The sequence below is a fragment of the Akebia trifoliata genome, chromosome 1, assembly GCF_017979445.1.
Source record: "Akebia trifoliata isolate Shusen 1 chromosome 1, ASM1797944v1, whole genome shotgun sequence".
NCBI lineage: Eukaryota > Viridiplantae > Streptophyta > Magnoliopsida > Ranunculales > Lardizabalaceae > Akebia > Akebia trifoliata.
In genome coordinates, this window is record NC_141375.1 from 4,268,351 (window position 1) to 4,412,529 (window position 144,179).

Sequence of the window (144,179 nt, forward strand, 5' to 3'; positions counted from 1 at the left end):
ATAGCAGTTGATCAACTAACTATGAGAGAGAGAGAGAGAGAACCTGTAAGAAGTCATGACTTCGGGATCCCTCAACAGCCTTTGTCGACGTAGGACATTAACAATGAGAAAATATAGAATCTGCCATAGAGTGTAACCAACTAAAGGAACGACAAATAGCCATGTCCACAAGTAGGATTTGTCTTCTACATAAGGCCAAGAAGCTCTGTGACCTGCATTCCCATTGGGGTGCATGGCTTCAAATGTTGCTGGATCCCACCATCGAATAGTGAAGAAAACAATTCCTGCAATGAAGCGACCCTTTGTAGGTTACAAAGCAAATCAACTAAGCAACACAAAAAAAAGGTAATAGATTTCTTAGAAAATTTCATAAGAAGATATTTTTTATTTAGTGCAAATTTTTTGAAAATATCATTTTCCGAGTCTCACAAAGTTGTCAGTGTCATCAGCTACGAATCAAGAATCATAGAGAGCTTTTAACATAACCAACATTATTCACAAATGTGTCAGCTTGCAGAAAGAAGAGAAACCCAAACTCTATAACAACATTTCTTGAATTAGTCATCAAAATCTTATGAGTGTAGTTAGTAGCAATAAAAGTTTCCACAAGACAAAGATTAAAAACTGTAGGAATCTAAGAGATTAACAATTGATGAATGAATGAATGAATGAATGAGATATAAACAAATATATATATATATATATATATATATATATATATATATATATAGATATATATATATATTTTTTGTCTCCTGTGTTTATAACTCACTTTACAATAGAACCATAGACAACATGTAACTTCCATTTTATGGTGAAGGAGCCTAGCTACATTTATTATTGGCAAAAGGTAGAATGGAATACTGGGGTACTGCCCCTATTCAAAATCCTACTCCATATGAAAGATAACGGAATATTGGGGTACAGCCCCTATTCAACAGTGAAAGCAATAATATTAATTAGGCCTCTCATGATATTAACACATCATTCACCTGGTTTGCTGGTTACCTTGGTTAGGCTTCAGCCTTCAGGTTTGCAGTTAATAGTTTCCAACCCTCAAATGACCCCCACTTTTTACAAACAGCCTTACACAATTCCTGTTTTGGTTCATTTCGTACAGACAAAGTTGAATGTTTAACCTTCCCCCAAAAAATTTTTTTTGAATGTTTTAGACAATAAATTTACACTCAATTGTTCAGATAACTATCCCTAATCTGGCAGTAGATCATTGTTCGGTTACCCTACCAGTTGGATTGGTGAACTGATGATCCAGTCCATTCCACTTCAAAAATATGTGGCTTCTAAATCATAATTTAAAGGAAATGATACATGAATGATGGAACCTATCTTTCACAGTTAGGCCAGGGTACATATTCCAGTGTAAGTTAAAAGTCATTAAGGAGTAGTTGAAAGTTTGGAATAGGGAATCATTCGGTAAAGCAAGAAGGAGATGCAAGGGGAGATTCGAAAGCTTGAGAAGAAAGAGAAAGATAGAGATATATCAGTTGAAGAGAATGTGGAAAGGGTTAATGACGCATGACATTAACCAACACTCCACAAAAGCCGATTGATGAGGAACATGAGATTAATTCCTTTACCTCATTATCCAAAGTACCCAGTTCCCCTCTTTAGTGGGTCCCACCTCATGGGCCTCACCTCGTGGGTCACCCCCATCAATGGTCCCACCTCGTGGATCACCCTAACCAACATGGAGATGCCCTTGCACCATTCAGCCACGCTGAAGGGGAGACTTGAACACAAGACCTGCTATGATATCATTTTACGTATGACATCAACCAATACTTCACAAAAGCCCCAAAGGAGAGTGAGATTAATTCTTTCCTCTCATAGCCCAGAGTACCCAATAAAGCTCTCCCCCCTCAGTGGATCACACTTCATGGGGCCACCCTACCCAGCATGGAGATGCCCCTGCATCATCCACGCTGCAAAGGAGACTTGAACATGAAACTTGACACTAATACCATTTGACATAAAAGATTGACTAATACTCCACAAAAATCACAACTGATAAGGAGCGTGAGATTAATTCCTTTATCTCATAGCCCAAAGTACCCAGTCAAGCCCTCCCTTTTAGTGGATCCCACCTCATAGACCACCTGATGCAAGACATTGACAAATACTTCACAACAATTACGATTGATGAAGAACAAGTGAGGAGCATGAGAGTAATTCTTTTATCTCATAGCCTAAAGTACCAGGTCAAAACACCGCCCCCCCCCCCCCCCCTTCCCTCTCTCTCTCGTGGATCTAGACCACCTGATGCAAAACATTGACCAATTCTCCACAACAATTGTTATTGATGAAGAACGGGAGATTAATTCCTTTATCTCATAGCCTAGATTACCTTATTCAGCCCTTCGCTTAGTGGATCCCACCTCATGGACAATCCCACCAATAGGTGCCACCTCATGAACCAGCCCTATCACAAGGTCCCACCTCGTGGGCCACTCCTCCTTGTGTGGAGATACCCTTGCATCATCCACCCATGTTGAGAAGGAGATTTGAACACGAAACCTGCTCTAATATCATTTAACGTATGATAGTAAAAAAATACTCCATAAAAGTTGAGATTGATGGGAGTGTGACATTAATACATTTATATCATAACTCAGGGTACCCATCAAAACCCATCCCCTTAGTGGGTGGTCCCCACTTAGCCGTGACTGATGAGGAGCGTGAAATTAACTCCTTTATCTCATAACCTAGAGTAGTTCTCATGCTCAAGTCTCCTCCTCGGCATAGGTGGATAATGCAGGGGCATCTCCACGTTGGGCAGGGTGGCTAAAGAAGTGGGACCTTGTGATGGGGGTGGCCAGAGAGGTGGAGCCCGATGGTGGGGTGGTCCATGAGGTGGGACCCACTAAGGAGAGAGCTTGACCGGGTACTCTAGGCTAATCTCATGCTCCTCATTGGAGTATTGGTTAATGTCTTGCATCAGTTAATCCTAAGGAAAAATATCAAAGGGTAATGACAATATGGAGAATAAGTTGGAAACAAAAAAATCAATGGTGAAGTGGTTAAAGGAGGGTGAAAATAACACAAAATTATTCCATAAAATAACATTAAGTCAAAGGAGATCAAATTTCACATCCAAGTTAAAGATTAATGGCTCATGGTTGGAAGAAGAGGAGATCATCAATGAACGGATAGTAGATTTTTTTATAAGAATTTGTACTCAGAGGAGAATGTTTTGTGACCATGACTTGATCAAATACAGTTGAATGGTATTCTTTCATAGCAACAAGTATGGATTGCAAGGCCTTTCAAGGTAGCAGTCAATCTCTAGCTTTTATGGTGATAAATCCCTGGGACCATATGGTTTTTCAATGGAATTTTTCAAACTTTGTAGGACACATTGAAAGATGGCCTCATGAGGGTGATCAAAGACTTCTTGATTATTGTTCAAACAATACTTTCGTAACTTTGATCCCCTAGAAATTAAAAAGGCTGTTTCGGGTCCTTAATATTTTGTTATATTTCTAGAAAAAAAAAATTCTTTTATTTGTCTTTTGCCACATGTCATTTTGCACTGAACTACGTTTCAGACGTCTAATTTGTAAATCAATTACAAATTAGATTCCAAATCACTGATCTTGCTAATAAATAAAAGATGAAAACTCCGCCTTTTGAAACAAGAACAAAATGATGTACAAATTAAACCAGTGGAGAGCAATTTAGGAAACCTAAGTCCTAAATTGACAACAAAAATGAAATTCTGCTAGTCCTGTATAACAATATAAAAAGATGATGTATAAAGCATGGTCTATGAAAGTTTCAACAAGAACAATACTATAACTAAATACTAGAGAAGGGGAAGGTGGGGATCACAATTGCCAACATCAATCCCGTCTGATAGGTGATTACATTCAATGAATATTATGAGTGAGACACCACAGTCGAGAGAGAATGGATAAAAGGAAAAGATGGAAAGATGACTCAGATCTCCATGTAAGAAGAAAGACGGTTTAACAGAAACAGGAACCTTTGTTGGGAAATCTTTGTGCTAGCCAAAGTGAGTAAGAAAAAGATAATTGAAGCAAAGTATGGTCAACCACAAATTCACAAAGAAGCTCTAGTGGCTGATTCAACACAATAAGTTAAGCAATAACTTAATTCAATGACATGTAATATTAAAAATGCAGCATCTCAGGAAAGAGTCAATTTTACTAGACTTTCAAAGATGGCTTAAAAATCTAGGTTGAAACTTAATTACTATGCAGGAAACAAAAATAGAAATAATTGGAAGAACCGTGCTCAATACTTCCATTCAAATAAACTTTACAGGAGTTACTAGTCATGAGTATGCAGAAGCTCTTGTTCTCATTCAAGATTCCTTTTCCAACCAATAGTTACTAGGTGGTGGTTCCTACTACAACGGTATATATTTCATGCCATATGAATTAGAATTTTACATGGAATTGACAAATAGAAAAAGTAGTAGCTAAAGAACCCAATAATCTATATGGGAAAGACTCAATATAACGTGATCACAGGCATGTATCAAAGACACATACATGAGTGTCAGTCTCTGAGGCTGAGACGATGTGTCAAACACCCTAAACCCCAAAAATTTTACACACTGAAACATATGTAATATGCATACACTACAGAAATAATGTTTTTAGACAAAGTAATATACACTAAACTCGTATAAATAACAATCAAAAATCAAATATGGGAATAAGTTAGATTTGTTGGAAAAAAAAGTGTGTTGGCATGCATCAGACACATGAGTAAGAAAGATGTTGAACACGGTGAATTTTTAGAAAATATAGTGTCCCTATTGCATAGGGAACAGAGGAGGAACAGCATGCTTTTTTAAGTTCAGGAATAGATTTATTCGTAAAGAACACTACTACTAGAGAAAAAGACCGAGCTCACCAGGTAAAAGATGTATCAAGACACTAACAATTTTGTCAAAGGAACTGAAAACCAGGCTACAGCGCCAAACAATCAATGCCCACGCTAATGGTCCCTGCAACAGCATTCCAAAAGTGAGAGTGCCCAAACACTCACTTGTACCTTTCATCTAAACGGTGCCAAAAATAAAGCAGGATAGTGCGCTTACCTCTGCAAAGGAGAAGCAAACCATGAAAAGCTTTTCGTTTCTTGGATACAGGAGGAGCATGACCAAGAAAATTGTATTGGCGTAGTAGCAGAAATCCTGATAGATCAAAGGTGTATGAGACTTGCATAAACTTAACGAAATCAAAATTATATCAAACCCTACAATATAGGGGAGTTTATTTTCATGATTATTTAATTCTTGAAAGAAACTCTTCCCTTTGCTTTGATATAGGCCTTATTATAAGTTTGATAGCAATCGTATGAGTATCCACAAGTGATCCGGCCTATTATTTTACCATACACACTTCTAATCTAAATTTTATAAAGACAATATTGTTTGAATCTAACATCCTCAATCATTAAAGAAGAGCCCTAGCTTTGGCTCTCATAGTCTCATTTGAAAAATGCCAGACTTGACATGCGGGGAGCAAGCTTTTACATTTAGATCTCCAATTAAACCTCTACCATATTCCATTGCTAGTATTATAGTTGATGTTTAATCTAGGACAAAACATATTTTACCATCCTGTGAAGCATATTTTGAATGCTCTTAGTTGTTCTTGATAGGTGGATAGGTTGAAATGGGTTACGTGAACTATCAACATTTCATATTGTTCCTCGTGGTCTACACAAGGAAACTTCCACAACATTTGCAATCTACTATGACCAATGCGGAAATATAATCATGGAGTAGTAAAAAATTGTAGAATAGCCAAACTTTACTGTGATTCCTTGATAGATTACCATTCCCTTTCTTTTCTACTTCGCTTCTAATCCAATCGCTTAACAAGATGTCAATGAGCAATAAACCTATCAACAACTAGAGACCAACCTTTGCTCATGAATGGCAACAATCTCCCCGCATAATGGAGATAGATTTTCGGAATTAAACTCATATTCTCAACACCAGAAAAGTTCTTTACATTTTTGAAATAAACAAATACACAAATTTAACTCAAAACCAAAATGCTTAAGATATGTCGAAGCTGACCAGAAGATAATAATGCCATTTCTTGAACCGATAGTATATCCATCGGAGAGGAACGAATGTGACATACAACAAACAGTACGCATACGGAAAATATTGTGGTCCTGAAAATCAGAAATTAACAAAGAAATAAATAAACATATTTCCTTTTGAATAAGCGTTCCAATTTATCAAATAAGATGCCTATTTTACTCACTTGATCCCAACAAGAAGCAAAGTGCACCGAACCCAAGAACCCCCAATAGATGAGTCACCTAAATAACAAACAAAAAAGTTAATTAAAACATTAAATATAAGATAAAATAAGTCCAAATGAAAAAAATCCATTAACCCAATACCCATAAAATTCGAAACCATGTGACAAAATAATCAAAATTTCATTAAAAACCCACCAAATCTATTAACTCAAATAACAAAATACCTGAAATATAAGATAAGGGCAATCCAGATGAAGAAAACCCATTAATCTAAACAAAGAACTGAAATTTTCAATAAAAACCCAACAAATTTACTAACCCAAATGACAAAATATCTGAAATATAATATGAAGGCAATCCAAATGAAGAAAACCCATTAATCCAAACACCCATAAAAGTTGAAAAACCCAAACAAAAAATTTTAAATTTCAATAAAATCCCAACAAATTTACCAACCCAAATGACAAAATACCTGAAATATAAGATGAAGGCAACCCAAATGAAGAAAACCCATTAATCCAAACACCCAGAAAGGTCGAAAGACAAAACAAAAACAAAAAAAATCAAACTTTCAATAAAAATCCAACAAATTTACTAACCCAAATGGTAAATAACTGAAATATAAGATGAAGGCAACCCAATTGAAGAAAATCTATTAATCCAAACATCCAGAAAGGTCGAAAGACCCAAACAAAAAATTCGAAATTTCAATAACAACCCAACAAATTTACTAAACCAAATGATAAAATACCTGAAGTATAAGATGAAGGCAACCCAAATGTAGAAAACCCAATAATCCAAACACCCAGACAATTCAAAAGAACCAAAATAAACAAAACAAAACAAAACAAAATTTCAATAAAAACCCAACAATCTACCAACCCAAATGATTAAAAAAAACTAAAATATAAGATGAAGCCTACCCAAACACCCATTAGGTTCCGGAAAAAAAAAATTCAAAACAAACACATACCTTGTTGATAATTTGCTCGTGTTCTTCTGCTCGTTTTGCGATTATAACCGCTTGTTTCGACAAAATCTCCTTCGTTTGAACAGCTTGTTTGGACAAAATCTCCTTTGTTTGAGCGACTTTCTACATAAATGCCCAAAATCTGAACTTTAAAAAGAAAAACAATAAAATAAAATATCACTCTGGAAATCAAAGTCATTGATTCTGCTTTACCTTGGATTGGTCTCTGAACCTTTGCTTCACGTTTCGAATTGAATTTTCATCATCGAGAGTCTCTTCGTTGTTGGATTTGGACATTTTTTTTCAACTTTTTCTTTCAAACTTGTCGCCGAAGTATTCGGTTCTCAACTTGTTTGTTTTTTCTATCTTTTTTCCCTCCCACAAGACTATAAAGCACCAACTGCAACTCTGCACGAAGGTCTCTCTCTCTCTCTCTCTCTCTCTCTCTCTCACAGACATGCATGGTTTTATAACCCGGAATCAGTCTCGCTGGGCCACCATGGATACAGAGTTGACTCGTCTAAGTCATCTCATTAAAACGACTCAGATAACTTAAATCGGTTTATAATTTATTAATAGTTTAATTACTTACTATACCTTTATATTTAAATAATTTTTATTTTTTTCTGTTTTAGGATGAAATTGTAGATGCTGAGTCACATAATCTAATTTTTATATAATTTATAAAATTTAAATCATTAAAATAATTCTTTAAAAAAAAATACTAAATCAAATTGAATAAGAACCACGTTTTCATAAATCCTAAAAATATTTTCATAATAATATCCAATGAGTTATCTTGAATCTTGGATGAGTGATTCACATTGAGTTACCCCAATTGAATCGTGATAATCTAACTACTCTACGTAACACACTAAATCAACTCTCCTAACGTGACAAGTTCAAGAATCGCAGATTTATAAATCTTGGGATACACAATTATACTTCCTATAAAAATGTGTATCCCAAGACTTATAGATCTGAGGCTCCCGAACTTATTATGTCAGGAGAGTCAATCGAGTGTGCCACATGGTGTAGTCAGATTATCATAATTCATCCCAAGAACTTCTAAGATAAAGATGAGTCATTTCGTACTAAGTTTTAAAATTATGGACAAATGTTGATTTTATATAGAGTCGTGATAATTTGATGCCCCCCTCTGACTTATGCCTCTAACACAGAACCATAGATCATTTGCCTCGAGATACCCAAGAGAAAAGTTTGTGATTTTGTATATCCCGAGGCAAATGATTTACGGTTCTGTGACGAGGGCGTAAGTCAGAAGAGGGGGGGGGGGGGGGCGTTAGAAAATCATTAATTTTTTATGAATCGATTTTTAAGCAATCTAACTAAAATAGATGAACATTATTGATTTACTTGAAGATGGCATATGCAAATGCACACGTATCAAAAGGGTTTATTTGTATTATAAAATATTAATCAAGGTATTTTTTAAGCTTACATAGTAAAAAATGATATTTTTTTGTAATTTTGAAAACTAACCGGTGTACGTATGGTTGCGAGTTGCAATTTTCTTGATTTTTTTTTACTAAAATGACCTTGATTTTAGTAAATTAAAATATAAATTGAGGGCATTTGTGACCACTCAAATGTTGGTGTTGAATCAGATCTACTCCACTTTGAGTAAAGATATAATATTGTTCTTTATGTAGAGATAAAAAGACAGAAAAATTATTCTACTTGAGAATATTTTTTTAAGAATTAATTACTTGAAAATGAATTTAACCAGAATCAATTCTAAAAGTATAATTGTCAAAGTAGACTATAACTTCTTCAAAATCATACTAAAACCAATCCAATTAGTTGAGTTAAGCCACACACACCCACACACACACACACAAAAAAAAATTCTTCCAAATATTGGATTATTAGAATCATATTTATTTATTTTTATGACAAGGGTTCTTGATCGTAAGTCCTAACTAGTAGGGGCGAGACAACTGGCATCTTAAAGCACCATAACTCTCCCAAAACCTGAGTCTGTACTAACTAAATCGAGTTCATTCAACCAGCCAAGTTTCAAAACCATGTAATATTTTAAGTGTTTTTCAAAAAAGTTATTTTGGGTATCAAGTCGTCGATATAGAAAAATATAATGGAGGGACCGACCTCATGAAAGAGAATACTAGCATACTAGAACCAACAAGAGTCATGGATTTAGACATTTTAAGGAAGAAATAATTAATATTCATTGATTCTATGTAATTGAGGGGTCTTTGTCTAAGTCACACCTTGGAATATTCTCGAATTAATTGAATGAAAACTTTGTGTTGATCCATCATTGTTTTTATGGTCTCGCTTGATAATTTATTTTAGGAAAAATTACTTTAAGGACCTGGACGAGAGGTTTCTTTCTAAATAGTCTCTTAAGTTTTGGATAGTGTCTTAACAGTCCATTTACTAAACTTTTCTTTTCTTAACAGTCCTTAATCCTCATCTAACATTGTAATGTTTTTTAAATATCCAAATTACCATTTTCTCATCTTCTTCACGTACTTGGGTTTTCCAATGAGAATTGAGATCAAATTTTATGATTTTTTGTACTTTGAATGATGAATGAAGAATAAATATTTCTAATTTGTAAACATTTGAATGTATTTTTTCAAAAAATTTCAACAATTTATAATAAAAAATGAAGAATGATGTTGAAATTCTAAATTTTTTAGAGATTTCATCGTAACTTTTGATCCAAGTGTTCATTTAACTATTATAATATATGCATTTTACGTATTTTGAGAGGATTTATTCAATATTGTAATAAAAAAATTGAGGAAAAAAAAAAAAAAGGATCACATTTACAGTGTCAAGTTAACTACTTTTATTGAGCTCAACAATAAAAAGTAGTGAACTAGATACTAAGTGATGAACTCGACCATAAATTAAAATGTTGCAATCAACAATAAAAAAAATGGTAAACTCGATAATAACTTAAAATGTTGAAGTCAACAATAATTTAAAATGTTGCCCTCAACTAGAGTTATCAATGAATCAGATCAAGTTGCTTTGGTACCGATCCAGTAAGTATTGGAACTCAATAATAAGATCCAGACCCAATCCATTAACAATTTGATTGGGTGTAGATCAGCCAAACCTAATTTTATATACAAAATATAAATAAACCTCACACATCTCAACAAATATATAATATAATTTATATACATTTGTAAAATATTATTAGATCAGGACATTGTTGATCCAAATCCAATCCAATAAGATTTTGGATCGGATTCTTATCGAAATCAAAAACATCGATCCAAATTGGAAGTTATCGGATCTGAACAGATCGAATTTTGGGTCTAATCCGATCTATTGACAGCCCTGCCCTCAACAATAATAAGTGGTGAACTTGGCATTAAGTGGTGAGTTTGACATTGTAAATGAGATCATTTTTATTTTTTATTATGATATTGGATAGATCTTATTGCAATACTTAAAATGCATATATTATAGTTGTGAAATGGACACTCAAATAAAAAATTATGATGAAATCTTTAAAAAATTTAGAATCTCAATTTCGTTCTTTATTTTTTTATTATAAATCATTGAAATAAATAGAAAAAATACATTTAAATGTTCAAAATTAAAAGTATTCATTCTGCATTCGTCACTCACAATAAAAAAAAATGTCAAAATTAATCGCAACCCCCATCGGAAATCCTAAGTATGTAAAGAAGAGGAGAAAAGGGTAATTTAGATATTTCGAATACATTATAACATGAGATGAGGCTTGGGGACTATTAAGAAAAGTAAAATTTACTAAATGTACTATTAAGGTACCACCCAAAACTTAGTGACTATTCAGAAAGAAACCCCTTGACCAGGGTCCTTTAAATAATTTTTCCTTTATTTTATTGACGACCTAAATAGGAAGATAAATATAAATTTCTCAACGATGAGTACAAATTTCTTCCATATTACTTTCTTAAGAGAATTATCAGAAGTATCTTTCACATAAATTATTGAACTTTAGTACCACTTTTTTCAAATTTATCAAAGTTGTGCGGAAGCCTTGCCCAAAATAAGAGATAATCCTAATCGTTGCATTTTGTGTCTTAACGGCTGGGATTTCATGTTCTTTTTTGAGCCATTTTCATGAATTTTTGAAATTCTATATAATTTATATTGCAGAGCTATAATAAAATCTTTACTTTTTGTTACTAAATCATAAAAGAAACCAATAGTAAACTATTGGATCAGATTTGGGCTTAAATGCATCTCTTATTGGATTGATTTTGCTTCAAACCCAAATTGGATCCTAATCCGATCCATTTACAACCCAACGAGTTGGATCTTTAAATTTGTGGTCCTTCAGATATTTAACACCACTTGCAGACCATTGGATTCTGTTGTTCCCTCTCTTCAAGGTACAATTAAATGGCTGAAAATAAGAGATGAGTTGCTTTCATTTCCAAGCCCAATGTACTTTGAAGGCTTCATGTGTATTTCATTAACAATTGAAAATGCCTTGTCATTGAAGCTCAAGTGGGCTTGGGAAACTATATATAAGTATTTTAAATATTTCATCTTCCAAAACATGACATGTGGCACATTTATCAAAAAAAGATTGACACTCAACAATTTTCTTTGGGTCCTCTCACCCAATAAATTTTGAGAACTGTTATTGGTACCCCAACTTTTACTTATTACACCTACCTCAATTAAAAATAAAGAAAATAAATGAATGGTTGGGAATAAGTAAAAGTTGAAGTGCCTATAGAAACTCTTTTCTTTTGGATAGATTTATATTTTTAAGGTCAACGATTGATTATATATATATATATATATATAGTGGTTTAGCGGCCCTAAAGTTTGCCAAACATTTTTCAAAACATGGGTTAGAAGATTTGGAATGGGCTGATTTTTTGTGAGGATGATCTCTATGATGAGGAGATCATCCTCAACAAAAATCAGCCTATTCCAAAACTTCTAACGCCATCAAAAGTTATTTACAAAAATTGGACGGTCCACGATTCTTCAATTTGTAAACTAGGGTTGGAAATTTCAAAATGAGCTGATTTTTGGAGAGGATGATCTCTTCACTGTAGAGATCATCCTCACAAAAAATCAGCTCATTCAAAAGCTTCTCACCCATATTTTGAAAAATGCTTGGCAAACTTTAGGGTCGTTGAACTGCTCCCATATATATGAGCCAATCATAATTGTAGACAACTACTGAAATTGTTTGAACAAGTTTTATTTTATTGGGGTTATAATTTGAGCCAAACCTGGGTAATGTTTAAAGAGTGTTTTGATCTTTAATTGGGGTGTGATGAATAATTTAAGAAATTGGGATGTAATAAATAAAAGTTGGAGTGCCAATAGTAATTCTCTAAATTTTTCTTTGACTGTTGGCGAAACGAATATTTCGGGTTTTTAATTTTAAAAATTTCTACATTGAGTTGTTTATCTTAGAAAATATAAAAAAATAGAGTGACTTTCATAAAATAAAATGATGTTTTACCTATCTTATATCTTAAAATCCATCAATAATTGTAGAAATGAGTTGTTCCTGGGACACTGCGTTCAACATTGCACTCATGATGTGGCAGTGTGCAAAGAATCATAGATTTTTTTACCTCAAGATACAAGGGAAAACATCTATGGTTTTGCACACTATCACGTCAACATGGTACGCAATGTCTAAGGAAGTCAATTCATCATTTTCCTTTAGAAAAAAAAAAATTGAATAAGTCAGATTCTATTATAAAAAAATCGGCAATTAATAACTAAGTAAAGAAAATCACTTTTTTTTTTTGAAAATTTGGTGATTTTTCAACCTACACTTCACCTGAAAATTTTCCAATTTTTTTTCTTCAAAGAATTTGAATTGACCCCCACCAAACAATTGTGAAATCTAAACTTAGTTATTGTGATGCCTCCAATCAAATTGTGTAACAAAATTGGATTAGTCTGTGAACTATCGATTTTTGTGAAGGTTTTTTATTTTTATGAAAACAAATGAAAGTAATTTAATAAAGGGGCACACTATTTGCACCCACTTTATTGCTTGTCGTACCCACTTACGATGTTAACCCAACTGAAAGTTGGGTGAAAGGAGCAATTCTAAATTTAAGCGGGTGTGATTAGTAATTCCAACTGAATGGCATTCGCTCTCCTTGTTGTCCCTCTCTCCCTCTGTCTCTCATTTTTCCTATTCTTCTTCTTCATATTTATGTAAGTTTCAACTGAGATTTCAATAAGGATTTTGTAGTAAAAGAAGCATTTAAGACCCTTAGAACTTGTAAATAGACTAATAATGACTGTGAAAACCCCAACTCCTAATCTAGGAGTCGTTAGAAAATCTTGACAACGAAGAAAAAAAAAATCAATAAGTCTTAGTAGGTTCTTGCCTATCTCCCTCCTCTTCTTCTTCTTGGTTTTGCTTTTTATTATTCTTCTTCTTCTTTTTTGTTTTTTATTAATTTTTTCTTTCTTAAAATTCAATCAATGGTGGATTTCACTTTTCCACTCTACTCATTGTTCCAAGATAATTTTCTCTTAGATTTTGAATTTATTAGACTTCCATTTTCTACGAATTCAAGTAGACCCTTAGTTTCTCATTCAAGACTTTTAGGTTATTTTAGGAAATAGTGTTAAGGTATTTTGCCCTTTTTTTTCCCTTATCATAGTTTCGCTCTCTATCCGTTTCAAAAAAAAAAATTCTTTTTCTTTTTTCTCTTTTTGACCTGTTGATGGTTTTTTTTTTTATTTTATTTTATTTAAGTTTTTAGAAATAGGTTTTTAGGTTATGGGTTTGTCCACAATAGATATCCACCTTTTATCCTCATGGGTGGGTGGTTGGGGTGGGTTGGCCCAACTTTTTATTTATTTATTTATATTTATAAGATTTTATCACATATGTTTGTATTATATACATGCACCAATAAGCATAATAGTAATTCTTATTTTATTTAACCAATTTGCAACTCGAAGATTTTTCATCGGTGTATTCACAAAACACCCAATATATCTAAATTGTATGATATGAATCAATTATCAAGATGATTGATGTGTGCCCCCAAACTAATATTTTAATTCCTGTTAGCAAAAAAAATCAAACGACAAGCTTTTCACAAACAAGTTATTTCTTGGTGGAAATTCAATTATTAGCCAATAAATTAACCTTTGCAAGTAGCCCTGGGCACCCCAATAAAAGATAGATATTTTTGTTTGGGTGCAAGGAGACTTTCCACTTCATTTTTTTCTCGTTATATAAAGGGTCGGATTCAATAGTCAAAGTGTTTGGTCCTATATGTCTTAGAAGTTTCGAATGGGTTTATTTTTTTTGAGAGAGTGATCTCTATGGTGAGGAGATCGTCCTCACCAAAAAAAGTAAAATCAATCTATTCAAAAACTTCTAATCTTATTTTTTAAGTTGAAGAATTATGAATTGTTAATTTAAAACCGTTTTTGATAGATTTAGAAGTTTCAGAAGGGGTGATTATTTGTGACGATTATCTCCTCACCATAGAGATCAACCTCACTAAAAATCAGCCTATTATGAAACTTTTAACCCATATAAGACTTAACTTTAACAAGAAATATATATTTTGACAAAACATTTTTCAAAACATGAGTTAGAAGTTTTGGAATGGGCTGATTTTTGGTGAGGATGATCTCTATGATGAGGAGATCATCCTCACCAAAAATCAGCCCATTCAAAAACTGCTAACCCATGTTTACAAGTTGAAAAATCGTGGACCGTCCATTTTTTGTAAACTATTTTTGATGGGGTTAGAAGTTTTGGAATGAGCTAATTTTTGGTGAGGATGATCTCCTCACTGTAAAGATCATCCTCACCAAAAATCATTTCATTCCAAAACTTCTAACTCATGTTTTGAAAAATGTTTTGCCAAAAAATTAGTCTTTGAACGCCACCCTATATATATATATATATATAGGGTGGCGTTCAAAGACTAATTTTTTGACAAAACATTTTTCAAAACATAAGTTAGAAGTTTTGGAATAGGCTGATTTTTGGTGAGGAGGATCTCTATGGTGAGGAGATCATCCTCACAAAAAATTAGCTCATTCCAAAACTTCTAACCCCATCAAAAATAGTTTACAAAAAATGGACGGTCCACGATTTTTCAACTTGTAAACATGGGTTAGAAGTTTTTGAATGGGCTGATTTTTGGTGAGGATGATCTCCTCATCGTAGAGATCATCCTCACCAAAAATCAGCCCATTCCAAAACTTCTAACTCATGTTTTGAAAAATGTTTTGCCAAAGAATTAGCCATTGAACGCTACCCTATATATATATATAGAACAGCGTTCCTAAGACTCATATTGGGACTCACATTGCAACACACCATTTTGTCTTATATGGGCAAAAATATTTGGAATGGGCTGATTTTTTGTGAGGATGATCTCTATGGTGAGGAGATCATCCTTGCCAAAAATCAGCTCATTATGAAACTTCTAGACCGTCCAATTTTTGTTGAAAAATTATAGACCGTCCAATTTTTGTAAATCAATTTTGATGGGGTTAGAAGTTTTGGAATGGGATGATTTTTTGCCAGGATGATCCCCTCATCACAGAGATCATCCTCACAAAAAATCAGCTCATTCCAAACATTTTTTCCCATATAAGACAAAACGGTGTGTCGCAATGTGAGTCTCAATATGAGTCTCAGGAACGTGACCCATATATATATATGGGTCAGGTTCAAACGACAACCATTTCAACACACATATAGACAACGCGTTTTGTCTTATATGGGTAAAAATGTTTGGAATGGGCTGATTTTTTGTGAGGATGATCTTTGTGGTGAGGAGATCATCCTTGCCAAAAATCAGCTCATTATGAAACTTCTAGACCGTCCAATTTTTGTTGAAAAATTTTAGACCATCCAATTTTTGTAAATCAATTTTGATGGGGTTAGAAGTTTTGGAATGGGATGATTTTTTGCCAGGATGATCCCCTCATCACAGAGATCATCCTCACAAAAAATCAGCCCATTTCAAACATTTTTGCCCATATAAGACAAAAAGGTGTGTCGCAAAGGGGGTCGTAATAACGCGACCCATATATATATATATATATATATAGGGTGGCATTTGGGAACTAACGTTAGGGAATCAACATGTTTGTCCTATGTGCCTTAAAAGTTTTGGATTAAGCTGATTTTTTGTAAGGATGATTTCTATGGTGAGGAGATCATCCTTAACAAAAATCAGTCAAATTTGAAACTTCTTAATCCATCAAAAGTGGTTTAGAATTGTGAGTCGTCGTTTTTTTATCAAAATTTTGTAAATCACTTTTGATGAACTTAGAAATTTCATATTTGATTGATTTTTGGTGAGGATAATCCTCACAAAAAATCAACTCAATCCGAAACTTTTAAGTCACATAAGACAAACGTGTTGACTCCCAAACTTGACCCATATATAATAAATAGCATTCAATAGACAAAGTTTTGTCGTAAATGGCAAACAAGTTTTAGAATGGGTTGATTTTTGTGAGAATGATCTCTACGGTGTGGAGATCATTCTCACGAAAAATAAAAAAAGGTTGCATTTTTGTTTCATTTTTTTTTCTCTTCTTTAACCATATCTACTAAAATTATTGCTTATTCAAAAGAGTCGTGATAATATGACTCACTAGGTAGCACACTCAAAGGACTCTATGATATGGACAAGTAGGGATACTTAGTTAGATATAACCGCCAATGTTTGACATATACTCTCTCTTTCTCTCTCTCTCCATACATATAGATTTCTTTCTTAAACAAAAAGATAATGGCCGGACTCGAGTTTTAATCATGAAAACAAAGGTCATTTGACTTCGGAACAAAAACTAATTTTCAAAAAAATCAAAATAGAAATCATCCTATCCTTAGAGGAACACGAGGGGATAATGAATTTACTCGGAAACTTCAAAAGACTTGATCATGTGAGGATATGTTAAGTGCAAGCTTGGATATTATCCGACACATAATAGATACTGAGTTGATAAAATGAGATCAAGGAATATATTACAAAATGTATCACTGCTGCATTTTTCAAAATGGTAGAAACTCCCAGAATAGATTACCATATATAGAGAGAGAGAGTATGCCAAACATTGACGGTTATATCTAACTAACTATTCCTACTTGTCCATATCATAGAGTCCTTTGAGTGTGCCACCTAGCGAGTCATATTATTATGACTCTTTTGAATAAGCAATAATTTTAGTAGATATGGTTAAAGAAGAGAAAAAAAAAACGAAACAGAAATGCAATCTTTTTTTATTTTTTAGGAGTGCAATCATACAAATAAAGGGCAATGGTTTTTTTTTAAGTGCAATTGGTAATGAGTGGTGTGCAACTAGTCCAACTGGTGCCATCTTTAGGTTGCTGGGGTGCAATCTGGAAGTACTCTCTCCATTGCCAAACCCTCAAACCCTAATCACCACTTCCCAATTCTTTCTTTCCCACAGAGAGAGAGAGACAGAGAAACAGAGAGACAGAGAGAGAATGACTGTATCTTCGCTGTTCCATGCTTCTCCCTCCTCTCTGATACCCAAATCCCAATCCATCCGTACAAACCCTAGAAATCAACCGAATTCTCTCTCCATCAAATCCTGCGTTACCCCATCAACTTCCCCTGAATCATCTCCAATCACCAACCCTTCATTACCAACAACCCTAAAACATCGTCGTCCCGCACAAGAAAACATTCGCGAAGAAGCCCATCGCCACAACTCCTCAAACTCTAATCATGGCTTCTCCGCCAAATACGTCCCCTTTAATGCCCACCCATCTTCAACAGAATCCTACCCACTAGACGAAATCGTCTATCGAAGCCGATCAGGTGGTCTCCTCGATGTCCAACACGACATAGATGCTCTCAAGAAATTCGATGGCCAGTATTGGAAAAATCTCTTTGATTCCAGGATTGGAAAGACCACATGGCCTTACGGATCTGGTGTTTGGAGCAAAAAAGAATGGGTTCTCCCCGAAATCGATAGTGATCACATCGTTAGCGCCTTTGAAGGTAATTCAAATCTCTTTTGGGCTGAAAGATTTGGTAAAGAAATTCTTGGTATGAATGATTTATGGGTCAAAAATTGTGGGATTAGTCATACTGGTAGTTTTAAGGATTTGGGTATGACCGTTTTAGTCAGTCAGGTTAACCGTTTGAGGAAACTGAACCGACCTGTTGTGGGTGTTGGGTGTGCTTCGACCGGAGACACCTCAGCCGCTCTCTCGGCTTATTGTGCTGCGGCGGGGATACCCGCAATTGTGTTCCTCCCTGCGAATCGGATCTCAATTGCACAATTGGTTCAACCCATTGCGAATGGCGCATTTGTTTTGAGTCTCGATACGGATTTTGATGGATGTATGCAGTTAATTCGAGAAGTTACGGCCGAATTACCAATTTATCTTGCGAATTCTTTGAATAGTTTGAGGCTTGAAGGGCAGAAAACGGCTGCAATCGAGATATTGCAGCAATTTGATTGGGAAGTACCCGAGTGGGTTATTGTTCCCGGGGGAAATCTTGGAAATATTTACGCTTTTTATAAAGGTTTTCAAATGTGCAAAGAATTAGGGCTTGTTGATCGGCTTCCGCGGCTTGTTTGCGCTCAAGCTGCAAATGCTAATCCGCTTTACCTTCATTACAAGTCTGGGTGGGAGGCGGATTTCAAGCCAGTGAAAGCCAATACTACGTTTGCGTCCGCAATTCAAATTGGAGATCCGGTTTCTATCGATAGAGCAGTGTTTGCTCTTCAGAACTCAAATGGGATTGTTGAGGAAGCGACGGAGGAAGAACTAATGGATGCAATGATGCAAGCGGATCTTACGGGGATGTTTATATGTCCTCATACGGGTGTTGCATTGTCGGCATTGATTAAACTTAGGAATAGTGGGGTTATTAGCCCTACGGATCGGACAGTAGTGGTCAGCACTGCCCATGGACTGAAGTTCACACAATCCAAGATTGACTACCACTCGAAGAATATCCCAGACATGGCTTGTCGGTTTGCTAACCCGCCCGTGAACGTGAAGGCGGATTTTGGGTCAGTGATGGATGTTTTAAAGAAATATTTGTTGAGTAAGGATTGGAATTAGGATTCTACTTACCGACTTTTGTAAGTGTATTTTTGTTCTGTCTCTTCTATTTATTTGGTTTAGTTGTTGCTGTTGCTGTTGTCAACAAAGCTTTATCCCAAAGATTGGTTTTGTTCTTGTTGTTTTAATTCTGTTATGCTGAAATCGGGGAAAAATTTTGGTAAGGTACAAGGATTTGCAGTCTGCTTGCCTCAACATTTTGTAGCATTTGATTGCAAGTTTTAAGAATATGATGTTGCTTGAATAATTTCTACTATGACAAAAGTTGTAGCTTATATAAGCTAAGTTCTCTTTTTTAGTATGGAAATTTGTTCTTTTTCATGTTGATTTGGATTCTCTTTTTACAAGGTATATAATTTCTTTAGAATTGTAGGAAAAACAGAAAGCTTCGACGAGATCAAGAAGACCATCACACAAGGACCAAGGGAAATTAATGGAGGGAAAAGAAAGAAACAATAAATAGAGCATGGTGTTTATGATGATGTCCTTGTCTACACACTTCTTACCATACAAAAATCGTCTATTTTACCTCATTTCAAATGCCCCAACATATTGCAAACAAAATAAGGTTCCATAGGATTAGGATCATCTTACATGGTCTAGAAGGGGATGGCACCAACTTTGGAAAAGGAGGAAAAATGGTTTAGGAAGAACCCACGGCATAAGGCAGAAGAAATTGGATCAAGTAGCTGTTTCAAAACAACAATGAATTAAAATTTGATCCACAGATTTGCCTTGAACTTTGCACAAGTAGCAAAAATTTACAATGATAATGCCTCGAGGTAAGATGATGCCCACAGATGCTTTGTTTACTCATGTTGACTATTACCATTTCGAACTTAAAAGCTTGTAACCTGTGAAGACAAATTAGCATGCATTCTAAAACTTGAGTGGCTATTCTGTTTAGGGTTTTGTTTTTCAGTAGAATGTTGCACATCATAGCTTATTACTTTTACAAAGGAACTTAGGTCATGGCGACGGTACAGAATTTGCAGTTTGTTGAGGGCTTTTGGAGAGAGAGAGAAACAGGAGGGTGTTTCAGGGAGAGAAAAAGTCCTTCAAAAAAGTGACCTTGGACTGGGTTTGCAATTTTTCTGGTGCAAGCGGAGTAAAGATTTTGATGGAATTCGTGTTGAGGATTTCACATTCGAGTGGGATGAGTTATGTGATGGGTTGCTCGGGTTGGGAGTTTTCTTTGATCTTTTTGGTTGTATTGCCTTGTTTTTATGCTTTTCTGCCTTTCTTTTGTTTGTGTAAGGGGGTCATCTCGGCCTCCTATTTCTCTTTTTAATAAAATTATACTTATAAAAAAAATTATGGTGTATAATCGATAGGTTGGAGTATTGTCATCTCATTCCAACCTATGGACCATTACTTCGATGATCTTTGATACTGGGTTATCACATTGGCATTTCCAATTATTTTGTTACCCTTGAAGGAACTTCAATGACGTTAGTGGCAGTACTGTTTCAAACAATATTAGAACGCCTTGACTAGCAAAAACAATATGAAAAAATTGTGTACCATTTATACATTTAATGGAGTAGGGCTTACATGTGTGCATTGTACTATTACTAGCACTAATAATTAATTGAGTAATGATTTTCTGCACCCCCATCACAGAATCGTAGATCATTTGCCTTGAGATATGTCAAATCATAAAATCTTTTTGTGTGTATCTTGAGGCAAATGATCTACGACTTTGTGATGGGGGCGTTTGTTAGCTGGGAGTGTTAGATTATCATGACTCATATTAATTTAATAGCACTAAAGGAGTATAATTAGAATAGTGATAATAAGATGACAAATAATTAAGTTAAATTTACTAATGGCTAAATTTAAATATTAATTTTTTTACTTAACTTGAAATTGTCCTTGTTTTATATTTTTTTTTTTACTATATCTTTTCCAAAGATTCCTTTGCTATTCTTGTAACAATCCAACTATGTTGATATTGCATCTTGTTATGCTTGATTAGAGACTATTCTTTCCAACACGTCAAGAAATCCAACCACATGCATCGAATCCGCCTTATCTTGATTGGCAAATTGAAAATATATAACTGGATTAAAGATGTAAGTGGCTGAATATAATGGAGATTTCATTTGATTGTCCCATCTCTTATAAATAATATCAATAACACTTCTATAATTTTTTTTACGATATTGGTGTACTTAATCGTTTCGATATCTTTTTCGACTACATCGTAAATGTACTCCATACTAACCAAAGAATAGAGACTAATGGCATGACATTATTTAGGGTCTTTGTGACACCTGTCCAAAAAATTTGGAACAGGATAATCTGGACAACTAATTTTCCATTGATATTTTTTTACCAAGACCCATTGTTTCATTCGGTTGACACTACAAAGGTTCTAAGTTCAACCTTTTCTCGTGTAGGTTTTGTAGTGTCAAGAAGGCCGTTGCAAATTGAGTGATTGGATTCCTAATTAGATTTTCACCTATAAGTGCTTTCATTTGTTGGATTAACAATGCATGCTTGTATATAAATACAATAACCTTTCTACCTTTAGCAATAGTGTTGATATGCAATTTACCTATGTCTTCCAAAATTAAGTATATGCAATGTGTTGCACATGGAGATCAATACAAATGGGAGCGTTTATCCATTAAAAGGCAATCTGGAACCGTATATATAGTTACGTTGTCCGTTACAACTTGAACAACGTTGCCCTCACCAATTTTCTTAATTATTTTATCTAACAATTGAAAAATATACTTAGCCGTGTGAGAATGGGTTGATGCACCTATGAATTTGAGGAATATTGTTCTGGTCAAACAATTAATTAAAAAGTTAATTATTGATTAATCAGTTATATCGGTCTATCCATCAGCCATCAGAGTGCACCCATAGGTTTTCTATGATTCTCGATATCCATTGATTAACCCATGGGTGAACTTCACTTCTTCCTTAAGACATGACTCTTATTTCATGATAAGAAGGTGGCTTGAGGCTAGATCCAAATTGACCTATTGCCTCCACCATTACTTTGAAGCTCTTTAATTTGACAGTGTTAAATGTAATTATAACTTGATATAATCATTTGACTATATATTGAATGGTAGTTTTCCTATCTTTGGTGTTATGTTCAATGGTGGTTTGATATGGATCTTTACCTTTCCCTCTTTGGTCGATCACATCTGGATGTGGTCTACATCACTTATACATTGGAACATGGTCATGAAATCTTTTAGAAACTCTTTGAGATAGTGGTGGTGGAACCGGTGGTCTACTACGTCTCGTTGACATAGGAAGGGTGTCGTAAGCAATGATATCATCATCATCACCATCCTCTTGACCACCACTTTTCATAGAACTTTCTAGATTTATGCCATCATCTTGCTTTTTTTTTTAATCTTGTCCATCTACTCCATTAGTTTCTTTCGGATTTCGATGAATAACTTTTTCACATGCCCTAGCATTTGATCTCAACATATATACTAAATGTTGTTTTTGACGTGCAATACCACCTTTACTAATGTACCCACACAACTCACATACTACTAAATTTTTTCATTTGGACTATGGTAAGGAACATATTTTCAACTGGGATCATTAGATTTAGGTCTTAGGAAAGAGTTGGCCGATAAGGACAAGATACTAATTTCTGTTCTTTACAGAAGCCAGCTTCAGCTCCAAAAGCTGGCTTCTGAAATAAGCAGAAGCCTAGAGCCTGAAAAGCTACATTCAACGTAAGCTTGTTTGTTACAGAAACACAAAGCCAGAAAAGCTTGTTCGTTTGACAGCTTTTTATTACTGGATTCTGATAAAATGACCAGAATACCCTTAATGTTGATAATGCACCTAGAATGTACAAAAAATGATCAGAATACCTTAATAAATATATAATTACACTATATATAATAAATTTATATTTAAAAATTAAAAAATAATTATTTTCAATTTAAATAAATTTATAAATTTTATAATTCTATCGAAATTTTGACAGCATCTCCTCTTAAAAATAGACATATAAAATTTTTCTGATAAAAAAAATACCTGCATAATACACAATCTAACATCCATACAACATCTCATACACATTAACATTCAAAAAAACACATGGCAATCATACAAGTTCTTTCCAATAGGTGTTAATATTCCTACTAAGTTCCATATCTAAAAACATTTCTAGAGATCTTTTCAAACAACGATTTCATCTTGGTTACTAGTGCAAAGTGTAGATTGAAACCATGGCAAGCATACAAGTTCTTTTCAATGGGTGTTAATGACCGATGTCTATTTTAAATGCATTCCTCAATGATTCTTGCATTGCAATTATTTTGGTTCCACTACTCTATGATTTAACTACAATGGAATTCTTCATTAAGTATTATATAATATAATACACACGTACATTGGTGATATCATATGACCATAGGAGTTGCTACGCCATGAATTCATCTCTACCTACAAGCCCTAGGATTGAATTGATGGTATCAAACCAAGATGTAGAAGGATTGTGAGAGGTTGACAACTAGTGTAAAAAAAATTATGTCATTAAAACTTAAAAGGTAGCCAAATAAAACCATATATATACTCTATCACAGTAAAACAACAAAACATGGCTTATGGGAGCTGAAAAATAATTTTGGCTAAAATGAAGAAGGATGCGACTTGATACACAACCAAATGTCGAATTTTCGTGTCTAAAAGACCAACATAAAACATGAGGCCACACTTGCAACTACCAGTCCCAACAACCCCATAGATTGATATTTTAATGGATTTTGTGATGGGATAGCCAAGACAATTGCCTTGAAGACGCTTGATGAGCAAGAGTAAAAGCACCTAGGCTAAATAATGATTAGAATTGAGAAAAAAACTACATCACATGTGACCTATTACTCTAATCTCTTCTACATACTAGCATTTCTTTTTTATGATGTAGATCATATTGATGATGAAATTATCACGGGTAATTTATATATTACTCTCTAATCCCAATTGTTGAACTTAAATGAGAGAAATCACAGAGTTCACAGCTTTAAATTTTCTTAAGAAATTGGGAACCAGAATTTTCCAAATACACAAATTAGTTCTTAGAGGCTGATGGAAAGATATTAGTTACTAGTGTATTCTCTCCAGTATAGATTTCACTCCTAAGACCCTACCAATACTTGGTAGTCAGCAAAGATTGGTACATTCACAAAAATTTTCACAAAGTTCAACAAACAATCCTAGGACAAAATTAACTTACATCTGAAACCAAAATAACACGAACAATATACAAGAAGAAGAAGAAAAAATTGTTAGAGAACTCAAGGAACACTTCCAGGCTGTGAAGTATAAAGTAGAAGCAAAATGTACATTTAAGAAAGCCCGAACTAGCAGTCGATGAGCAAGACACTGGAAGAATGTAGGCACACCGCTGAACCACGTTAAATCTATGTGTTTTTTTTCTTTCTCATTTTTTTCTTCTTTTCATACTGTTCATCATTATTGCCGCACATAGCACAACAATCATTAAAACCCATCATTTTCAAATGGAAATAAACACCATCCTTAATTTTTAAAAGCAAGCCAATGCGACAGTAATATAATACTACAATTTTTCGATGAATTGCCCAATAATCCTCCAAAATCCAGGGTTTCTCGAGTGTCTGAGATATTGAAATTTGAGGATTTTTTGTTTTTTTTTTCTTTCATTTTCATAATTTAAGCGATATATGGGTTCTTCTCTCCTTTGTCTAGAAAAAATAGCTCCCCATTTAATAAAAAATGATAAAATTTATAAGCTGAAACAGAAGAATGTCTTTCTCTAAATTAAACTAAAATTTGTACCTCATGAGAGCAGATCCAAAGAAACAACTACTTGATTTACAGTAAAATCAGTAATAAAAGAGACAAACAAAAAAATTGATACCTTAATTAGTCGTTAATGGCGGAGAGCAAGGGACGTAGCGAGCTACGACAGTGGATCACTTGATCGAGAGGGAAGGGATCTCTGCGACAGAGGAAAAGATGAGAGAGGAGAGCTGCGACAGTGGGTCGCTTGAGTGAGACACTTGGAGACAAAGATGAGAAACGTAAAACGTTTCTCGATTTTCTTAAAACGTAAGGGAAAGATGAGAGAGGGGAGAAGGAACTCGATTGTAGATCGTTTGGGCAAGGAACTTGCAGGGGATGAAGATGAGAGAGGCGAGAAGGGTCGCGATAGTCGATCGTTCCGATTTCTCTTTCGATTTTAGGTTATATTTGGGTTGGAAATTCAGTTAAAGATGGGGGGTATTTAAGTAATTATACTAGAACCGTTTTTCGGTAACTGGCTTCGCGCAAGAGCCTTACGAAGAAGCGGGCTTGGGCCACCTCTAAAAAAAAGCCATTTTTTTTGCTTTAATTAAAAGCTGTTGGAGCAAAAAAGCCCAAACGAACGTTGCTATTACGACTTTTTGGGCTTAAAAGTCAAAAAAGCTAAAAAAAACTGGCTTCAAAAGCCCAAACGAACATGGCCTAAGTTTCTAAGTTCTAACATCTAACAAGTTAAAAAATGTAAAATAAAAAAACAACTACAATTAATAACTATTAAAGTAAAAAAAGTATATAAATTATAAATACCCGAACCTCAAGTATTAGTAGAAGAGAAAGAAGATGATGAATGATGATAAAATAATAGTTGAAGGTTGATTTGATTTTTAAGTCTTGTCTTGAGTGAGTTGAAACCTTGAAGGTTGATAGAAATTAGAATTTAGAATGATAGTTGAATTTAAGTGATGCTTGAATGCTTGATGCCTTGACCCTTGATCAATATTGATTCTCGAGTTGAGTTCTTGACTTTAATCTGCTTGATTCTTGAAGTTGAAGCTTAAAGTTTGAAGTTGAACACTTGATTCTTGAACTTGAATGAATGATGAGAATATGAGATGACTTCACTTAAACTTGATTCTTGATTCTTGTCCTCGTCTTGAGAGTTGAGAGTGAGTGATGATATTAGTGAGTAAGTGAGTTGAGAACTTGAGACTTGAGAATGATGCTAATGATTAGTGAGTGATAGATTTAAGAAGAATTCAACACACACACACACACACACACACACACACACACACAAAAAGAGATTTGAGCTTAAAGAAGGTAGTAAAGAATATGTTTAGATGAAATATGGGGTGTATTTATAGGAAAAATGGTGGTTTAAAGCAGAAAAAAAAAAATAAAAAAAAAATTCTGGGTCCAAAATTATGCTATTGCATATAAAAGTATGTCATCACATAGACATCAAATTCATGTATATGTGAGGATGGCATATGCGATCTCATTTGACAACATTGAATATACTCACTTCTACTATCATCGACAATACTTTAGTTCCTTCTTTTATTCTTTTAAAACCTTCAACTTGAATATTTATGTTTGTTGTAACTTGTAATCAGACATTGTCTTTATAAGTAACTAACCACAATTTTTATTTGCAAGAGGGCAATTTCTATTCCCGAGTGCCAGCTGTCAACGGATTAGATCGGATCCAAAATGCACCAATCACTTGTGGATCGAGGTTTTGGGATCTCACAATAGAATGACTGGTGAGAAAACACATGATCGCAACCGTTTAGATATAAAATCCAATAGTTGAGATTTATACATATCTTGGTAACACATATCTCGGAGACATTATCCCGAGAATAAATTTCAATCATTGGATTTTGTATTTAAACGATTGGGATCATATGTTTTTTCCATAAGTCAATTATAAGTTATACTACATGTTTTCTTTCAAAATATGACATTCTCACATACACTTCTATTTGTCTTGTTTATCGAGTTGGATTGGACCCGATAAGAACCTAAGCGAATAAGATCTCCAAATCAAACATGTATCCATTCCTATCCAAATATGATCCATTGACAGCACTGCCAATTAATTGATGTAAGGGAGGTTAATACGAACAGTCTACAAAATGCCCTAACCGTTGGATTACAATAAATCTTGAAGATGATTGGTCCGATATTTTACATCATTTGAAACTGCATACTGTTACAATTGATAGATTGATATGAAGCGTTGAAAAAGTTTAGGGATTTTATTTCCATTGTTCACTCATTTGCATGAAATGCATTCTACCAGTAAAATATAATGTATATATTTTCATAAATGCTAACGGAATTATCAGATTGGAGCATTGTTGATCCAAAACCACTTCAATATCTTATCACATCCGAGCATTTTTAGTCTCAAAACCTCAAACAGATAAGATTTGATTTTAGGTCCGATCCAATCCATTGATAGCCCTTCCCCGATATAAATGTGTTATTTTCTATATGGGAAATGCTCGAAAGCATAATTTCATCGATCTTTTTATTAATCAGAATTTTGAGCTCCCCTTCTCTATTGTAGAGTATTATAAGTGTAAGATTTTATTAAAAACGAAGAAAACGAAAGAGGCCGAGATGGCCTCTAAATAAGCAAAGCAATAAAGAGAGGGGGCACAAAAAAAAAAAGGGCATCCCCAACAAGACCACTCCGGGAAAGATTACACACAACAAAGCTCATCCCCGATGGCCTAGAAACACCAAAACAACGATTAAGCCAACTATTCAATAGAGCTTGAGAGACGTGACGTGAATTAAATGTAGCAAGAGTAGGTCCCTCCTATGCATGTCAGGTTGTTAGCAAGCGTAAGCTCCCAATCTTCAGCCCTATATATTAAGCGTAGGCGACCCCGCCCCCAATGGTGGAGCCAAGACAAGTCAGTTTATTCCACAAAACCAATTCTTCTCTTCACCCCCTTTTGCATTCCCAATCCTCTAATTTCATTTTTCCCTAAAGCACCAAAACTGGACCACCACCACTCAAAGTCATTTCTTTCATATGGAGCTTTCGATAAAACAATAATTGCTCTCATTAGGGCCCCCCAACTGGAATTCCTTCTCTATAAAACCACACCACTAGCTTTCCACCTTCCCTTCTACAATTCTATTCTTTACCTACCACTCTATTCCTGGGTAAGAAACAGTGGGGAACAAAGCAACTTGCTTTTTCCTGCAGGCAACTCAAGTGCTAGGTGGGGGAAAGGGGTATAAGAGAGAGAAAGGCGGACTTTACTCCAAGACTTATTACTTCTCATGGATATGTAAGAGGAACCTAGGGTGTGCTTGATTGCATGAAAAATTAAAATCTATGAAAAAATGATAGTGAACTAGGATGGAAAACTTGAATTCATTATTTAATGTTACTTTGGAAAAATAACGAGAAGGAGAGGAAGAGGAAGGGAGGATGGGGTGGCGGTGACAGAGGTGAAAGAGGAAGAAGAGGGCATGACGCAATGGTAGAGGTAAGGGAGGAAGAAGAAGAAGAGAGAGAAGATGGCTGACGATGGTGAGGTTGAGTATGATGGTGGTGGGAAAGAAGAAGAGATGAGTTAGAGTTTTAATTTGTTGCTGAAAAATATAAGAAAGATTTCACTTTCCCACTTATATATTTTTTTGGACTTTTGGATGTGAGTGAAAAATGATTTTTTATGAAAAAATGAAATCAAACACATGAAAAATGTCATTTTCTATCGAAAATCATTTTCCAACCTATTTTCCATGTGCAATCAAATATACCCCTATTGAAATTATGAAGAAAACCTTCTCATCAGGACCAAAAGTTGGAAATTAAATTTTCCAATGTATACTACAATTGATTGGTGGTCAGCATATAGAGTTGACACTATTACGAAGGATCCATATTTGAAGAGGTTGGCTACATGAATTCTTGGCTTAACATATTTTGCATCAGGTTGCGAATGCAATTGGAGCACCTCTGAGATGGTAAAAACTAACTAACTAAGAACTAAATTAAATAAAACATTAATATTTTGTTTCATACTTTGACTTTCAATAATCTAAATAAGTATCTAATATTTATAAATTGTTTTGTATTAAACACATTCACACTAAAAAAGAGAAACAAGTTAGAAAAAAAAAGTTGAATGACTTGGTATTCGTGCAATACAACCAGAAATTGTACAAACAATTCAAGTTGAGGAAAGAGAGTCCCGACTTCTATGATCCCATATCTATCGATGATCTTAGCACAAATCATCTGTGGATCACATATGCACGAGACGAGCCTGTGTTTGAAGAAGATCTAACTTGAGCAAGCGACTTTTGCACCGACACTTAGAGAAAGCTCAAGCCAAAGAAAAAGATGTAATAGTCGACACTCGAGGTAGCTAAAAGACGAAATCAAAGATGAGATACAAGAAGAAAATGATGATAATGAAAATGAAACACTACAAAGTCAAAAAAAATTAATTGGTGAGATCCGAAGACAATGAGACTAAGGAGAAGGATGTGTATGTTAAAGAGTTTGATGACCCTAATGACGATGGGAATGGGAAGCAATGACGATCCTACTGGAGATGTTTTACGATGGATTATAAATGCATGTGTGTAGACTAAAGTATCAAACTAACGATGGATTATGGATGAATGGAAATTTATGACTATTTCATGTATTGTATGATTATTAGATTATTTAACTTATTATTTTTTTGATAATTGACCATTTTTAGTCTTTACTTGCATATTTTGGTGTGTGAACTATGATTTATAAATGAAAATATGAAATTTGTGCATTACTTAATTATTAAATATTTTTCTAAAATATTTTTTTTCACAATTTTCTTTTTTTTTGTTGCTGAATATGGCATGGCATATGCAAACAGCCCAGGCTGGTTGCAGACGGTATCACATGCCATTTGACAACATTGAGTATATTATAACATTTTTTCAACGATAGAAGATAATGGCGTGAAAGAATAAGATTTTTATTTAACAGCAAAATCTTTGGAACAAGACATCACGTATCATGCTTAGAAATTAGTGAAATATTCCCTCAAGAGCTGTGCGCATACTCACTCATTAGTTGCATTATTGATTTGGGAGATTGACGACTTTGTTAATAATACACTAATATTCCAAGTAAACAGCCTCCTTGTTTAAAGAAATGAAAAATCAATAGGGGACTAATTCTACCTTCACTGGATCAACCAAGAAAAACAAGACCAATCCTTCCTTTGTCGTGACCAATTTGAGAAACTAAAACGAAATTAAAGGACTCAATTTAATCAAACAAGTTCCCAATATCCTTCCTCGCATGTTTAACTACCTTCACTGGTAGTCATACAATGATATGCTCTTATCGTCTGACACACTTGCGAGCCGACCTGCACGCACACCAGACCCCCCTGGCGGACGGAATGCCACCCCCCATACCTGATCATTATGGTTACTCATTGTCTGGACAGCAGCCCGCATGCTCAGATCCCAGAGCCGTACAGTCCTGTCACTGGAGCCTGTGGCAAGTGCGGCACCATCTGGGCTCACATCCAAGCTTAAGACCCAGCTTGCATGACCCGACATGGCTCCGATCAAGCTCTTCCCCCCTGCATCATACATGTGCACGTGGGAATCATCCGAGGCTGAAAAAAGCACCCGTGTATCGATAGGGGAGTACACGAGTGACCTCACAGGCATGAAGTGGCCCTCCAAGTGATGGAGGAACTTGGCACGGGATGCATCAAAGATGGAGATCGTGCCATCCATGGAACCACAAGCCAAAAATCTACCATCAGGGCTCCATGCGACTGAGAGTACAAATTTACTGCTTCCACTCTTATCGGAGGGTTTGGATCCTTCGGGGCGTGGGATTGACAGTGTGGCAAACAGTTGCCATGTTGCAGTGTCCCATAGCTTGACCGATGCACTGCCACCACCTGCAACTGCAAGAATGGTACCCTGTGGAAGTGGAATCACTAGAGTCAATTTCATTGTAAGTTTTCGATGATAATTTCAGACTTTAATAATAGAGAGATTCTATTGCCACACCAACCTTGCTAAGAGCACCCCAATTCATGTGTAAATCACCATAGAATTAGGACACATCTTGGGGTGCTCTTAGTAAAAGTTGGTGAGGCAATAGAAGCTCTCTGATAATAATCTCAGGAGCACTAAGTAGCACTGTATGCAGATGAGTTCGTGGATCTAAGAACAAAGAAATGAGGAGCTAAATTTTGTCCATCAACAACAAATAAGAAAACACAGACAAGAAAAGGAATAGTTATAAAAAACCATCACACAATTTCATAGTTTCAATATCAATCTACCCAATAGGGTTCACCGCATTTTCAAGCATTTTTCTAATAACTTTGAACTTCAAAAGTTAAAACATGTTTTAAGACTTGGCAAACGTCCAACAAAATTAGGTTATTTCCACGCAGTCTTTATTTGTGTGTCTTACAAGCTATTACCCTGTTGATCATAACAATCCCCATAATGTAGTCCCAGATAAAAATATAAAAAGAAGCACCACAGCTTCATCTGTTACTACAGAAATATAAGATGAATTATAGCTAAAATAAAAAATAAAAAATAAAAGAAGAAAGACAAGAAGAAAAAGAAATTCCATGAGAAGAGACTAGCAAAATAGTATGCGATAACAACTTGATGTGAATCAATCTCAACTTCAGGATCTACCAAATTATTGCTTATTTCTATGCCACAGCCAACAAAAAAGCTCAACCATCTCAACACCAAAGTATTTTCTGCCAATAAATCAATATACGAAATGTTCAATGAGTGGGCTAAGTTAGAGTGACTTGAAAGCAGGATGTACCAAGTTGGTGCATCAAGGGACTTACAACTCGCCATGCAGTGGGAGTGAATCAAAGTATCACACAATATTTTAGTGTACCAACCAACATAACCAATAGTTTTGCGTAGTAGCCAAGCTACATGACTACGAAGTTACCAAGTAGTGTGAAGGCTTCTTGCGGATTACCAAATTTGTACTCACTCCATTTCTCAGATTCTTGGATTGGTATCCATCTTTTTTTCCTTTACGAATGATTGTTTCATTTCAAGGGTGGATTGAGAAAGACTCGATATCAAACGAGCCTCCACATTGAATCATAAATGATACAGAAGGCCATATTAGACCACGCACATAAACTTGGTTTCAGAAATGGGTGGGTTGCATAGCCTGAAACAAGTTTATAAGCAACCAGATTCTAACAAATCCCAGAACCTTCACAATAAACTGTCCTAAGTCAAACTGATCAGTTTCCAAATATGCAAAGCACTAGAGATCAAACATGAAACCAAATGCATTTAACAATTTGTTGGACTTGTGCAATATTTTTAGGTAAGAGAATAAACCATCAACAAGATTCCATACTCAGACCAATCATCAAGGCCATCCATAACATCTGTTACACATTAGGAAAACATCAGCACTTCTCATGGTCTATTATGGCTATTCAGTAATCCATATCAAGCCATAAGTAAGCTCAACTTCATCAGGTTGAAAAAATAGAAATCAGGAAGAAAGAAAGAAATTGATACTGGAAAGTGGGCACAGGTATGTCAAAGGGCAAGGAATAGTTAAATCTTTTCTCTACCAAATACAGAAAAAGAAAAAAAAAACCAACCTCAGAAGCTTTTTCAGAGATTGTCAGCCTGAAACCCACTGGATTAGTAACTGCATTTGCCAAATTAGCTCATAAACTCGTCAAATTATCAGAAAAAGGAAATATCTGTTTGGAGTAGCTTGGCACAGTTATAAATGAGACCTAGGAAGCACGTACCCACCCAAGGAAGACCACCCTTGAGTGTTTTGTCAGGCTGGACCACAGAAGTCCAACTTACATATGTCAGAGAATCTGGCATAGTTCAATACATAGTTGAAAGTTTAGTGCAAACAAAGGGTCATGGGAAGCGTCAATCTTCATCCAATTCTCCTCTTAATACTTATTTCCATCCTTTTAACCACTTTACCAGAGTAAGTCTAAGGCAAAGAGTAACCTATGGATAGGGTACTGATTTAAAGAACATCATCGTCTACACCTTATCCAATCACTTCCTTATTTGGCAAATCACCCTATCCCAATTATTGATGCTGGACGCATGACTATTTTTTGTCATTTAACTTGATCGTTTACCATATCATCAACTAAAGCATATTGTTCTGTACATCTTTTTACTATCTCCATCCATGTTATTTTTCGGTCTTGCTCTTGCCTTTTTAGAGTCCTTGACTTGCACCAAAGCACTTCTTCTTATTGGTGTTGTTATTGGTCTTCTTTGTACATACCTAGACTATCTATCTCAAATGACAGGAGACCCATTTAAGATTTTTTTCCCTGAAAAGCTGAATAGCTCTTATCCCAGTATTATAAAAAGTAGTGGAGTAGGACTTGAAGGGGCAATATGGAATCGTTAAACTTGGAAGAAAAGGATTGAACGTAAAACTGGGATATGGGATGCCACATGAATGTGGAAAACAATTGTTGTTGAATGCGGTCACTGAGAGTCTGTCTGGTGCCTCGACAACAAGGCAGTTTTCAGGGCTAAGTGATATAGCCTGCAAAAGCACCAAGCATATTAGCCTTTTTTTCTCAAGGTAGCAGCTAAGACGGATGGACAAGGGATCCATGTGTCTCCTTACTTACCAAATGTGCTATAACTTTGGTCAGTCAAAATTTGGAAATAACTGGAGGAAATTTAATTGACATGGAAAAGTAATGTAGAAATATGCCAATTCAATAAATTTTGAGAACTATAGCTAAAATGTGGGGAAAATGCATTGATATTACATGAAATGATAGAAGAGGCAAGTTAACAGCAATCATAACTCATTATATCACCAAAAAACATCATTTTCAGTAACATTTGCAAGATGAATAGCTGTCTACATATATTAAAGCAAATATTTGAAAAAAATAATAACAAGAAACTGAAAGGCAAGATATAACGCCCCCATCATTTCGTTCTTTTTTTTATGGGTAAGCTGGACTTGAACCATGACCTCTAAGTTGTTTTGTAATATGTCAAACCAAATGAGCTATGGGTCTCTCAGTCCCAATGAAGAAAACGTAAAAGAAAACACAATTAAGTAAATAAAATTTAATTAAGCCAATGATATTTCAAAGCTCAATCAACCTATAGGCTATAACCCTATAAATATGGTTTAGAGCGAGGAAATAGTAGTTGTCCCCAGTTTGATTTTCTTTAGTTAAGAAATCCAAAATATACTACTTATCACCAAAAATGAAAAGAAAAGAAAAGAGATACATACTAAACAGTAAAATTTGTCAAAATATTACAACTAAACTTCACTTTTTTTCTTTTGGACAAGTAAAAACTTCCTTTATTAAAAGAGAAAGGCATGGTCAAGATGACCAAACTAGAGAAAAGATACAAAGACATGAGAAGACGGAGAGAAAAAAACAAGAAGCTAAAGGACCTGATTACATAGAAATACTACAAACCCAATCTCACTTCACTAGGATTTTTTTTTTATAAAAAAGACCCCTATTTCATTCCTCCAAAACTTTGCTTCAGAGAAAGATAGGACCCAAAATGGAGAGAATAATTCCTTGAACCGTGTTCTCACTTTCATCAAAGGTCCTAAGGTTCCTCTCCTTCCAAATCCTCCCACAAATGGCGAAGGGGTAATGTTCCATAATTTCGTCTTAAACACCAAGAAACCGCCCCAAGACCTAGCCACCAGTCCACCAAACCACGAAACGAACTTGGGAGAGGCTCAAGACGGACCAAGTTTCTCTAGCCACCACACAACTAAATTTCACTTCAACCAATATAAATAAAAAATATTCAGCATCATGCTCACCATCTTCACATGTGAAAAATGTCAGTTCAATAATCCTCTACTAAGTAAAAAAACTTACAAGGCTATTACTGTTTTCTATTTAAAAGTTAAAATAAATGAGATGTTATTATTCATAGGGAAATCATGGTAAGAAAAAATACTGGATGAAATTGGTCTTCTTACCCTCCAAGTAGAGGACACAAGACCAGTCTCGCAACATTAATTAGCTAACGTACAAGTATAACAAAATTGCAGGACATCTCCAAGACCCTTCCTTTGCTCAACCCTTTTTAATACATTACCGAAATCATTTCTTCTGAACCAAAAACTTTTCTATGCCCCCACTTTGTAGCCCTCATCCATAAATCTTGAACATTTGAAAGCTTTCCAACTAAAACTTTATAAACCCACACTAAGAATGGTCTCGTGACATTTTTAATCAGCCAATGCAGATTAATAGCAAATACAGTTTCGATCCTTTCAAATATTCCAAATTCTTCCATAATCACTTAGAAATAAATTGTTCCACAATCCCAACCCCAAAAATTCGCTAACAAAAGAATAATTTTTTTCAACATAAACCCACACTAAGACTGGTCTCGCGACACTAATCAGCTAATGCAGATTAATAACAAATACAGTTTCGATCCTTCCAAATAATCAAATTTCTTCCATAAGCCTCATAACAGGTCTCACGACATTGATCAGCTAACATAGATCAATGGATACTAGAATTTCAATCTTTCAAATTTCTTCCATAACCACTCACAGTTATAATTTAATTATTTCTCACAATCCAAAACCCAAAAATTCAAGAAGAAAAAAGGATTTTTTGTTTATTACCGTGGGATCGAACTTCATTTGCCAGACTTCAGAAGGAGGAGATTCAAGAGTAGCAATTGTGGCATTGGTATCGACATCAAAAACCCTAACAAAACTATCAAGAGAAGCAGAAGCTGCGATTACTCCAGAAGGATGAGCAGCAACAGAGACCACTCCAAGACAGTGACCTGTGTTGGTTCCCTCCAAGACCAACTCATCAGATCTCCATAACTTCAAGGTTTCGTCGAGTGAACCTGTGAGGAGAATAGCAGGTCGAGCTTCGGTTGCAGGAACCCAAGTGACTGCCCATACTGATTCTTCATGGGCGTTTTCTAAAGATTTCAAACCTGCGAGCTTCATCAATCAAATTCTCAAAAACAAAAACCCTAGAATTTATCTATTTTTAGTATGTTTTAAAAAGAACAAAACCCTAGATTTGGGCGAGGAAGAAAGAGAACTAGAGAACTGGTTCTGTACTTAACTGTTAAGTATCCTTTACTTCTCTTGGTGGGATTGAATCGAGTTCTGTTTTGGATACTTTTGTCCGTTTAGGAAAAAGTTTTGGGTGATTTACAGATATCCCTCCAAGTTTTAGTGAATTTGAGATAACCCATTAATTTCAAACTGATGATACATTGTTTGACCTCGGTCTACATAAAAAACTTATAAAATGACTTAAATGGCCTCATAATCATGGATTCTTCAATCTCTATGATAAAACTCTGACTCGACTAGCCTTAGTTAGAGCATCTCCAACGCATCACCCCTACCCATACCCATAAATGAGTCTTTTAGGTATTGTGGATAGCAATTATGGGTACCATGTGATATGCACTCCAATCGTGCTACCCATAAATTATTTAATAATTTTTCAATTCAATTTAGATTTAAAATTTTCTGAAATTGACTTATTTTCAATATAACTGCTTGAATTTTTTTTCCCTCTAAAAAAGATGGGTAATCAAGTGGGAGTACCTTTTTGAGATATTGAAAATGTCAAGACCAAAAATATAGTGAGGGGTAGGTTTTAGGTTGGAGACACTTTTTTGAATTTAACTACCCAAAATAACAGTTGGGAGGATGAATGCGTATGCATTGGAGTTACTCTTAGTGTAATAAGATTTTAACTCTTAATAAGGGTCATTAAGATTTTAACTCTTAGTAAGGGAAGTGTTTTTTCTAGAGGTTTTTACCCTCAACTTCAAACTTAAGATTCTCATTTCTTAACCTTCCAATCTCAAAACATGATAGAAGTTTTGAGATAACTATAAGATGATGATGATGGATTCAATGCATGTTTTTTTTTTTGCAAGAATTGTGAACTATAAAAGAAGAACACAAACAATGATTGTTTGTTTTGTCTCGTTCACAAATAATATCAAGATGACTTAGCACAAGTCACTTTTGTCTTGAACAATTTTTATACAGAGCTTTTATTGGCACCCCAACTTTTACTCATCACACACCAATTAAAAATAAAAAAACTTAATAGAGTTGCTAAGAATAAGTAGATGATGGGGTGCCAATAGAAACTTCTTTTTTTCATTAATTTCAATTTTTTAGGTTGGGGTTTTATGTGAACTTAATCCTATTTGCAGACAACTGTTGAAATTGTTTGGATGAGTGTTACAATGTTTTGAAATGTTGAGCAATAATTTGAGCCAAATTCTTATGATTTTCTACATCAAAAATAAAATAAGAGAAATGGGGAGGATAGAAGAGGGAAGATGGATGGGAGATAAGGGAGATTTTTCATGTCACTTTATCCTTATTCTACCTTATCTTTGGAGTCTTTTTTTCTTAAATTTGATTCCTTTTGATCTCCTAATGTGTTTCTCTGTTCATGTATTTAAACTTGAGGATGACAGTGAATGTATTTTAGTGTAAGGATTGTAAATTGTGAGTTGAGAGAGTTTTTTTAAAGGGATTGATAGCGGTGAAAGAAATGACTTGAGGGAGGGTGTTCAAGCATGAGTTTTTTTAGAGGGAGACGAGGGTTTTTATGGGTTTTGAGGATGAATTTTGGGATTAAAAATATCAAAAATAGAAAATTAAATGACGATGGCATGATGCGTAGGTATCGGGATTTTGTTATTTTGATGTTGGGGAGGGGTATGTGTAAAAGGTAGTGTAAATGAGTCATTTTTTATTTAAGTGGATTTGATTTTTCAATCTATATGGGTTGAGTGTTAAGTGGGGTTAAGGAATGTGGGTGTTAGTGAGAAGAATGATTATGTAAAATGGGTGGTTGTTGATATTTTTGGAAAGGTGGAGGAGATGGCGACTAGTGTCAAAAGAGATATGAGTGTGTGTGTTAGGTGAATTGATTAAAAAAAATGGGTGTGGGTTGGCTTGTTTTGGAAAGAATGATAGAGATAGATTATGACATAGGTGTGAGTTGGTGAATTTTTTTAGAGAATGATGATGATGTTGGGTAGATGGATTTGAGAGGTGAGTGGTAGTGATGACAAGTATCCCCTTTGATGATCAAGGGTTGCATAGACCTTGTTTGATTATGATCATGGGTATGGGTATGAATAAGGCCATGGATTTGGGTTTGGACTTGAGTAAGTTTGATTAAAATGGGATTTTATATATTGGACTTAGGATTGGATTGTGATTTTTAAGTTGAGTTGCATTGAAATTGGTTTAAAGTTAGATTAGGTTGAGGTATTGGCTAGAATTAGGTTTGTTTTATGATGAGGTTAAAATGGGACTTAGGGTGGTTGAGGATAGGTAGGTCTTAAGTGGACTTGAATGGATTTGAGATTTGATGGTAGATTTGAGATTAAAGTGACTAGGGTTTCATAAGGTAGTGGGTTTTGAAGTCTTATTATAGGTCCATAGGACCATTTAGAATCTTAGGGCACTTGATTTGATCGAAAAGTCGATTTTCTGGAATTTGAATTTTTTAAACCTGTTAACGGATTTTTGACAAAAATATGTCTTTTTAGAATTTTTTCAAGTGGGGGCCGTTCAAGTTAAAGTGTCTATAGTGCCAATAGTATCTCTCTTATTATAATAGAATTGGCTAGGATATGCCCTCCAGTTTTCTCTTGTAGATTAATGAAAAATGATTTAAACAACTCTAGCATTTAGATTATTATTTTTTAGTCTTTAAGAGAAGACCAAGGTCAATATGGGTGTGTCATCAATTTGAAAATATAGAGGGGTATACCAAATATTCATCATAATTCGGAGGGGCATGCTCAAATTATCCTAGAAGAAATCGCTCCAAGTCTCTGACTCCAAACTTTCGAAGAAAAAAAAAACACAGAAACGAGCGAGACTGAGAGCGCGAGAACGATAGAGATGGAGCAGTTCAAAGGTCAGTCGAAACTACCAAAATTCGCTATCCCGAAACGTTACGATCTCAATCTCAAACCAGACCTCGAAGCCTGTAAGTTCTCTGGAACAGTTGAGATCGACCTCGATTTGATCTCAGAAACTAAATTTCTAGTCCTCAATGCGGCTGAGCTCGTCTTTGATCATGATTCTATCTGGTTCAAGAATCGAATCTCTTCGAAGGTACAACAAGGTCATTAATAATTTCTTATTCTTTTCGCAATCGTATTCGATTTATCAACATTTTTTCGTTTTTTTGTGTGTGTGTTTTAGCCGGAATTTCGACCAATTAAAGTGGAAATGGTGGAAGAAGATGAGATCGTGGTGTTTGAATTTAATGAGGTTCTTCCGACTGGAGAGGGGACTTTGGGGATTGGTTTTGAAGGAACCCTAAATGACAAGATGAAAGGATTCTATAGAAGGTGAATTCTGTTTCATCCGTATCTGTTAATTTGATTTTTTCATCGTTGTTGAATAATTTAGGGTTTGTGATTACCTCTGTTTAGTACTTATGAGATTAATGGAACGAAGAAGAACATGGCGGTTACACAATTCGAGCCCGCAGATGCGAGGCGATGTTTCCCTTGCTGGGACGAACCTGCAGCTAAGGTGTTGCACATTATTTTCTTGATTTAATTACCATTTTTTTTTTTTGCAATTTCACAAATCAAAATGAAAAGTCAAATCTTGGGAGTTAAATTTTAGGGGAAATTACCAAAAAAAAGAAGTATAGATAAATTGTGAAAATTTCCATTCCAGCGGACTATTCACTTTAATTCAAAAAATGGTAAATTACCATTTTCGGAATTATTATTTGAGAGATTTACTCGGCGGGAGCGGATCCTCTGCGTCTTCCCTATAGTACCTTTTAATTAGTAGAGATTGATATCTTGAAAACAAAATCTGACAACTCAACCTTGTATGGATCATGGTGTAGATCAGATAAAAAAAAAATATGAAAAAAATAGAACTCTTCGAGTCCGATGAAGGATTTTAAAATGGACAGTCCATGACCTCCAATTTTTTAATGTAACAAATTTTGTAGATATGTGACATTGCTATCCTTCAATCATCAAATATCATTATAGGGTATTGTAGGGAAAATCCGTCACAGCGGATAAGGTCTTTAATATGTATTCTATGATAATGATTACAAAGACTCTAAGGTCTCACTAAGCTCGTGAAACAGCTATGTGGACCTTGTTGCGCTCAGACAAGATGAGGGTAAGGTAATATAATGATGTACTATGCGTGTGCCATACAAAGATAATGAAAGAGGGGAAAAAAGAAAGAGAGGACAATACACGATTTACTCATGGGGTTCGTCGAAATCTGGACTACGTCCCCGGGCTCTGAGGAGCCGCTCCATTATTTCTGAAATTATTACATGATTTACAATACATGAGGTTACACAGAGAGAGAGAGAGAGGAGGAAGAAGAAGATCCTCTTTAATGACAACTTCGTGCTCTTTTTATTGTGAAGAGGAGAAAGGTATATCCTTAGTGGTCCCATGGTCAGAGCTCCTTTTGACGCCATGTGAGAACTTCAAAGGTAACACGCAACTATTTTGATGATGCCATGTGGCGGCCTCGAAAGCAACATGCGTGCACCATGTGGTGACTTTATTGCTCATATCTACATTAGTCCCCTGCGCACCGCGGGAATACATAATTTTCTATGTGGTTGTGCAGCGTGCATTCTGGTGTTTCGTCAGTCTTATAGTCAATCGTACCCTACCACATTTTTAGAGAAGTCGCCTTCGAATGGTGTGCTTGAGGCCTTTAATGTAATATTTAGTGTAAAGCGCATGGTGCCAATTGGTGATTACACACGATGTATTCACAAGGAGGGCGCTTGACGCCTTGTTAAGCGAAGAAGTATTAGAACTTCTACGTGAGTAAGGCGCACGACGCCTAATTTGACGAATGAGCACCAAGTTCTCTACGCGAGTAAGGCGCATGATGCCGTTTAGTAATGCACATGGTGCATTGTTCGGTAGTGCCCGGTGCCTCAATGATATTAATGAGAACCAAGTCATCTACGTGAGTAAAGCGCATGGTGCCTTGTCTAAGATACACATGGGGTATTAGTTTAAAAGCGCTTGACGCCTTGTTGGGTACGAATGAGCTTGGCGCCTTCTACTTATGGGTTGTCTTAGGTAAGCATTATTCCCAAGATGTTAGGGTATTTCCTCATGATCGTGTCATCATCCTCAAGCTCCTTGATGATGCCACGTGGTGTATGTGTCACCCATATCTACAATAGTCTCCTACGCGTCGTGTGAGTACGTTCCTTGAAGTCGCGCGGTGTGTATTCCGGAGTTTCTGTAGCCAACCGTTTTTTAATAATATTTTCGAAGGGTAGCTTTTTTCGTGAGTATTTCAGTACCTAAAGAGAAGGTGGAGATAACTTAGGTTCAAACGTGCACAGCGTCACGTAAGACTGTACGTGGTGTATTTGCGTAAAATCATGGGTGTGTGCGCCTAGCGCCATAAGTGCATACACGTGGTGTATCTTGAAAAGTAAGTGCGCACATCGCTATTTAACATATTCGTGCTCATTTCTGAAATGAGAGCGCACGACGCTATGAGCATATTCATGCTTACGAGAGAAGTAAGAGCGCACGATGTCTCATGTTGAACGGTGACACACGATGTATTTTGATCGTAAAGAAACGCATGCCGTTCTTTTAAAATGTAAGTGGTGCAGATAATGTAGGGTGTCTTGTACGGGTCACCTCATTGTGACAGCGCCTTAACCAAACATGTGGTGTAGGTAGTGCACCATGCGCTTGAAGAATATCACCGAATACACATGATATATTTTGATCACAGGGATACGCACGATGTCTCCTTGAGTGTAAGTGATGTATATAGTGCGCGACGCCTTGTATGGGTCATCTAACTTGTCACAACACCTTGACAGAATACATGGGATAGATAGCGCATGGCGCCTTTAAAGGATGTTACCGAACATAAGTCCCCGAGTAATTTAGAGGTTGCTGCGGTTGTTTCATGCACCTTGGGTATTTGACAAAATGCCATGACCAACTCTTTCATACTTCGTTACCTATAAGTAAGAAACGCCCAATGTTCTTTTAAAACATAAGTGGAGAGGATAATGTAGGGTGCCTTGTACGGGTCACCTTGGTTTGCCCATGGACTGCACTCAATTAGGTCATATTCTGTATGATGAGATAATGAGGTATAATCCCAAGAACCTGTACTGTTCAATCGAGATCGATTTGTTCTCTCTGCTAGACATGGGTGTATGCTACAATATGCCTTGTTTCATCTTGCAAGATATGATAATGTGAATGAAGAAGAGGATTTGATGGTTCTACTGGAGAGATGGCTAAGGTTAAAGCTTGGTAGGGAGAGATGGTCTGAGTTATGGTGGGTTATGGTTAGAGTCACGAAGGCTTGAGAGAGGGAGAGAGATGACGTGGCGGACATGAGTATGCGCAGCTTAAGAAAGGTTGGACTAGTGAGGTGAGGTACAAAAGCTATTTCGTTGTACTCTAGATAGACGCCTCCTGAAGTTTGTGATGTATTGGGCTTTTGGATAATTTTGACGCCTTCTAGTCAACATGTCGCCTTCTACATTGGCGCCGTGGCTACATATTGACGATAGTATGTCGCCTTTGACAATTATCTCATTTATATGATGTTCTACCAAGAATTTTGTTGTGGGTGCGAAATGGATGCCTTATCAGATTTTTTAATGTATTTGTGTCAGGTGGGTGTTTTTTGTACAATGAGGTATGAACACAATTGTTGCACAACAAACTCCAAAGTTGTATGTCCTGAGAGAAAAGAATAAAAAAATAGTCAATGATTCCAAATGGGGGCGTTCAAGTTTGAGTTGTACCTTTAGGTCAACAGGTGTTAGCTTATAATATGCTTGGCTATGACAAAGGTACAAAAATATATTTTTTTATTTTTATTTTAGTTTTTAAAGTAAGTTGGTAGTGGTTGACTGTCATTTAGTGTGCAATAGCATTTATTGTTTATTGAAAAAGTAATATAATATATTTAAACTCATATTGGAAATAGTTGTGATCAAATATGATTAATTATTAATTTTTTTTTCCAAAGACAATGATGACCTAGAAAACAAAGGATGAATAAAATAATAGAGGGAATAACATGATATGACTCCTTTAAAATAAAATAAAAAGAACTTAGCTTTACTTTTTTTAGAAAGTCGAGGCTCTCTAGCCTTTGCAAGGTCGCCTTTTGCAACAATTTTTTTATTTATTCTGACGCCAAGGAGGAACTGTAAGGCGCTGACGCCTTAGCATCAAGTGAATGGAAGCCTCATCAACTTTTGAACTCCACTAGCCTTAGTTCACGTCTATGGCGTAATCAATCAGGACGATGATTTCTTAGGATTGTGGCATGATTTCCAAAACGAATTTTGCAACCCATGACTTGGACCATCAAGCTGAGTTGGTCGCTCGGTCCAGTTGCCACCGTCCCCTTCAAGGTGCCGTTGCTTCGATTTTGGCTAGGGTGCCGTTGCTTGGAATTGGTTAGGGCGCCGTTGTGCTTCTAAGAGTTGTTGCTTCGAAGCGTTGGATTATCGTGGTGAGCACATTGGATGAGGTGCCATAGGTGTTGCTGTTTTTAGTATATTTGAGGTTCAACTGAGGCATCATAGGTGTTGTTTTGAGTGTATTTGAGGTTCAACTGAGGCGCCATAAAGTTTATTACCATCGAACCTTGGAAGTCGTAGTGCTCATTGAGGAAGGGAGGAATGGCCTTGTGCGCTTGATTGTGTTAGAAAATAACATGGGAAGATGTCCTCCCTCTTCAAATTTTGAGGCACTTCGTTAGTTGGTGGATGTTGGTTCAAGAAGCAATGCCCTGTCTTTTTGAGAAATACAACGCTCTAGCCTTGCATGTCGCCTTTGGCAATAATGTTTTTTAATTTTTTTCACGCTGTGATGCCTTGGCTTAATCTTGATTGTGGAATGTCACCTTTGAGTAAAATGTAACAAAACGATGATGGACCATGTTGCCTTCAATGATTAATTAGGTTTTATGACTCCTTGGGTGAAGGATGTCGCAAATGAAATTTGATCGTGGCATTGTTGACTTGGCCAATAGTATTCGTCATAATGCTTATGTACGGCTTCTCATACTCCGACTCTTGTTGTGAGCTTGCTAAAATTTATTGGTTTTCTTTGTAAATCTATGTAGGATCTCTCCTAGTGGCTCCATGATAGCCGTGATTAGGACACGACCCTCCATCGGTATTGTCGGAGGGTCGCGTTGTTGTTCTTCATTTGTTCTCTTGTTGACACAACCATCATGCGCTTGTTTGGATTGTCTCCTAGTCTTCATCTTGCGGTGTGAGTCTTAACTTTTGTCCCCAGTGGAGTCGCCAAATGTTGAACAATATGGATAAGGTCTTTATTATGTATTCGATGATAATGATTATAAAGATTCCAAGGTCCCACTAAGCTTGTGAAGTAGCTGTGTGGACCTTGTTACGCTCTGACAAGATGAGGGCAAGGTAATACAATGATGGACTATGCGTGTGTCATACAAAGATAATGAAAGTGGGGGGAAAGAGAAAGAGAGGACAATACACGATTTGTTCACAGGGTTTGTCCAAATCTAGACTACGTCCTCGGGCTCCGAGGAGCTGCTCCACTAGTCCTGAAACTATTACACGATTTACAGTACATGAGATTACACAGAGAGAGAGAGAGAGAAAGAGAGAAGAAGATCCTCTTTAATGACAACTTCATGCTCCTTTTATAGTGAAGAGGAGAAAGGTATATCCTTAATGGTCCCATGGTCAGAGCTCCTGACGATGCCATGTGGCAGTTTTAAAGGTGACACACAACGATTCTGATTTTGCCATGTGGTGGCCTCAAAGGCAACACGTGGGCGTTATGTGGTGACTTTATTGCCCATATCTACACAGGGGATCCGTTCCCTTACTTGGCTGACCCAATTATTGCATTTTTATTACAAAAACTCCCTTGGAGTTCTGACAACTCCATGGGAACCTTACTTTATGAAGTTTGTTTCCCACCAAACCTTACTTTATCAAGTTTGTTACCTATCAAACCTTGAAGCAGGGATCCACATCATAAAATTCAAATTGATGCGTTAATTTGTTACTCAACATATGTTGGAGTGGATCCTAACTGCATCAATTTTTGTCATCCAAAAACATGATCTGATGCCACAGGGTTATAAAGGACAAAATCTAATGACTTTGAATTTTTTTTCCTTTTTTGAAAAAATGTTAGTTTTAACCGTTGAATTTTATATTTAAATTTGGGAGTCCGGTAGCCATCAATTTTTAACACCTTGAATCAAGCTCAAAAAGGATTTTTGTTCGATTTTTTTTCTTTTTAATCTGATTTTTTCCCATGAAATCTAGAAGTATGTGGTGTTGGATTTCCAATTTGATAATCCATGTGGGCCTAACGACACTTAGTAAGATTTGAAATCTTACTAAGCTAGTTATGTTAGCCTGATTCATAAAGTAAAGGTTTGTTTGGTAACAAACTTGATAAAGGGATTTCTGTAATGTAATTGCAACAGATAGGTTTGCCCGGTAAATCTCTGTTATTATTTTTTACCAAAGAGGAAAGAAAAAAATCTTCTCAAAATGGGATGTTTAAAATTACACACTTGATGTGAGGGATTATATTGCCACTCCAACTTTTACTAAGAGCACTTCCAAGATGTGTGCTATTTTTTTGGGTAAGCTGGACTTGAATCCACGACCTGAAAGAAGACGTGTGCTATCCTTTCTTAATATCATATGAAGTGGGATTGGGTGTGAACATATGAGTTCATTTTTCATGATTCTACGAATCCTAAACCTTTTAGTATGAGTCGGGATCCGTAGACTCATGAAACTGATCTCATATGTTCACACACAATTCCGACCGAGTGTATGTGAACACACACTTTTCATGAGTCTACAGATCCTGAACCTCTTACAATACCTTCTCAACATGTGATGCTTAAAATCAAAGATCTGATGTGAGAGATTCTATTGGCACACCAACTTTTACTAAAAGCACCCCAAGATGTGTGCTAATTCTTTTCTTCCATAACATCATATCATATGAATTGGGGTGCTTTTTGTAAAAGTTGGGGTGTCAATATATTCTCTCTTAAAATTAAACTCTAAAATGGTAATTTACCATTTTTGGAATTGAAGTTAATAGAGCCTTGGCATAGGAATTTCAAAATTTCAGCCAGAAATTTTTGGTAAATCAGCCTAATTTTTATTTGCAGTGCCTCTGTCCACATATGAATCATTGTATATGCTGTTTCCAGTACTTGAGAAAGTTTCAATCTTTAGGAGGATATGCATGTTAGGATCGCTGTGTCAGTATGTGTAGAGACTGATGTCTTTGCAAGAATTCATGTAGTAATAGTAATATGCTGGTTTTGGAAATGACCTGTTATACGTTATTGTAGAGAACTGAATGCCTTACATTTGACTTTAGCGTGTACAAGCTTAGATGCTGTGATACTGGTTTTTAAGCTCTCTATCCATACATACTACGTATTATAGGGATCTTACTAAAATGGACAAAGAATAATATAAGAAGACCAAAGTACCTTGTTGGAAAACTTTAATTAATCTATTTCCAATAAATTCGTATCATTAAAATGTTTATCCTTGTTTCTCTAATCCTTGTGGTGCTAGTTTTTTGAATTTTGTTTCTTTAGATGAAATGGCTAGAAATTTGTCTGTGGGTCGTTGTTTCAAATCAATGGTTTTAGTAGCAAATGTGTGAGGTAACATGCTTCATTGGCCTAAAGTGTGAGGTGTAAGCCTTATGAGTAGATAAATAAGTTCAATTTGTAAAAGAGAATTGGTAATTTGTGCATATAGAAAAAATAAGTAGAGTAATGTCAGTAAACTATTTTTTAGTTAATTCGGAAAGGAATTTGGATGAATGAGGAAAAAAATGAAGAAAGGTGTGATAGTTGGAAAAGGGTGAGATGAAACCTACAAATTTTATCCAAGACAAAGCACATCATGATTGTACCTTTTTCTACCCCCTTCAAATTTTATCCATTTCAACCATAGTCGCAAAAATAGTTTTTTATTTTTTCAAAAAGCCGCATTTATATATCATGTTGTACCTTAACACATAAAATAAGTGAATATGTGTTTTTTATTTTAGACATGTTTTTTAATGTTTTAGATGGCATTTTTACATTTCAAACATGTTTTTTTTTTTTTTTTTAATTTAGACACATTTTTGTTGTGGGCTATGGTTAAGTTTTGTGGCCTTATGATTTTGTCATGAATGTTGTTTATCGGAATTTGATACTGTAATAGTGGATAAGGTGAGATGGACAAAAATACAATTTCCCTTTATATATTGCTAGGGTTAGGGATCCCAACGCCAAGTTTCCTCCATTCTTGCCCGTTAGAATATTCCTCCACGTTCTGCCATACTGCTTCTCTTGCCTCAATCTTCACCCAATATTGATGTGCCACCTGGCCGATGTACTCTCCCTATGACACATCACGTGATGCTGTAGGTTCGCGCATGTGACGCTGCCTACCTGTACACCCTTCTAGAATCCTCTTTTATGTCCGCTACGCATAGCATCCGGTTTCTTCTGGCCTTATGGTGCCATGTGGCATCACTCAATCCTATGGCTCCCCGTCAGTGTTATTTGGCAACCTCGGACATGTCATTTGTCCTCGATCATAGGACAAATCTCCCCATCAACAGATACATAGGCCCTGCTAGCTACACTACAAATCATTTGCATTTGCAAATGATCTGCACTGCAAATGTTTTGCAATTCAAATGGTTTGTGATGAATGATTTACTATTGCTTGGTAACCATTGGGAAATTTCTTGAGAATCTTTTTTTTCTGATTGGTTGATCTTTGCTATAAAAATTTTCATTGTGATTTTGCAAATGATTTGTAGTACTTTTTATGCCTCAAATCATTTGCTGAAATTTCTTAAGAATTTAGGTGATCCATGCAAATTTTTTGCAATGCAAATCATTTACATTGTGTAACCAAGCACCAGTAAAATTGATTTCAGAAAATTATTTGCATTTGCAAATGATTTGCAGCATACCAAGCAGGGCCATAATGTAGGATTTGGTAATTCATGAATGCAATTTAATGTGGGATTTGATGATAACATTTTGATGTTATGATGGTTAATTTTTTCAATAATGTTATTTTGCTCAATATAATGTTGATGGTTATACTTTTTTTTAGCATCATAGCATGCATAATGTCTGTGGATATATGTTATCAGGCATATATCTTCAATAGTGTATTTTTTTTTGCTTAAAAAATTGATATATACATCTTTTCTCATAATTTTTAATATATATTATCATTTTTCTCCCTGTTTTTTGAAGTTTTCCTGTTTACCATTTTGAACCCGTACTCCGACTCAGTGACCGTGCTTCCAACCATAGTTACCAAGTTGGGGTTCGGGAAAAAGTAGAAAGAAAAAAAAAGAAAAAATCGGGAATCGAAGTAGTGTTAAGAAATGTATTTTTTTCTACTAAGTGGTGTTATCATTTATATCATCAAATCCTATTTTAAACTATAAGAATTAATGGTCTTTGAAAAACCCCTTTTAAAAAGTGACGATTAAATCACATTTTTTGTTTTGTTTAAATCATTACTTTTTCAAAAAGTCGGGATTAAATCGTGACTTTTTCAAAAAGTCATGATTTATAGACGACTATTTGAATAAGTCGGCAACTTTGGTGACTATGCTTCCAACCAGTACTGGCTGATATACTGACCTTCGTCTATGAAACAAAATCTCCAAATCTCATCTTTTCTCCCATTTGGTTAATCAAAAATTGGAAGCAAGGATTAGGGTTCTTTTAAGCCGAATTTAAAGAAGATACATTTTTTTTTGTGACTCATTGGAATTAAATTCCACCTTTTGTGTAGGATTCATCTCACCCTTTTTTCCACTAGTTTGAACCTACGTAACTATGAAACTAATACGCATGTTGGTGTTTTTTCGAGTCTTTTTGAGGCCCATAGCGCTGTATATTCAACTTTTTTTTTCCCCTTCTCCTTTTTTTTTTTTTTACAATAAAAGGGAAAATATATGAGAAGTAACAGAACATTTTTATATGCCATAAAGCTACCAATAACCAACAATACAAAACAGTTATAGTTGTTTTAAACATTTTAATTAATTCATATATGGAGGTTGGAGCCCACCGGCCAGCTTTGTCACCTTTTTTGAGAGAAAATCATTAATTTGATGGTGACACTGTCTTACGGTCAAAATGTGTGGCATAGAAATGCATGTTGGTATGCGTTTGACATCACAAATACCGCTAAAAGCACCTTATTGTTGATAGTGGTTCAAATGCATGTTAATTGCAGCTTATATAGTCTGTTGATTCACGACAGCTTTTGCCCTTGTTTATTGATGGATTGATCAACATTCTGTGTTCAGGCTACATTCAAGATAACATTAATCTTGCCATCTGAACTGCTGGCATTGTCCAATATGCCAGTCACTCAAGAAAAGACCGAAGGGCATCTCAAGACAGTTTATTTCCAAGAATCACCGATAATGTCAACTTATTTGGTGGCTTTCGTTGTTGGTTTGTTTGATTACGTAGAAGACCAGACTTCTGATGGTATGACATATATTACTTCCTTTGTTTCTTTTTGGGGGCAACTCTTGTCAATGATTGTCTAATCTTACATCTATGTTCAGGAATTAAGGTTCGAGTATATTGTCAAGTGGGTAAGGAAAATCAAGGGAAATTTGCTTTGGATGTTGCTGTGAGGACACTTGATCTTTATAAAGTGTATGTATTCTATTTATTAAACTAGTGAAAATGGTTTATTTTTACATAATTTTTCTCAACCACTTAGTAGTTTCTTCAATTGTCTCTTACTAGTTCTAGGCTTCTAGCTAGAGCTGTCAATGGATCGGGTCTGGATCGGATCGAACTCAATTTGGTACCGATCTTATTAGATCGGATCCGGGACCGATATCTTATCAGATCGGATCTGGATCAACCATGTCCCAATCGTTAAGGACCCGATCTGACAATATGTTAGAAAGTATATAAATTATATTATATATTTGTTGAAATATATACAGTTGATTTAGATTTTGTATACAAAAATTGGGTTTGTCCAGATCCGATTGTTAATGGATTGGATTTGGATCTTAATATTGAGATCCGATAAAAACCCGATCCGATAAGGGTTCAATCCGACACTTATCGGATCAGAACCTTATGGAATCCAAATAATCAATCCAGACCCTTTCGGAACGGATCGGATTTCGGGTCTGATCCTATCCATTGGCAGCCCTACTTCTAGCGATGATTCTCCTTTGGAGTGATCAGGTGTAGCCTTCCTTGACATCCATCATCTTACTTGTTATTTGAACTCACACAGGTACTTTGCCACTCCATATTCACTACCCAAACTGGATATGGTTGCCATCCCTGATTTTGCCGCTGGGGCTATGGAGAACTATGGTTTAGTTACATATCGTGAAACAGCTTTGCTTTATGATGATCAACATTCTGCAGCTGCGAACAAGCAATGGGTATCGATATCTTATTCTTTTATTATTATTATTATTAGTAGTATTATTGGAGAGATTCTATTGCCACACCAACTTTTGCCAACGCCACCCCAATTCATATGTAAATCACCAAAGAATTAGCTCCACATCTTGGTGTGGCATTAATAAAAGTTGGTGTGCCAATGGAAGCTCTCTAATAATAATAATAATTTTTTCTGTTGAAACAAAATTATTCTCATGCTTTCCTGGATTTGTTCAACTACCATTGTATCAAATACCATCTTTATTGTTTCAGCATGTCATTCTGCTTCTTGTTAGGTTGCAATTGTTGTAGCCCATGAACTGGCACATCAATGGTTTGGAAATCTTGTAACAATGGAATGGTGGACACATTTATGGCTTAATGAGGGGTTTGCAACATGGGTATTTCTCGTGCAATCCTTCACCTCTATTGTATAATACACATGGGGTTCTATTACAACATAATGAGCAAATTAACAGTTAATAGATGATTTCTGTGTTTTCAGGTAAGCTATTTAGCAACTGATAGCATATTTCCGGAATGGAAAATTTGGACTCAATTCCTTGACCAAAGTGCTGATGGTCTTCGGCTGGATGGACTTTCACAATCGCATCCTATCGAGGTAAACACTAGGAATCAACATTTCATCAATTCAATGTGATCTTCCTTTGTATCTGTTAAAGCTTACTAGATTTGAAGTCTCCTTGGTATAACTTCTCTAAGTATATTTTTTTTTCAGGTGGAGATAAACCATGCTAGTGAGATTGATGAGATCTTCGACGCAATAAGTTATGAAAAAGGTGCCTCAATTATCAGGATGCTGCAAAGCTATCTTGGACCTGAATGTTTTCAGGTTGGGCTATATTTATTTTCTGTCTCTTTCTTTTGATCTTCCTGATTTGCTTACCCAGGTCTTTCTTTAGATTGTTTTTACTGGTACTACGTGATGAGGGCTTTCCAATTATTCCACCATGAATATTCTAGGAGAATCTCTCGTTGTTGTTGTTGTTGCTAAGCCCTGCATGGAAGCTTGGAAAAGTTTCCCTAAAACTTCCTTTATAAAGAGATTTCTACTGTTTTGGAAAAAAAGCAGCAAAAATTCCTTCTCAAGGAAATATTGTTTTGGAAAAAAAAGACTAGGAAAATTTTCTCGACTTCCATGCAGAGGGTCAGTAGTTGATATGTTGCCAACTATGTCTGAACTTGCATCTCAAAGATCACCACAAGTTTAGGTTTTATGACTTGCTCCTCTTTGTTATTACTTGCACATTGTGCATTATTGGCTGTTAATGAAGATGTGAAGTATTTCTTGATAAAATAAAGAAACATATGAAGCAACCAGACAACGAAGTTTCCAATGAGGGTATATTAAGTGTAATAGGGCTCTAGGATTGATGTGTAAGAAGTTATTGTCTTGAGATATATTTTTTGTAGGTTTGAGAGTGTAGGCAGGGTTTTGATCCCACATAGAAACTTTACCACCTCGCCAATGTCACACCTTCTATAGTGGGAGTCAGAGAGAAATTGGGAGTTACGCTTCACTCTTATTTTTCTGATTGTTAAAAAAATAATTATATTAAAAAAAAAAAAAAAAAAAAAGAATAAAGAGGGACCAGTGAGAAGGACCTCATGCAGACCCTCAAACAAAGATGATAAGAAGCCAAAGAAAACAGCCTAGAAATAAAAAGATAGAGAGAACAGAAAAAGACAACTAATGACTCCTTAAAATAAATGTTACTGTTCTTAATTTTTTTTAATTGCATAGTTATGCAAAATAATTCAGAACCTTCTCTAGTGGCTTCACTAGTGGTTTTGTGTATTGGTTGGTTTGTTTTTTTTTTTTTTTTGAGTGGGGTGGAGTCTAGTAGGGCCTAATATAATCATTTTATTTCTACAAGAGATCATAGCTGATGCTCACAAATGGCTTTTTCTATAAAATAAAAAAAAAAAAAAAAAATTATGGGTAAAAACTTTTACTGATATTGGTATGAAAAATGATGGTTTAAAGATTTAATTATACTGCTCAAATTTTTATTAGAAGAAGAATGAGAATTATGTTATACTATACCTTTGATAGTGTTCTTTGTTTGTAGTATTTTTTTATTTAAGTTTTATTTGTAATATTTTCCTCATCCGATGGTCATTGTGTTTTAATGGTATGTTGTTTCGAGCATTCTCTCCAGCACTAATTATAGTCGGTTATAAATGTTTTCTTCATGCAATTAGAGATCTCTGGCTTCATATATAAAAAGATATGCTTGCTCAAACGCAAAGACGGAAGATTTATGGGCTGTTCTAGAGGAGGAATCTGGTGAACCAGTAAATGTGCTAATGAATTCATGGACAAAGCAAAAAGGTTATCCAGTTGTCTATGTAAAAGTCAACAATTCCAAGTTGGAGTTTGAGCAGGTTTGTTTATATTCCTCTCACCTACTTTTTTAACCCAATCAATTAAAGGTAGCATTTCTTAACTATAATGACATTATTTGATGTGTTTTGGGTGTTGTATTATTTTCAGATCAGTTTAACATGGCTTTCTAATCGTAATCATATTCTTTGTACCACTTGGCTGTTGGAATAGTGTGTGGCTTTATTTGCATGTTAAAATCATATAGCCCTATTAAGTGTTGATTATCTACATCTGGTCAAGAAAGAATATGAACTTATTTCTTTTATCAGAGGAAAATATTTTGGAAAATAAAACAGCTATTGATGTTGATGAAGGAGCAAGCTCACAGTAAAATTTTTTTGCTCTAGATTTGATTGGAAAAAACAATTATTTACTAATTCATAATATAAACCTTGGATCAGATTACTTCTCTATTAGAAAAGTACCCTTGTTGAACTCCAAATCAACTTTTCATATGAATTTCCTCTCTAGACATGTCTCCCCTTTTTTAATTAGTTAATTTAACTTCGTATAGAAGGGTCAAACTTCTCATGGTTCACGGGTATCTGGAGGAATCTAAACGATTTAAAGTTTGCTATCATGGTGGACCTAATTGATGGTATCACTTGTGGTTTTTCCCAGCTGTCAGATCAAGAAAGTAGAATGTAAAACTGGTACCGAACCGAAATGATGTGTTCTTGGTAAGATCATTCTACGAATAGATTTCCAAGAAGGAGCTTCAGCCATTTTCTACAAAATTCATTTGGAAATCCTTTATTCCATTTATACTAACCTGTTTTGCATCCATATTGATGCTAGACAAAACTCTCACTATCAATGACTTGACTGATAGAGGTTATGCCATCCCTAATAGTACATGTGACTATTGAGGAGACACATGAGCATTTGCTTAAGTTCCCTTTTGCTGAGCGTAAGATGCTTGATACTAGGTTTACCTTCTATAAAATGCATCTTTAGGTCCCCCGTTGACCAAAATTTTCATGGTTGACTCATTTAAAGACTAAATACCACCAGCTTTCTTATTTCTCTCTCTCCTCTCCCTCTCTCTCTTCTGTGCCTCTTGTTCTCCTTTTTCTTTCTCTTTCCCCTTTTTTATTTGCTTTGTTGTTTGTGTGTTTGTCATAAAAGCAGATTTATGATATTCTATTTTTATTCTTTAAATTGTAAAGTTCATTATATATAGGTTGAAAACATAGAACTCACCTTGGTTGTAGTGAATGGAAAAAAACAATGGCAACAACAATGTTGTTCAGATGGTAGCAAGGGTGACTCTGACAGTGGAATAAGCAAATGAAACTCTGCATGGGGGCAGGGACATATACATACTTGCTTGTATTTGTTTCTTTTTGCCTTTTGTTTTCTAAAGTTACAAAAACAATCATGCTGGCTGTAAATTTATTACACCCAGGTTGAAAACGTCGAACTTGCCATGGTTGCAGCTAATTGGAAAAACTGATGTTGATGATGACAATGTGGTTCAAATAGAAGCAAGGGAGAATCCAACAATGTAATTAATGAACGAAAACTCCACAATGGGGGCAACAACATATCCATATCTTGGTTTCATTCTCAATGTCTGTTTGTTTGAATCTGGTCATAAAAGAACATAAACAATGGATTTGCGAGCTACATGTTTCAGAGCAACAATGAAGAAAACTCCTTTGGGTAATACTTTGCTTTTGGTTGTTCGACATGGCTACGAAGAGTATTATTAGAAAGTGGCTCAGCATGGGTAGGAATTTGGACTTTTTCAAATCTACTGCACTGTAACTGTGCCATTTAAGTGCAAACAAAGTTTAGATAGGGTTTTCGATTTCTATAATGTTGCACTAAGAAAAATACCATCCAAGTGCAACCGAATTTAGATTTGGTATTCAAATTCTAGAATGCTACACGCAAAAAATATAATCTGGCTTTTTTTCCCATCTTGCATTTGCTTTTTCAAAGGAGAGAGAGAGAGAGGTCTTTTACTTGAGTTAATGTTCTTGACTTTTAGTCGAAGGGTAAACTTAAAGATCCTTTCTTTTTTTTATCCTTCTCTTCTTGTTGATGCAGGACTACCTAAGTTTTATCGATTATAGGCCTGTTCTACTTTATGAGTGGTGGTGGAAGGACTAATTAGGTGGTGAGGAAGAAATAAAAATTATAGAAAGGGGTTTCAAGAAAAAGTTTCAGGCCAAAAATGTTTTATTGGCCTTACTGAAAGGTTTTACAAGGCCAATTGGGTATATTTTAAAGGGTAATTACGAAATTCGTAATAGGGTTTTGAAATTACGTTTAGGGATATGAAATAGGGTTAGGTTTGATGGAGGGAAGGTTTGAAGGTTGTAGATTGGGTTGTAGATTTCATATCTAAGAATCGTAAGTGTTTAGATAGGTTTTAAATGCACTAGGGTAAGTTTGGGTGGTTTCTTGTGGACCAATAAAGGCTTGTTTGGGTGGTTGTTGATTTTGGGGAATGTTGTAGGGTATTTGGTTGGGGTTGGATAAGGGTTATGGATGATCTAAAATATAAAATAAAATTAAAAATGGAGAAGATAAGAAGATGAAAAAGAATAAGAGGAGATAAAAGAAGATAGTGCCTTGGAATCACTCCACAAGCTCTTGGAATCACTCCAAGATGGCCTCATACCATATCCAATCACTGGAGATATCTCAAGAAGAGAGTTATGTGTATAGGTTTTCACATGTTAGACTCAAACCCTAATCCTAACATAACTTAAACTTTGACCTTGATATGCAAACCCGTAAAATGGATCTCCTATCAGTATTTTGGTCATATCTTTACCAGAATTCATCAGAATTGCAATATCTTATGCTTGTTGGATAGGTAACCGATAGCCTTTCAAATGACAAAAATCAACCTAATATGACAACTTTTGACCCCTCAAAATAAGGACTAAGGAAAGTGACATGAATACTTAGACTCACATTGGACTCTTAAAATAACCCAAAAAATCTCAAAACTAGAATATAATAAATCTAATTAATTTTAAACTAACTTTAACAAAAATAAAAGTGATAAAAATTAAATCTAGACCCCGTACAAGTGGAAACACAAATAATTAAAAAATTGCTACCATTGGAGCCCATGACTGTTGGTTTGATTTGTGTCCCGCATTACTCATCACATTCTTCCTAATGGACAAAACTGGCGTAGATGGTTTTATGTACTTTCCTTTTAATCTGATTTTTGTTTTTAATATTTTGTATTTACTTTACTATTTCACCTGCGATCATAATTTTGGTTAGACTGCTTACCTTGCATGTTGTCGTATGTTATCCTTGCAACTGCTTTATATTTCATTTTTTTCCACCTCTAGATATAGCTGATGAAATCCTGACAATTATATAATTCATTGCAGTCCACTTCTTGTACAATGGATCCCAAGGGGATGGGCAATGGATTGTCCCGATAACATTATGCTGTGGTTCATATGATGTTTGCAAGAATTTTCTTTTACGAAAAGAATCAGAGACCATGGATGTAGTGGAACTTGTGGGTTCTTCAAATGCTAATGATAGCTCTTTGGAGAACAGGAACCTGGAGAAATGGATTAAACTTAATGTTGATCAGACAGGGTTCTATAGAGTGAAATATGATGATGACCTTGCAGCCAGACTTAGATATGCAATAGAGGCCAAATGCCTATCTGCTACAGATAGATTTGGTAATATAAAAGTTTCCTTGTTACTTGTTCTTTTGCAATCTTAAGGGATAACTTACCTTCATATTATTATTTTTGACAGGGATTTTGGATGATTCATATGCCCTGTCTATGGCTTGCAAGCAGTCATTGTCCTCTTTGTTTTCCTTGTTGAGTGCTTACAGGGAAGAACTTGAATATACTGTGTTGTCACTCTTGATTAGTGTAATGTTCTTCTTCGTAGTTTTTCATACGTTTCTTAAATTATGCCTCTTGACACCCTAATTATGTCATTTCCTATCTCCACAGGTGAGTAGAAAAATTGTGAAGATTGTGCCTGATGCCATTCCCGAATTATCAGATTATGTGAAACAATTCTTCATCAATCTTTTCCAGTATTCTGCGGAGTAAGTCCAAGATTAGTGACTAGCAGTAGTTGGAATGGTTATCTTTTGTTTACTTGGTGCTAATAAGGTGATCTTGTAGTCTTTATCAAATCTAGTTTTTGAAGCATATGATATGTTGTTTTGTATGCCCCATTGATTTGAGCCCATGTCATGGTCCTGTTGTATTCGGTTGTGGAGGGACTGTGCGCGGATTTGACTCTGTCCAACTAGAAGCCTTGGTTGCCTTGGTATGCCTGCTACCTGGTATCATTCTCCGATGCTTATGGCGGCACACATATATGTGAGCTACTGTGAGCTCCCCATTGTGGGAACCTAGATCTGGATTCGGATTGGCCCTCTCCGATTAGTTGCGGTTGGGTCCTTTTTGTTTTGGGTTGGGATTGGATTTGGTATTTTTTGGGTCTGCAGGTTTGACTGGAGTCACCACCTACTTTTCCATTCTAGGAACCCTTTTTTGACTTCATATTCTAGATCAGGGTAAGGTCTTAATCTAAGTTTTGGATATGAGGGCTAGGTTATGGATCCAAAAGGTGTAAGACATCGACCCAACTTAAAGTTGGTCTCTACTGCGTTTATTAATTGGTTTTGGGTTGGTCCAATTGGTTCTTAAAAAATATAATCAATTATTCAGGGTGTCAAATATGTATGAGGATCATGAAATATGTTGGGATATCAAAAATAGGGATTATTGGGGGCAGATACATAGCAAACAAGGGATGCTGGTTTGTTTCAACACACCACTGTGTTCTGGAAATAGGCTTGGTTGCACAGCTAGGCCTCTGGCCTGCATCTTCTTGCTGTTGGAACAACATCATGGGCTGCATACTTTCTCATTCATTCTCACAAACGTTTCCAGAACAAGAAAAATGGAAGAATAACTCATAAGACATTATTTAAATGGAATTCCTTCCCAACATGATAAAAGAAACTAGTAACCCCTAACAACCTAATTTGCATGGTTATACATTTAATCAAAATTCCACACATTTCAACTGAACATGAGCATACACTAGTAAGTAAACATACGCTTGGAGTACGATGAAAATAACAAAATAGGTCATTTCTATTCTTGAAAGAGGCTTCTCTGGGCTATCCTTCTGTTCGCCATTGCTTGGGGTCTATGGAGAGAGCGCAACAACAGGGTATTCCATAGCAAGGAGAGCTCATCGCATACAGTGATCTTGGAGATCTTGGGTTTCCTTTTCCTTTGGTCTAAGATGAGTAAAGACTTTGAGGGAGTGGGTTTCCAAGATGTTGTTTTCAACTGGGATACCATTTGAGACACATAGTTCCCCGCCGGGCGGGTTTATTTGCTTCCTTTCTTCTTTTTGGTTGTTGTATTTCTGATTTTGTTGTGTGGGGGCTATCTCAGCCTCCTTTTCTTCTCTTCATTAATATAATTTATATTTATCAAAAAAAAAAAAAGTATGAAGGGTCCTAAAAATCTAATTGAAGTTCATTGGACAAAAATAGGGAAAAAGAGGGTTCTGGGTCATGCAGTTGATATGCCTTATCGTGCAGCCAGTCCAACGTCCTCATGCTTGGCTAGAAAATATCCTATTTTCCTGCCTTCTTTTATCCCCGCTCAGGACTTATTCCTTTTTCAGGGGTCTAAACCCTAATACATGCACAAGCAAGACATTAAACTAACCTGAACATGGTACACAAAATAATTAAATCTATGGGGGAATTGGAGCTTTCCGGGATTCGGAAAGGTGGTGTGATTGTGTCACAGCATATTCCTTAGATCTAGAGTTCTTCATTGTTGGATATGGTTCCTCTGCAATGCTCTAGATCCTTGTCTTCATCTCAAGTCAATCCCAAGGTTTGTTTATGATTTCTAAGGTTTTTGACAACGTTTCCAGAGGTTTTACTTGGAATGATTTTGTACCTCTACATGGGTTTGGATGTCCAGGGCTACGAGGAATGATGAGGACATCGTGAAGCCATACAGAGTTTACTAGAGGAGGAGGAGACCATTAGCACTTTGGATGATTTTGGTTACATTAGTGTCTAGTCTAGTTAGTTTCTATAGCAAATAACTAATTGTTGTTTATTACAAAACTAGAATTAAAAATCATGTTTTTTAATAACTTGCTCTATATAAAACTAAATGTTTCAAAAAATTATTTATAAATCAACTCAACTCAACTATTTTTGTTGCATATATAACTATTTTGTATTCAAATTTAATTCTTGTGTGTTAACTACAACAAAGAAATGAAAGTAAAGGGTTGGACCCATAGCTCAGTTTGGTTTGACACTTTGCAAAGCAACTTTGAGGTCGTTGGTTCAAGTCCAGCTTATCCATCCAAAAAAAAGAAATGAAGGTAATAAAAGAAATTTATAAAATTTTGCTTAGTTAGTAAAACAAAGAAGTAAGAATAAATTTATAAAATTTTGCTTAATTAATAAAGCAAAGAAGTAGAGAAGAACTAGAGCTGTTAGGATTGTTCGTCACATTCAAATTCATAGTGTTAAACCTGGTGATTTATTCCTTCCACAACCTACTCAATACAAATTTTCATCTTTTGAATTTTCATCCCTTATTAAATTGCTTCCCATTGAATTTTACCTACAGGAGATTAGGCTGGGAGCCTAGGAAAGGTGAGAGCCACTTGGATACAATGTTGAGAGGGGAACTTTTGAATGCTCTTACTGTTTTTGGGCACGATATCACACAAAGTGAAGCAATTAGACGTTTTCACGCATTTTTGGATGATAGAAACACATCGCTTCTCCCTCCTGACACAAGAAAGGTCGATATATTTCACAGTAACAATGGTCTTTTTGTGTGCGTGTGCGTGTGTGTGTATTCCAACATTAATCTTTGCTTACTGATATATATCATTGAAGCCTTATCTTGAAGATTTGGGGCTGGCATCTTTACTGATTTTTTGTTTTTTGTTGCCATATATTTTTGTAGGTTGCTTATGTTGCTGTGATGCAGACTGTCAGCTCATCGAACAGATCGGGCTATGAATGTCTTCGAAGAATTTACAGGGAGTCTGATCAAAGCCAGGAGAAAACACGTGTTCTAAGTAATATCAATTTATATGTGGAGTGGAAGTGATACAAAGTATTTGGTTATATACATTTTGTGATAGAAAATCTCTTTTTCATGTCTTATAGGTTCGCTAGCATTCTCTTCAGATCCAGATATCGTTCTTGAGTCTTTGAACTTTTTGTTGTCTTCTGAGGTATCACTTGAATTATTTTTATGGTAAACTCAAAAGCTATCTTCAAATAATGCGCAATGATTTTCTTCAATTAAGACACTCAGATTATTTTTAACCCATATAGGTTCGAAGTCAAGATGCAGCTTTTGGACTTGCAGTAAGTAGCGAGGGACGTGAAACTGCATGGGAATGGTTGAAGGTACACGCTTTCTTACGTTATCCTTTTTACATGCTGATGGTCATTTTTGGGAATATTACACCTCATCTGTAGTTGTTAAAATAGTTCAAAGTTTCATTCCATTTTGGAATGTTTCAGTAGTAGAACATTCTAGTTTCATTTGAGACCAGATTGGAGCATTGAAACCAAACCATCATGTGTTTCAGATTGTCTTATAATGTTTCAGAATGACTTTGAATAATTTTGGTCGAGATTGTTTCCGTTTTTCTCATGAGTGAACCATTGCATCAATGAGATTTTAAACGTTGGATGGTACTACCTTGCTTATGAGATACTTTGCAATTCATTGTATAATGATTATTTATAGTTGTCGATACCCAGTTTTTGGTAATGTACACAGAGGTAAGGTCTCTGCGCACGTCACGTGCCGAGTGGCACTTAGGATAGTCCCATCACCCTACAAATTAATTAAAGAGAAGGGAAAAGAGAAAGAGAGGACAATACACGATTTGTTCACGGGGTTCGTCCAAATCCGAACTACATCCCTGAGTTCCAAGGAGCTGCTCTACTATTCTTGAAACTATTACATGATTTACAACACATGAGGTTACAGAGAGAGAGAGAGTGTGTGAAATCCCCGCGTGAAGTCAGCCCCATGCCTAATTTATAGGGAAAATGGAAGTGAAATGACTTGATTATCCTTCGCCCATTGTCTTTGCTTTTCCACTTCACATATGATCAGTCCACGTGGCACACTCGTGGAACCATTTAATTTGTATCATCTACAATAGTATAGAACAACTTAAGCCTTTTATTTATTTTTTTCTTTTCAAAAAATAAAAGAACAAGTTCTTTTGATTCAAAATAGCCCATCACAAAATTCTCTATTTTTCCAAAAATTAGGAAAAAATGAGTAAATAAGGGGTACCCTGATTAATTGATTGAATGAATCAGCAATACGTAAATTAATCGTCGATTCTCCAAATTAGTCAGCAAATTGATTTTTTTCGTGATTGACTAAATTAACCCTAATCTCCATCACTCTTCATCTCTCAAAACCCTAAATTCAGATTGCACTTATTTTTTCTGGTTAAAAACGTCATTTTTATAATCCCTGAGTTTTTAATCTTTCTGTAACTAAGCCAAACTGAGCTCTGAATCCAAACTTGGTTACTATAGAATTAGCATTATTTTCATATAATATTATCAGTCACGGTAGAAAACAGTTAAACAAAAAATAAGAGAAATGGTTGCATGCACCATGTTATTCTTTTATTTAATGATGCTTCATGTTTGAAATGCAGGATAACTGGGATCACATTATGAAGACCTTTGGTTCTGGATTTCTAATTACAAGTTTTGTCAGAGCCGTTGTCTCGCCGGTTTGTCATTAAACAACCCCCCCCCCCCCAATCTCCATTCCAATTTCCACTTAAAAATTGTTGAGTTGGTGTCATTTATACCGATGGTTCAAAGTTTCTTCCCGTTTACTACAATGTTTCAACGACATTCTGTTTTTGGTCCAGAGTGACGACTTTTTTATCACAAAACGTTCAATGTTTCAAAATATCTCATAATGTTTGGTTGAGAATGTTTTGGTTTTTTTTCCTCATTGAAACATTGCATCAAAACAAGATTTTAGAACTTTTTTGTTTTGTTTTGTTTTTTAAATTTAATCTACTTGATGTATGTGAAAACATTTGCATAAATGGGCCACTTTTTGTTTGTTTGTTTTTGTTTCAGTTCTCATCATATGAGAAAGCTGCTGAGGTAGAGGAGTTCTTTGCAAGCCGTACCAAGCCTTCAATTGCAAGGACTTTAAAACAGAGCGTTGAACAAGTTCACATCAATGCAAATTGGGTTCAAAGCATTCGAGATGAGAAGTCCCTCGCCGAAGTAATCATGGAGTTGGCATATAGGAAGTACTAGCAGCTTCAAATTATGATGCATGAACATTAAAAGCTAATAGGGACTCATCTAAGGGATGCCCTTACGATGTGTTTGAGTCTGTATGATAGACTAAAATAAGTTGTCTATGCGTACACATGTGAGAGAAATGCAAGTATACACATACACGTACATCTACACACATGGAGGGTTTGATTTGTTTCTAAATCTAAGACATTTTGTTTATGCATTTCAAGACAACGTAAACCAAAATGCTAAAAGTATAAGAGGTTAACAGGTTAAAAGCTATGAAGAAATGCTTGAAACGATGGACATGTCAGGTCTGAAGCAACAACCAGAAGCTTATAATGCAAGGCTTTTTAATTAATTCAACCTGTTTTAACAACCATTACAAGCTCATTCCAAAGTAATGTACATGGTATAAACCTTTATCAATGGAAAAATAAAAAAGAAATTAATTAAAAATAAAATAAATCAAATACATTATCGTCACCAAAGCCATATCTCAGAAAACTTGGGATCAACTACACGAATCTTGTTCCCGCATTCATTTATGCTTGAATGAAACAAAGAGTAAAGTGTCAGGGCTCAGGGTTCTCTAAGGAACATTTGTACTGTGGAGGGCAAAATATTCAAGAATCAGTGGATACGAAACAGTGTGCCATGTAACACAACATTTAATATCGATGCCAGTATTGAAGTGAGAAAAAGAACTAAAAAAACTAAAAAAAAAGGCTCTACATATTACCATATTCTGAGGAAAAGTGATAATATTGGTGCATGTTACCATATTCTGAGAAAAAAAAATATTGGGCGCGAGTGGCAAGACCTCATTCCAACTCCCCTGATTGTTAGGGCTTAAAATGGGTCGGATTTTATCTAAATCTAAGTGAATCGAATCCGATTTTTAGCGGATTTGATTTCTTCAATATGGGTTGGATATGGGTTAGAAAACTTACCATCTATAACATGTTCTTATCTTTTTTTTATTTTATTTTATCGGTATGCACGATTTTAACGAGATCAGTAACTCAATGCAGGCAAGAATTGAATATGGTACCATCACCCATAGACTTCACCAACTAAGCAGCTATCTGGCACCTTCTGCCATCTATAGTATATGTTGAACAATTGAAACTAACATTCATATTGTGTCCTAATCGAATCATAAAGAAACGAAACAAAACAAAGTTGCATCGATACGAGACAGATCATTTTCAACATTGTCCCATTTATAATAGTTGCTCACTCTCCATCTATTCCCACATAAGAAAGGCTAATCCCTCAATCAACCCTAGAGTACTATTCTAGCTCAACCCCTCCTCTAGGCCAACTCAGATGAAAAAAAATAAGTTTAATATATCAATCCACATCTTAAAATCAGATTAATATTGGGATCATAATAAACAAAACTAGTTGCACATCCCCGAGTATCGATTTCACCCCAACCTATATTCCCTATCCACAAAGAAAGGGATCCTGTTCTCGAGTTTTAGAAGGTGGTGGCATGGAGCTTGGAATTGGGATTTTGGTTTTCAAAGAGCTTTCAATGATTGGGAAGTGGAGGAGGTTTAATAACTTCATCTATCATGGGCACTATTCCTAGTTATCTCTTGGGAATTTTGTCTGATGAAGATTGTTGGTCATTGCTTGGAAGACGAGTATTTTCAAATGAAAGTTGGGATTAGCTAAATAGTCCATTTAGTAAATCAGTCTTTAAACCTCACTCTAGACATTTCTCGTGATTGAAATGCCAAAATTTCCCTAATCATTCAAATGCACCATTTTCATCCAAACAAAATTGCATTTTTGACATTCTGATTGAGTTTTGGAGACTCCATTCCAATTAAAAAGATTTGAGAATGAAGAAGAATCTATTTTCAATGATTTTTTTTCACGCATTTTGAAGACATATGAAAAAAAATTAGGTTTTTCCAATTCTTTTGCTTCGTTTTTGGATGAAAATCGGTTCAGGAAGGTTCTTTCAGTTTGAAAAAAAATAAGGTTTAATATATCAATCTACCTCTTAAAATCAAATTAATGTTGGGATCATAACAAACAAATACTAGTTGCACATCACCTTGTATCAATTTCACCCCCGTCTAAAATTTGTTTATATTTTTAATTCCAGTCCTATACCTTTTCGTTATAATACCACAAAAAATAATTTTTGTGGTTAGTTAATTTCTTGAAAAAAAAAAAAAAACCCTTTTAATCTTTAATATTACAATAAAATAAAGGTCTAATTCATCGAAATTGCATCATTTTTAATCTTAAAAATTACAATGGATATGAATATTTTAAATTATAAAAATGCATTTGCAATACTTTAAATTATAAATTATGTTATAAAATTAGATCATTTAATTTAATTTTTTTAAAATAATTAATCTTATGTAATACATGTGCATCTGCACAACAACTCGATCACTAATTAATTAAATTGTGAATCAAAAGACTGTTGGATTAGGTCTAAATGATAATTCAGAGAAATTTAATGGAGTCTTATTCATTAAAGTAATCAAAGTCCTATTTCAAAGAATAATGATTTTCTAACGTCCCCCCTCTGACACACACCCCCATATGTGCCCTGCCATGGTATGTGTTAGAACCATAGATCATTTCTTCGGGATACACAACTACACATATGTATAGGGATTTACATTTGTATCCTAAGGGAAAAATCTATGGTTCTAGCCCATGCGATGCCAGGGGGCATGTGTTAGAGGGGGCTTCAGAAAATCACGACTCTATTTCAAATACCAATTTGGGGTCGTGGAAGAGGAAATGGAAGTTTTGTCGGGAAAAGGGATAGAAAGTGTGTTCCATTACCTTAAAAGGCCCAACTTATAATGTATACAGGATTGGATTTAGATGACTCATGAGAAGACACACAATCCCATCCAATAAACATGAAATCCAACAATTAAGATTTATATTTATCCCAATAACACACATCTTGATGATATTTATCCCTAAGACAAATCTCATTAATTGGATTTTGTGTTTAAATAGTTGGGATCGTGTGTTTTTTTTTTATAATGGGTTTATATCATAATATGGATCCATAGAAAGTAATTGACTTAGATTAGTAGCGAAGGTATTAAGTCAAACTTAGGTTATTCCACTTTGTCTAAAGCTATGTTTTCTATTATTGATAGTTTATTCAAATCGATTAAAGAATCATGTTCCTCCATTAATCAAAATCTTGTTAATTGAACAAACTTTTGAGGGGTTGAAACTAAAATCCTAATTATTTTTCTTTCTTTTTCTCATTTCAAACAAACTTTTAAGTACAAAATTGATTATTGAAAAAAAAAAAAAAAAACATTATCAATTTGATTGGATTTTTTTATCAAATATGAATTAAAATGCATATGATTGGTGGCGGTGGGTTGCTATGGTAGTCCTTCCCGAGATTAGTCGTGGTGCGCGCAAGCTGACCCGAACACTCAGTTAGCAAAAAAAAAAAAAAAAAAATGCATATGATTAAAAGAAGAAAGGTGGGATAATGTGAACCCCACTCCACCATAACTGGGTGAGACGTTTATACCCCGTAATTATAACTGGAGTGAGACCCGTCATTGTGTATTATTATATAAATATTTTCCCTAGAATTCAATATTTCATGTCGAAAGTGATTTTTCACCTTACTTGGGAAAATGAATCCTCATCCCTGCGCTCTAGGGTAAGGTCTTCTTCCACCTTCTTTTGTCATTATCACACCATTACCTCTAATACCAAAATTGAAAATGATAGTTCTAAAAGTCAAAAACTGGACTCACATGTCCTATCAATTAAGTCGACTCAAATGAGTGAAAGAAATATATATTAATTTAAATATAATTCTTAATATTTGAAAATAAATAAAATATTTAAAAAAAATTCTTCACAATTTTTTTTTTATATGTTAGAATGACTCTATCAAGTTTCTAGCCCATGCAATTGGAGTTGACTTGATATTTGCCAAGGTGGCTCAACAAATTGATTCAAACAAATTTTGTGGCAGAGTCACCTCGAAATCCAATCAATACAATATTACTCGATCCAATTTGAAGTTTACTCAATAAATTTTAAAACCATGCTAAAAATGGTGAAATTCATTTTCCTAAGCTAACAAAAATAACCTGAATTCTCTTGTTTTTAACTTATAACAAAAGGGTCATAATTTTTCTTCCTAAAATCAATTATCCTCAAGATCTTCAACCTTTATAATAAATTAACTTTAATCTACTTAACCACACATTCAATCCATTGTTTTGAACATCACCCTATTCCCACCCTTGTGAAATAGAAAATCTCATCATCTTCTAATTCAAAAATCACATATATCTTTAAATTTGAAAGTTAAAATAGATTAATTTTAAGGTTAAAAACAAGGGTAAAGTAGATTAATTGTTCTAAACATTGCTTGAATCCCTTATGGAAAATGTTTAGATTTTCTATCAAAAAATCTCATCATCTTCTACTTTAATAATCCTATTGTAGACATCAAAAATTTTAATTGAACCCTACATGTTTCCTAAGTTCCGAGAAAATTTCGAAATCCATAAGTGGGCATGAACATCCAAATTGGGCCCATTGATTGGAATATACCTCTTACAGTCTAGGTTTTGGATTTTTGTGGATAAAACCCATGGTCCAACAAGTCCGAGTATCCACATTAGTATTGAGACTTACACCCAACAAATGGGTTAGCACATGGTTGAGTCCAAAAACCACTAAATTGTGTCGATCCAATAACCAAATACCATTTCAACCAATTTTGTAAAATCCATTTAAGATAAGGGTATAATTGAAAATACTCTCTTACCCTAAGTCTATAAATATTAGAAACTAGGCCATTTGGGAAGATCCTTGGATCATTTTCTCTAAAAAGACAAAAGCTCCCCCTCCAAAGAAGAAACAACCTTTCAACAAAAACTTGAACTCCATTTCTAAAGAAGATCAAGCCTAAAAGTCATTCTCTATAAATACAAAAATCCTTCTAAGCTGATCAAGTGCAAAGTCCAGAGAAAAAAAATCTACAACAAACTTCTATGAAAAAATCAAACATCCTAAGCAATCATCTACAACTCAAGAAACCACTTTCTCAATTGATCAAGTGTGAAGTTTGTAGAGAAGAAATTTATATGCCATCACTTTTGTATTCGACTGTTAATCAAAGGAGATTGCTCTGTTGAACAAGTGTACTGAGATTGCTATCTCCATTTTCATCAAAAATTAATAAAATTGTTTATCATCATATTTTGTGTATCTTTAGGTAGAACACATAATTTGTTGTCGACGATATTAATCTAGTATTTTAGTTTGTAATTGAAATCTAATATTATTTATTTAAATTTAAATATCTATATAATAAAATACAACAGTGGACCACACTTTGTTATAGTTTTGTTGGGGATAAATGTCCCCTCCAACTATAGTGGAGTGGGCTCCACACTACTTCCTTTTTACTCCCTCCATCTTTATTGTCCTTCCTCCCCCCCCCCCCTTCGTTTAATTAGGGTTGTTAATGTGCAGGTTCAGATCGACTTGATTGAGACCTAACTTGACCCTTATCAGGCCAAAGTCGACTAAGCCCTAGCCCGGCTCTAACAAGATCAGGTCGGGTTCTGGTTGAACAAAATGACTAGAATTTAAAGTTTGTAAGTGAAAAGGTGTATTTGTTTAATAAATATTGTTTTGATTTTGAAGATTATTCAATTAAATTTGAAATTCCTGTCTTATTTAACCTAAAGTAGTTTCTGAGGAGAGTTAATTAATAACAATTATACAATATATTTTACATTTGTTTAAATTATACTATAAAATATTCAAGTAACTAAATATATCTATAAGATTTAGTAACAGGTTGGGCTGGGCACCATTAAGTCCTAGCCCAATTTGGATTTGATGGGCTGAAATTTATTAAGCCCGGCCCTACCTTTGCGAGCTCAATATGGAGGCCCTAAACCTCGTTTTATCGGGTGAGCCGAGCCAACAAACTCAATTTACATGTGTACATTTAATAATATCCCTCCAATTTTACTATATTTCACTTTTACCTTCCTTTTCAATTTTACTCTTTTAACTTCACCATCTTACCTTTTTTAACCCCAACGTTTATCCCCCATAAGTAAGGGTTGGGATTTAATCTCTCCATGAATCTTGATGACAACTCTTGCTTTATTTTCTCTCTCTTATATCCTCATTTCCAAGAATATACCTCCAACACCTCTCCAACTTTATCATCTTTCCTCTTTCCCCCTTTTTCAATATTATCTCTCCAACTTAATTGCCTTTCATCAACTACCCTCTTAATCCCAAAGAGGATACCCCCATACCTCATAAAGAACCATTCAAAATCAATCTCACTTGCATCTTGAAGAACAATTTATTATTTATTTTTTTTTTTTCACCATTTTCTAAAAATACCCCTTCAACTTTACTGCATTTTCTCTTCTACCCTTGCAACTTTATTCAGTTTTCTTTTTTCCCTTCTTCTAATAATAATCCTCCAACCTTATTGTCTTTACCTTCTATTTTTTTTTTAATAATACTCCATACAGCTTTATTGTATTTCTTCTTTTACTCATTGATTCCATAGATGACGATCTAGTTACAAGTACAGCTCGAAAATCATACTTTAATATATATATATATAGGGAAGCGTTCGGAGGCCCTATAGAGAGTCAAACATTTTTCAAAATAGGGGTTAGAAGTTTCAGAATGGACTGATTTTTGGTAAGAATGATATCTACATCAAGGAGATCATGCTCACTAGAAACCAGCCCATTCCAAAACTTCTAACCCATACATCGAAAAAATGTTTGACTATCTTTAGGACCTCCGAACGCCACCTATATATATATGTGTGTGTGTGTGTGTGTGTGTAGTAAACCCCACTTCCTTTTATCCCCTACATAAATTGATATGGATTGTGATTTAATCTTGCTACAAATCTCGAAGACAATTTTTAACCCCATTATATATCTTTATTGTGTTTCCTCCCTTACTCCCTTGAGGCCTTGATTGTAAAGAGGAATGTTTTGAATTTGAACTTTATGTTGTATAAAAGAAGAGTCGTGATAATATGACGCCCCTTTTGACACACACCCCCTACACCCCTATCACAGAATCATAGATCATTCGCCTCGAGATACATACGAAAAATTATGGTTATGTGTATCCCCGAAGCAAATGATCAACGATTTGTGATGATGGTGTAGGGGGCATCAAAAAACCATTACTCATAAAAAAAGAATTTTGATAATATGATGTCGTTTTTGGCACATGACCCTTTTTCTCTCCTACCCATAGTGAAAAAAAAAACTTTCTAATTTGATCACCTTATGACATTCAAAAACATGATTCGATGCAATGGAGTTGTAGAGGGAAAAATTATACGAACTTTAAATAAAAATTAAAAAATAGTTATTTTTTACCGTCGAATTTTATTTTAAAATTTGGGTGTTTGGTGGCCGTCCATTTTCAACATGTTGGATCAAGCTCGAAAAATAATATTTTTTAATAATTTCATTTTTTGAATATGAATATTTTCATGAAATCTAAAAGATTGTTGTTGGACTGTCCATGTGATAATCAATGTGGACCCAACGACTTTGTTTAAGATTTGAAATCTAAAAAAATAAATTTGTGGGCAACGGACAAAAGAGAGAAGCTCTATCTGTTGTTGATGTCATTCATGTTACATGTCAAATGTTTGTTGGGTTGTGAGCAAACACGTCAAGGGGCGTCAAGGTGTGCCAAAAATGGTGTCATATCATCAACACTCTAAAAAAAAAGTCATGATAATCTTGTTAAGAAATATAGGGTTCTTTTGTTTTATTGTTTATTAAGGGTAGAATAGTCTTTTTAGTTTTCTTTGATTTAGCTTATATATAGTCTATTTGTATTTAGGTTAGATTATCTTTTTGTATTCAATTGCATTATGCAGAATCAATAAAACAGTAGCTTCCTTTTTTTCTCTGGATTGTTTAACATGGTATCAGAGCATTCATGGAACGAGGTTTAATTTTACAATTTTTTTTAAAGAAAAAAGATGATTTCGAGAGGGTTTTCGTTCAGTTTCTGCAATCTGAAAAGAGACGATTTCGATAAGGTTTTGTTCAGTTTCTCCAATATGGTATTTCGTTTTCCTTTCTTTTGCGATCTGGTTATCTTTGTTTTATTTTTTTTTAAATTATGGCTACTAAAAGAGACTATTCACTTCAGTCTATGTGTGAGGTTGGATGGAAAGAATTATTCGTATTGGAGTTACGTGATGAGAAAATTTCTTAAGGGTAAAAAGATGTGGGGATATATTAGTGGAACTTTTGTGAAACCTAGGGATACCGATGGGGGTTATGCTGCTTTAATAGATGCCTGGGAAGCAAAAAATGCAAAAATTATTACTTGGATTAACAATTCTGTTGAGCATTCCATAGGTACACAGTTGGCAAAGTATGAGACAACAAAGGAGGTTTGGGATATTAGTCAAATTTTGCAAAGCAGTATCAATTGGAGAATGACATACAAGCTCTTCAGCAAAAGAACATGAGTATTCATGAGTTTTATTCTGTTATGACAGATCTTTGGGATCAATTGGCTTTTACAAAATCGGTAGAATTAAAGGCATGTGGTGCCTATATTGCTCGTAGAGAGCAACAACGGTTGGTACAATTTTTAACGGCCATTCGTAGTGATTTTGAAATACTTAGAGGTTTAATTTTGCATCATTCTCCACTTCCTTCTATTGACTCGGTTGTTAGTGAGTTATTGACTGAAGAAATACGTCTTAAGTCTCTATTCTGAAAAGGAATTTTTTTCTACTTCTAGTCCTTCTGTGTTAGCAGTACCTTCTAAGTCTCTCTCTAATAATCAGAATAAGCTTTACACAAGAGTTGCCTTTGATGAGTGTAGTTTCTGTAAGCAGAAAGGACATTGGAAGGCTCAATGTCCTAAGTTGAGACAACAGAATCAATCACAGGAGCAATCTCAATCTTGGAAGTCTGGCAACCAGTCACAATCTAATGCTCATAGACCACCTCAGGGTTATAAACCACCACAGTCTAATATTGCAACAATAGTTTCATCAGGTGCTTTCACTGATCTTAGTACTCTGGCTGAGCAATTTCAGAAGTTTCTCTCCTTACAACCACAAGCTATGTCTATTTCTTCTTCTGTAGGTCAGTTGCCTCATGGTTTTTCAGGTATGTCACATTCTGTATGGGTCTTGGATTCTGGTGTTTCACATTGTATGTCTAGATTCTTCATCTTTTGCTTCTGTATCTCATTCGACTTCTATTCCTGTCATAATTGTTGATAGCACTCCGATGCCTTTAATAGGTGTTGGTTCTGTTGTCACATGTCACTTGTCTCTCCCTAATGTTTATCATATTCCTAAACTCACATTAAATCTTACTTATGTTTCAGTTATGTGATTCTGGTAATTTAATCACATTTTCCTCTTCTTCTTATTATGTGTAGGATCTGCAGTCTCAGAAGCTGATTGGGACAAGCTATAGGAAGGGAAGACTATATATTTTGGATGAGTTAAAAGTGCCAGTTGCTGCTACTACTAGTGTTGATTTGTCTTTTTTCGTTTGAGTCATTCTTTTTCTAGTTTTTATTTATTGCATTCTCGCCTAAGTCATGTTTCGTCTTCTCGTTTGAAATTTTTAGTTTCTACAGGGGCTTTAAGAAATTTGCAAACTTCTGATATTTCTGATTATAGTGGATGTAAACTGGCAAAATTTTTAGCTTTACCTTTTAATCGAAGTATTTCTATTTCTTCTTCTCCATTTGATTTGATTCATTCTGATGTATGGGGACCTTCTCCTGTTGCCACAAAAGGAGGGTCTCGATATTATGTTTCTTTTATTGATGATCATACTCGTTATTGTTGGGTTTATTTAATGAAACATCGTTCTGAATTCTTTGAGACATACTCAGCCTTTCGTGCTCTTGTCAAAACTCAACATTCTGCTGTTATCAAATGTTTTAGGTGTGATTTGGGTGGGGAATACACTTCTGATAAATTTTGTGAGTTGCTTGCCTTAGATGGAACTGTTCATCAAACTTCATGTACAGATACTCTTGAGCAAAATGGTGTTGCTGAAAGAAAACATAGGCACATTGTTGAAACTGCTCGTTATCTCTTGTAGTCTGCTTCTGTTCCTAGTGTGTTTTGGGGTGAAGCTGTTCTTACTGTTGTAGGTTTGATTAATATAATTCCATCTTCTCATATTTCAGGTTTTTTTCTTTCGAAAAGTTGTATGAGTGTGATCCTAATTATTCTTTCTTTAGAGTTTTTGGTTATACTTGTTTCGTTATTCTTCTTCATGTAAAACGCAGCAAGTTGTCCTCTCGATCTGCTATTTGTGTTTTTCTTGGTTATGGTGAAGGTAAAAAGGGGTATCGTTGTTTTGATTCAATAACTCAGAAACTTTATGTGTCTCGTCATGTTAGTTTTCTCGACATATACCTTTCTTTTCTATTCCATCTACTACTTATAATTTGACTAGATCTGATCTTATTCGTATAGATCATTTTTCTGAGGATTCTGATAGTTTGTCATCTCAGGTTCTTAATACTTCAAATACCCCTTCTCATGTTCTTACCTCGTTATCTTTACAACCAATTCGTACTGATCATTTTGCTAGTACTGACACTTTGCTCTCTGGTACACTTGAAGCTCCTCTTCTCATATGGTCCCTCAAGCTCCGTCTGAGATTATGGATACACCTCTACGTCAATCCATACGCATTCATAAGTCTAGAAAGTTATCAGATTTTGCTTATTCTTGTTATTCTTCATCTTTTACTTCATTTTTAGCTTATATACATTGTCTCTCTGAACCCTATTCCTATAAAGAGGTAATTCTTGATCCTCTTTGGCAACAAGCTATGGATGAAGAACTTTCTGCTTTGCATAAGACAGGTACTTGGGATTTGGTTCCTTTATCTCCTAGTAAGAGTGTTGTTGGTTGTCGTTGGGTGTATAAGATCAAGACTAATTTTGATGGATCAATTGAGCGATACAAAGGTAGGTTGGTTGCAAAAGGGTACTCTCACCAGTATGGTATAGATTGTGAGGAGACATTTGCTCCTGTTGTAAAAATGACTACTATTCGTACTTTTATTGCAGTAGCTTCGGTTCGTCAGTGGCATATCTCTCAACTTGATGTTAAAAATGCCTTTTTGTATGAAGATTTTCAAGAAAAAGTTTATATGGCGCCCCCTCCTGGTGTTTAACATGATTTTTGGTATGTTTGCAAGCTCAATAAAACGTTATATGGTCTCAAACAAATACCTCGTGCTTGGTTTGAAAATTTTTCTGTTGTGATATCTTCCCTTGGATTTACTTCTAGTAGTCATGATTCTGTACTTTTTGTTAAGTGCACTGATGCATGTCGTATCATTTTGTCTTTATATGTTGATGACATGATTATTACTGGTGATGATATTGATGGTATTTCAATTTTGAAGACAGAGTTAGCTAGACAGTTTGAAATGAAGGATTTGGGTTCTCTACGATATTTTTTGGGTATTGAGGTAGCTTGTTCACCCAGAGGTTATCTTCTTTCTCAATCGAAATATGTTGCAGATATTCTTGAGCAGGCTAGACTTACTGATAATAAGACTGTTGATACTCCCATTGAGGTTAACGCAAAGTATTATTCTTCTGATGGTTTACCTTTGTCAGATCTTACGTTATACCGTACTATTGTTGGGAGCTTGGTATATCTTACTATTACTCGTCAGATATTGCATGTGTTGTTTATGTTGTTAGTCAGTTTGTTGCTTCTCCTAGTACAGTTCATTGGACAGCTGTTCTTCGTATTTTGCGGTATCTTCGGGGTACAGTCTTTCAGAGTCTTTTACTTTCATCCACCTCTTCTTTTGAGCTGCGTGCATACTCTGATGCTGATCATGGCAATGATCCCACAGATCGCAAGTCTGTTACTGGTTTCTGTATCTTTTTGGGTGATTCTCTTATTTCTTGGAAGAGCAAAAAACAATCTATTGTTTCTCAATCTTCAACCGAAGCAGAATATCGTGCTATGACATCTACTATCAAAGAGATTGTTTGGTTACGTTGGTTACTTGCAGATATGAGAATTTATCTTTCTCATCCCACTCCTATGTATTGTGAAAATCAGAGTTCTATTCAGATTGCTCACAACTCGATTTTTCATGAACTAACTAAGCACATTGAGATCGATTGTCACCTTACTCGTCATCATCTCAAGCATGGCACCATTACTTTGCCCTTTGTTTTTTCTTCTTTGCAGCTTGCAGATTTCTTTACCAAGTCGCATTCTATTTCTCGTTTTTGTTTTCTAGTTGGCAAACTCTCGATGCTTGTAGCTGCTACATCGTGAGTTTGAGGAGAGATGTTAAGAAATATAGGGTTATTTTGTTTTATTGTTTATTAAGGGTAAAATAGTTTTTTCAATTTTCTTTGATTTAGCCTATATATAGTCTCTTCGTATTTATGTTAGATTATCTTTTTGTATTCAATTGCATTATGCACAATCAATAAAATAGTAGCCTCCTTTTTTTCTCTGGATTGTTTAACAAATTTGACTCCTTTACATGGCATACTCAAAATACTCTCTTGACGAAGCATGTGCTAGAACCATAGATTTTATGCCTCGGGATGCACATCTGCACATTCACATAAATATGTGTAGTTGTGTATCCCGAGGGAAAAATATTTATGATTCTAGCACGACACATTAGGAGAGTATTTTGAGAATGCCACGTGGGAGAGTTAGAAAATTATATTATATTACTCAAAAAGAAAATTCATTTGGACGAGTGTGGAACGTTTTGAATCGCTCGATCCGGGACGAATCGTCTGAGTCTTGCTTTCGGTAGGTATCGAGACGATCCCGAAAACCGAGATTAAAAAACCCATGAAATGAAAACCCACTGTACTCTCTCTTTTTTTCGTCTCACACCTCGCATCGTCTCTCTCTCTCTCAAACATCGAAGATGGGTAGCTCCGCTTGGATCGCAACCCTCTTCTTTGCTCTTCATCTCGTCCTCCCATCACACTCATTCTATCTCCCAGGTGTCGCTCCTCGTGATTTTCAAAGGGTATGTTCTCTTTTCTAATCTTCTTTCTTTATTGTTATTTTTTTTTGTCGAAGTAAATCGATATGAAATGGTTTAATTTCTCCCGATCTTTGAACACTTGATGCTTATTAGCTTGCAAATTAGCTCTTTTTGCTGACTTATTTCAACTCAGTTGTTGATTTTGGTATGTGGGTTTTAGAATTTGTTCGGATTTGGATCTAGGGGTATACGTTTTTAGATCTGGGTTCTGATCTTTCTTAGTGTTTCAGTTCTTTTTGGATCTGGGTTTTTGAGGTTATGGGGTTGGGGATTTGTTGAGTTGAATGTGGGATGGGAATTTGAAATATGGTTTGGATTTGGAATCATCTTTTGACAGATCGTCTTGCAGTTGTTGAATTTGTGAGGAAAAAATTGAAATTCCGTCTATCTCCCTGATTCCTCCAGCAATCATAGATTCTTTTGATCGATGCATGTTCAATAAATCGCATAAAATAAACACCATAAGGACAAAAATTGAACAAGAGAGAGATTTGTCGACTGGGTTCATCGTAAGTCCAATAACTACCTCCTCAGACAGCGGAGAGCATTGTGAAAAAATTCTCTGATTTTTTTAAAATGTGATAATTAATTCACAATTCTTTCAATCTGTGATTTAATCCCAACTTATTCGCAAAATACATGTTTATTTTATATTTAATATGAAATTTTGTTTAAGAATATATGTTGATAATATGAAATTTTGCAATTTTGTTTAATATTTTTTGAAGATATGAATTATACACCTCAGGATTGTTCACAAGTATCAATATTTATGTAGGTCGCATTTGAGGGACATCTGCAAGTGACAACTATTTTTACATCTCTTGGATGCCATCCATTTTACAAGATCCAATGACATCTGGTGGTGTTGTAGAAAACATTGAAAAAATGGATGGCATCCAGGCGGTTGTGTAAAAATAGTTGTCAGTTTTAGATGTCTCCCGAACACGTCCCTATATATATTTTTTATTTATTTTTCCCTACTCAAACCTTCTGTTTTTTTTCCAAATTGTTCCCGAATCCCAACTTTTTCACTATGCCTGAGATATGTTTGACTAATTTCCTGAAGAATCTTGTTACATGTATTCCTCTTATTCTAAGATAGCAGCCCAGACCCTTTCAAATTACATGGTGCCCCCTTTAGATAGATAAAAAGGAGTCCTCTTTCACCTCCATAGTTAAAGGTCTTTCCACTTTAGAAGACTATTCCTGATAAGATGAAATCTCACTCATGCCACCTGGCACAATAGACGAGTACGATATGGATCTCGAGATATATGAGATTGTACTTCTTGAAATTTGCATTGGAACAACCTTAGCGTTGAGATTCTCTCAATTGGTACCATGTGACCAGTTCATATGGTGGATTATTATTTTTTGTCCCCACATTGACCTACAATGATAACTCGGTCGCATCTGAGAGGTTCTTTCTTGGTTTGTTAATTTGGGTTGTCAGTCTTCTGATTAGTTTTTGGAATTATTTCTATTTATAAATGAGAAATTTTTATTGTAACAGGCAACAAAAAAAGCTGCAAGATCAGGAAAGAGAGTTTTCTATAAATGGGATAGGTCTATGTGCATTGCCAATGTGCATGTGCTTACTACTTTGTGCCTGAAATTATTAGCACTTGGCTTTTACTGAGACCTTGGGATGTGAAGTGAGACAGTAGCCTTGAAATTTTATATGACAAGGAGTGGATGAATTTAAAACATGTGAGGGATATTTTTTGGTCTTTCAATAAATATTTCTCTAGTCAATGTATTTGATTGGGCAGAGAGGAATTTTTTTTTACTAACTTGAATCATATTTTAAGCAATCCCTTGTTCTACTTGTGAACTGATTTCTATTTAAGTGAAGTAAGATCTTGATTGGCAAGGTGTGAGCCTGGTATTCTTAAAATGTTTATTATTCTCTTTTGTACTTATTTGTTTAATAAATTTGTTGTTCGATATTTTTTTCTTGTTTTCAGTTAATTAATGAAATTATTAATTCTTGATCTCATATTTTCTTATTTCTTGCACAGGGTGACCCTCTTCAAGTCAAAGTGAACAAGCTGTCATCGACTAAGACACAGCTTCCTTATGATTACTATTTCCTGAAATTTTGTAAGCCCAAAAAAATTATGAACAATGCAGAAAATTTGGGAGAGGTACTTCGAGGTGATCGCATTGAGAACTCCGTTTATACAGTGAGAGCCTCTATACCTCTTCTCTAGATCATTTTCATTTTAAGATTCCATTCTTCAGTTGGAAGTTAATGTAAACACTTAGAAAGTTTTTCTTTTTAAATTGTTGCACGCACCATATGACGTTTTTCTGGTTCTAAATTATGAATTATGGGACAGTTTAAAATGAGAGAAGAACAGACTTGCAAAGTGGCCTGTCGGGTAAAGCTTGATGCTACAGCTGCAAAGAATTTTAAGGAGAAAATTGATGATGAGTACCGAGCAAACATGTAAGTACTTAATTAATGTGATTCCTTCATTAATTTCCTAGGTCTTATTTCTATACGTATAAACGTATGGTTAAAAGGTAAAAAAAAATAACGTTTTTAGCTAAAGTTTGTTTGCATAGAATTGTTCTATTTTACTTTACTGACATCTCTTTGATTGATATACAGGATTTTGGATAATCTTCCTGTTGCAGTTCTTAGGCAAAGGAGGGATGGAAGTCAGTCCACAACTTATGAACATGGTTTTCGTATTGGGTTCAAAGGAAACTACGCGGGGGTACGTTGCACTTGGTGCTTTTTTTTGTGCATAATGTTTTTGTCATTACTTTTATTCACTTACTGGCTTATTTCTTCAGAGCAAAGTTGAGAAGTACTTTGTCAATAATCATTTGAGCTTCAAAGTCATGTATCACAAGGATCTCGAGACTGACTTGGCCCGCATTGTTGGTTTTGAGGTTACCCCAAACAGGTGCTGTGTTTTTTTGTTCAACTCTTTTGATTTCTATCAACTTCATTCCTTCAAATGCATTTTATTTCATCGGTATCTTCCTTGCTGTGCATATATGCTTAGGGTCATAGTTCCCTTTGGTTGTTTTATTACATAAAGAGCAATTAATTTTCTAAACATTTTAAAAGAAATGATGAAAACACAACCTCCTGAAGGCCGTGCCAGCTTGCTTAGTTGGTGAAATCAATGAGTGTTGATAGCACAATTTGGGTTCAGATCCTCGTTCACCCACTAATTACTAACAATAAACCCGCTTTCTTTTAAAAAAGGGAAAAAAACTACTCCCTGCATTTGATGTCTTCCCATAAGGAAATAACCAAAATGTGAGACAAAAATTGGAAGTTGGGTTCAGGGAGAAGGAAAATGCTTTGCTTATATATTCTGCAGGGCCCACTCTCAAACAGTTTTTTCACGATTTAATAGTGGATCTACTTTATAAGCAGTTTCAAGTTTTTGGAGTCGTGGTCCGAAGTCCCAACCAATGTTTTTAGACGCTAAGGCATGAGGCGTGACATTGGGATCTTTAGTGCCTCGAGGCGTAAGGTGTAAGCCTCATGTGCATGAATTTTTTAAAATAGAAAATATAAAATATAGAAATAATTTATATCAAAAATTAAAAAATAGGATAATCATTCAACACATATTTCTAATTTTAAAACTTCAAGTTTTAATTTTTTTTATTTCGAAATTCCAAGTTTCAATCCTCATAATCAAATTCAAGTTTTAATTCCTTATACTTAGATTCAATAGCCAATTGATACCCCCCTCCCTTTTTTCAATGCCTGGTTGCTTGCCTCTGCTTCAACAACTGATATTCCCCCACTCAATTTTTTTGCTTTCTTAACAAGAAGCTTTAAAGTTCAAACTGGTGTGTTGGCTCTATTGCAATTTGTAATCCTGGATAATCTCTGCAATTGTATAATAAATTGATATTCATATATTTTATGGCAATGGAGAATGGTAACCAGAAATCAAATTAGAGTTTGTCTTTTTAGAAAGACATCAAAATAGAAAGTCAAAAATTCTTCTTTATCGATCAAAAAAAAAAAATTTCTTGCTTTCAAGCAGATGTTAGTACTCTACTAAGCAATAAAATACCTCGTATTTTATCTTTTGCCTCTGGTTGTCTCACATTACCATATATGGCTTGGTCCGTAGCAATACCTTGACCAACTCCAGGTCCAATAGAAGCAAGCCCTATGGCCGGTCTGGCAGCAATAACGGAAGCGACATAAATCCAAAGATAGGGTTGTCAATGGATTAAATCAGATCCGAGACCCGATTTGATAATTCCATGTCCGGTTCAAGGATTTCGGTTCCATTTAAGGACCCGATTCAATAATTTGATGACTTACCGGATCGGTTTTGAATCAACCATGTTTCGATCCGATACGGGTCCAATCTGTTAGTGTGTTGGAAAATATAAAAATTATGTACATTTGGTCCAACCCAAGCCCGATATAGCATTGCAGGCCTGGGCTTTGATTTTTCCGACCTATAGTCCATTCGTTCGGCTTGCTTATTGTACCACATGTGAATGATGTGATGTGACTATGATACTATGTCTGATCTTATTAATAAATATCTTTGATTTAAAAAAAAAGTAACCTTTGGGCTAACGAGCAGTTTAATGATCCTTTAATATTTTAATTAAATGAGAGCCCCCAAACATTTAAAAAAAATTCACTTTTCACCATTTATTATTTTATATACATATATCATATTCTTTTAATAAAAAGATATTTTGACCTTATTTTATTGTTACTTTTAATTGTTTGAAGGATAATCTTTGTAATTTGACCTAAGTAGGTTAAATGATTTAAATACCTTTAGTTTATTATTGTTATTACAGTTGAATGGTAAATTAAGTCATTTGACATCATTTTTTCCTATAAATACATCATTTCATTGTATATTTATACTATCAATTCACACTCTCTAAACTCTAATCCTCTCAGTCTCGATATTGAACTCTCAAACCTCAACACTCGAATATTCAACATTAAAGTGCTCAAGTCAAGATTTAAGTTTTTCAATCTCAACTTCCAATTTCAAGCATCGATCTCAATTCTTGAATTTTCTATTTACTTTTTATAAAGGTAGAGGTTGGTACATATTTGTTTAGTCCTCTCCTCCCTAATTTTAATTTTTCCTATTTCTATTAACTATTAATTATTTTAGTGGGAAAACATAGATGTGGAGCATTGGAATATTTATCTACCCTAAATGATGTATCTAGAATTCTTCCTTTTGAGTCAGTAGGATTGGAAAATAATAATGAAGCAGGAAGTTTTACTATTTAAAGAACGTTGTAAATATTGTGGTGTTTCATGAACAACACCATCTTCAAGTGGCACTAACCACCTTAATAGGCATGTTAAGAGTTGTACTAATAAAAAAATATAAATGTTGGAAAAATTCAAATAAATAGATTATCCTAGTAGGTCTATTTATATTTATTTATGAACAAAATAGGGTTAGGTGAGAAACTGTAAAATATTTAGTTAAAAAAGAAAAATCATTTAATACAATAGACTTCCCAGATTTTATCTAATTGATACATGATTCATTCGGTCCATAATTTCATCCATTTTTTTGTACAACTGCAGGAAATGATTCAGTGAAATTAAAGTAAAGAATGAGAATTTAACTAATTTATTTAAAATATTTGGAAAAAAAAATTGTATAACGTCGAATATGTGGATATCTAATCAAGATTTAGGTTATATTTGGGTAACAACTCATTTTATAGATTTCAATTGGATTATATAAAAAAGAATAATTTATTTTTCTTAGCTTGAGTATCATTCTGGATATGTAATATGTGCATCGGTAATTCAAATACTTAGAAGTTGGGGAGTACAAAGAAATGTTGTCAATAAACTTTAAATAATGCATCATCTAACAATAGGTTAGTAGACTATGATAGTCAAATAATACCTCTTAGTTATAATTGAAAAACTATTTTATATATGTTGTTGTAGTCGTATATTAAATTTAATTTTATAAGATGGTTTGCAATTAATTAAATGATCTTTAGAATTAATTAAAAATGTCGTAAGTTATTTCATTATTTTCTCATCTAAATATCAAGAATTTCGATTACTTTGTAAAGCTTATAATGTAAAATGTAAGAAATTTTCTATTGGTGTTAAACATCGGTGGAATTCAACTTACCACATGTTATGATAATTTTATATCAAATTTTAATTAATCAATATCTTTATGAAAAAAAGTATGCGATAAGTGTTGGAACCGTGCGATTATAATTAAATTTTTTACGATGCAACTATTTGTTTTTTGGTATTTAAGACGTGACTTCATCTCAAGTTCCTAGTCATTTAGTTAATTTTTAATGATTATCGCCAAAATCAAATTTTGAAAATATTTGTAATGTAATGGAAAAATATTGGGATGAATTCCCTTCGACTTTTGGATTAGCAATAGTTATGGACCCTAGATTCAAATTATGAGTAAAAATTTTAATTGAGTTTATAAATGATACAAATATTCAATGAACTTAATTTAATATAAATGAAATCTTATTTAAGTTTTTTGAAGAATACCAAAATGCATAAGGTAATAATGTAGGATCTAATAGTGAACCTATTTCTAGTTCTTCTCAATCAAGAGGAGTTTGAAAATTACTTTGGGGGGGGGGGGGGGGGGGGGAGGGAGGGATTAACTATCTATCATCAGGTGTTGGTACTAAACTAGATTGTTATTTAAAACAACCAAACATAAAAGAACATGAGGATTTCTATATTTTGGCTTTGTAAAAGGGACATGGGGTTAGATTTCATGTTGTTTCGGCAATGACTTGTAATTTACTAACCGTTCTTGTTTCTAGTATAGCATTATAATCAACTTTTAGCTCATGGAAACATGTATTAGATGACTATCAAAGTCAAATGATGCCAAAGATATTGCAAGCTTTTGTATGTCTGAAGGATTTGTACCAAGTAGAAAATGGGACTTAAAGTTTAATCGATCAAGAAGCTCTCAAAGAAGAAACGAAACAACCAAATTTAGATACTACTACAAATACAAAAAATGAATGAAAAACATGTAAATTTGTAATTCTTTTTTATATATATTAAAATTATTTTATTTTGGGGTAAAGTTATGCAAATGATAGATAGGTGAGTGGGTGCCAACCTCGTTGGGATGGACTCAACATATTGTGATGCAATTCCCTCCTTTAATTAATTTTTTTATTTACTTGAATTGTTATTTATTTATTTATTTTGTAAAATTGTACTTTAAATTTTTTTTTACATTGATGTAATGATTCGTTTAAATAAATTAAAAAATGAATAAAAATGTGATTTTTTTAATTAATGTGTTGGTGTTATTATAAAGAAAAGTATTTAGATTTTTTTTAAAGGTTTTTGAGGCCAAAGCCCGAAGCCTGTCCATTGGCCCGCCCGGCCTGTGTCCCTACTTAAGCCTGAATATTACCGGGCTGGTGGCTTGAATATCACCCACAACTTGACCGGCCTATTACTATCTAGGCCTGCGACTTGGCCTGGCATTGTTGAGCTCGGCACATATGCAACTAACTTCATCTATAACTGGTGCAAAAATATACAAACTTAGGGCCAGCCAATTCCGTATGTGCTTATGGTATCTTAATAATTTGTCTCCCACAATTTGTTCTCATTTTAGTTATAGTGTTCTCTCATACATGTTCTTAAATACGTCTACTATCCATTTAGCTACTTACAAAAAAAGAATCCATTTTTGTTTAGGTGGGATATTGTTAGTGGGGGGAGATAGTTGGTTGTATCCTTTTTTCGGACATCTTGTCCTCGCATTAATAAAAATTTTACTTATAAAAAACAGCTAAAAATTTAGGTTTCCTTTCTTTTCTAGTGTCCACCAGATTAATTGTTTAAGTTCTCTATTATAGAAAAGATGTGGATATTCTTCCTCTTTTCTTTATGATTGTCCATTATTTGCCTAAACATAGAAATTGCTTCAATAGTTGACCTCCCTGGCATAAAGACCGTGTGCACTCCCATTTTTTTCTGGTTTTTTTTTTTTTTTTTTTTTTGTACTTTTGTGATTTAAGTTTTTAAGGTGGGTTGATCCCAGGTAATCATACTTCACCCCCTCATCAAGGTGGCACCATCAATATGAGCTCCTTATTTATGCTTGTATGTTTTACTTGTATACATGTAGTTTGATCTCATAGTTTATACTGAAAAACCAGATTATTTATTTATTTATTATCAGTAACGAAATTTATTGAAAAAGTGGTCAAGAACAACTAAGGTAAAGCAATAGAACAAACCCAATCCCACTGAGAAACCAGATATTCAAAAGGCTCACGCCTTAGATTCTCAATTCTTAACTTTGGATCTATGGGTAGCTGATTTGCAATCCGGTTGTGACTTCCTTGGTGACTTCATTACAAATGTGCATGTCATTGTATCTATTTCTTCTTATAGTGTCATTCCCTGCTCTCTTACATATAAATACTTGACATGATCTAAATAATTTATCAGATAATGGATTCCTGGTCATGTTTCTTGTCTTCTCACTTGGTTCTTGCAAACAGCATCAATCACGAGTATAAAGTTTGGGATGAGAAGAATCCTCAATTGGTAACATGCAACCCAAGCACCAAAAATATTATTCAAGGTAGTACTGTTCCACAAGAGGTTGATACAGATAAGGAGATCGTATTCACATATGATGTTACTTTTCAGGTATAATTATTATACTTGTCATACCTTACCTTTGTTTCCAATTTTTTTTTTTTTTTTTCGGTTTCTTACTTGGTTCTCTCCTCGTAGTTGAGTGAAATCAAATGGGCTTCTCGTTGGGATACGTACCTCCTCATGAACGATGATCAAATCCATTGGTTCTCCATTATCAACTCTTTGATGATTGTTCTCTTCCTTTCTGGTATGGTTGCCATGATCATGATGAGAACGTTGTACAGAGATATTGCCAACTACAATCAGTTGGAGACCCAAGATGAAGCGCAGGAAGAAACAGGATGGAAACTTGTCCACGGGGATGTTTTCAGGCCTCCCACTAATTCCGGATTGCTATGTGTTTATGTCGGGACTGGGGTCCAAGTATTTGGAATGACTCTCGTTACAATGATATTTGCTTTGCTGGGTTTCCTCTCTCCTTCCAATCGAGGGGGATTGATGACTGCCATGGTTCTTTTGTGGGTCTTCATGGGCTTATTTGGAGGCTATTCGTCAGCCCGTCTGTATAAGATGTTTAAAGGCACCGAGTGGAAAAGAAACACCTTGAAAACAGCCTTCATGTTCCCCGCTATTCTTTTTTCCATCTTCTTTGTGTTGAATGCACTAATCTGGGGTGAGCAATCATCGGGTGCAGTGCCGTTTGGGACCATGTTTGCGCTTGTGTTCTTATGGTTTGGAATATCGGTGCCATTGGTTTTTGTGGGTAGTTACTTGGGTTTCAAAAAGCCGGCAATTGAGGATCCGTGAAGACAAACAAGATCCCCAGACAAGTTCCAGAGCAGGCATGGTACATGAAACCAGTTTTTTCTGTACTCATCGGGGGCATACTTCCTTTTGGTGCCGTCTTCATCGAACTCTTCTTCATCTTGACATCCATATGGCTTAACCAATTCTACTACATCTTTGGCTTCCTCTTCATAGTCTTTGTCATCCTTCTCATCACTTGTGCTGAGATAACGATCGTGCTATGCTACTTCCAGCTCTGCAGTGAAGACTACCATTGGTGGTGGAGAGCTTATTTGACTTCGGGTTCATCTGCTCTCTACCTTTTTCTTTATTCGGTTTTCTACTTCTTCACAAAGTTGGAAATAACGAAACTGGTGTCGGGCATCCTGTATTTTGGGTATATGTTGATTGGGTCTTATGCGTTCTTCGTCTTGACGGGGACAATCGGTTTCTATGCATGCTTTTGGTTTGTCAGAAAGATCTACTCCTCTGTTAAGATTGACTGATGCAAAGATGCGAAAAGACTACTCTTGATAATGAGGACTACATGAAGTTGGTGAGATTGCAGAGGACAGGATAGGATGTTGTCGCCTTATCTCTACTTTTTTCAGGATAATTTCACTGTACTGAAGTGGTAGGAGAGGGGAGTTCTCTTCAATTTCTTCCCTAACTCTCTATTTTGCAGGTTAGTGTTAGGACTTGGCTTGTATCTTTGCTTCTATTTTTATTTTTGTCTTTTGTTTGTTTTACACATTCTGTTATGAACTATGTATTTTATTTTAAGTGGCTTCTACCTACAAAGCTTGCACCGGTTATCCTCCTAGGATCTGTTGTCTGACCAAAAAACCCATCGGTTTAAGAAAAAATAATCTCAATTTTTAAGAATTCAGGTTGATGTCCATCAAGGTAGTTTGTCTCTGTTCTGGTTTAGAAAAAATGGGTATCAGTTGTTTACGATCATTTGAGTTCAAGTTCAAAAATGTTGGAAAATTGTTATTTCAAGTATATATATTTTCAACTAGGCTTTAATGAATGATGATTATGTCGTGGGCTTGGTGGCATGAATTTACTTTGGTGAAATTTCCTAGAAAGAGCAACTCATAGCATGAAACCGATTGTTGATTCCATTTTTACTTAAAAAGAGTGTAATCATGACCATATTCACCAAGTCAGACTCAAAAATGGGTTCAAAAGAAGAAGGATTTTTTTTTAAATGGGTTAGAAATATTAAAAAATCATAATAAATAAAAATGTATCCATAGTTATAATATCTATGCTTTATAACTTGTGTCTATACAAACTGTACATTTTATAATGCTAAAAAAAGGTTAATGATCAATATATCTTTCTTTTGGAAAAATAATATACTATTAATTATTATTATTATTATTATTATTTAAATAACATCATGACATTATCATCAAATGTCAATTAAATGATGTACCAAATCACCCAAAAAAAAAAAAAAATCATTAGGATATAGAATTAATCACAGGCCTACAAAAAGTGAGTTATTTTTATTTTTAAAAGAAAAAAAAAGTGTTTAAAACAGAATCGTGTTTTAAAAATAATCATCGTATAAGGATATAGAATTAATCACAGGCCTACAAAAAAGTGAGTTATTTTTATTTTTAAAAGAAAAAAAAAAAGTGTTTAAAACATAAAATCGTGTTTTAAACATAAAAACATGTTTATTTTACCAACCTGTCCTTTGTAGAAGGTTTAAAAATAAATTTTACCATAGGTTTGTTAGATCATCACTTTTTAGAAAATCAACTTGATTGATGACTTCAAGCCCTTGGTGGGCCACCATTTCTTTCCCAAAAAAAGAAAGGAAAATGCTGGAATGTCACAAACGGACACACAAGGTGAAAAAAATTGATGAGGTGGCACACACATAACCGTAGATGCTTTTAACTTGTATCTCGCAGAAAAACATCTACGATAATGTGCACAACACCACATCATTTTGTCACCCTTGTGTCTCCGTTTGTCACGCCAGCACGGCTCAAAAAGAAATACCTAAAATCTATCAGCTATAAATTTTAGTTTTCGTGTCAGTGGGTCTAAACTTTGAGACCACAACAGTTAAGATGGCCTTTTGAAGATCTAGAGGAGTTGAACACCTAGAACTCTCAATAATAGACTAAATAGAATAATTAGGCTCTAGACAAGTGAATTAGAGGATCATAATTCATTTAGTTGACCCCAAATCTTTGGGATAATGCTTTGTAGTTGTTATCAAGAATGGAAAATTTTAGAAAGTTGAAGCAAAAGTAAGAGGAAACTTGGATTATGGTGTATCAAAAAAATGATTTTTCCTCATCAATAAATGGTTTACTAAGATGATTAAAAAAATTTAAGAGAAGGAAACTGTGACAATATCATATGCAATACATTTCATCAAGAAAAAGGTAACAAACTTTAGTCCAATACTTTATATAGCATAGACCATACCAACCTCTACAAGAGCGGCATGTGGGATGTTAAGTGCCACTGGAGGCTGTCTGCAATTTTTATCGAGGAAAACGTATGCCATGATCAAGATTCTCTTCAAAAAATTGACCCGTCACCCAGAATTAAATGCGATTGGCCCAAGAAATAAGCGGTACCACTCTCCCTAGCATCGACTAGCTCTTGTAACTCCTCCCTGACCGATTCCCGCATCTTAGTTTTTTCTGGAGGCAATAAAAACCGGACCTTTTTTCTCTCGGGCTGGTAACTCAAATTTTTCTTGGAGATCCATCGTGAGCCAAACTTGAAGAAGCCACATATGAATTGGTATCATTTATCGGAATCAAAGCATTTTGGCATTGTGTCGGGTTCCCTACAACAATCATTCTTCCTTCAGGGGATGTCAAGTCTTCGTCGTCAGTTTCTTCCATTGAAATGAATTCTCCAATTGTACGAATAAGTTGATCTTCGAAGTCGTCAGTGTCTCGGGTAGAGTCACAATATCCATATCGTACAATGCAGCGGTACACCCTGTATTCATTGGGACCAACTCTGCCAATAAGAAATCGTCTGTTCGGAGGGACATATGGCACTGGTACCGACTTGAAGGACACGAAAATAAGTACTTGGTGAAAAGCAGGAAGATTTGTAACAAAGTGAGAGAAGAAAGATGGGATCCCCGTGACAATATCAGTATAGATGAAGCCAATGCCGGGGACCCTGGCAACTCCAAGACCAGGACTGAGACCCGTAAACCAATCCACGGAGACCTTGTTGTCCGCATCAAATTCATACTTCTTCTTGGTACCATAGTGCCAAGCCAGCATACTTGTCATAAAAATTGCTAGAAGGAAAACAAGATACCATGCCTTCTTATGAAAATTTAAAAGACATGCAAATAAATACATGGCCTCAATGGATCCAAAGAAGATCAGGAACCATGCCGATATAGATATATTCTTCTCCCAATACAGAGCAATAACAAGTGACATAAGACATGTCGTTACCAACATCCCCGATATTATAGCTAGACCTATAGAAGCATCGAAATTCTTTTATTAGTTTACTAGAAGGTGGCATGTACAAACGCACATGTATCAAAAGGGCTTATCTATAATTTAAAACATTGATTAAAAGGTTTTTGAATATCACATAGTAAAAAAAAGAATATTTTTGTAATTTTGAAAACTAACCCACATGATTCTAGGGTCATGGGCTTCAAATTTTTTAGTTTTTTTTTTACCAAAATGACCCTGATTATATTAATTTTAAATGTAGAGGTGGGGGCATTTGTGGGATCCAAAATTTGGTGTCAAACCACTTCTACTCCGCCTTCTCTCATAATAATAGTAGAGATGTGCTCATTATGTCAATAAAAAAAAAAATTGCAAAGAGTATAATTGATGTTGTACTTGTATACATACCCGTTGCATTTCCAATGGGTCCAATATTGTGGAAAGCAATCGTAATGGCGAGGCTTAGGACCATTAGTATCCAATTGACATCAGGGATGTAGACTTGGCCATGTATCTTATCTGAAGTGTGGATTACTTTTACCCTCGGAAAACAACCAAGTGCAAGGCACTGGTTTATGATCGAGAAAGTAGCCGTAATGGTTGCTTGGCTTCCTACTACTGAAGCAAATAGAGATAGCACAATGAAGATATGACGTAGAGATTCTGAAATTTCCAAGCCATTAATGCACGAGTAAGTAATAGTTGAGATATAAAAGAAAATAGAAAGAATAAATAAATAAAGATGACAATCTTACTAGGTATCGATTGATGGAGGTGAGTAATGAATCCAGTAGGATCAAGCCTATGTTTGGAGATAAATGCAGCTTGACCCACATAAGATAAAATCAGGGCAGGATAAACCAAGAGTACAAAACTAATCTGCACCATCCACAAATTCATCATTATTATTAAATTATCTTAGATGATATATAATTAATAGAATGTTTAATATTTTGAAAATATACCTTGATTGATTTCTTGGAGAAATGACCAAGATCAGCGAACATTGCCTCTGATCCTGCAAACATTATAGCAATACATTTATGAATTGAAATGAACTATGAAATAACGAGATCCATAAACCAAAATTATATTTTTTCTTAGAGTATATATCAAAGTGATACATGAGAACATGAACCAACCTGCTATACATAGAAGAATGCTGCCTAACGACTTCCAACTAGTAACGTCGATGTTTCTCATAAATTTGTACATATGTTCCGGGGAAATGGCATGGAGGATATGTAGATTCCAGTGAAAGATGTTATATAAACCAACTCCGCTGATAAATAAGAGCCAAATAATAACAATTGGTGCAAATATGAAACCAATCTTATGAGTCCCATAGTGTTGCAGCGTGAAGAGGAAAATCAAAATAATGCAAGCAAAGGGAACCGGGACATCTGTAACAACAACACATAGGCCATGTCCACTTTATCAAAATAGAAGAATCATTATAAGAATCCCATAATATTTCAATAATGCCAAGAATGGGTCCTGCATAACTACTAAGCGTTCAAAACTTTTTGTAAATTAATTCACGTTAACTCTTGTGGCAAATACATAAAGACCCAATTCTTATTTTGGGAACCGGACCATTTATGCAGATAAACATCATAGATGATTTCATAGCAAAATAATCATCGTAGAAGTTTTATCCCAAAAATTTGGGGTTGGCTGAACTAAAATATTGCTTCTCCACGCAATTCTGTATGAATCCGGATCTTCTGTTATTAGTGAAGTTCACGGAAATTGGAAATAAGTTCATAAAAGGCTGTGTAAACTAGTCATATCCTACAAATATTTGATAGCACAAAGAAAACTTGTGAAACATTTCAAGGCTTGCCTTCAAGGACATGTTGAAATCACTAATCCTTATTATTTGACATGCAATCATGATTCCTATTTCACTACCCAAAGCTTCATATATTAGCTTGCCATATGTTCTGCTCATCAATTCAAGTTCAAAGTTGATCGTGTTTTATATTCGTATATCAATTAACACTGTTTATTTGAGATCATTTCCAAAACCACCAAGTAATTCTTAGCCATGTTTTACGGAAATGCTCGAGAAATGATTTAGTCATTGATGTACAAAAGAAGTTATATATATTTATAAAAAGCTTTGGGCACGAGTACTCAAGATGAATCTTTTGCAGTTTATATACATAAAAATGCTTTGTAAATAGAGCCTAAATGACATTATAGATTCTAAATTAAATATATCAACAAAGAGACACAAAGACACATTCATATATTTTCCAAATAACAAATCATACAAACTTTCATGGTGGAACACTTACATTTTTTTATGGCTTTTTTCAGTGATCTCTGAGTTGTTTCTGAAGAAAACACTGGAAGAATAATTAATAATGGTTTTTATAAGATAGCAAAAAAAAAAAAAAAAGATAATTAGATGCAAGAAAATTATCATTTTAAGCATCTAGATTTAGTGCAAACTCTTACATTGTTGTGAGAAATCTGTCAATGAATGTTCGAGACCTAGCGAAACTGATAAAACTGGTAAGGGAAAGAAAAACAATTTATTTAGAACCAAATGGCATCAAAAGAAAAATTGCAAAATGAGTAGAAATATCCAATTAAAGAAAAAGATTACTATCACAATTGTCGGACCAGAGATAGATGGGGTTAGTACTCCATCACCAATCACCATGCAACAACCAAACAATGCCAAGAACAACATCAAATAGTGACTGCTTTTATGTTTTTCGATTGCCCTTCTAGCCCTTGATCCGACTTCGGTCTTAGAATGGCTATCCATCCCGTAATTCAGAATCTCATCAGTGATTCCGTAATTTGGCAGTAGACCCACTTTAGCATTTCTGCACAATAATGAATATAAAGCAAAAGTACCACCTGCAGGGATTTGTTAACTTAATCATTTTTCGAAAGTTCGATGATTCTAACCAAATAAACTTGAAAAATAAAATATAATGAAATAGTGGTCCTACATGTGGAAAAATACCTTCTCCGTTATCATCGGCTCTCAGGACAATGAATGCATATTTCACTAAAGGAATAATGGTCATAGTCCAGAAAATAAAGGAAACGAGACCATACAAACGATCATCAGATTGGATATCCTCAGCACCAATTGTCCCAAATACAAAAAGGGGAGCAATACTCAAGCGACCGTAAACTACTCCAAGACTTTGAAATGAAAGAAGAAGTGTTTGTTTCCATGTCTCTTCCTGTGTTGTAAGATGTCAAAAATTTAAATTTGATGGTCATGAGAACTTCCCATGCAGTCTTGAGATGTTTGGAGTAAAATTTATTCAAAATGTGAGGTAAGAGTAACAATTCAGCTGCATAAGAGTAGATCCTAATTGAAATCATTTCAGAAGCCATAACTAATAAAATCCATTTTTTGGTAAGTAATAAGATCAAAAAAAAAATAAAAATTGTGGGGGGGGTATAAGTAGAGAAGTTTATTAAAGAAGTAAAGGAGGTCAAAAAAAAATAACTCCCGATGAAACTCATTACATGTGAGATCCCACCTATACAAAAAGTCCTCCAAGAAAACACCTTTAATAAGATCAAATGTTAGTGAAGCACTTCTCAGTAAGATTGTTTGTAAGGCCGGGAATCCCAACATCATTTTGTGATTTTACAAAGACTAACGATAAATTGACACCTCAAAACCCGACGCTCCTTGTGTGTTCCCTAACGTGGCAGTGCATTGAACCATAGATTTTTTTTCATGCAAACATTATGCTCTCTTGACCTTATGTCGGTCTATATGTGATCATTAAGAAACCCAAAAACATGATTGAAATCATCTTATCTACTGATACACTACACCTTTTCCAAACTATTTACAAAGTCAGTATAAAAGCATTTCTTGGAAAGAAACCCGAAACTATCATTTGTGTAATCCCCAAAATTTCCTTTTTTTTCAAAAGGTTCCTCGATTTATCACGAATTAAATCAAACTAACTGCCCCCCACGGAATAATTGCCAAATCCAAACTTTGTTACCAGATCTCACTTCAAAAGCAAGTCTCAAGGAATTATCGTTCCGGAAAAAAAAAAACCTTTTTCCACTATTTTGATGCTGTTCTAGCCTTCTTTTTTTAATGGGTTAGCTGGACTTGAACCCACAACCTCAAAGTTGTTTTGCAATGTGTCAATCCATTCTAGCCAAATTTCATGGACTATGAAATTAGAAAACCCAAATCATAATATTCTGTTTCATTAAGAGTTTATCACAAACACGACCTCGATTGTGAAGAGTTCATCCATGAAGGTTAAAGCTACTTGGGGGGAAAATGATTTATGTTCCAAACCTAAATATTTAGTATAACTGAGGGTCAACTTGGCATAAATATAAATACAAATATAGATAGAATTCATGAAAGTTTCAGATTTTTGGGATTAAAATTGCAAAATTATGTGATCTGGGAAAAAAATTGGGTGAAGGAAATAAAATCTGACACGGAAATATAATGGACTGATTGAGAACAAAATCATTGAGAGACCAACAAAACCCATAGGAATTTTTTGGAAATTACAGAACCAGGTATGGAAATATTACCAAAACAAGGTACATGCCCTTTTTTGTAAATAACTGTTTTACAAAACTGGGTAAAATTGCAAAATTTAAGTTTTGCATTCAGAGATTATTTTAGGCAAAATTTTGAAATTGTCAAATTTAATATTATATCGTTCTAAAAAAAAAGCTAGGAATTCCTCTCTTTGCATATTTTCAGAGAAAGAAAAATTTATATACAAAAATGGACACATACCCATTTTTGTAATTACTTTTCATAATCAAATTTTACAAAATTCGTACCTATTTTGGTAAAACGCCAAAAGTCATTAGTACCGATATATAATACCCGTTTCTATAAATTATATTTCATACTCGAATTTGTAATTTTTATAAAGTACATACCCGTTTAGGTAAAACACCAAAAACCATTTCAAGATGAGATTCTACTACACTAATGACCAACAATTTCTAATATCATCTATAATTCTTTCTACATTATGCAAATAATACTAAAAATTAATAGAAGAAAAAAAGGGGGGGAAGAAAGTACCTTGTAGTCTAGTGAGAAGGTTCGAGAACTAGATAGAAAATCCATGTGTGTTGATGGAGATAGAGATTGAACAAGAGAGAATTCAAATTTATAACAGAGAGAGAGAGAGAGAGTAAGAAAAAGAATGGCTTCGATGCAACCGATGCGTTGGCAACGATGCAAACGAGAGAGAGATCTCAATTTCGTTTCCATGTTCATGTGTTTTTTATTTTATTATTATTATAATTGATTTGGCTGATCCGGCACGATGAGGGTTAGTTGTGTTTTTGAATAATTTAGTAGAGTGGGCCTGACAGAAACCTCGGCTTTAATTTTAGAAGGATGTTACCAAAACGTGCAGCGAAATCATCTTATTTACCGATACAGTACATATTATTTACGAAATCAGTATAAAAGCATTTTATCAGTAGGGATGTCTTTCTAAATGCTCTCTAAGTTTTGGGGTTGTATCTTAACAAGCCAGTTTGTAAAATCTTTCTTTCTTCATTAATACCCCCGCATATCCCATATAATGTCAAATTCAAATCTCACAAATCAACCATTCAAATTATTCATTTTGACGATTTGAATTGTTCATCTCAATGATTCATGTTCGAACATCAAGATCGACAATTTGCAATCGTTGATCTCAATGATTGGATGATTGGAATGGATTTAAAAAGACCTTAACCTATAGGGATTACTTATCGTAGAAACACAACTTAATATTAATAGGTTTTAATAGGAAGAACAACTTATAAATATGTGATAAAAAGTGTATTGTAACTATACTTGAAAAATATAATGTTAAGGAGATGATGAACAATGGCTCTTAATGGACCTATTACAAATGAATCGTGACATGTGCTAGAACTGTAGATATGTACTCCTTGGGATACACAACTGCACTTATTTATGGGATGTGCAGTTTGGTATCTCGAGGAGTGAAGATCTACGATTGTAACACATCAAACCAGGGGAGTCGATTGAGTACATCATGTCACGTGAGGGAGTCCCTGTATCATTACTCATAACAAATATGTCCAAGTGCTCTGTAACACTTTTAATAGATCGATAGGTATGACAATTTTCTTGCTTCTACAAGGGAAAAGGTTGGTATCTCATCAAACATTGACTAAAACACAAGGCCGTAACTATATTTGTTTGCAGTTTAGAGATGAAGGGTGGCAATGATTAAAAAAGACCATATGCTCATGTTCATGTTTTCATATATTTAAAATAGTGAGAGATTCTTAAGAGGGGATGAACAAAGAGTTGAGTTCGTTATATCTTGGGATCGTACTCCTTGGGCACACATATCACATTCGTAGATGTGGGACGCTTGACTTGCTGTAACTAGCATTTTGTCAGATTTTGGGTATCCTGATCCAAGAGCAATACTGTTTCCTGCAAAATAAAAATTCAGATCAAAGAATAATGATCTATACTTGAGTAAAACAAGATAATCGGGGCTGGTTAATGATATGTTGTATCATATATGATTTCAGATTGTCATGATGGTCGACCTGTAGATCTATTTCTGTGATACTTTACCCTCTTCGGCAACTAAACGATCAATTAAAACAGAATACTCCATGGACATACAAATTGACTGATACTTTGAAAGAACCAGAGTCAGAAAATGTAAAAGAGTCGCCAAACCCTGTACAGGGGACCTATGAACTGTAATCAACCTTTGTTGCAATTCGTGTTTAAATGGGGAAGCCCATAATTTGTAATGATGTGGAGAGCGCCATAGTAGATCTTGGCTATAAATAATAAATATACTTTCTAACAAAATCAAGCCGCTATGGAAAAATGAGAGTAATTGATTTCAAGTATTAATGTACAAGTTTTACAAAATGTTGGGTATAGGCGTGCATGGCTGTTGAGTGATGATATCGCATGCACACAATTCAGTTCACGCTCTGCTTTGACAGTTGATGCGTAAATAACCTCAGCATCATCAAGTCACCATCCAGAGCCATACCCAGATGGATTTTCTGAGACAAGCAAAATGTTTTGGGTCAGAAGCTGAAAAAAATAAAATTGAATCCTACCATTCAAAAAAAACCCAAGGAAGAAAATAACAATTTCACTTGAACCGTTCTTTTGTATTCATAAGAAAATGTGTTTGGGTGAACTTTTTTACCACCCAAATAAAGAAAAGGAATAATTATGATCTTTTGTACAAACTTGACACATATTTGCTAAAAAACAAATAAGTCAACTGTAAGACACCAAAAGGAAGCATGAGGCCTAAGACTCCGCTCTTACGACTTCATTATAATCCAAAATAAGTTGAAGGCTGATGGAATGGAAACTAAATTTTGCAGTATTTCCAACTAGGATTCCAATGCTGTGAAATTCATGCTTTAAATAATCTTGTGAATGAGTGTAAAGAGTGTGGAGATTCAAAATGTTTCTAAAAGATATGAATGGAAAAATGTATTTTGGAATCTACCATGTGTTAAACTAACTAGAAGCTCTATTTTTTTATATAAAATAATAGTAGTACTTCTTAGCCAACCAACTTCGGTGATGGATGGATGAATGAATGAAAGAAGGTTTCTTATACTAAATTGCATACAAGATAGCCATTTAAACGGGTGATAATATGATAAAACTATTATTCTCCTCTCAACTTATCCCAAATACTTTCAAACAATTCATGTGTCTTCATATCTTTTCTCATTACCTCATCCACATCATTTTCAGCCTTCTCCTTACGTTCTCAAAACATGACTTACGCCAAAATTCAACTAAGGTATTCCCAAAAAGCAACATAGATTATTATCATTCCATAAAGTTCATAATTTCAAAAACATATAATATATATTATCTATAATATTAGAAGCATTTTTTCAAAGCCCATATGATGCTCTACTGAGTTTTTTGCAGGAGTTTTGGGTGTTTAATAGAGAATACATGTTTCAAATAGCTACTCTTTTTCCCCGACCACTTTTGCAGGTCTCCTAGATTCGTGATCCTCACTTAGGAAGGGCCCTCAATTTATTCTACTAATAGATTCTTGGATTATGTCCCATTTTAGTCACTTGGTCATTATTCTGAAATGTCTTGACAATCAGTTTAAATGTTCATATGAATGGAAATCTTGAGACGAAAGCTATCATTTATATAACTGTTTATATGAATAAAGCAACTATGTCTTTCCAACAAAACTGAGTCAGGAACAAAAGAGAGATTATTGTCAATGCTCGCACCTATATTAGCATCAAATAGCTTGTGCAATGCAACAATGTGTCCATCTGATAAGTCAACAACGTGAATATAATCACGTACCTGAAAAGGAAATAATGAGTATAAAGATTACATGCTTGTTATGGAAATAGGAGACTCGCCAAAAATACTCATAATATGTGTCCTGTTCCCCATGTATTTTTTGATGGAGGCTCTTGATTAGGATCTCTCCTACTAGTGATTACTTTGGGAACTGAGAAATCCAATGTTTGGCCTAATAGAATAATTCTCCATACTTGAGCATGGATTAAGATAGAGAAGAACATGGATTGAAGTAGTGAGTGCAGTTTTGAACACACTTGCAGTGATAGAATACATAGCTTTAGACACAATTGAATGGAGGAAACGGGATTCATTCAATCGATCCCAAATTTTCGAGGTAAGACTTTGATGATGATGACGATAGCCTCTGTACACAAAATGGTAAATTTTGCCCATAAAAATGAAATATTTCTTTCCAACAAAATCAAGCAGCTACGGACAAATGACAGTAATGGATTTAAAGTATTAACGTACAAGAATTACAAAAGGTTGGGTATGGGTGTGTATGGCTGTTGAACATCACCTACTGACAAAGAAGTGAATGATATCGCGCGCACACACACACACACAAACTACCAAAGCTAATATTATCAGTCAACAAAATTTCCATTTTAGGCAATAAATTGATAAGCAATTTGTAAGGAAATGAACAGAATGATCAAAAGTCAAAACATTAACATTTCAAGTAGAGATTACTAACCCGTATACCAATTTATTATCCTCCTTACTAACTGGTACCACCACCACCAAATAAGAACTCCTGCAAAATCTTAGAAGCTGGCATAGAACCATTCTGGATGCTCCAGCTACTTGAGTTACTAGTACTCTTTGAGCCCTTGTCGGTCTCAACATTTGGAGCAGAAGATTGGGTAGATCGACCCATCATCATTTTAGACTCGTACTTTGACGCGAATGCCAAAGTGGACAAGAGTGCCTTCTGAGCAGAATCGGGTGTGTTATTCTGCTCACCTACTGACATGTTTGATGGTCGACATAAAGGAAGTCGAGATGTTGGTATCTCGTTGGATTTTTGAAACTTCTCTGGCACACTTTGACTCTTCTGCTTGTATACATGGGAACCATTATCCGTTTGAGAAGGCAAGCCACTTTGTTGCTGCTTACGGGAGTCATCACAGGATGATTTGCCAAATAAAAGAAAGTTTATTCCTTTGGGTGCTTGTCCAGGTGGTTTGAGTCTCATCTCTGCCGAATTCTGCCCGGGGTACCTGTGAATGAAGGTACCGATGGAGAGAGGTGTCTCTTTGGACGTGTTGGGAGTCTGACAAGAAGTGATTTTGTTCTTTTGCCTCCCAGAATTTGCACCACTCAGCATAGTTGGAGATTTCAATTCTGTTTGGCTAACATTTGATGCAGGGGAGGAACCTTCCATGGGCAGCATCTGCGATAATAAAATTGGAAATATAAAACGTAAAATTATAAAGCAAGAGGAAATAGCCGAGAAAATTGCAACGTTGTTTCTGAAAGTTCGAGTATAAATTGCTGTTCAAAACTAGTGACCATATTGCAGAGTAGTTTACCTTGTGCGAAAACAGGCAACTATCTCCTCTGCTGCAAAAGCCTTTAGACTTGTAATTGTTACAAGGATACTTGGAGAGTTGATGATCAAATGGGCAGTCATCCCCTTTCAAGCACGAGTGAAGTGCGAAAAACTTGCAAGGCTGACATAAGCAAATGGATCATTAGGAAGAGCATAATATTCAAGCAGCCTACTTCACTATTTTAAGAATCTATGATAAGGGGTACACAAAATGGAGAGATGCAACAAATAAGAGGATGAGATGTTTGGGTGAGGAAACTAACACTAGAAAGCAGACGATAGATCTTTAATCCAAATTTCCAACATATTAAGAGCTCTTGAGTGGCACATGAGACATGGGAAATACATGCCTGTTTTGGAATACCAAACATCTGGGGTAGGCTAAAAAAAGACTTGTTCTTGCATTAATTCTATCCTAATCCATGTCTTTCATTTTAGGTCTTGCTCTTTCTTTTAGAACCTTCAACCAGTATGTTGGTGTTGTCTCGGTCTACATTACACATGATCAAACAATATCAATCAACTTTCCAAAGTTCTCTTGGGGCTACACCTACACTTTCACAAACGTGTTTTTCATTTCTAAATTTCTTTCTTAGACTTCCCACTCATCCATCTCAACATTCTCATGTCTACTACACATAATGTAAAATTGCCCAAACAATAAGATACTGAATCAAACAACTGTACCTGGGATTTCGTCAATGGAGTTGTATCGTGTGAAAATTTGCAAGAATCACCCTGAAAATCAAATGAAGATGTTATAATGGAGAGAAGAAAACCCAAAAACAGAAGGAACAAAAAAGATGCCAAGTTAAATGTTTAACTAAGGATGGACTGGTAGGAAAAAATAATATTTACTGTTCGAAACTAAGACAAAATTAGGCTCATCATTTATGCTACTTAGTTATGCATTATTTTTTATTTATTTTTGTCTTGATTTCAGAGTGCATTAGTAATATTTTAGAGAGCAGTTCACAAGTCCCTAGAATATAGGATTTTAAGTATTAAAAGTTTCTATTTTCTTTATCAGGAAGCTGAGAATAATCAAAGGTACTTCCATATCATACCTTACATAAATCTCTTATCTTCCTTTATTTTCTCAACAAAATTGTAACCATATACCCTGCAAAACCTAGATTCATCAAGCACCTTTCAGTCTACTAATAAGCACTAACCCTAAACTCAATTTTTGCTAAAACCCTTCATTTAAATCTATTAAAACCCTAAATCCTTCTTTCATATCTTCAAATTAAAACCTTGTTGCCCTACATCACATCTAAACACAATATGGAAAAGCTGACATTATATCATAGCTTCAAGTAGTTTCTTATATGATGGTATTTAACAACGTGAATATTACAAGATTACAAGAAAATACTCATCATCATCAAAGCCTTCGGGTCAATTGAAGGAAACTTATTTCATTCAATTTTGTCCAAAGCCAGGTCTTAGATTAATTCAAGTCCATTAATATCTACTATTACAACTTCAATCCACATACTTTTTGGTTTGCCTCTCGCCCTTTTAGAACCATTAACTTGCACGTTACTTCTAACTAGGGCTGCTATCAATTTTCACTGAGCATGACCAAACCATCTCAATCAGCTTTCCCTTAATTTAGCACCTATTGGGTCTAGTCGTACATCTACACGAATACATCATTTTTTATTTTATCTTTCTAAGTTTTTCCACTCATCCATCTCGGCATCCTAGTCCCTTGTACATTTTGTCCAATAAATTTCTTTCATGATCGTCCAGCATTCAACTCCAGAAAGCATGGTAATCCAACTGTCATCTTATAAAATATTCCTTTTACTTTAATTGTGTAGCATCAGTCACATAACACTCCGGAAGCACACCTCCACTTTAACAACCCTATTCTAATTTTATGGAGAACATACTTCTCAGCTCCTCCATCCACATGGATGGTAGAACTGAAATAACAAAAATGGCCACTTCGGGGTATTTCCTGGACTTCAGCTTTTACTAGCTCTTTCTCTCAATGTGTGCCAAATTACAAGAAAATACTATAACATACTTAATTGAAAATTAGTTCAGCTTAACAATATTGAATTACCATAGAAGAATTTTTAGCACATGTAAGACCAATGCAATTAATGATTGTAATTGCAATTCAGAGACAAATAATATGGCACTTCTATGCATAAAATTTGCTGTCAACAAAAAAATCTGATACAGAAGCAGGCATAACATGGAACTTTTGAATGTTGGACAGCTTCCCCTAAAAAACTAAAAAATGTTCCTGAACAAGAGAACATGAAGAAAATGGTACAACCTGCTGACATTTTCCGTGGATAAAGTAATTGCAATATTTCACAGTTTTTGGTTTTGAAATTGGCTGCAATTTCAATCGCTTAACCCCTAGCTGTTTGTTCTTTTCTGCTCGCTTTTTGCTCTTCTTCAGCTGCAAAATAAAATTGTATGAGGATTTCAGAAACTAATAAATGCAGCATCAAAGTGTACAGTAGCTGTATTAAACTTCACATGGAACCAAACAATATACTGAACAGTTCACAAAAAAAGAATATTAAAAAAGTTAAAAGGAAAACAAATGAGATATTTCATACCAAAAAAAGAAAAAAAATAGAGGAAAAATGACGAAGATGCTCAAAAAAATGATACCTTTTTATTTCCCCCTCTTGCCTTGGTACGCTTTCTTTTATCTCCCACTTTTACATCCTGGCACAGATAACCAGCACCAAATTACAATAGTTAGAGAGGATGGAAATTCCCCATACTATAGCTAGGAAAATTAATTTATCCAAGAAAAAAATTGTAAAAGATAATAGTAAATCAAGTAAGACCTTTTCTTTGTATGTATTTCCTGGATTTTCAGACACAACTCTCTGCCATATTTCTCTAGGATATCCTAATCCATCAGTATTATCTATAGGGCAGTTAGTGTCTGCCTTGGCTTCATCAACTTCATTCTTACCTATTTCAGCTTCTCGCATACTATAGCCTCCATATACATGTTCAACTTTCTGAGTTTTTCCATAATCCAATGTGTAAGATTTGTCTTCCTTTCCTTTGCACTTTTTTTCCTCAAGTTCCTCTCGGACACGATTATTTGTAGAACCATGTTTGCCATGAAGATAGGAAGTGAATGTCATATCCTTCTCCTTTGTTCCTTTTTGTTCGGTACATGTATCATCAAACTTTCCTTGCTTGGTTATATCTCCAGGAATCAGTCCTTCCTCTACCTTCCCCGCCTCAAGTACTACAGAATCCTCAAGAATCGAATCATCCAGTTGGTTACAAACTCCGACATCATCAGGAATTTCCCCTTCTTCAATCTCCCCGTCTTCAATCAATCCAGTAAAAGAATCCATTATGGTATCCTCTTTATGCTGCCTTTCAGGCTCGAGCTCTTCCACAACATTCATTTCCAACAAAGGAGTAATTTGAGTATCATCAACTGGTCTAATTGCTTCAGAAATATCGAAACTAACACATTCATTGTCTGTTGTTTCTTGTGCCACTCCCACTGATTTGTCTGAAACAATCTGATCTGAACATAAATAATCGTCTTGGTTATTAATCGATGAAGCAATAACATGATCCACATTCGAGTCTTTTTCAACTAACAACACCGAAGAATCAATTTCTTGCACTCCTCGCTCTGATTCATCCAAAACACTCTGATCTAAACAGAAATCGTCGTGTTGGTTATTAATTGAAGCAACGACACCATCCACATTTGGGTCTTTGTCTACCAACAACTCCGAAGAAACAAGACGATCAAGGCAAACAAGATCCTTACTTCCTTCTATAAGCTCTAACTCATTTGTTTCATTGTCATTCTCAACTAACAAATTCCTATTATGATTTTCTTGTTCGGTCATCTGCTCCAATTCATCGCCACAGGTACCTTTCATAGAAAAATTTAAAATATAGGTAAAGAAAAATTAACAAAAAGATAAATTTTCAATTTTAATTCAGATAACTTCTCACTGAGCCATTCTTGTTCACTTATCCTCCCTAATCCATGGGTACCATTCATAGCAAAATTGAAAATATAATTAAAGAAAAATTAACACAAAAGTGAATTTTTTCAAATAATTTAGAGAAAAACTCTCATTCTCATTGTGCCATTCTTGTTCACTTATCTGCCCTAATTCATCGTTACGGGTACCTTTCATAGAAAAATTGATAATCTAGCGGTAACGAAAAAAAATTAAAAAAAAAAAAAGAGACAAGTTTCAATTAATTCAGGGACAAATTCTCATTGCGCCATTCTTGTTCACTTATCTGCCCTAATTCGTCGATACGGGTACCTTCCATAGCAAAATTGAAAACCTAGGTAAAGAAAAATTAACAAAAAGAGAAAAATGTCAATTAATTCAGGGACAAATTCTCATTCCGCCATTCCTGTTCACTTATCTTCCCTTATTCATCGCCATTTGTACCATTCATAGAAAATTTTTAAATATAGGTAAAGAAAAAAAACTGATTTTTTATATATTAATTTAGAGAAAATTTCTCGTTATTACTCTCGTTGTGCCATTCTTGTTCACATATCTGACCTAATTCATTCTCACGGGTACCTTTTTCATAGCAAAATTTAAAATATGAATAAAGAAAAACCTTTTTCATAGCAAAATTTAAAATATGAATAAAGAAAAATTAACAAAAAAAACAGGACAATTTTTTCAATTAATTTAGTGTTTCTCCTCATAGAAATCTAGCTTTTCTCATAAGGATATTTCCAAATCAATTTAAAGAGATTTCCAATCAAATAAGCAATAGATTTGAGACGACTGATTACCTGACTTTGGATTATCTGAAACGGAATGAGAATTTTGAGATTCATCGACACATATAGAAAGGATTCTAACCAAAGCCTCGAACGTTTTGCTCTTGAGATGAGATCTATGATGTTGGGGAAAATTAAGAGTAGCTTCGTCACATTTTGTATAATAAAGAATTTCATATAATAATGAAAAGATCTTTCTTGTGAAGGCCATTTCCTACCAAGCTTAACTAAAACACCTAAAATTACCTATAATACTAAAAAAACAAACCTATGCGTTCAAATTTCATTGTGAGATATTTTTAGCTACAAGTTTGAACCAAAACAAAATCCAATATTTACTATTTCCATAATACAGAGAGACATTCGAGTTTGGAGGACAAAAGAGACGAAAATAGCAAATGCGTTTTGCACATATGAGATTATTAAAGAAATTAATTGTGATGGATGCAATAATTAAATTTTTTTAAAACAATTACTTGTTTCAAATGAATTGATTGTCATGAAATAGAGTAACATCAAAGACAAACAAATTAATTATTGTTTCTAAATTTGAACAAATCAATTCAAATTTGAAATGTCCAAACAAAATTAGTTGGAAGTTCAAAGGGAAATTTTGAATGAATTGATAGTCATGGAACACATCTTTTATTTGTGCGATCGATAGAGATTATGTGTTGGAAAACACATTTGGGGGTTTGATATTCTATTAGTAGAATATTGATCGAATGCATTGAAGAATTTATTCGTCATCGATTTCTATTTTATTTCAAAATAAAAATAACATTTATGTCGATGGAGAAGGAGAATACGACGATGGAAGTCATGGCATCTAGAAATGGAAATCAGATAAAAGATTATTTATTTTTATTTTTTTTGTCTTTTTGTATAATAAAGAATTTCATATATAATGAAAAGATCTTTCTTGTGAAGGGCATTTCCTACCAAGCTTAACTAAACACCTAAAATTACCTATAATACTAAAAAAACAACCTATGCGTCAAATTTCATTGTGAGATATTTTAGCTACAAGTTTGAACCAGAAACAAAATCCAATATTTACTATTTCCATAATACAGAGTGACATTCGAGTTTGGAGGACAAAAGAGACGAAAATAGCAAATGCGTTTTGCACATATGAGATTATTAAAGAAATTAATTGTGATGGATGCCAATAATTAAAATTTTTAAAACAATTACTTGTTTCAAATGAATTGTGATTGTCAGAAATAGAGTAACATCAAAGACGAACAAATTAAATTTATTGTTTCTAAATTTGAACAAATCAATTCAAATTTGAAATGTCCAAACAAAATTAGTTGGAAGTTCAAAGGGAAATTGTGAATGAATTGATAGTCATGAACACACACATCTTTTATTTGTGCGATCGATAGAGATTATGTGTTGGAAAACACATTTGGGGGTTTGATATTCTATAGTAGAATATTGATCGAATGCATTGAAGAACTTATTCGTCATCGATTTCTATTTTATTTCAAAATAAAAATAACATTTCGTCGATGGAGAAGGAGAATACGACGATGGAAGTCATGGCATCTAGAAATGGAAATCAGATAAAAGAGGGATTAATGGAGAAGATGATGAGTTAATGTAATTAAAGAAGGGGCATGTGTGGAATTTCATAAACATATGAGGGGCACAAAGGTCATTAGGAGCTTTTTTTTTTACGGTAAATATTGCTTCCCACAAAAGCAATCTTAGGAGTAACTTTTTGTTATTTTTCTACTATAGAGCTTTTAACTCCTACGCAGAGGTAGAAACCCGTGAAACTTTTTTTAACTCCTACACAGAGGCAGAAGCCCGTGAAACTTTTTTAACCAAATGCATTTAAGAAAAATTCTAACTCTTCGCAGGAACAGAAGTACTTGAGAAGTCTTATCCAAACACCATCACAATCTCCAAAATATCCCAGAATCAGGCTCGTATGGAAAAGAAACAATAGAAATGTTTGAAGCCTAAATGATTATGATGAGTCAATTAATAAAAAGATTAGAATAGGTAACATAGATGTTAGACAAGCCAATTAAGGGAATAATGAGGCCACAAGGTTTTGGTTTCTCTCCATTATGTTTGGATTGAGGAGAGAAATTTAGACAACTTTTGAATTTTAAAATATCTTAAAAGAGATCTAGGGGTAGAGTTGAAATTATAAAATATTTGAAAGGATTTCTCTCCAAATCTCTCCATTTTTTTAGAGAAAGAAAACTCACAGATTTTTCTCTTCTCTTCTCTCTCCACTTAACAATTCAAACAAGAGAAAATGAAGAAACTCATTTATTTTCTCTTTTTTTCTCTCAATCCAAAAACAATGTAAGGGTCATTGAACCTATCTTGTAGCATCAAAAACATGATCAGATGCCACAAGGACAAAATTCTATGAATTTTGGAAGGAAAAAAAACTTAAAAAAAGTTATTTTTCACCTTAAAATTTTTATTTTAAATTTGAAAATTCTGTGAGTGCTCATTAGTCGTCCATTTTCAAAACCTTGGATCAAACCTAAAAAAATGGTTTTGGTATCGGAGTTTCTCCATGAAATCTGGAAGGTTGTGGTGTTGGATTGCCAATGTAAGGCGTAAAATCTTTACTTAGTAAGGAAAATGTTTCTCTAATTGCATTCTTAAAAGAGGTGATGAATTATACACCTATATGTAAATGAGATAATGAGCAAATAACAGTAGGCTTAGAAAGCCAGTGATTGGATCATGATTGATTTAGGATCACTAAAAATTCAAAGGTTCATTCAACCCAAAGAGACTTGGTTACCAAAGATTTAAAGGGTTTTAGGACTCTAATGTTTTGGGCTCTTTAAAGTTTAGACCTTTTAAGTGATAAAGTTTCTTTCTCTTTTTTTCTTTTTTGACTTCTTAGTACTCTACAAAATGAAAAGAAATAGATAATTGGTCTTAGGCATAAGTGGGGTTGAGCCCTAATGTTTTGGGCTCTTTAAAGTTTAGACCTTTTAAGTGATAAAGTTTCTTTTCTCTTTTTTTCTTTTTTGACTTCTTAGTACTCTACAAAATGAAAAGAAATAGATAATTGGTCTTAGGCATAAGTGGGGTTGGACTCTCACATACGATTGGATTTGAATTAAATGGAATAGAGTTATTTATCTTAATTATTGATTTGTTGCAATAGCCTTAATAGGATTTTTCTAGAAAATAGTAGGTTGAAACTAGGGGTGGGTTGGACCCGGTTCGGTTCAACCTGCGTCCAACCCAAACTTGACAATCATCAACCCGCACTCGTGCTCAATCCGACCTCGAGCATGAAATGCTCAACCCGAACCCAACCAAAGTCGGGTAGGTCAGATTGTTCAAGTTGGTCAAGTTAATTCATTCCCCATCAATACTAGGTAATTTAGTATTGATAAGGGTTTTTATAAATATAAGTGACATGTAAAAGAATTTAAAATTTACAATTATTTGTCCTTAGAATGTGTTTCAAAAGTTTATATACATAAAATTATCAGCAATTTTAAAAAAGAGAGAAGAAGAATAAGAAGACTAAATAAAATAATCATTTTTATTTATTATTAATTAAAATTTTCAATAAAAAAAATTAAATTGTTAATATGATCATTGTATGACGATATGTAATTGCACTTAAATAAAAGCATTAATAAAAAAAATTATTTATTTAATGAAAATAATCACACATTAGTTTTGATATATAAATAAACAAAAACATACATGTTGAAATATGAATTATGAGTGCAAAAGAAACTACGATATAAGAAATACTTTTAAATTATAATCATATCAAGTTCTGGCAGATTGGGTTGACCAGTACCTATGCTCGAACCCAACCCAATTTGAGTCTAAGGCTGGCTCAAGGATAATGCAACTTAGATTGTTGCCTAAGTTCCCGCTCTAGAGGAAGGTCCCTGTAGATACATGGTTTTCGATTATGACGGCCACATCTACTAAGGATTGGAGTCGCCACCATTCATTTTGTAAGTGGGTGTGAATGGTCACCCGATGCACATTTTTCTAAAAAGTGATATTTTTGGCACGTAGTAACTCATGATGGATAAGAATTAATCAAATCTTGAGATTCAAGGTAAGCGGTTCGGTTGGAGAAAAGGGAAGGTGTTAGGCACCCTTTTCTCCCCGCCAAGTGGCGGTAACCTCAACTCAACTCGATCATTTTGATTGAAAATACAAAAATAAAAATAAAGTGCCAAGTGTCGTGCATTTGTACCCTAAGTAGGAGTTTGTTTTTGGCTTTATTATAGGATCATCCCATTGAAGGAGATGATCCTTATAAACCTTTGCCTTGAGGACCATTCATCCTAAGTCCATTTAAAATAAAATAAAGAGATGAGGGGATAATAGAAGAGGGAGGATGAGAGGGTAGAAAGAGAGAAATGGGGGGTATTTTGTTGCACCCACCTTAAAACTTCAATCTTTTTTTTTTTCTTCTTCTTCAATATTTTCTAAGGTCATTAGTAGTTTAGGAAAATATTACATTTTTGTGTAATTGAAGGAGTAGAAAAGAGATGATGAGAGAATTAAGTGGAATGTAATATTTTTTTTATGAGACTTGGAAAATAGTTTTTTTTTTGTAGTGAGAGTTGAGGGCCTTTTTGGAAAGAGAGGGAGGGGGTATTTATAGATGTTTGAGGATGGTTTGAGGGATATAATGGGGTGAAGTGGGGAGAGAGTAGTGAATGGCATATGTTTTAAAGGTGGGGGGTATGAAATTAGGGATTGGGAGAGGGGTAATTATGTAATGAGGGTAAATGGGTTGTGTTTTGATCCAAATGGTTTGGATCTTATCCAAACCATTTGGGTGGAGTGTTTGGTTTAAGAGAATGGAAGGTGTAAGAGGGTGGTTGGGAGGGTGAGGGAGATGATGACATGTGACAAGATGTGTGGAGGTTTTAGAGGTTTAGATTTAATTGATGTGAGAGATTGAATGTTTGATTTGAGAGGATGGGTGTATGTTTATGTTGTAGAGAGGGATTTATAGAAAATGATGATGGTAGATTAGGGGAGGTATGATGATGATAGGTTAGGGGGAGATGTGGGTTAATGTGTTTGATTTGAGAGAATAGGGGTTAGGGAAATATGAGGGTAGGTTAGGGGAGGGTGTGGGTTGATGTGATTTTTTAGAGAAAAGGTAATGGGTTGATGTGTGGGTAGATGAGGTTTAATGGGGTAGGTAGTTGGATGAGGGAAGTGAGATGGGGTGATGACATGTGTCATATTTGATTATCAAGATGGTGATTGGTTGATGTGGGTAGTGGTTTGTGGGTTAGGATTATGGGTTGGATATGGATAAAGGTTTGTGGGCTTTTTAGTGTATTGGGCTTAGGTTATGGAATGGTTTTGGGTTATTGGATTGGGTAGGATTTGTTTTGGATTAGATTTTTTAGGGTGGGTATGTTTTAGGTGGTGTGGGATTGGATTTAGGTTAGGGGATAAGGTGAGAAATATAATTTGTGAGTGTTGAGGGTTTATGGGCCTTAGGCGGGCTTAGAATATCTTCGGATTCAAAGCGGAGCGGTGAGAGGTAAAGAAGATGGAGATGGTTCCAAGTCTCATTTTACATTTTTTATCTTTTTAGAAATTTTTGGAACTATTGGATTGATCGAAATACCACGTGTTGGCAAATCGGGCTTTTTAGGCCTGTCGGATAATTTCATTGAGAATTCGTTATTTTTTATTTTGGGAATTGCACGACGAATATTGGGAAAGCGTAGGGTAAGCCGAGTCCTTTTGGTGGGCCCCCAGACCCTTAGGGGGTCTTAAGGGCCTTGATTCTATCAAAATGCTATATTTCAATTGATTTGGGCTTTTGAGGCCCGTTGGCAATTTTTATTGAAAAATGTGTATTTTTGGGCCCTTTCGAGTAGGGGTCCGTTCAAATTAGGGTGTCTACAGTCCCAAAATATATATTAAAAAAATCTTTATAAATCCCCTTAAGAGTCCTCCACAATGGAGATTTACAAGTTTTAGGAAAAAAATACTTGTATTTTACTCTATAGTAGAAATTTTCTGAAACAAAACCCTCTCAGTATATGTCCAACATGCAATCTTCTTGGTTTTTGAGCACAATGACCCTCATAATATAAAATTTAAATATAAAAGTGGGGGTATTTATGAGATCCAAATTTTGATATCCAAACACTTTTACTCGAACTTCTTTCATTGTAAAAAAATGCTTTCTGTAGACATGAGATTTTCGAGTTTGAAAATCTTTCTTACTTGGATTTATAGTTGTCACTATTCTTTTTTGGAAAAGGGTGTGAATGGGCATCCGGAAAGTGGATTTGTAAAAAATCATTTAGTGGTGATTCTCGAATGATAAGGTCCATTGGTCCATCCTAAATCTAAGTAAGAGGGTATATATTAGGAAGGTCTTAAGCACCCTACTTCCTCCACCATTGGTGATAATCTCGGATTTGGTCAATTTTAGAAAATAAATGAAAAGTCAAAAAAATCGGATTTGTGCCCTCAAATGCGAGGGACTTTGATTTCGATTTGAATCATTAAGGATTTCCTTATTGAGTAAATGGCCCTTTTATGATCCATACTTTTGGTAAATCTTGAAAAATGTAGACTTTTTGGTCAATGATCCATTTCTATAGGGAAATGGCCCAAGCCTTTAGTCTCAAAACATTTTTTTAGTGTGTTAATGTGTAGGGATTATTTTTAAAAATGATTTTCAACCCCTACCATTTCGATCAAGATGGAATACAATCTATCAGAGATAGGGGAGGGTATCCATTACATCTTAGAGTTATTCTAGTAAAAAGATAAAAATAAAAATAAAAGGAAGTAAATGGAAAATTAGAAGAGAAAAATGTTGAAGGGGAAAAAAGGGGGAATAATTTTTCTTTCTTTTTGTCTACATCCTACCTTGTTCTTCTTCTTCTTAACCTCCACTTGATAAGCCTTGATTTTAGTCTTGATGTGTCAGAGGTGTAAAACTTTTAGTAGTTAGTAGATGTGAGTATAGTGATTGTGAGAGAGGGGAGAGAGTTGAGAGTTTAGAGTTAAGATAGAGTTGAGGGAGTTGAGACTTAGTAATGGAGTTCAAGTCTTGGGGAGGTTGTGTTGAGGAAAGGGATTTTATAGGATTTTGGAGGTAACTTTCAGGGGTAAAATGGGATGAAAGATTGAAAAAAAGTAAAATGGTGTAAGATTTGTGAGAAAGGTGTGTGTAAATTGAGGGTGATGGAAGGGTATTTATGAAAAAGGTGTAAGTAGATTGTTTATGATTCAAATGGGTTGGATCTTTTAACCTATTTAAATTAAATGTTAAGTGAGTTGAATGGAGTGACTTTTAATTAGAAGAATAAGAGTGTTAGGTGAGTTGAATGGAGTAGGTTTTGGTTAGAAGAATGAGGGTGTAAGTGAGTGGTTATAGATTGAATGTTAGGTGAGTCGAATGGAGTAGGTTTTAGTTAGAAGACTGGGGTGTAAGGGAGTGGTTGAAGGTATTTGGGTTAAGGTTGGGTTGAGTTACATTTGATTAGGGTTGGGTTGATAGGTGTGTGATGATGATTTAGGATAGGGTAGGTTTCTAACCCATGGGTGAAGCAAAAGGGGGCTTTAGATTATTTTTTTTTAAAGATAAGTAAATTTTTGGAAGATTTGGAGCTTGGGGCCCATTCCAATTTTTATGGACTTTTTCATTTTGCATGAAGGGCCCCTCCAAATTCAGGTGTCTACACTTTCTTTACTAACGTAATAAGATTTGAAATCTTACTAAAGGTCATTGAGCTCAAACGGATTACCAAATTAGTAATCCTTCTAGATTTCATGGAAAAACTCTTTTCCAGAATAAAATTCAAAAAAATATTTTATTTTTAGCTTGATCCAAGGTTTTGAAAATTGACATCTACTAAACTCCCATCGAACACTAAAATCTAAAATTGCATAAACCCCAATTTGCACTAGCCGGCCTTGATAAAGCCCATAAAAATTTGTATTTTACTGAATTTCCAATCAAGGACCTAATAACCCAATTCTTGAATTTTCTCACTTTTTACAACAATAAAATAAACCCAAGACTTTTAGTTTGCCAACGGGTTTGCAAATGAGTTCCATACTCCTCACTTTAATCCATATCCTTTAAATCATCTCTAATTCACCTCCATTATTCTCAAAATCCTTAAATGAATCCAACTCCTAAAAAACCTCAACCTAGTCTAATCTTAGTCAAAGCCTCAATCAATAAATCAACCTTACCTAACCCAAACCCATGCATCTAACATAAATCACAAGATAATCCTAAGCCCAATATCAAAAGCCCATTCTAAATCAAGCCTTTACTCAAGCCCAAAATCATACCCATGTCCATAACCTTAACCAATCAATGTCCACCCAAGATCAAAAACCCATGATCATCAAATGGGACACTTGTCACTATCACAACCCACCTCCCAAAATCAATTTACCTAACCCAATCGTCATTCACAATACCTATACAATCCATACCTCAACCCACACCAATTGTCATCCTCAACCCCCATCATTTTCTCCAAACCTTAATCCCAAACCACCTCCACACTCTTCTTAATCTTCTCATCTAACCCACGAAAAAGCTACACATGTCCATCACTTTGGGGCACATGTCACAACACCTTTTATCTTCCCAAAATCAAAATATATATCCCCCTTACATAACCATTCTTTTAACCTAATACCCACACCCCTTGACATTAACCAACACTCAACCTAGGAATGGGTTTCCTAACGAACCCAGTTGAATTGTATTCATGGGTTTGGGTAAAAAACAATCCATTCCCCTTTTACCAATTTACCCCTCTTTAAATCCTAAAATTCAAACCCCTCATGCCTAAATTCCATGTTCTTTTCCTCCATTTTCTAACATTGACTATTTTAACCCTAAAAGCAACCCCCAACTCTTATAAAACCTCCTCACCATTTGAAAAAGCATGCTTGAATCTTCTATTTCAAGCTTCAACTTTCTCATCTCTCTCAACTCTTAAATCCACTAAGGTCTCTTAACTCACAACCTCAACTCATACAACCCTTAAACCCATTAAAACCTCTCAACTCACCATCTTAACTCACTCAACTCTTAACCTAAAATTCATCAACTTCAAATCCTCATACTACAAGCATCTCAACTCTCAAATTTTACATTGAATTTAAGATTAAGAAATATTTCATGAATACAAAGAAGAAGTTCAAAAACGAGACTTAAAGCTTCAAGGTAGGTGTAGGAAAATAATTCTCTTTCTTTCTCTTCTCTATTTTCATCTTCTATCTCACTTTTTCATCTTTCTTTTTCGTTTGATTTTGAAGGAAAATGTAAGTCATTGTGATTTAGTCATCATAGAATCATTCTCTTAATAAGGTGACATCAATGATGTAGACTTGAAATAAAATCTCTCAAAGATTGAGGATACAAGTTTTATTTTCATCAATTTTCTCTCTTAGATTTTTCTAAAAAATGAAACATGACAAATGCATAGGTTACTACCTAAGGTGGAGGAAATAGGGTACCTAACACATTTCCTATTTCATAAATTGACTCCTTACCTAGATCTGACATAGGCTAGTGTGAAATTCACACGAAAATCACTACAAAACTAATCTTTTAAAAAATAAAATTTGAATGCCCATTCACACCCTATTTTAAAAAAGAATGGTGGCGAATCCACATCCAAGTAAATTTCAAGAAATATAAATATCTCTAATATTCACAAAAACATTGGGGCATGTCTAATCATCGAAAAAATAATACTTGATAAACACCTCATGTTGGAAGTTCGCATTGTGGAAGTTAAAAAAAAAAAAAAAACTCTTAAGATCCCCACATTGTAAGTTTAAAAAAGATATTTAGTATATTTGCATAGTAGATTATAAATACATTTTTTATAATTATATAAAAAGTTAATTAATACTATTTATATATTAAAAGTCATTATTTCAAATTTCACCTTAGGCCTAAACTTGAATTGAGTCGGACATTTTTTTGTTGTTGCTCGAACTTGAGGATAAACCCAAGCTAACTATGCCCAAACTTGACCCAATGTCGGGTTCAACCCAACAAGTTCGTGTTTAGCCTACCCAAGTTGCAGCCCTAGAAAATAATATAATGAAATAGGTGGTAGGTCTTAGGCATAAGTGGGGTTGGACTCTCCTATATGATTGGGTTTGAACATAATGGGAAGGAATTGTTTTTTCTTAATTATTGATTACAATAATCCTAAAAAGGCAAAAAATTATAAGAAAATCCTAAGCAAGAGGTAAACTCACTTTCTCATTGATCTAACTTTAACCTTCTTAAAATATGATATGATGTGTCACGATACACCTTATTACATTGCAACAGAATCTGCTACTTTAATAGAGTGAACTCCTCCACTAAAGGCCCTCAATGATGATAAGAGAGAAATTCAAGAAAATGGAGATGAGTAGAGTAGAGTGATGATATTCCTATTCAAGATTGTATTAAACTTAAGAGAGCAAACTTAGAAAAGGAGCTAACCAAATGTCAACTAAAATGACACATAAGATAATGAAAACCATTAAGTAGATTATTTCCAAATCAGTATTATATACTTATTAGCGAAGATGAACGAGAAAACTTTCCAAAAAAACATGATGGCAAGCATGAGGATGAGTATGGAGGGAGTCCAATTGAATCTTTACCATAGGGCAATAACGTAATGAAGCGCTCTTGGGATGAAGAAAGATTGAATAATATCAATATTTGCATCATTGTTCATCGCATTAAAGATAATATGATTGAATCCATTGAGATAATTGTAACTTGTACCTACATTATGTATGATACGATCAATTTCCGAATCATTGCCACAAAGTCTTTGTGCTCCATCATTCTTTGCCTTGTATTTTTTTTCCCTTCCATCGAACTTCTCCTTACAGACGATGTGTATAAAATATTAAATATTATAACAAATAACGTGTCTCTTGATCTCTCTAAGGTTTTGTTACCAATTAGTGACGCGTGGTACCCTAACTAATAGAATAACACCCAAACATAACGAGGAAAATTTGCTTAAAGGACCTTGGCAAAGGGATTTATTTCTAAATAGTCCCTAAGTTTTTGGTTGTAACTTGATAGGACATTTAGTAAAAAAAATATTTTTTAATGGTCCCTCATTGGCAAATCCACTGCTTTTTATTTATTGTCGAGTTCACAACTTTTATTGTCGAACTCGACAATAAATAAAATGATGAACTCGACATTGGTAAAACCCACCCATTTTCAATTTTATATTTTTTCGACTAAAATACATGGAAAAATCAACTAAAAAATTGAGATAACGACTTGTTTAGTTGATTTCAAACCAAAAGAACCATTCTTGATCGATTTTCATCTTAAAACTAAGGAAAAAACTGAAAAACCCCTAGTTTTTTATATACATCTTCAAAATGTTTGAAAACCCCATTGAAAATGACTTCTTCTTCTTTCATAAATTGTTTCCAAAATGAAGTAGTCTCTAAAACTCAATTGAGATACCAAAAATCCAATTTTTTTTATATGAAAACAATAAGTTCAAACAGTTAGGGCATTCAATCGTGAGAAACGTGGGAGAAGAGGTTCAGTGACCGTTAAGAAAAGAAAAGTTTACTAAATGGACTATTAAGAGATTGCTTAATGCTAAGAGACAATTTAGAAAAAAGGTCCCTCTACCATGGTCCTTTTAATAATTTTTCCTAATAATAATTTAAAAAATTTAGAAACAATGCAAAATATATAGAAATTTAAGTGATTCATTATTTAAATCCACAATCATCATAACTAAAACCTTACGCCAAAGGTTTGGGGTTGAGTATATGAATTAGATACATGTAATAAGATGACAAATTTTTTCCATCGACTGCCAACCTGACGTATCTCTCGTTTATTCTTGCTTATGACCACCAATATATTGTGACACTAAACAAGTGTTAAAACCGTCTAAACCATTAATTTATATATATATGAAGAGTTCGGAGGCCCTAAAAAGAGACAAACATTATATCAAACATTTTTCAAAATAGGATTAAAAACTTCTGAATGATCTGATTTTTATGAGGATAATCTCTATGATTTTAACACATGCCATGTCAGAAAAGTATTTTTAGTATGCCACGTGGGGGAGTCATATTATTATCACCATAAACATTTATGGCTCGATACACAAATCCATGTCTGCAAAGTGCGAAATACTGTCAATCTTAAGGTCAGCTCAACATCGTTGAAAAATATCTGTGATTCTTATCCTATTCACGTCGTGATGTGCGATAAGAGGTTCCTTCTTGAGGTCACTCCAGCATTATTCTATTTTTAAATAATATAAAATGAAATATTAGTGATCATCTATAATTTTTACACCCAACTACTCACGCCTATGAATTCAGCCAATAGTGTGATCCAATAGTTGACACGTGGCGGCTCTAACTAACTCTCCTTTGTCTTTTTTATCAGAATTCACGTGTTCCACTATATTGACACGTGGCACGTCATTAGTGGTGCTTATGATACAGTATCAGTTGATGGAAATTTCCTTAAGAGGTGGACCAAGGAAATGCACAAATATGGGCCGACAAAGATTCAAATCATGACGTCACATCCTTAGCACTTGTCCAATCAGATGACGTCATCCTGCATAGAATCTTCAGTCAACGATCAGAAGGCGTCAGCTGTACGCTCCATCCGACACACCCTACGAAAGGCTACAAGTCTAGGACTACCAATGGATCGGGTCAACCAAATACCAATCCGATAATTAACGGATTGGATCCTTTACAGATCCAATTTTTATCGGATCTAAATCTGATTAGATGGTATCCATCGAATTAGGTCAAAATCAGATCAAGTACATGGTTACGACTTACGAGCAATCTTACACCTAATTTGCGTTAAAAATATCAGAAAAAATTTTAAATAAATAATTTCTCACATTTTTATCAGTTGAGACACAATGGAGGTTTTATACCCATTGGATGGCTATGATTGGTGTTTAAAAAGTAGGTAATACTAACCACTAATTGTGGGCCCAAGATGATATTTCCCCTTAAAAACCACTAGACCAGAGTTTGAATGGTGATGTCACAGCAATGTGATGCTGTTTGTCATTATAACAAGAGTCGAGAAAGCAAATAGTGTGATGTGATCAGCACTAATTTTACCTAACATGCTTGTGATTATGAAAGATGGAGTGGTGTGGGCCCACACTAGGAAGAAAGAGAGAATTGTGATGGTTGATCAATTCAGGTGCCTACTTGCTTTGGATTTGACACATTGGAAGGCCCAAATTCAATGAAATCTAAGCAACTATTTGTTTAGAATATACTGACTTATTATAAAAAATATATATGAAATCTCGACCTTTAAAATATAAAAATCAATGATCATAATAATATCTCTAAGATAAAGTTTAATATTTTATATAATAAAACACAACGGTTGACACTACTCTCCTTATATCTCATAAGATTGCAATTTGAAGTTGGACTATAATTTTGTAGAATATAAAATTTAAAGCAAAGAAGTATGGTTCACACAACGTTGTCTTTCAATGTTGTCCCCCGAATACAGGACCTATATATATATGGAAGCCGTTCGAGGGACATAAATGAAAATAAAAGTTGTGACAAAGATTTGCAACTGTTAGAAGAGAGGCGGTCGGACGGATGGGATTGATTCAGAACAGTTATAAAGCATAAAACACATGTTATGCAAATCTTTTAACTTATTTTCAAGAGGGTTTTCAAAAATCATATTATTTAATGTCACTTGATAACCATCATCGTCAATATTTTATTTCAAAAATCTTGGGTCGACTAAACGATTATTGTTTCACTATTTTCCTTTTACATAATTAATTATTAATGTACGTACATAATCACTCTTACAATCTTAATCATGGTTTTCAAATCCATCACATCTACTCATCCATCGAGATAAAATTCGCTAATATGTATTATTTTATCTCAAATTGTTGAAAATGACAAATCAAATTAATTGTTGTAATCAACTTTGATTTTTTTTATATAGATTTATATGTTATTTTAATTATATAATTATTTTTTCGTGGAAAAGTAGATGCTAAAGTATAAATCTAATTTTTCTATAAGATTATAAATATTTAAATTAATAAAAATTGCAATATGAGATATTGAGATTTACCTGATAAAATGCAATATTAGATTTACGTTTTAACCCAAAGTTAACTTATCTTTGATATCGGTGAAATTTTGATTTTACTATAGTTAAATTTTTTATGGATTTTGGATTAATCCCACATTTTTAAAATTAACTCCATTTTGTGTGTGTGTGTGTGGTGTGTGAAAATTAAGGATTTTGAATTTGTATATGAGATACTACTAAGTTACGATAGGGGTTTAGATGAGGTGACCAAAATGACATTTATTTACTTACATGAAAGTAAATTCACACTGAAGACTGCAGAAGAGGATGTTATAATTGGTAACGAAATCATGAAGAAAACAAGTAGGAGTTGTTCTACTATTAAATGTGGATGCTAGACATACATGCGAATTTTAAACGATAAATATAATACTCGATGAAAGGTGTATGTTTTTAACAACATCCATAATCACAAATATCAGTGAGGAGAATGATGATGAGGTCCAATCGAAATATGTCGAAGGCAGCTAACGATTTAGTTGAAATATTCTAAAGAGAAAATATATCAATTGTTAGTTTTTAGATGGCAAAATAAGATTCATATTTATTTCATATTTTAATATAAACATGTAGATTCATAACAAGTTTGCTCTCCAAGTCATGACTTTGAATCTCTATATACCCCGCCACCAAAAAGTGGCTATTTACATGTTGTACATGTGCTTGAGATGGTACGTGCAGCTCACCAAAGCAAAAAAATGTAGATTCATGACAAGTTGCTGATAGGTTCTAAAATGTATGATCTCAGAGTTGGAATAACTTTGTTTTTAATGAGTATGATTTAGTGTTCTATAAGTTATTTTATTTTGAAATATTTCATTTATTTCAAGTGTGGATTGAAAAAGAAACCCAAGAATCATGTTTTTTGAAGTAATATCAGACAAAACAAGTACGCTTCCTTAATCAAATTGTTTGTGCTGAATATTATTGGTTTGGTAACTTTGAGCCAGATATGAATATAGGGTTGTTAGATTATTTCTATTGAACTTGATCAGTGAAAAAATTCACCCAATTCATCAAGAAAATCATTTTTGTTTATTCTATTTGAGTGTTACTCAACTTTTAATTGTGATCATGTGGTCCTAAAAAAATGTTTGTTCATACAAAATAAGAGTTGTTTGCATATTTTGTCACTCAATCAAAGGGGCTACAAACACTTTTAATTAGCATTTCAATTGCACTAGATGCAATGATTGTTCATCTAACCTACATAGATTACAATTTTTGGTTGATTTTTGGATCAACAAAACATTTGGAATGCCCAACTTTCCTTGGTGTTTAATAATTAGTAGATCAACTAAACTCCTTTATTATGGAACAAAGGAGATTAAGAATTTATTGGGCCAAGGTTGGTTGGTAATTGCAATTATAGAAGTGGATGTCAAGGAGAATGTCACTTTTAAGGTTGTTGAGTACCTTCCTCAATCTTGATTTTTTTTTTTTTTTGTGAGGATGATATACTTACCATAAAGATCATCCTCACAAAAATTAGCCCATTCTGAAACTTTTAGGCCATATAAGAGAAAATGTTGTTTAGGATTTTGGTTGTTGAACCCGACCTTATATATATAGAGTACTCACTAGGGATTAGCTAAGATGGCAAGACGAACTAGGTTTGTCCCCCCAAGTCATGACTTCGAATTTCTATATGCCCCTCCACCAAAAGGTGATTATTTAGTTGTTGTACACATGTCGGGTGGGATGGTACATACAACCCGCCAAAGCAAAAAAATAAATAAATATAAAGACAGTTCATAAGACAATAATTGTGACAAAATCTATGACAATGATTTTTTGTAAACCACTTTTGAAGGAGTTAGAAGTTTCAAAATGAATATATATGGTTTTAACTTAAAAAAAAGTTGTTTTCGATGTATTTGGCACCTTAATTATACCTTATTGCAAACAATGTCTCTTTTGAGACAAATTGTCTATATATAATTTTGATTTATCGTAAAATATAGCCAATTGTATCAATTACTTGTTATTTATCTATATTTTATAGGCAAATATAAATTTAAAAGCAATAATATTTATTGTGACCTTTATCTATTTCTATACTGCCATGATACCTTCATCTCTCTTTCCCAAGTCACAATAATATTTCTTGTGACTTGGACCCGAATGGACGCCTGATAAGACTAATAACCGAATGAGTTTTGATCCCCCCCCCCACTCCCCCCAAAAAAACATTGCACAATAGTTCTTCCGATAGGTTTTAATTTTAAAAAGTTGTTTTCAATGTGTTTGGCACGCACCTTAATCATACCTTATCTCAAACGATGTCTCTTGTCTATATACAGTTTTGATTTATCGTATAATATAGTAATTGTGTCAATTATTCATTACTTATCTACATTTATAGGCAAATATAAATTTAAAAGCAATAATATTTCTTGTGACTTTTATCTATTTTCATACTACCATGATACCATCATCTCTTTTCCCAAACACTAGATGTAAACCAATACTTCCTATAAATCGTAGGGAGGGGCCGACGAGAGTTTCCAAGTTTTGGAGTGACTCCAAATTCTCTGTGCATTAGAGTTCGATTCATCTTTCGATAGTGCATGTAACGTGTTAAGGTTTGAAAAGATTTCCATTGCAGATCATTTATGGTTCTTGAGTCAAGTGTCTTGGATTTAGAGAGTCGAACTTTAGTTTATCTTGTAAATTAATTCAAATTTGATGATAGAAGTCCTTGGTCGTCAACAACGCTGATTAATTGTAAATTAACTCAAATTGGAACCTATAAGTTAATGATCATCTACTAATGTGGATAATTAGTTCTAGCACTGAATATTACTTTGTGTATTTTATTTTCTACTTCTAGCAGATGATATGACAAAATGAAGAGTGACATAAACTTCTTATTGGACATTTTACATGTATTATTGCCATCTTTTGACTTATATCCAATCTATATCATGGTGTCTAGAAAGATAAATTAGATAATGACACCAAGATGCCTTAACTTATGGGTGTGCGACCATAAGGACTAATCCCATCCCCTAAAAAGGCGTGGGAATTTAGATCATGCAATATTAAATTTAAAAACAAAAAAAAAATCCAGTCATATCCTAGTCAAATAAATTTCTTATCATATTGATACATTTACAATTTTAATCCAATGTATTTATATATATTACATACTTTTTGTTAAATTGATTTGGATTTGACTAAAATAAGTCCAAAAATTTTGTTTTTTTTTTAATTGGATTCAAAACAATATTGTATTTTAGCCCAAAACTTTTTGATCGATTTTATTCAAACCCATATATACATATATATATATATATATATATATGGTGGCGTTCTTTTGACAACATTCTAGACAAAGCATTTTGTCTTGTATGGGCTAAAAATTTCAGAATGAGCTGATTTTTTGTGAGGATGGTCTCTATGATGAGAAAATCATCCTCACAAAAAATCAACAAATTCTGAAATTTCTAACCCTAGTTTATAAGATGAAGAATCGTCAATCGTCAATTTTTACCATTAGTTTGTGACCACTTTTCGTGGGGTTAGAAGTTTCAGAATTGATTGATTTTTCATGAAGATGATCTACTAACTATGGAGACCATCCTCACAAAAAATCATTCCATTCCAAAACATTTTAGCCATATAAGACAAAACTTTGTCTAGAATGTTGGCTAGGATTTTGTCAAAAGAACGCTACCCTATATATATATTTGTTGGTGGTGTTCGGAGGCCTAAAGAGAACCAAATATTGTGCCAAATATTTTTTCAATGTATAGGTTAGAAGTATCGGAATGAACCGATTTTTTGTGAGGATAATATCTATGATGAGGATATCATCCTCACAAAAAATTAGCCCATTCTGAAACTTCTACGCCTTATTTTGAAAAATATTTGGCTTTCTTTAAGGCCTCCAAACACTTCCCTATATATATGGGTCAAGTTCAACAGCCAACATTAGGGAGCCAACACGTTTGTCCTATAAAAGTTTAGGATTGTGCTGATTTATGAGGATTATTTCTACTGTGAGAAGATCATCCTCACAAAAATCAGTTTAATCTGAAACTTCTAACCCCATTAAAAATGGTTTAGAAATTGTGAATCATCGACTTTTTATAAAAAATCTGTAAACCACTTTTAATGGGCTTTGAAATTTTAGATTGGACTGATTTTTTGTTAAGATGATCTACTCACCATAGAGATCATCCTCACAAAAAAATAAGTTCAATCTGAAACTTTTAAGTTATATAGGACAATGTTGGCTCCCTAACGTTGGCTGTCAAATGCCACAAAAATCAATTTGGATCATATCAATGTCAATTCTTGAAAAAAAAAATGAATTGAATGAAAAATTTATTGGATTAAAACTATAAATGTACCAAGTTTGGATCAGATTGATGTCAATTATGTATCAATATAATAAAAATAAATATTATTTGACTAAGATATGATTGGATTTTTTTAATTTAATATTGCAGGATTTAATTTATCAGAATAAATTAGAAGACTACCGAATTTGAATCACGCATTCAAAGATGAAAAGCATATATGATTCTCATACACTTTCACGTTAAAAAGTGCGATATGAGGTTCTAACCTAAGGTCACTTGAGCATTATTTGAACCCAAAATATTTAAACAAAATATATCGGATTATCGAATACTGATTTAAACTCGATCCAATCGGATCCATTGAAATCCAAATCAATCCATATCACAATCAACTTTACATATCTGATCAAATTTGACTTTTTATCTTATCTACAATTGAAGGTAAGCCACGTGTATTACTCTCTTCATGATAAGAATCATTTTATTTATCTTTCTTTGTTAACTCATAAGGAGACATATTTTATCACAATGAACGGTAGTCCTTTAATAATGGTGTAGGGACCACCATTCCGCAAGTGCTGGAACCACCCTGGCTTATGTTAACCGCACGTGTGACACCTCCCATCCATTCTCATCTATGCCCAGTTTACGTAAACAGCATGGAAGTAACGAGATTTAAACACGTGGCACAGTTATTAAACTAAGTTCCTGGTGCCGTAAAACGTAATTAAAGGCTATGACGGTGACGACAAAAGAGTTTTACCTCGAGACCAACGATAAAGATGTCTTCATCAAAATTTTTGATATTTTTGATACGGGAGTAACTTGGTTTGGTTTGATTCGATTCGATTTGAGCTCAAATTGGAATCCAACTGTTGGTTGATTCCACTAAATTAGAATCAGAATCGATCCAAATTGAATTAAAATCAATTTGGTTTGGCTCTACGGATTGCTAATATTCAATAAATTGTAAATATTATTTTTTAATGAAAAAATAGACATATAATAAATATAAAATATTATACAATAATCACTAATATATTCATAAAAAAATCATTAATTTACCCACAAAAAATATTAATCCATATCCTAACTCCTTAAATAATTCATAATAATATTATTTATATATATTAGATAGGGTTCGATTCTCAGTATGGTTTGATTTGATTTGGTTCTATACAAGCTTGATTTGATAATCGAATCAAATTGATCGATTCTTCATTTTCGTAACTCGGAACCAAATCACAACTTATTTCAAACTGAACCAAACCACCTTAAAGGTATTGATTTGATTCGGACCAAGTTGCACTCCTATGTTTGATTAGGCATGAATATATATATTTGAAAGAATGTATTTTTCATTTTTTGATTCTTTATCTTTCATGAAAATTAATTTTTCACCCGCATCTAAAAATTTACTCATGGTTTGATTTTAATTTTCTATTTAGTAATATAGAAAATTTAAATCCACCCAATATCTTCTCTTTATCTTTTTCTATGGAACTTCTCTCTCTCTTTATCTATCTCGATTTTTTTCCTATTCCTCTTCTCTTTCTCTCTCTTCTTATTTCTTTATTTATATTTTCTCATAAGTAATTAAATTGTAAAAGTCAATTTTCATATAATAAATTTGAATTCCATTGAAAACAAAACTCTTTCTAATAAATATTAAGTTTAGTCCCACATCGGACACAAATTACCTTGTCTTTCTCCTTGTAAGCTTTTGGGCCTCTCCACTCATTATCAATTGATTTTGAATTGAACCCTCGAATTTATCAAACACATCTTAAATTAAAATTTTAGATTTCAACGATAACAAGTTAGAAAAATATTTTATGTATGAAAAATTATTCATAAATAAATAAATATTAATCATTATAAAAATAATATTTTTTATTAAAAAAAGATAATATGGTACAACAGTTAGTTTATGAAGATAGGATGTGCAATCGCCTGGTTTCAAAATTTTAAATTTAAATTACCTAAAAAACCCCCACACCCTACTACGACCCTAAAAGTAAGTTGTGGAATTGTATGTTTTCAAAATTTTAAACTTGAATTACTTAAAATACACCGACTTCCCACTGTCACTGTTATATCTATTGTTTCAAGTGATCCAGCTTCTCATTGAATAAATATATTCTTCAAGTGTGCAAAAGTGTTTTTCAACACAATGAGATTGCATTACCAAACGACCCTTTATATAATGATTATGACTTATGACCATTATAGATGATTTAAGGTATTTTTTATTTAAAAAATAAATATATATTATATAAAAATTCTTTAATTTTTCATATAAATTATCAATTGAAATTTAAAATGAATTACTCTTTTAAACAATTATTACTTTTAATAAAGATAATTTTTTTATTTAAAAAAAAAACAACTAATTTGTATCTTAAGTATAATAAATTATAATTAAATTAATAATTTTATTAATTATATATTAATTTTTTGAAAGAAATTTTTTGATAATAATTTAAAATATTTTTTTATCATTCGATTCATGAGAATCGAAATCGATGGGTACTCAGTGATTTTTTAAGGTTCTAATTCTGTTCGATTTATTTTGAAATCAGATCCGAAACCGACACATTAACACACCTACTTCTGACAGTCCAACTAAAGACGTGGACCAAGCATTGTTGGCACATCTATATCATAATTTTGATAAAGATCTATTTGTCTTATTCTCTTAATTTACGCCACTAACTTTAAGTCCACGTAAGCTGACGCAACAAATTCTTTAAAGTATCGATGCTTACGTCATCATCCGCCGAACCGATCTACGTCAACGTCATGATGACGTCAAGGTCTTCTATTAACCCAAGGTTCCATGTGACCTCCCCGCCACAAAACCCCACTAAAAGAAAACAATATCACGTCTTTTACGATGTACCATATTAAATAACATCACGCAACAATTAATGATTTCAATGGTTATGATCTCGTCTTTAAGTCAATTTGTTTTTAAATACGGTATCTCGAGATGTACTTGATCAAATATCTTGTCTTATAAAACCCAATCGTCCCAAGCTATTGTCCGTCTGTCCTCGTTGACAAAAGCTCTCTCTCTCTCTCTCTCTCTTTCTATCTCTCTAACGGTGATGCAAGGTGTACAACGTTACCGGCAGTTATCTGACGGCGGAGGAGGAGGAGGAGTAAGGTTGGAATTAACACCGTCAATGGGTAAGAAAACGCCGTTAACTATCGACGTGGCGGAATCACCAGAGAAGAGAATTGAACGGTTGATATCAGAGAATCCAGTGATAATCTTTAGCCGATCATCTTGTTGTATGTGCCACGTTATGAAGAGACTACTGTCCACCCTAGGGGTGCACCCTACTGTGATCGAATTGGATGAGGAGGAGATGACTAGTGTGCTCTCGGCGCATGATAGCGAGGGCAGAGTTAACGGTGAACCAGCTGTTTATATTGGTGGGACCCGCGTTGGTGGTTTAGAGTCTCTGATGGCTCTCCATCTCAGTGGTAATCTTGTGCGCAGGCTTACAGAAGTTGGTGCACTTTATGTGTAATTTTGTAATTTTGTTTTTTATTCGAGGGTATTATTGTAATTGAACAAAAATATTAGCACTTTCTTATTTTCTCCTCCCATCATGTCCCATCTCATCTTTATTTGTCGTGTTTTACCGACGAGTTTTGTTGACACGTGGCATGCATGCATGCATGCATGTATGTATTGGTTGGGATCATCACTTCAGTTTCATTGAATGATCACAACCATGATCAATGCTGTCCAATGGATGTCTGCCACGTGTTAAGTTATAAATGTGGGTGGTGAGATATAAGGGAGCGGGGTACACCACCACTCATTAAAAACACTTTTGTGACTAATAAGAATCATCCATCGTTTAAACTCTAATCTCGAGATCCGAGATCCGTATAGTAAGACCTTTTTTCTTACTAAAATAGTAAGGCTAGCCGTTCTCCACATCATGTCATGTTTATTGACATCGAATTTGTTTTCCTCTGATGCTCTATCTTCTTTTCCTCAAAATAGCTAAAACTAATAATGGTGAGGTATGACTTAACTCGGGCGAGTTAGAAAGGAATCGGAGGAGATTAGTGTTTCGGATCAGTCGAGTCAAACGTGTATGTATGGATCACCTAAGGGATTTATTTGACTCAATTGAACAAGTCCATTGAGTAAACTCTACCGAGTCAGCTTGAAAATGTGTCGAGTCAGACGAGAATCTCAACTGAGTTATTTCGTTATGAAGTGACCTGAAGATTTTACCTCATATCGCACGTTATGACGTGAAAGTGTGTAGATGTATGGTTTGTACACAATGTGTGATATGAGGTACGATCTTGAGGTCACTCCAGCACTACTCGTTGGTTTTTATGTAAAAAAAAAAATATTAATTGTATTTATTTAATCTATATTAGTTAGATTCCTTCGAGTCATTGACACGTGTCTTTTTAAATTTTATAGACCGTTGAATCCCACCTGGAATATTCAGTCCCTGGATTCCCCCCACTAATAATAAAAATAAAAAATAATATAAAAGTGGACATTGATGTCAAAAGGTTCGCTAATGGTGGGGCTTAGTCACACTTTGTTTCTTTAGAACACAAAAGAATTATAAACTGTCCTTTGGTTGCATATTTCTTTAATTCCTTAAAGAGTACTTTAGTAACATATGTAATTGGTATTTGCTTAGGGTATTAGAAAAAATTCTTTTCCAAAATGAAATTTTCTAGAAAAAAATTATGAGAAAATATATTTTCCCATAAAATATTTAGATTTGTGCCTATAAGTCGAGTTATCAATGGGGTACTCATTGAATCTGCTCTTTCTACTCTTTCTATGGTCTCAAGTTCAAATCCCACTACCCATAAAAAACCTTGGTGGCCACGCACCGCTCCACGTAGTGGGGTATAGCCTGAGTGCGGGGCGTAGGGACTAGTCTGGTGCGTGCAAATTGGCCCAGATACCCTTCGTTATCAAAAAAAAAAAATCAATGGGGTACTCATTGAAGATTGAACCGAATGATAGGACAGTTTTGGATCCCTTTTCTATTTGAACCGATTAGAGTCGGGTCTATTGGAACCAAAATGATTAAGGAGTAAAATTGATAATAATAATAGTTAAAAATCGAGAATCATAATCGTTTAAAAAACAATTTTACGCTTCTGATTCTGATTCCTTTAGAAATCGAACCAGAATAGACCCATTGACACCCCTATTTCAGGAGATCTTGATTATATATTTTATCATGTGCTTAATAAAGGTTAAATTATACTTTGACCCCCTAATATTTTGATAATTGCACTTACCTCCCTTTTCATTGACAGGGTTAAAATTTAGATGTTATTTTACTATTTTACCCTCTTATTTCATGTTATTTTTTATTAGAAAAAATAAATTTTAATACCCCCACCTAAGCATTCATTGAACTCATTTTTTCATAGGCATATTTTTGTTTATAAAAAAGAATAATATTTTAAAATGGCAAAATAGTCTTTATAAAAGGAATTTAATTGTTAAATTGATAGCAATTTGGCAGAAGGGGTGTAAGTGAACCCCTTAGATAATTATAAGGGAAATAAGTGCAATTATCAAAACATTAGGAGGTCAAAATGGAATTATGTCAAACTACAGGGAGACAAAGTGTAATTAACCCTTTAATAAAATAATATAGGCCCAAATATATGAGGATTAGTCATGGACTAGGCTTTTGAAGCCCAATTAACATGAATCCCATTTAGGGCCCATCCCAAATATTAGACTGCTCTTGGGATTTGGTACAAAACTATTTTCCATCCAAAAGGGGGAAAAAATGTTTTCTTGAGAAGAAAAAAATGGATATCTTGTGATGCCCAATCATATAAATAGAAAAATCGGATTTTTCGATAAATATTTCTCAATCGATTTTCCTGCTCAATGGCATGAGATTGTATATCGACGATTGAGAGTCGTATTTGTTCAAAATAATAACTACTAGTGATGGTTCAGTCCCAATAAGTGATTCGAATCAAAATATGTTTATTTCTCCAAATATTATGAATTATAAATTTCATGAGAGTCGTATCTAAGAACATATAGTTACATTGAAAATACGACATATATAGCAAAGACTATTGTGGGACCATCGTGTGCAACGGTGAGCCAACTCTGATACCATATTAATTTCTGTGGGCCCAAGCTCAACCTTACAAAATCAGCTTGTAAGGTGAGGTATGCTGTCACCACAAATACCGGACAAATCGAACACCTAGGACTGATGTGGGATTATTCCAATAGGCCCATGGGCTCAACCCCCACTTTTAATCCCTTCTCTCTGGGCGGGCCCCATTCCTCCAGGCCTGGTAAAAAAAAAGGTCTGAATAAAGCTCAAGCCCAGTCCGACCATCCCCCCACCCTCCCCAACAAAAGATAAAAAAAGAAAGGAAAAGAAAACGTCTTTTTTTTGTTTGTTTGTTGTTTGTTTGTAAATAGGCTTATGCAGAAGGCCGATGAGAACCCCACTTTGTATCTAGCCCACGGGTCAGACACTATGTTGGGCTTTGGACTAGTAAGAGTCTAGATTGAAGCCCGGTCCAATAATATTTGGGCTGGCAAACCCGGCCCAAAAGAAATCTAAGTACAGCGTAGTAGTATGGTATGTCAAAAGGTTGAGTTGTTAAAACCCTCGTTAGCAAATTCGAAATACGGCAAAAGTTCGTTTCGTGAAAAATTCCAGTTCTATCCGATTTTGAAGAATGGTTGCATGAGTTAGCAAATTCATACGTGTATTATCCGTTTCATTTCAAAAATCTGAAAACCAAAAATTCGAACATATGGTAGTGATGTTAATGGTGATGGTAATGATGGTGGTGATAATGAGAACACTGAGATTATTGTTGCATTGATTTTTAAAAGAAGACTGAAGTCAAGGGACAAATCATCAATTTGAAAAATTAAGGTGTAATCTCAAATAAATGTACACGTCATGTCATTATTTTTTAAAGATAAAAGAGACCTTTGTCATGTAAAAAAGTGGATTCCTCTAAAATTTTGAAGAATGGTTGCTTCAAAGTCGACTTGTGTTACACATCACAACTTATAAGTTTACACTTTGCAACATACAACAAGTTATAATAGCATTTTTTTTCCAATGAGTTTTATAAAAATTCGTAAAATTTGTAAAAGTCATAAAAAAATGGATTTTCTTCTTTTCAAATTTAAAATCCGTGAATTATTTATAATAGTTCAATAATCCGGAGAAGGTCCCTTATTATTACCCTTATAAGAAGTACTTCTACAGTTATTAGGCCATAGTTGGGCCTGGTAATATAGCTACTCGGCCTCGGCTCCCTTGAATAGAGAGGGAGCCATGGTAGCAGGAAGCGTTTGGGCCTAACCTCATCTCGATTGGTCGGAGAGTTTCAATTCAAACTCACCTAAGAGACTACTTTGAAGGTACCTCTTCGCTAGGAAGACTGGAAAGTTTCAAACCCTATTTTATCACAATGAGTTTACTTTTTCAGTGAAAAAACGAAAAATTTATAGTTGAAGGTGACCCTATTTTAAGAATTAAACGGGAGATTGCTAAGAAGGGTTAAAACTTAAAAGAGAGATTTACGACGGATTTGTTGCATTTTTTATCACAAAAACTCCCTTGAGGTTTTGACAACTCCAGAAGAACTTGATTTTATGAAGTTTATTACCCACCAAACCTTTCTTTATAAAGAATGTTTCGTAGCAAACCTTGAGTCGGGTTCCATGTTATGAAATTCAAATTGATGGAGTTAATTTGTTACTCGACATTCCTTGGATCAGATCCTAACCACATCAATTTGTGACATCCAAAAACATGATCTGTGCCGTTAGATTGCCAATTTGATAATCCATGTGGGTCCAACGAAGATTTTAAATCTTAGTAAGTTAGTCATTCTAACATGATTTGTAAAGTAAAGTTTATTTAGTAACAAACTTGAAAATGTGAGGGAGTTTTTGTAATAAAGTTGCAACAGAGAGGTCTGCACAGTAAATCTCTCAACTTATTTAAGAGGGACCGATGTCCCTCTTTTCTCAAATCTGAACACAATCTCATATTGATTGTGTTTCCCTCCACTTTTCTTTCATTTTAGGGTTAGGGTTTTGGTTCCGATTTTCTCTCTCTAGACTGCCATTCTCTCATTATGAGCAACAACAAGAAGGATCAGATCAACATGGCCGATCTTGCTGCTTCTCTTCCAGACGCCGCAGCTGGTAATTCATAAACCCTAATCTTTCTCTCATCTCTCTACAAACCTTGAAAAACCCTAATGTTGTCGTTTTTTTTTTCTTGATTTGTAGCTCTTAGTGCCGAGGATCGTGCGGATCTTGTTAATGCTCTGAAGGTGCTTTGATTTGCCTTAATGGGTCACGCCAATTTTCTGTTTTTTTTTTTGTTGTAAAAATTAGGGCTTTATTTGAATGACTCTGTTAGGGTTTCTTGGGTTTGTGTAGAATAAGCTTCAGACTTTAGCGGGGAAGCATTCTGATGTCCTAGAGACCCTCTCCCCAAATATCAGAAAGCGTGTCGATGTTCTGAGAGAGATTCAGGTTTGATTTTCGTGGAAACACATTCAGTCTTTTTTTTTTTAAAATTCCATGGATCTCTGGTAGTGCTTGTAGGGTTTATGGTTTGTTGGCTTAACGTTTTTAGTTTGAATTGTTTGCAAATTTTTGTTCTTCACTTGTTAGATTGAGTTTTGTTTGAGACAATTGTTTGTTGTGTCTGAGTAATAGTTATGTGCTTTAGAGGTATTTAATATGGGTATGTTAGAGTTACTGTGAAATTGATTTTCTAATTAGTGATGATGTGGGTTTATGATCTAATGTGCAAAATCGGATTTATTTGCTCTATCAATTTAATATGGTTTCATGGACTTCAATTTCGAAAAGCATAATTTGGAATGATGCAGGACTCTTTATGTTCCATGCAGTTGTGATTCCTTGGTGGTTTGATTAGACTTGAGGATTATATGCTAAATTTTAAGATGGAGTAGAGTAATAGTGGCATGTTGGTATACTCCATGCCCGTGTCATGACATCTATTTTAATTGAGTTCACATGTTTGATCTCCTGGTGTTTGGAGACATGGTCATTGCTAGATACAACTGTCTAAATTTTGCAATTTTTTTTTTTTTTTTGCTTTTTCAAATTAGTTCGTAGAGTTATTTGGCTTGAATCCTCTTTTTCCCTCATTGTGTATGTAAGTTCTCAAGCTGTAAAAGAGTTATATATTTTGCTTTTTAGTTTTAGTATTTTTTTTGGCTGATAGAGTTCTTGAACTTGCCTTCTTATCCCAACATTGTTGAGGCGAAGTACCATACTAAAGTGGTGAAATGAACCACCATGTATATTATAGTTCTCACACTAGCTGATGCCACCAAAATCGTACCACTAGCATACACCATGCAAAATTTCCATGAAGACACTTACCAACCCCACCACACATATTCACTGTTTTATGTCGTAGGGCACCCTTGAATACTTGCATGCGTCATACCCGACGACATTACTGGACCTAGATTTGGATGCCACAAGGAGAGACCCCATCATGTGTATATGACTTGGCTTGAACATTTGACTCACTCTTTAACAGACACTTGATGGATGAATGAGACTACATCCAACCCACTAAATAATTGATGTTGAACTGCTCGCCAAATTTGTGTGGTGGGCTGGTGACAACAATGTTGTCCCGCTACACGTAATTGCTCTCAACAGTATGGGACACTTGTATAGGCTTAGCACTACCACAACTTGGCATCATAAACACGCCCTTACCAGTGGGTTTCTAATCATTCCTCACCTTATCTGCTCTCCCAGCACAAGCTTTGAAGTTTGTATAATTGGAAAATATTCTATTGAAGAATGGAAGGATCCACTTGGTGAGGCAATACTCTATGGGTAAAGAATTGACTCGTTGAATTGGCATGAGGGATGATAATGCGGAGCACAATTGATGATGAGAATTACTACAATTTTATTTTGCCAATGGCAAAATCTTTCCTGTCCAGGAGAATTGATGGGGACATCAAATATTGAAGAGTAGATTTTAATTTTCTATTTTAGGATTTTAATTGTATGTTTTTTGAGCTTATTTTAATGTTTTATTAGCCTGTGATGTTAGTATAGGTGTTAGAGGGCAATTTGGTAATCTATATTGATTTTTTAATGAGTTTTTATAGGCTGAAAATTCAAGGGAAATAAAGTTAAGGGATTGAGACATAGATAATATTTCTGCTTTTATTTTATTTAAGTTGTTTTAATTTTTATTTACAATCATTGGACCTCTTTATTTTAGTTGGATGGTTGAGATTAGATTTAGGGTTTAGAGAACATTATAAATACTCTCATCTTGCTGTAATTTTCTTTAATGATGAATAAAAATTGAGATTGAAGTTTGATATTTTCATTAATGGTGTGGTGTGAGTCCATTTTGAAGTGAGTCCAATATAACATTATTTTCTTCTAATATTTATTTTTTATTATTTTATTTTTCTTGATTTTCTTTTAGTTCCTTGTTCTTGATTTTCTTGATTCTTGAAACCCCTTTCTTGATTCTTGAATCCTTTATCCTTTCTCTTAACCTTTACCCATTCTTTTAACCTTTTTCATCTATCCTACTGAAATTGTCATAATTGCGAATTTTTTTTTTTACTTTGGGTTTACCTATCCTTACCCAATCCTAAACCAAATCCTTATCCCAACCCCCAGTCAGATTTTCCTAAATTCTCTATTTTGCTTAAATTAAATTCCACTTTCTTATCTCCTATCATCGTCCTGCATCAGATGATAGATCAATCCTATCATTACCTAATATGTCAGCATGTTGCATCTACATATTGGAACAAGTCTTTTAGTGACTAACTTGATACTGTAGATTGCAAAAAACATGCTAACACACATAGATGATCCAAGGTATTGATAATGGACAACCATTGAACTCCCACATTTAAATTACAATTCAACAATGAAAAATAACCTTTTAAATTCTTAGAACTTTCTCCTCTTACAAACATGTGGCATTGGATCATGTATTTGGATGCGACAAATATTTTCTTCATACACTTTGATTTGCTTCCCTTAATGTTTTGTGTGTGATTCAGTGTAGTTAAGGGAGAAGGCGCAAAGGCCTTCTAATGCCTGAGGAGCAAGGTGTGAGGCGCACACCTGAGTAAAGTAAGGCTCAATAAAATGAGCCTAGATATTTTACAATTATAAAATGTATAAATGTGAGTTTTTACAAACAAGTTAAAGTATTCAACACTTTAAGAAGAATGATCAATAGTGAAAGAAAAAGTAAGGAGAATAAAAAGAAGGGAAGAAAAAGTTGAAATAAAAGTACTTATAAAAAAGTAGAAAAAAAAGTAAAAGTAGGCCAACAACTTAATGACAACTAGGGCTATCAATGGGTGGGTTTTGGCCAGTCTTGGTTGAACACTAATCAGACCCTAAAAAGGAGGGCTCAAGCTTAGACTAGCCCGATACCTTTATCGGGCCTAAGTCAACTTAGCCCCAAACGGGCTTGGGTTGAGTAAAAATCACCAAATGTAAAATTCATATTTTTAATGGTAAAAAATTGAATTTTCCAAATAAATTTTATTTTGTTATGTAAAAAATATAATATCAAATCTGAAGTTAGTGTCTGAATTAAATAAATAAATTTATTTTTAGTGATGTGCACTCCTGCTGCTCCTTGACCGACGCATAGTCAAGGCGCGGGCGTCACTTAAACTGCCTCGTCTCACATGTATTAAGGCGCCTTCGGTCCACCCCTCCTTGAGGCACGCCTGAGGCGCACTAGACGCTCACCTTGACTACACTGGCTTGGTTTTTTTGATTTTTGTTCCGATTTGGATTCAAAGTGTCTTTTATTGTTATTCGTTGGTTGCGGAAAAGAGTTGCCTCACTTTGGGTTTAATGGCTGTTCATTTGAGATTGGTTTTCTTCTTCCCATGTAAATCATCTGTAAAGCAATTCTGCTAAGATCTTTTTTTGCAAGTTATGGTATAAAGGCAATTCCAGTAATCTGGGCCTGTTCAACATTTGAACACCTGAAAAGTTTTGACATTTTAACTGTGTGTGCTTAATGTGCCAGAACACCTGAAACTTTCAACATTTGAACCCACTTATTATACTAGCAATATAACATGACTTTGATTCTTTCTATTGTTAAATAACCTCCCTCCAGAAAGAATTAAGATTTTGGTTCGGTTCAATTTTATAGTTTATTTTGTTAATTATTTTTTAAAACCTTTTAGTTAATGTAGCAGTGATGTCAATTGTGGTCGCATACCCCAAAAATATGGTATCTGCCAATATGCATACTGTCCAATGCTTAGAACACTTTTTTTGCAGCATCAGCAATGGCATACTATCCTACGGTCAGAATTTTTTTTACAGCATATGCCATCGCATATGCGAATAGTATGCGCTGGCCGCACATGGCTGCACATGTATGCTATGTAGCAACATTGGATATATGGAGATTCACATTGAGAGAGAAACTTGGTTTAATTAGACAGCAAGGAATTTAATACACTTCCTCAGAGATTTCAATGCCCTTCATGTCCCATCTTCAGCATTTTTTTAATTTAACTAGGATGAGTTTGCTCTCTAAAGTTATAGCAGGATATGGAAATATTGGCGTTTTTCTTTCATGTGTTGCAATTTTATTGGCTGTACTTAATGCAGTGCAGGGCCTACACAGTGCTTTCTTTCATAATGCTATTTTGATTTATTTGTATATTTATAACTCAGAAGTGGATAGAGTTAAGTTTTTGGGTCTTCTGATACTTTTTCTGTTGCAGAGTCAACATGATGAGCTAGAGGCAAAATTTTTCGAGGAGAGGGCGGCACTTGAAGCCAAATACCAGAAGCTATATGAACCACTGTATAGTAAGGTACACTCACTCACACACACACTCTCTCTCTCTCTCTCACAAACAAACAAACACACACAAACAGTAATTTATGTGGTTGCATGTTTGCAGGGCACTGATGTGAGTTCTTCATATTGTATTATGTCTATCACTGTTTAACGTTTTCTGTTTAGAAGATTTCTGATAAATCAATTGTATTAGACTCTATATCAAGGATCTGCTTTTTGTTAGGTTGCTTCTTTTTTTATGCATATATGCTTATAAAAAAGTTTTGATGCAAATGCTTATTTTTCACTTTTTTTTAATATATTGTTCTGCTTATAATTTGCATGGTTACTTTGCAGCGCTATGACATTGTGAATGGTGTAGTTGAAGTTGATGGAGTTACAAATGAAGGTGCAATGGATGAAGGAGGAGATGATAAAGCCACCGAAGGTTCCCAACAAAAAGCAAACCTTGATTATTTTTTAGTTTTCTGGATCTTGTATCTTATTATGTGTACTATACAGAGAAAGGAGTTCCTGATTTCTGGCTTACTGCAATGAAGACTAATGAAGTAGTAGTCGAGGAGGTAAGGATATCTGGATTCTAGAACACTATCTTTCTTTGTACTTCTTTTATGTTGTACTGCAGGTAGAATTATATTTCCTTTTATTGGAGTTCAGGTTTCGGAACGTGACGAGGGAGCTCTGAAGTTTCTCAAAGATATCAAATGGTGTAGGATTGAAGATCCCAAGGGCTTTAAGCTTGAATTCTTCTTTGATACCAACCCATATTTTAAGAATTCTGTTCTCACAAAAACATATCACATGATTGATGACGATGAACCTATTTTAGAGAAAGCAATAGGGTAATTTTGTTTGCTACATTACTTGTTTTAAGAATACTATTTGAGACTAACTTTTCCTTGTGAACTAACCTTACTTTGGGACTTTGTAGGACGGAGATTGAATGGTATCCCGGTAAATGCTTGACAGAGAAACTCCTGAAAAAGAAGCCAAGAAAGGGATCCAAGAATGCCAAGCCCATTGTTAAAACTGAGAATTGTGATAGTTTCTTTAACTTCTTTAATCCACCACAAGTGCCTGAGGAGGATGATGATATTGACGAAGAAGCTGTAAGTGCAGCATCATTACATGGTCAGAAAGCAAAGAACACATTAAATGTTTGATAACTAATTTCCTTATTTTAATTTTTTGAATCTATTAACAGGCAGAACAGCTTCAAAATCAAATGGAACAAGACTATGACATCGGGTTAGTTACTTGAATTTTCTTGTTTAGCTATGAATAAAACTCATTATTCTCATTTCAAGTAATACGCTAAAATGTTCATTGTAACACTTATCTTGTCAACTTTGTGGTTTGTCTTGTGAGTGTGCATCTCTTACTTCAATGAGAAAGGGAGGTTTCTTGAAACCTTTTCGAAGTCTTCTTAGGATTGCGTTTCTTGAATGAGTTGGAACCTGTGGTGCTTTTGTGCAGGTCGGCCATTCGAGATAAAATTATACCACATGCGGTGTCATGGTTCACAGGAGAGGCTGTTCAGGGTGATGAGTATGAAGATACAGAAGGGGATGACGACGATGAAGAGGACGAAGATGAAGACGATGAAGAGGATGAAGATGAGGATGATGATGATGATGAGGATGAAGATGAAGATGAAAGGAAGAGCAGAAAGAAGGTATATTTGGTGTTGTTTTGGACTTAAATACTTCTTCCACTATTTTAGTTTTTCTCAAATGGTGTATGATTATCTCATTTCTCTGTTGCTTGTGTTTGACATCCATAGCCTTCAGCCGGACCAAAAATATCAAAGGTATAACTTCCTTAAGTGCTATTTGGGTTGACTATATATATATATATAGGGTCCCGTTCGGCACCCAACATTAAGAGCCAAAATTTGTTCAATTTGGATTAGAAGTTTTGGATTTCTCACAAAGAATCAGCCAATTCCTAATCTTCTAACCCCATCAAAAGTAATTTACAAATTAACTGTAAAAATTGACTGTCCACGATTCTTGAACTTGTAAATTAGGGTTAGAATTTCAGAATGGGCTGATTTTTGGTGAGGATAATCTCCTTACCATAAAGATCATCCTCACAAAGAATCAGTCCATGCCAAAACTTCTAGCCCGTATAGGACGAATTTTGGCTCCCAACGTTGGCTGTAGAACATGACCCTATATATCTTTAGATTGTATATTGATCATGGCATCTGCATTTATGCTGTAAACTGCAGAAGAGCGGAAGAGCCCAACTAGGCGGGGAAGGTCAGCAGGGTGAGCGGCCTCCTGAGTGCAAGCAGCAGTAATGTTATCTACCTTGGCAGTGGTGTGCATGGCTTAATTGGGGTTGATTTGGGTTGCATGAGTATTATAGGAAGTGCCAAAAAGTGAAAAAAAGGGGTGGGTCTCACAGTTTTGATGTTTCTTTATCTCCTCTGTTTGTTTAGTAAAATTATAAACAGTAGTTTTGCTTTTAGGGTTTTGTTGTGGATGTAGTTTAGGGAAAATGAGATCCCTTTTAAATTGTTGATGGGTTTTGGGTGTTGTCAACTTCCCATGAGCTATTGAAGTATATCTGTGTTTTTAGGTTTAATATTGCAAGTTGTTATCTTCATCGAAACTATTTTTTTTTTCAGGTTTACGCTACTAGATGAGTTTAGCATTCCCTACATACATCAAGTCATATGGGGGTGGGTGGGTGGGTTACTTAACCTGTTTGTTCAAAGGATCTCTCTCTCACATATGGGAGACAGACATGGTTTTGTGACAAGGAACGAACAAAATTGGGAGAATGAACTATGAACAAAAATGTTACCCTAATGAAGTGCCACTTGGTTGTTTAGAGAGACTATGAAGAACAAAAAAAAAAAAAAAAAAAATAGTAATTTTTATTATTATTATTATTTAAAGATTGTGTTGTAACCAACCAGCCACTATTGGTGAGCAAGTAGTCGATCTCTTCAATATTTTTTTAATGATTTTTTTTACTTTGTTTTTCATGGGTAGAAAAATTGTACTAGTAATTTTTTTTATTTGTTGTGTGTGTGTGTGTGTGTTGTGATGATTAGAAAGTTGGAATTTGAAACTGATGTGTTATTCAACCTATGATGATTATAGAGATGAGAGTTAAATTGTAATCATACACTATATTATAATGTATTTTATAAGGGGGTTGGGTCTGATTTGAAGGATATCTATCGTACCAATAGAAATCAATAAGAAGGAAAACGTTTTCCTTTGGGAATTTATTTGAAGTAGTGGGACCGTTGATCTATGGAGCTAGACCGGACTTTAATAATGAACTCAATTGACACACACACACACACACCGCCCCGTAATGAATCATGATCTCTAAGCCCAGCCCCCCAAGTCTCAAATAGACCCTTCTGGAAAGATTTGAGAGAGGGAAACAATAATACCACGTGGCAGAGAGAGAGACAAACAATAAGGCCACGTGGCAGAAAGAGGAAATGAGGTGGGGACAAACAAAGATGGCAGGAAGACAGTTGAGAGAGATGTCATGAAACAAACAAAAAAAAAAAAAAAAAAAAAGCATGTCCACGTCACTTAAATGTCTAGAAATTTCTATTTGAGCTCTTCATATTTGATGGATACACACCCACCATCTCCCATCTTTCTTCTCTTTTTCAAACAAACAGCCATATCCTCAATTCATTCCTCACTTGTTAAATCCAACTCTCAAACAAACCGACCAAATACTACTACTGTCTTTTAACTCAATCAACCATTCAAATAAACTCTCTCTCTCTCTCTCTCTCTCTTTCTCTCTCAATTCTTGTTAAAGAGAGCAAACCATGGAAGACGAGGTGGAAATGGTGTACAGTGTTGTTGGTGATGGGTCTTCTTCTTCTTCTTCAACTTTGCCAGTTTTGTCTCCACAACCAATGGAGGGATTGAACGAAATGGGTCCACCTCCATTCCTCACAAAGACATTTGAAATGGTTGAAGATCCTCAAACCGACTCCATAGTGTCCTGGAACAGAGCTCGCAATAGTTTCATTGTCTGGGACTCCCATATATTCTCCTCCAATCTTCTTACCAGATACTTCAAACACAATAATTTCTCAAGTTTCATTCGCCAACTCAATACTTATGTAAGTTTACACATGACTTTCAATTTTTTTTTTCTTTTCTTTTCTTTTCTTTTTCGTTTGTTGAAATTTACAGTAATTTTTTTAATAATTTATATTAGTTTATCGTTTATCTGTGATACCCATGACGAATTTAGGGTTTTGCAGATATTCTATTTTCTGATGCGTTTTAATGGCTACAGGTTTTTTCGCTCTGTTCTGAAGACTTTTTTTTTTGTTCAATTCCAGAGTAATTTTGCATAATTTGTAAATATATTTTTCCCGTTTATGTGTGATACCCATGATCAATTTCGGTATTTCTTTCGCGGTTTTTGCGAATAATTTGTTTTTAATGGTTACAGGGTTTTTCGCTTTTTTCAGATTAAAAAAAATATATATTTGTTGTGTGAAACCCACCACGAATTTTAGGTTTTCATTCCTGGGTTTTGCAAATTTTCTATCTTCTAATGGGTTTTAATGATTCAAGGGGTTTTCGCTCTGTTTCTGACATTTTTTTTTTGTTTGAATTTCAGAATTTTTTTTAGGGTAATTTCAGAGTAATTTTTTTTTCTTCTTTCAAATAATCTGTTTTCTAATTAGTTTTAATGGTTCTAGGGTTTTAGAAAGGTTGATCCAGATCGATGGGAGTTTGCAAACGAACGGTTTTTGGGAGGGCAGAAACATTTGTTGAAAACAATCAAGAGAAAGAGACATACCTCTCAAAAGGTACAACCAGAAGGATTTGGAGCTTATTTCAAAGGTGAAATCGACACATTGAGTAGAGATCGAAACATGTTAATGGTGGAAATTGTGAAGCTGGGCCAACAACAACAGGACACCGTACAAAAATTAGTAGCCATGGAAGAAAAAATGCAAGGAACCGAGCGGAAACAACAACTAATGATGACTTTCTTAGTCAAAGCTCTCAAAAACCCATCTTTTATTCAACAATTGTTGCAATTGAAACAGGAGAAGAAAGAATTGGGTGATGGTGGAATCGGGAAGAAAAAACGAAGATTACTCGACAGCCAAAGTATGGTGAATTCTCAAGCGGAATCATTATCGGCCACAATGGGTGTTAGTGCCACCCATATGATGAACTACAGGAATCAGTCCCCAGAAGAAATGTCGATGATCGAATCAGATATAGAAACATTGTTCTCTTCTGCTTTTGATAACAAAACAAGTAGTCCAAATCAAGATCGAAAGACTCATTCGATCTCTGGTGCAAATGATACAATGTGGGAAAACTTTCTGAACAAGGAAACGATCTCGGATGATTTAGAGGAGGATCGATCAGAAATTGATGTTGAAGTTGAGGATTTGTTTGTGAAGACACAGGATCACGGTAAAGGTGTTAAAGATTTGGTTGAGCAAATGGGGTATCTTAGTTCCAAGAGGTGAAGAGAGACTACTAATCGATATTGGACTCCTATACAGTAAACGAAGGGTTGAAGATGCTAAGAGGTCCTGCAAGGATGATTCCATATGTATAAAGGGTTTAAAGAATTTTAGTTTGGGTTTTCATCTTTTTCGGTTCTCAATCAATTTTAACTACGTCGAAGTTAACTTTCTTCTTGTTTTGTAGGATAATCATATTTCGACGAAGATAACTGGAAGGCAAGGGAACGTTCCAATAAACCTGTAGTGAAAGAGCATTACTATAGTATGGATGAACTTCATTCTCTATTCACTGCCTTTTCTCTATGTTTTGTTTCATTAGTTTGTTAATATGTAAATTCTTGTTGATAAGTCACACAACTTGTTCTTCAATACTACTCTTTTGTTTCATTAGTTTGTTGATGTAAATTCTTGTTGATAAGTCACACAACTTGTTCTTCAATTCTACTCTTTTAATCTTTTGTTAGGCTATTTATGATCCAGTTTTGCCTTGCATATGTTCATGTATGTGTGTTAACATACATACATACATAGTTTTGACTTGTTTCCCTTATTATGGATATAGGCTCCTCCATTAATCCTAAAAAATCTACATCCCTTAATACCTTTATGTGTGTTAACAGTCATAATCAAATAATCAGAACTTCTAGACACTATTTACTGGCTGTTTGGGAAGGTCGAGTTGGATTTGGCAGCAACCTCGAAAACTCTGGGATTGGAGCCATTATAGGGATAGGGCTCCCAACATGGATCATCAGGTCCTGGGCTGTATGCTCGATCGTTCTAGGGAATATTTTTTTATATATATTTATTTATGAAAATCGATCAAGAATGGTTCTTTTGATTTGAAATTATTTGGATAAGTTGTTATCTCAAGTTTTTAGTCGATCTTTCAATGTATCTTAATCGAAAAAACTCGAAAAACAAAAATGAAAGGATCTTAACAATGCCAGTTCACCACTTTTTATTGAGTTTGATATTTTTTTAAAAATTATAGAATTTCATAGTAGAATATGTTGATTTTGACAATAAAAAGTGGTGAACTCAATAGTATAGAAAAATTAGGGATTAAAAAGTGGTGAGCTTGACGACAAGGAGGAACCATTAAGAAATAAGAAGTTTACTAAATGAACTATCAAGCTGCCGTCCAAAACTTAGGGATTATTTAGAAAGAAATCCCTCAGAAAGGGTCCTTTTAAGTAATTTTCCCTAAAATCAGTACACTTGGTCAAAGTAGGTAGAATTTGTCATCTTGCTAATATATATATTAAAAAATAAAATAAAATACAAAGTTCACGTGGTCTGTGGCAGGGTCAAACCCACGTGTATTACAGAAAGGAACACACCACCCATTACCAATTGCACTTCATCACTAAAAAAAAAAATTCCCCCTTGCACTTCAAAAAATTTAAATGTAAAATTGCACTCTTTTTTCTTCTTCTTTGTCTTTCTCAACCATGCCTACAAAAATTATTGTTGTTTCAGATTTTTTTTTTTCCAAAAAATAGGCCATTTTTTTTTTCTTAATTTCACCGAGGGATCAAGATAGGTTTCCATTAAAGAAAATTATTTTAACTCAATCAATTAAATAATAAATATATATTGAAGACTCTTTAAAATAATTCTTAATTTTATTTTTTTAGACGAGATGATGTGTCAAAAGATCTAATGGTAACCCTTATCAATTTTTAAATAAAAAGTTTGAAAAATTAGTACTTTGCGATTATCATCAAAGAGAACACTAGTAAAATCAGAAAGATGAATAAGTAAGTTATCCTAATGAATTAATTTTTTTTAATTATTAAGTTTATTTTTAATTAAAAAAATTAATTAAGACAATTTTGAAGATAATATAGAAAATGATATTTTTGTAATTTAAAAAATTAACTAATATGCTTATGAGAGGAGCGTTTAAAATATGCAGTCAATTCCTTTTCTTAGAATTGTATATGAGAGTTTTCTACCTCATACGGCTCAACAGTCAATTATTTTGGTGTTCAATCTTAATTTACCCTATCTAAATGTATAAGATTTTTCGTAAATCCATCACATTATTGTTTATTGGGTTAACCAGAAGAGATTAATTACATTTACATGAGTTTCCATTTGATTCAAAATCAATTTTATCTTGTGTCATTTCGATTGGATTTAATACATTGTGACGACTGATGTCCTTGAACAAGTAAAGGTATAGAAATAGAGGAATTCGAACTCTCTACTTACCCTCGAAAAATAAGAAGAAGAATAATGATGAATGTACGCGGTTGGGTACACTGTTGATGTGGCAAGGGCACATAACCGCATATCTTTTTCTTGCGTATCCCAATGAAAACGATCTATGATTCTGTGCCCTTTCCATGTCAGCCGTGTACACAACCATGAACCAAAATCGCGTGCATTCATCACGACTCAAAAAAAGAAAGAATAAAAAAAGAGAGGACTTTGAACTCTGGATAAACAAAAGCCTACGTAGCAGTTCCTATGCCTTGAGCCACTTGGCCATCTTTTCTATAGAGTCCTATGGTATGATCATTACTAGAAACCAAGGTGAATAATGAGTCATTTTTAGTTATCGGTATGGTAACTTATTTTAGTATTAGATATTAGAATACAACAAATACAAATTATATATAGAAAACTTTTCATTAAAGAAAAATCTTCCTTTGGACTCGGAGGATAAATTTTTTTTTTTCCCTGGTGAAAACCATTAAAAAAACCCTGATAATAGTAAGTTTAAATGTAATATAGGGGCATTTTATAAAAAAAAAATTTGATGTCAACAAATCTCCACTTCGCCTTTTGTCATTATAGTTTTGAGTCATGATAATATGACTTGTCAGGTGGCATAATACTCAATTGACTCCCTGACGTGGACAAGTTTGGGAACCATAGATCAGTACACCTTGGGATAAAAGGTTCCCTCGGGATACACTTTTTATGGGGAAGTGCAATTGCGTATCCCAAGGTATCCAGATCTATGGTTCTCAAACTTGTCACATCAGGGAGTCGATTGAGTATTCCACTTGGCAAGTCATATTATAACGACTCTATAGTTTTATAAACATTCATTTATCCATAATCTTATCGAGTCCTGTAACTCACTTGTAGTTTACTAAGATTGGCTCTATAGTGAAACTAACTTTAGTGATTGGTTCCCTCCATTGGCGATGTCGCTTCAACCCAATCCTCACTCTAGCATTTTGGGAGCTAATCCTTCTATAATCTCTGCTCCAAAAATGTTAGAAATCCGCTCTCCTTGAATAACTTCACTCCCATGTATCATAAGTTGTTATAACTACCATTTTGTGTACATTCTCACAATGTCTTGGGATGTGTCCACAATGGAACCAACCTTTGTGACATATCTTTCATGTCAAAATGTAGGATTTGTTATCTATTATCAGGAACCTAATATGGAGTGTTGACATCTGCCACCACATAGTACAGCTTAAGCCCAGCAGCGGACATGGGTGGCATGGGCACGAGCATGATTATTATTTTTTCTCTTAAAAGAATCCATCGTTTTCAATCTTTTTTTCTTCTTCTTCTTCCAAATTTTATCAAACACTCATTTCTTTTCATTCCAAATAAGAACCTGAACTAGTTGTCGGTAAATTTTTTACCTTTCAACCTCAAGATTCTACCTTCAAATCTCAAGAACAAGATAGGGACTTATCTGACTTTAACCAAAATGATCCCTCAATAATTGCTGAATCCAAACTCTTTTTTTTTCCTGATTGGCTCAAGAGATCCTTTAGCTTGGAAATTGAAAGAGAAATCAGGTCTCATTGTTTACACCTTGGCCCAAACACATGAATTCTATTTCATCATTAACTCTATAATGAATCATATCTTCAGAGCCCTCATGAAGGAACAAATCATAAATTTAAAGAAACGAGATGTGCACATATCCTTCCCACCACATGGAATTAAGATAAAAATTGATAATTATTTTATATTATATCCCTCATATTTTTCATATTACATCATTCAAAGAGTAGGAGAAAATCACTCTCAAGTAATCTAAGATCATTACTAGAAGAGAAGCTTATTCAAACATTAATTCAGTACAAAAAAAAAAAAAACTATGTTACAGACCTAAACATTGACAGTGAAGGAAAAGAATCATATGGATACAACATAAAGCAGCTATCTCTGATTTTTTATTCATTTATTTCTGGAGGTGAGCCTATTGTTAGACCTAAGCATTCCAAGAGTTGTTGATGAAGATGATGATAATGATATA

The 144,179-nt window shown here is 34.5% G+C and overlaps 10 protein-coding genes, 1 long non-coding RNA gene and 1 pseudogene across 15 annotated transcripts in view; 7 read left to right on the plus strand and 5 right to left on the minus strand.

Annotated features, from left to right (window-relative positions):
* LOC147410460 (glycerophosphocholine acyltransferase 1) overlaps nucleotides 1-7,691 on the minus strand; it is an 8,946-nt gene extending 1,255 nt beyond the window's left edge. The window contains exons 1-7 of one of the 2 annotated variants that reach the window (XM_086435624.1): nucleotides 7,457-7,690; nucleotides 7,247-7,366; nucleotides 6,273-6,330; nucleotides 6,080-6,180; nucleotides 5,090-5,185; nucleotides 4,903-4,996; nucleotides 44-284 (exon numbers count right to left, since the gene is read on the minus strand). In XM_086435624.1, the coding sequence (XP_086291750.1) occupies nucleotides 44-284; nucleotides 4,903-4,996; nucleotides 5,090-5,185; nucleotides 6,080-6,180; nucleotides 6,273-6,330; nucleotides 7,247-7,366; nucleotides 7,457-7,540 (794 nt within the window). In that variant the 5' untranslated portion in view covers nucleotides 7,541-7,690. Of the gene's footprint in view, nucleotides 1-43; nucleotides 285-4,902; nucleotides 4,997-5,089; nucleotides 5,186-6,079; nucleotides 6,181-6,272; nucleotides 6,331-7,246; nucleotides 7,367-7,456 lie in introns of both variants that reach the window. The other variant, XM_086435634.1, reaches the window with a different exon arrangement.
* A 9,883-nt stretch (nucleotides 7,692-17,574) lies between these two features.
* On the plus strand, nucleotides 17,575-21,897 carry LOC147410461 (threonine synthase, chloroplastic-like). Its single transcript, XM_086435646.1, has 2 exons — nucleotides 17,575-19,342; nucleotides 21,725-21,897. The coding sequence occupies exon 1, from the start codon at nucleotides 17,727-17,729 to the stop codon at nucleotides 19,320-19,322; it is 1,596 nt and encodes a 531-aa protein (XP_086291772.1). The 5' UTR covers nucleotides 17,575-17,726; the 3' UTR covers nucleotides 19,323-19,342; nucleotides 21,725-21,897.
* An 8,258-nt stretch (nucleotides 21,898-30,155) lies between these two features.
* On the minus strand, nucleotides 30,156-36,271 carry VIP3 (Transducin/WD40 repeat-like superfamily protein). The gene is made up of 2 exons (XM_086435658.1): nucleotides 35,779-36,271; nucleotides 30,156-31,064 (listed from the first exon to the last, which is right to left on the minus strand). Exons 1-2 carry the CDS (start codon nucleotides 36,115-36,117, stop codon nucleotides 30,438-30,440), a joined length of 966 nt encoding a protein of 321 aa, XP_086291784.1. The 5' UTR covers nucleotides 36,118-36,271; the 3' UTR covers nucleotides 30,156-30,437.
* A 2,764-nt stretch (nucleotides 36,272-39,035) lies between these two features.
* Nucleotides 39,036-62,634, plus strand: LOC147410463 (aminopeptidase M1-like). Its single transcript, XM_086435671.1, has 19 exons — nucleotides 39,036-39,285; nucleotides 39,376-39,524; nucleotides 39,609-39,711; nucleotides 49,560-49,746; nucleotides 49,827-49,920; nucleotides 50,522-50,675; nucleotides 50,973-51,077; nucleotides 51,182-51,298; nucleotides 51,416-51,529; nucleotides 52,903-53,089; nucleotides 56,452-56,757; nucleotides 56,837-56,958; nucleotides 57,043-57,140; nucleotides 59,722-59,899; nucleotides 60,067-60,181; nucleotides 60,273-60,340; nucleotides 60,444-60,518; nucleotides 61,802-61,879; nucleotides 62,241-62,634. Exons 1-19 carry the CDS (start codon nucleotides 39,070-39,072, stop codon nucleotides 62,424-62,426), a joined length of 2,652 nt encoding a protein of 883 aa, XP_086291797.1. The 5' UTR covers nucleotides 39,036-39,069; the 3' UTR covers nucleotides 62,427-62,634.
* On the plus strand, nucleotides 57,147-59,503 carry LOC147410464 (uncharacterized). Its single transcript, XR_015176717.1, has 2 exons — nucleotides 57,147-58,965; nucleotides 59,056-59,503. It is a non-coding gene; the product is annotated as an uncharacterized LOC147410464 (long non-coding RNA).
* Nucleotides 62,635-75,332: 12,698 nt separating the features above from the next.
* Nucleotides 75,333-85,746, plus strand: LOC147410465 (transmembrane 9 superfamily member 7-like). Its single transcript, XM_086435689.1, is given in 8 exon segments — nucleotides 75,333-75,493; nucleotides 77,536-77,700; nucleotides 77,857-77,966; nucleotides 78,132-78,240; nucleotides 78,320-78,432; nucleotides 84,035-84,185; nucleotides 84,273-84,936; nucleotides 84,939-85,746. Coding segments are annotated over 8 exon segments (1,908 nt in total). The 5' UTR covers nucleotides 75,333-75,388; the 3' UTR covers nucleotides 85,430-85,746.
* Nucleotides 85,747-87,149: 1,403 nt separating this feature from the next.
* Nucleotides 87,150-93,430, minus strand: LOC147410466 (potassium transporter 6-like; annotated as a pseudogene). Its single transcript, XR_015176723.1, has 9 exons — nucleotides 91,380-93,430; nucleotides 91,028-91,270; nucleotides 90,860-90,913; nucleotides 90,697-90,747; nucleotides 89,536-89,796; nucleotides 89,359-89,411; nucleotides 89,149-89,272; nucleotides 88,802-89,056; nucleotides 87,150-88,410 (listed from the first exon to the last, which is right to left on the minus strand). The product of XR_015176723.1 is annotated as a potassium transporter 6-like (transcript).
* A 1,647-nt stretch (nucleotides 93,431-95,077) lies between these two features.
* Nucleotides 95,078-103,218, minus strand: EMB1789 (CCCH-type zinc finger family protein). The gene is made up of 8 exons (XM_086435714.1): nucleotides 103,085-103,218; nucleotides 101,121-102,187; nucleotides 100,939-100,995; nucleotides 100,592-100,720; nucleotides 98,983-99,033; nucleotides 98,276-98,416; nucleotides 97,438-98,136; nucleotides 95,078-95,437 (listed from the first exon to the last, which is right to left on the minus strand). Exons 2-7 carry the CDS (start codon nucleotides 102,159-102,161, stop codon nucleotides 97,465-97,467), a joined length of 2,091 nt encoding a protein of 696 aa, XP_086291840.1. The 5' UTR covers nucleotides 102,162-102,187; nucleotides 103,085-103,218; the 3' UTR covers nucleotides 95,078-95,437; nucleotides 97,438-97,464.
* Nucleotides 103,219-124,586: 21,368 nt separating this feature from the next.
* On the plus strand, nucleotides 124,587-125,172 carry LOC147410468 (glutaredoxin-C6-like). The gene has a single exon (XM_086435726.1). The coding sequence runs from the start codon at nucleotides 124,657-124,659 to the stop codon at nucleotides 125,083-125,085; it is 429 nt and encodes a 142-aa protein (XP_086291852.1). The 5' UTR covers nucleotides 124,587-124,656; the 3' UTR covers nucleotides 125,086-125,172.
* A 4,410-nt stretch (nucleotides 125,173-129,582) lies between these two features.
* Nucleotides 129,583-137,034, plus strand: LOC147410469 (nucleosome assembly protein 1;2-like). The gene is made up of 12 exons (XM_086435736.1): nucleotides 129,583-129,767; nucleotides 129,855-129,898; nucleotides 130,008-130,103; nucleotides 134,363-134,455; nucleotides 134,779-134,869; nucleotides 134,944-135,005; nucleotides 135,100-135,284; nucleotides 135,374-135,551; nucleotides 135,647-135,690; nucleotides 135,919-136,117; nucleotides 136,226-136,252; nucleotides 136,676-137,034. Exons 1-12 carry the CDS (start codon nucleotides 129,698-129,700, stop codon nucleotides 136,745-136,747), a joined length of 1,161 nt encoding a protein of 386 aa, XP_086291862.1. The 5' UTR covers nucleotides 129,583-129,697; the 3' UTR covers nucleotides 136,748-137,034.
* Nucleotides 137,035-138,067: 1,033 nt separating this feature from the next.
* LOC147410470 (heat shock factor protein HSF30-like) lies at nucleotides 138,068-140,404 on the plus strand. 3 transcript variants are annotated; one of them, XR_015176743.1, is made up of 3 exons: nucleotides 138,068-138,556; nucleotides 139,148-140,022; nucleotides 140,121-140,404. XR_015176743.1 is itself a non-coding variant. In XM_086435746.1 (2 exons), the coding sequence occupies exons 1-2, from the start codon at nucleotides 138,257-138,259 to the stop codon at nucleotides 139,934-139,936; spliced, it is 1,089 nt and encodes a 362-aa protein (XP_086291872.1). In that variant the 5' UTR covers nucleotides 138,068-138,256; the 3' UTR covers nucleotides 139,937-140,404. The 3 variants fall into 3 exon arrangements, 1 of the variants encoding a protein (XP_086291872.1); XR_015176744.1 differs by having other exon boundaries at nucleotides 139,148-139,999; XM_086435746.1 differs by having other exon boundaries at nucleotides 139,148-140,404.
* A 3,458-nt stretch (nucleotides 140,405-143,862) lies between these two features.
* NPR1 (regulatory protein (NPR1)) overlaps nucleotides 143,863-144,179 on the minus strand; it is a 9,890-nt gene continuing 9,573 nt past the window's right edge. The window contains exon 4 of the mRNA XM_086435762.1: nucleotides 143,863-144,179. This exon is cut by the window's right edge and continues 202 nt beyond it. Within this exon, the coding sequence (XP_086291888.1) occupies nucleotides 144,101-144,179 (79 nt within the window). The 3' untranslated portion in view covers nucleotides 143,863-144,100.

Coding starts and splice junctions, on each gene's coding strand:
- LOC147410461 (XM_086435646.1), top strand. CDS start 17,727: ATGACTGTATCTTCGCTGTTCCATGCTTCTCCCTCCTCTCTGATACCC.
- VIP3 (XM_086435658.1), bottom strand. CDS start 36,117: ATGAAGCTCGCAGGTTTGAAATCTTTAGAAAACGCCCATGAAGAATCA. Junction 31,065..35,778: donor AAATGAAGTTCGATCCCACG/GTAATAAACAAA, acceptor CCACTTCCACAG/GGTACCATTCTTGCAGTTGC.
- LOC147410463 (XM_086435671.1), top strand. CDS start 39,070: ATGGAGCAGTTCAAAGGTCAGTCGAAACTACCAAAATTCGCTATCCCG. Junction 51,299..51,415: donor CACAATCGCATCCTATCGAG/GTAAACACTAGG, acceptor TTTTTTTTTCAG/GTGGAGATAAACCATGCTAG. Junction 53,090..56,451: donor GTTGGAGTTTGAGCAGGTTT/GTTTATATTCCT, acceptor AATTCATTGCAG/TCCACTTCTTGTACAATGGA.
- EMB1789 (XM_086435714.1), bottom strand. CDS start 102,161: ATGACCGAACAAGAAAATCATAATAGGAATTTGTTAGTTGAGAATGAC. Junction 98,417..98,982: donor CTCCATTGACGAAATCCCAG/GTACAGTTGTTT, acceptor TGCTTATGTCAG/CCTTGCAAGTTTTTCGCACT. Junction 98,137..98,275: donor GTTGCCTGTTTTCGCACAAG/GTAAACTACTCT, acceptor TTATTATCGCAG/ATGCTGCCCATGGAAGGTTC.
- LOC147410468 (XM_086435726.1), top strand. CDS start 124,657: ATGCAAGGTGTACAACGTTACCGGCAGTTATCTGACGGCGGAGGAGGA.
- LOC147410469 (XM_086435736.1), top strand. CDS start 129,698: ATGAGCAACAACAAGAAGGATCAGATCAACATGGCCGATCTTGCTGCT. Junction 129,768..129,854: donor TCTTCCAGACGCCGCAGCTG/GTAATTCATAAA, acceptor CTTGATTTGTAG/CTCTTAGTGCCGAGGATCGT. Junction 130,104..134,362: donor ATGTTCTGAGAGAGATTCAG/GTTTGATTTTCG, acceptor TTTCTGTTGCAG/AGTCAACATGATGAGCTAGA.
- LOC147410470 (XM_086435746.1), top strand. CDS start 138,257: ATGGAAGACGAGGTGGAAATGGTGTACAGTGTTGTTGGTGATGGGTCT. Junction 138,557..139,147: donor TTCGCCAACTCAATACTTAT/GTAAGTTTACAC, acceptor TAATGGTTCTAG/GGTTTTAGAAAGGTTGATCC.